This window comes from Cygnus olor, chromosome 10, assembly GCF_009769625.2.
Source record: "Cygnus olor isolate bCygOlo1 chromosome 10, bCygOlo1.pri.v2, whole genome shotgun sequence".
Taxonomy (NCBI): domain Eukaryota; kingdom Metazoa; phylum Chordata; class Aves; order Anseriformes; family Anatidae; genus Cygnus; species Cygnus olor.
In genome coordinates this window covers 22,385,488-22,501,351 of record NC_049178.1, presented here as the reverse complement: position 1 = coordinate 22,501,351, position 115,864 = coordinate 22,385,488, and the positions used below count along the sequence as shown (strand labels likewise).

At 41.1% G+C, this 115,864-nt stretch overlaps 1 protein-coding gene across 1 annotated transcript; it reads left to right on the top strand.

The window, feature by feature from the left end:
- Nucleotides 1-14,991: 14,991 nt before the first annotated feature.
- FGD5 (FYVE, RhoGEF and PH domain containing 5) lies at nucleotides 14,992-115,554 on the top strand. The gene is made up of 21 exons (XM_040568382.1): nucleotides 14,992-15,187; nucleotides 23,682-26,598; nucleotides 51,084-51,213; nucleotides 60,869-60,927; nucleotides 61,036-61,066; nucleotides 74,108-74,250; nucleotides 75,634-75,790; nucleotides 78,369-78,456; nucleotides 81,332-81,382; nucleotides 82,917-82,975; nucleotides 90,871-90,942; nucleotides 92,605-92,673; nucleotides 98,940-99,023; nucleotides 100,613-100,692; nucleotides 103,527-103,626; nucleotides 105,302-105,439; nucleotides 106,538-106,640; nucleotides 108,039-108,166; nucleotides 110,761-110,889; nucleotides 112,755-112,903; nucleotides 113,511-115,554. Exons 1-21 carry the CDS (start codon nucleotides 15,175-15,177, stop codon nucleotides 113,545-113,547), a joined length of 4,737 nt encoding a protein of 1,578 aa, XP_040424316.1. The 5' UTR covers nucleotides 14,992-15,174; the 3' UTR covers nucleotides 113,548-115,554.
- The last annotated feature ends 310 nt before the right edge of the window (nucleotides 115,555-115,864 follow it).

Here is a 115,864-nt window from a genome sequence, read left to right as displayed (position 1 = left end):
ACGTCAAAACAACACAATGTGTGTGCCTGAAGGCCAAGGGAGGGGGAAGTGTTGAGAAAAATAGTGGAAATTCCCTGTGTTTCTGAATGTACCGAAGGCTTTCCTTGAAAAACAAGGCGATAAACAGCAGCTGTATTTATATGCCCAAGCTAGTGCCGACAGCATCTCCCTCGACAGTGTGAAGGGGAAGGCTGCATCTGCCAGACAGCCTGAGAAGGAGTTGCAGTCCCTTGCTCCACGGCAGCCTAGGGCAGGGGCTGCAGAGCTGAGGGGCAGTGCCTGGGGCAAGGGACACAGGCAGAGTCAGCTGCCAGGGCCTCGGCCAGCCCCATGGCAACTGCAGCTGGCAGCCCCAGGCAAGGAGCCACCAACACTGTCTGATGTGCCCGTCAAAGTGAAAGCTTCACAGGGGGATGAGGAAGCTCTTCTGACAGGCTGAAAACAGGAAATTTGCTCTTCCAAGGAAATAATTACACAGCAGTGCTGGGTTTTTGATTAAGGAGACTTCTGTTGCTTTCCCAGAACTCTGAGGTAAATAGGTACAACATTAACTCATAATTTCCCTGTGGTGCTCACCAGCAGTTACTTGATCAGAAACATGTGTCGGAAGGTAGTCTGCTGCACCTGCCGGGTCAGGGAAAGAGAGTGTTCATCTCTGTGTACCACTGGTGACTTTTTTGCTGGAGAAATCTCTGCCAAAATGCTCACGACTTGAATGTAAGGCTGCTCTAGGGAATGGGTCTAGACCCCACCAGCCTGTCCAAAAGCATCTCAACAGGAGGAAGTCAACAGGTATTAAGAATAAGAAGAAAGCAGAATATTTCTCAGGGAAAATGGGCACACTGAAATCAACAGCAGATTGAATGGCTCAGAGAGCAGAGCCAGCAGTGACAGAAGTACAACAGGTGGGCTTAAGCCAACTGACCTGCTCAGCCACACTCTGCATGACCTGGAGAATTTGTCCGCCTGTCAAAGTTATATCCTGAACGTGCCTCCCAGATCCTTGGGAAAGGTACAGTAAATGTGATGGTCATGAGCTGAATGACCTGTCCAGGCATTCATCCCCTATCTTTCAGAAATTGCACTCAATCAGTCAGATGCACCATGCACAGCTTTACAGCACCCAAACAGCTGGGAAGGGACATGTCCTGCACACTGTGGAACTACATAAGAAGCAACTCACAACAGCATCCACATTAACAGTCTCTATGCATTTTTTTTTTTCAATACCCAGCTAAAAAGCAAGCTTTCACCTTGCGTATTACACCTGGGCCAGCGTGTCACTGACAACACTTACATTTTGTTATTACTGCTATTACTGTTATTAACTAATAACACATCAGCACAATATATCACATAAACGACCAACTGAAGGAGATGGAACTTCATGCCGTTCATTAAGACTGGAGGGATAAGTGTCAGCTGCCCCAAAAATAACAGGGAATGCTATTTGTCACAATACTTCAGTTCTAAGATGCATTAAAACCACTGTTGCTTTGTATTTCAGTTTCACTAGACAGACTGTCAAGCCAGACCAAGTATTTTTATTTCACCAAGACCTACTACACTAAGAACAGGTTTGCTAAGGCCCTAGATTTTATTTCACTTTTACCTTTTCAAAAATTCCAAATACCCATGTTTTATCTGAACAAGATCACTTATCTAGGCATATGGCTTTTTGGTCAAATTCAAAACAATAGCTCTGTCCAAATTCATATAATTTGCTATTCATTCTTATTACTCCACCAAGAAGTCAAAATATTTTAATTAGATAGAATGTGTAGATTTAGGTTGCAAATAAAAATTGTAAAGCGGAAAACACCCATAAAGAGACTTACAAAGTGGCTACTAAAATTCAGATTCTTCAGATTTTTGCAAGCCCAGCTAAATATTTTTGACCCATTAACATCCACAGCACCTACAGCTGCCGCTAGAGCTGCAGACAGCATTTCTGCAGGCCAAGTTCAAATGAGCTCAGGCTGGACTCCACAGAATTAAAGAACATATTAGAATATTCTAAAGCATTCAGACCCACTGACTGCATCTGAAAAATTCACACACACTCAACTAAAACATGTTTGTACAGTTACATACATGTAAAGTGATTTTATAGAACAAGCACAGTACTGTCATTCTGACCTGAGGTCTTGCACCGCTATAATTAGCAACTGTAAACACAGTTCCATTTGGTTTATCTATATCATATATATTAAGAAAAGCCCACCTTGATGTCATGCATTTGTCTAAATAAGACCCAAGATGTTTGTTACAAGTTACTCTGTTAGAAGTGTAATCCACAAAAAATGCAATATACATAAGCTAATACTATCCAGTTCCTCTGCTTTCACTAAGCTGGTAACTTCAGAGCCATTTCTGAATTTAGAATTAGATTATGGATTTGCACAGACAAACCAATACTTATAAGAACATCATAGAACCATAGCATGGTTTGGGTTGGAAGGGACCCTAAAGCTCATCCAGTTCCAACTCCTGCCATAGGCAGGGACACCTTCCACCAGACTGGGTTGCTCAAAGCCCCAGCCAGCCTGGCCTTGGACACCCCTCCAGGGATGGGGCATCCAGGGACAGGCCATTCAGGCCGCTCCTCAGGGCAGCCTGTCCTAATGCCTCACCACTCTCTGAGTAAAGAATTTCTTCCTAATATCTAATCTAAATCTCCCCTCTCTTGTTTAAAACCATTGTTGTAACAAAACCCTAATTACAACTTTTCTTCATAATTTTTGTACTTATTCTCCAAAGCCAGAAGCTCTCACAAACACTCATTCAGATGTCAATCTGGAAAATACTTGCATGTTTAAAACATTATTTACAAATGAAATGCAGGTCATCAGCTTGACTGTTGGACCAGAAGTGTGTGTATATATATATATATGTATATTTAAATTTTTTTTTTAAGCTGGCAGAAAAAGTATCGGTGGTTTCCTTTCTTAATGAGGGAAAATGTATTTTACCTTGTCTTACGTCTGTAAACAAAAGCAGATCTAGGGGAAAAAAAAAAAAAAAAGAACTATGGTAAAAGGCACAACTACCCCCTCCTTCCTCACTGCTCACTCTCTCTTGTGATTGTGTAAAGCAAGGAAGTTAAAGGCTGGTAGAGACTGAAAAACATGTTTTTCTTTGAAAGTTCATCCACAAGAATGTTTATCAGCTGCTGGCAAAACGCACAAAAAATAATATCTTTTTAAAAAGCCATAAACAAAGTGGGTCACTTTTTCACTGAAAAACGGAGGATGTTTGAAGTCTCTGCTGTGAAAAACGTTTTTTATTTGATTTTTTTTTTTTTTCTCCTGCTCACTGGAAGTCACTCAGGTCTTGTGCTACTCAGATCTTTAGTCCTATACAGTGTATTTTTGTCTCGTGGTCAGACAGTTTTCCTTCCTCATGGATGAATGTCATCAAAGCTATCCATGGAGAGCAGAATCTAAAAACCCACTTGTTTATCTGGTTTCTGTAAATAACTGGCTAGTAGAATGGTCAGACAAAGATGGGTACATGGGCAGAGACAGGCTGTGTCCACGCCATTCAGAGTAGTCAGAGCAATATTGCTGGAGGGCTCCTGGCAGACTGCCCTCCACAAAGTTCCTGGTTTGGAGGATGAAGGAGCTACTTCTCTGTAGCCAATATTTTAATGTGTATTCTCTGTAGCCACTATTCTCTGTAGACTACATCAGGTCCATAGTCCAGCCAAAGCCAAAACCCAAACCTTTCTCTGGTTTAATGCAAGCAGCCTATCAGCTCTCGGGGTCCAGGATGGCCTTGTGGATGTATAAGGACATGATAAACTATGGGCTGTAGACCTCTCACTTGTTTTCTGAGTCCTTCTATAACAGTGCTCAAAAGGCTCTTCCAAAAATGGATTAAAAATCTTCTCTCACAAACCAGTGCCCAAAGAAGAGAACAAGTTAGAACAAAGTCGTTAGTTTTTATTTGCCCAGTTCATTTCCTAAGTGTTCAGTATGCTGAAATCACAGCACTTCACAAGACTTTGAAGAGTGCTTCATTATGGTAGGAAGGACATTTAGAAAATATGGAGTGACGAAAAATGTCCCAGAACTAGCCTGACTTAAACCGTAATGGCTTCAGTAAAGAGGTGTGCAGAGCACTGCAAGAAGCAGAGAGGCCACTCTATCTGTGTTGTAATGATCTAGAAGTAATGGGCTAAAACCACACTGACACATAACTGGTTCCATCACTATTGCTTAAACTAAGGCATATAAAAGATGTTGTCAGAGTGATTGTGAAAATGGTCTGGTTCAGACATAGCAAAAGGTGCCCTGAAGTGATAGAAACACAGGTAAAATATTGTCTAGCTTCCTGAAAAAAAAAAAAAAAAAAAGTGCAAATATCCTAACTTTAGGAATGCAGAGTACTTTTAACCACATTGAAAATATATGAGCTAGTGGGTGCTCCATAGCTCTGAAAAAACAGCCAAGTAAAAGAGAAAAAAAACAAACTATAAAACGGTTCAGGGCAGGAATATTTGGGAATACAGTGGCGACTCCTGATTAAAGCACTGTGAAGAGATAGAGACGATGAAGCTGTCTCCATTATTAGAATCAATTACATTAATGGATATGAGAACAGGGTGCAGGTAAAGACCAACTGCTTCATAGGCATATCAATAATGAGGTGTTAGTGTTTCATATCTCTCCTTATAAATCAAAACACTTAAGTAAATTAAAGGCTTCTTATAATGTCACTTGAATAAATTGTGTCCCTCTTTTTCTCTGCTTGGATCAAAAGTGGGCTCTCCGATCTCTGACCCAGCTTTAGAGGTATCATAAGTACTACCATCCACCATATAAATTTATTGTGTCTTGTCACTTGAGTCCTCCATATTAAAATTCCTTCAGCTGGACTTTTATCCTCTTCTTTTGATAGCGTGTCACTGAAGACATGAATCTGGGACTGGCATATAGAAGAAAATAAATTATGGGAGAAGTTGCAGTGTGTCCACGCTTTATCAAACAACAAGGAATTCAGAATGTTTTTATATTTAACAGCCCAGCCCAGGTGCAAAGAAAAGTTCTAAATCAAACTTCATATTACCTCTGACTTGAAAGGCAACTGTGATACAAATTTATGAGAAGCCAAGTTTCATTAATTCCAGGGCTCAATGCTTCTGACAAAAAAGTACTACCAGAAGTGAGAAAGAAGATGTTTTTACTCTACTTTGACAAAACTGGTGTACCTCCACTTCCATGTTTTGTGTATTTTTCCTTCAGTGATGCTAAAAATGTTCAAAATATATGACTGGGGGCTCATTCATTCAGCAGTAGCATTCATATGGTAATTGTGCCTACAGAACAACAAAGAAGTGCTCCTAAGAAGCAAACTGCTCAGATACTTTGCACAGAGAAGTCCTTGTGAAGTCTGGACCAGATGTTGAAATTATGAATGATAAAGGAAATATGATTTTGCCTGCTGTGTTTGCTCTTCCCATCTGCTGCCTTTGGTAAAACCTCTGGGTCCCACCCAGGAGCTGAACTGACCCAAGATGCATTATGTGTCACCAGTCCTCTGTGGACATCCCAGGCTCATCTTGGGCAGCCTCTTCTAATTCACCCTTTGGTTCACTGTGCAAGATACCACCTACATGGAACACTTGTAAACTAAACCACAGACAAAAGTGTGTGATCAGTCAAAAACAATTTAGGTAAACCTTCGACAGATGACTGAGCACAGGGGGATGACTGAACTGAGTCCTTGGTGATCCTTCCAAGCCTTATATGTTCGTGATCCTATTATTACTGAGAACAGCTCCTGAACTGCAATGAGATCATATGGGATATTTTCATCCTTGAATAGCTGAAATGCTTTAGGTATGCTTGCTTATAGGCAAAGCCATGCCAGGCAGAAGGGAGAGATTTGAGTGCTAATGATCCAGACAAAGAATATATCTGAGTGCATTGGCTTCAAAAGCTTTCATGCATCCTGTGTTGCTTACCCAGCAAACTGTGCCCAGTGTTGGTGGGGCTTCCCACATACATGCCAATGGCCAAGAGCGAGCTGAAAAAGTTAATTGTCTGGTTCAATGATAAGTGAGGTAGCATTGCAGGAATGCCTCACACCCTTCCTCACATGTGCTTCCACTTGAAGCACTTTGACTGCAGCCAGGCCAAGCAATAACACCCTGGGAGCTGGGAGCTACTTGGCCTGCTCTAGACATGGACGCATACCAAAAAAAAAAAAAAGTCTTGGCTGCCTACAAGAGAGACTGAAGATGGAGAGCAATGCTCAGGATAAGACCAAAATGAAATTTTTGGCATTACAGAACTTCTTCATGTTAGTTTCGGCTCCCAACAGAGCTGCCTCCAGGTGGTAGATATATCACAAGCAGTCCTGTAATTTGGGCCACTGTGAAAAATTATTCCATAATCTGATCACATAACTTTACATTACCTTTCCTCGTGCAGTACCTCATAACCTCAACTTTTAAGAGCTAGGTTTAGGCTTTCTCCCCTAAGAACAAGTCACAGAAACAGTGTTGAACTGGAAACACTTTAATAGCTGTCTTGTGTCTAACTAGTTCTCCTTACATTTATAACTTGTATTTGGCTTAAAACATACTTCACTGTATCTGGTGAGGGCACTGAAGGTGAGCTTGTCTGTTTATGACCCAGGTCAGTCAATATAGCAAAACAAATTGGTTGTCTCAGCAAACTTTTCTTCTCCCCTTAAAATAAAAATAACTTCTGGTTAAAGGATACACTTGCTTCTGTGTGTATGAAAATTAGAGGAAATTTCATGAGAAACCCTTCTGCTGTAAGGCTTCTCTACCTACTAGTGGCAAGGGCATTCAGGCAGCCTGGATTACAGCATACATAACCCGGTACATAACAGCTTCCCCTGTGGTCAGTAACACAGCATATCACTGTAGGTACAAACATATATGAAATAATTAGGGTAAGTTTTGAAGGCAGCCATTCTAGTATCAACAGCATAGCTTGCTGGAAGGAAATTGGATAGTCTGAGGAATCCTCCCCTGTAGTACTCTGCTTTCAGTATTTGGTGAGAAAGGACCTGAATGCAAAGGAAGGGATAACTTTTGAATGTTGAATGTTTTGAATGTTTGAATGCTTTTGAATCAATACTACTGTTGTTTGTTTGGTTGGTTTGTTTGTTTGTTTGTTTTTCTTAAGCCTGAACATTGGAAAAACTACTTGAATATCCAAATGGCTCAGTTTTATGGGTAGAGCAGATTGGGACAACTCTGTTGCATTGCATTTGCTGTGAAAAGGTGGGGAGGCAGAATTTGTGTTCAAAACCAAAAAATAAGAACAAAGACTTCTCACTGTTTACCATTCTCATCTATTGCACTTGCTTTTATTCTGTGAACTACGCTTTAACTCCCTATCAGATACAGCTGACCTGTGTGCTCTTTTGTAAGAACCCACCAAATCTGAACTTTAACGCAAATTTGTGACTGTCTGTACAAATACAGAATTGCAGAAGTTAATACTCATTTCAGCTAGGCTCAACTGTCTCTGCTAGCAATGGTCCTTCCCTGATGTAAAATCACAAATATAAGTATAGGTGTAGTTTTCTCGCTGCATTCAAACTACAAATGATTTTCTGAAAGCTCAACTTCGGACTTCTCTAAGTCTGATCATAATAGGGAAAATACTCAATGAGCAAAGCACAAGATGACAATACTTTTTAGCCATAAAATGCTCATGGGATACAAGAATTTGTCACTTTAAAAAATGGACTGCATAATGTTAAGATACATCCTGCAAAACACCTGAGAGGGTGACAATGTTGTAAGTTTCAGTTGTCTCTCCAATAAGATGGAGAGAGCGTATTGTAAAATTGTTCCAGGAGCTGCCAACACAGGATCAATATTTAGTCATGAAGATGAAAAGCGTTTACAAATGCTTCTGATGGAAAGGATTATCATCAGCTAATTAACCTCCAGACCATTTAACAAGGCAGCAGTGTGGGTGCAGAGGTGGTGGGAGCAGTGGTGAACAGAGAGGCAGATTCCAGCCTTTGGGGTAGGATTATGGCTTGAATTACAGCCTCCCGCTGTATCTGTTATGGCACCCTGGTGGTTAATATGAGCCCTCTTTGTCCAGGAGTTGCTGTGGAGACGGTTCCTGTACCGCAGGAAGCCGGGAGAAGAGAAGTTTCCTGTTTTGAAGAAGGTTTAAGAATGATTTTCCTCCAATCAGGCAGCAGATGCCTGGGCAGGAAATGGAGAACGCAGCTGCCAGCCCGCTCTGGGTCAGTGGCTGCGCTAATCAATGCAGGCTGGGTTTCATAGCCAAAAAGGCCCCAGCGATAAGTGGGTTGCAGAGGTAAGGGAGTGACTGGAGGTAGAAGGGGCCTAGAGGGAGACTGACCCTGGAGTGAGACCAAAACAAACCCAAATACTAAGAGGAAATGGGCGTTTGGCTTCCTCCCTATATGTACCTTTCACATGGCACATTGCACCCAGAATATGGCCCTGATAAAAATGAGGCATGTCATTAATTGTTGTGGTTCAAAACAATGCTCTGAAGTAGCAACAATCATTGTTGCTGTAGCTTTTTCTCTTGGTGATTCACTGCTGAGGGAGACTTGCATATGTTGGGGGTGTCAAACGCATGGTCCCATCAAACACAGGAAACCAGTTATAATTTATCCATCATCTCGATATTTATTTATTTATTTTTTTTCCTTTTTCAGATGAAATTTAGTGTGTGTGTTTGCTGACCTCCAGGAGTGAAATTCAACTCTGGTCCCAATGAAGCTAGAACTCCTGTTGATATTGTTTGTGCCAAGACAGTCTTTTTGATTCAGTGCCCAATTTTCTTTCATTGACACCAGTTTTACGCCCACATGTTTGACCCTCAGTGGCATTGCTCCTGATTTAACCTTCAGGTTTACTTCGACTGATGCCTGAAGCAGCCATCTGCAATCCTTCCTCTCCCAGTCCATGGTTTGGTTCTCCGCGAAGTTATTTCCTCCAGTGGTTTATGTAACAGCATTTGGGAGGAGGTGAAAGGCTGGAGGAAAACAAGGCCGACTGCAGTAGGTAAATCCACACAAGTGTATTTTTAGCTTCTGTTCTGCTTGTTGTCTGCAGAGCTCATGAGCTCTACTGACACAGAATCATAGAATATCCCAAGTTGGAAGGGACCCATAAGGATCATCAAGTCCAACTCCTGGCACCACACAGGTCTGCCCAAAATTTTAGACCATGTGACTAAGTGCACAGTCCAATTGCTTCTTAAATTCAGACAGGCTTGGTGCAGTGACTACTTCACTGGGGAGCCTGTTCCAGTGCGCGACCACTCTCTCAGTGAAGAACCTCTTCCTGATGTCCAGCCTAAACTTCCCCTGCCTCAGCTTAACACCGTTCCCGCGGGTCTTATCACTGGTGATAACGGAGAATAGGTCACCTTCCTCTCCACTCCCCCTTGCGAGGAAGTTGTAGACTGTGATGAGGTCCCCCCTCAGCCTCCTCTTCTCCAGGCTGAACAGGCCCAGTGACCTCAGCCGCATATTGCAAATATGGGCACTGCATGCTTTTGGAGTGCAAAAGAATCATGTCCCACTGAGTAAGGATAAACGTGTTTCTGGACATGTCAGGACATGAGTTGCTCAAGCTAAGTTAAGTCAAAGAAAGCTTTGCTTGGGTAAGACATGAATCAAAACTGAGCAAGGATTTGAGAACTAGGCATCTGGGCAGTTGAGAAGAAAAGAAAATCTCCATGACATTGAGGAATGGATGGACCCAGCTGTGGCATTTTGTAAGCTCTCAGATTTTGTACCATTGCCTACAAATATTCCTTTTTTTTACCAAAATACTAAGCAACAGAAATTTTAGAAACTTGGTATATAACTTGGTATATAACCTTGATGACACCATGAACCTTAGTGGAAGCACATAAACCTTCCTGAGAGGACTGGTGTTCTTGCTAGGGGCAAAAAGAAAGAAAGAAAGAAAGAAAGAAAGAAAGAAAGAAAGAAAGAAAGAAAGAAAGAAAGAGAAAGAAAGAAAGAAAAAAGAAGAAAAGAAAGAAAGAAAAAGAGAAAGAAAGAAATATAAAGAAAAAGAAAGAAAAAAAAGAAAGAAAGAAAGAAAAAGAGAAAAGAAAGAAAGAAAGAAAGGAAGGAAGGAAGGAAGGAAGGAAGGAAGGAAGGAAGGAAGAAAAAAACAGTGAAAGAATCAGATGCTCATTTGCTTACGCTAGAGTCAAAGACATATTTAGATAATTTCACAGCTTTATTCCTCTCTCTCATTCCTGGGAGACTTCTCTATCCACAGTCCTTCCATCCTCCCCTAAAGTGTTATGGGGTCTGTGTACATCAACCATTCTTCAAAATATATTATCTCCAGCAGTTTGTCATGAGCTCTCTTACTCAGATAATGGACAGCATGTTTTCAATGCTATTCATAAATAACTGGATATTGTTATCCCCTTTTTCTTTTTGCAAAAATATGTACTGCAAAGAGATATGCTACAAAACCAAGTAGCAATCTGCCTAGATGCAGGAAAGAATATTCCTCAACTTCTACCTATAACTCTCCCATTCTTCTCTTCCTCTTCCTGCCTTTGTGCTTGCCTTCATTTGCCTTCTCTTGCTTTTGTTTAGGATTTAAATTCTTCAGGACCAAGACTGTGACACATCTGACAGGCTCTTGGTTTGGTGTACAGCACACCCTACTATTCTGGTTCTAAGCCTCCTGGTGTCAGTCAGGCTTTTGAGCAGAGAGGAGAAAGAAACCAAGGGAGTGGAGGAAACATTACACACTAGTCTCTGCAGAGCATACAAAATACCGTAGCCATGGGAATTTGTCATCAGGCAGCAATGACATCACTCTGCAACAGCCCCCTAGTGCTATTCCATTCCAAAGATAAATATCCAATAAGTCTTTACTTACCAATATTTACCTTGGGTGGCTATTAAAATATTCAGCTCATCACAGCTGCCATATTTTACATTTCATTTTATGCAAGGAATGCATCTGGTTATTGGCCTGTATTTACTATTCCATCTTGCTTTAGTGAGTGATCTCACTTTATGTAACACACAGCACCATTTTTCCCTTGAGTAACTGCTCACGTACATATATTTTTTATATTGTATATATAATGTATATTGTATATATTGTGCTTACGTACAATAATGCTAAAGCAGACCTGACCAGCATTAATCCATGCCCATATAAGAGACTTTCCCCCATATAGTAAGCTTTTCAGGTAGTCTAGACACACAAAAACAAACACAAGCAATTAACTGTCCTATATATTCTGTCCTTTGAATCTACACACTTGGACTTTGCCAGACCACCAACAGTAATGAGTGCTGTTGGACTGATTATCCCTGTCCCATGGTTTCCCAGGTGGTGTACTACCTGATAGAATGCACCAGGAAATATCAAAATAACATGAAAGTGTGATTTCTTGGGCAACCAATAACAGATTAATGTAAAGATTTATAAGGTAATGTCAGTTTCTGAAATTGTTCCTAGGAGGAAGTAACAGGTTAAGTTCTGTGTGATTTGGGGGTCAACCTCCAGTGAAAGATGATGAAAAATGTTCTGAAATACAGCTTATGATGAAGCAGACCTCATCTTGAAGAAAATCTCTACGTAGAGAGGCAGAAAAATAACAATTAGGATGCATAAGTAGTGTAGTCTGATAGAAAGAGTCTCTAGACCTTCATTAAAATGGCAAGTAGAGTGCTAGCTTATGTTTCAATGATAAAAAATAAGATTCCAACACGCTAGACAACTCTAATCTACCAGGGCATGTAAGTATATAGAGTAGACCTGCTTTAAATGGATTATCCACTTGCGCAGATTTAAGCACATACTTAAATAACCTACTGGATAGGGACCTACAAGCCTAGAAAGAGTTTAAAAATTCATCAAACATTAAATGGATAGTTTGAGTATATTTTGAAGGAAATCCTTTGCTAAAAGTCATCTTATAAAAAAATAGTTGGAATTATTCAAAAAACATATTTCATTATCATTTCAGTAACTGAGTAATGAAAATAGACGTGTCAATTTCACTTCTAGTCAATTAAGCCATGGATTCTCCCTGAGGAAGATGATTCCTCTGTGCTGGACTCTACCTGCTGCAAGGAGCATTTTCCATGGTGTGGCCTCCAGTCCTTCAGTACTATTCCTTGCTTGCAAAACACAAGCAAAAATATATGTGCTTGCAAAAGTTGTGCTTCCTCCTCTGGTTGCAGAAGTTAAATCTGACCATTCAGCATCTTCTGAATATATTCACATTTGTTCACCTTCCAATTGTAATACAGATCATTTCCCATTATTTTTGAAGAGGGATAGAGGATAAAGTGACAAATTTCAAGCAGATCTTTTATGGCTATGACTTGCATTTAGATATAGAAATACTAAAGCTTTTCATTCTGTTAGTACAAAAAATTACACCCTGGATTGTCTTTTAGACTGACAATGAAGAGAATATAAGCCTTTTGCTTAGTAAATATACTTTAGATTTTTTAAAGGTAATGATCACTACCTTTGTTTCTTTTTCCCTATTGCACCCAAATTGTAGCTTAACTGCCCATCAATCGTCCTTAGGGCCGCACATTACTCAGAACTGCTCAAGGATACATTCCTCGATGTACAGTGCAGTATCTTAGCAGTGTATATGTTGCATTTTTAACCAACACAAACCAATTCAAAGTACAAACCAATCAGATCTGATTGAGAGAGAGGAGTCAGTGACTCCTGGAGGTACCCAGGAACCCTGCCCTTTGTGGCAGAAAGCAGACTTGAGAACAGACAGTCAGCAACTCGTGAGAAGCGCTTGGCCCTTTCAAGATCTGGATCATGGAACTAAGGACAGGTAATATGTGCCCTCAGCCAGGCTCCGAGCTACTGACATAACACCAGAAGTGGGAGTTGTCTCGTTGTCATGAAGTCTAGGGTTCAGCTCCTTTCACAGAAAACATGAGAGAGAGAAAATTAATTCTTTGCTCTAACAAGTTGTCCGCAGATTGGGGATTTTGATCTAAACCTATGAAACATCATTGTTCTTTGCCCTATAGCAGACCAAAAAGGATTTGGAGTGAAGTATAGATTAGAAATAACACAGCAACTATAAGACCACCTGGTTTATCTGCAGATATATATATATTTTTTTTCAAATGTTTTGTTTTGCTACCAACATTTTCCATTATGTATCTAGCTCTAGGTATGAGAAAACTTTGCTACTTAGACTATGTTTTTTCAGGTTCTTAGGAAAATCCCCCAATTCTACAGCTCTCATTCTTAGTTCTATGAAAACGTGTTTCTTTCCTTCCTAATGCCCCCTCTTGCAGTGCATTATTTTTCAGATGTATAACAGAAAAGCTATTCTCCTGGGAAACAGACAATTTTTCCAAATCATCTGTACTGTGCTTGTTGTTTTTTTTGTTTGTTTTCTACTTGTCGTTTCTTTTCCATTGTTTCACATAAACTTTTTCTCATACATCGCAACACCATAAATCTGTGCTCCTGAAGCTGCTTCACCATATGCAATTGTCATTCATTACTTGTGTTGACTGGCACAGGCATCAGGGCTGCATGCAGGTGGGAGGAATCAATGAGGAACCAGTACATGAAGACAGCAGAAATCCATATGACTACTAGTGTTAAGTGGGCCAGGGAAACCCACTTCATTCCATGCAGCTGGGCACATGCCAGGCATGCTGTGCCACAAGGATGTAAAGACCCCGGCCTTTCTATCTCCTCATCTAACTCAGAGAAGTAATGAAAGAGTTTCTACTGTGAATTTATGCATCTCCAGTACCATACAGGATTTCAAATGCTTAGAGGTGTAGCGATACAACCATGATCTCCTATAGATCAAAACCAGTCATCCCCAAATACCAGCCTCAGCGGGAGAGATTCAAGCCCACCAGAACTTTGGCTATACTATAGAGCACCTGCCAGCAGGATGATTAGTTAGTTTTTAGGTACTTGCCAAAGCAAAGCTAACAGCAACTAAAACCAAGTTGCTCTGGGTGGTGTCAGCAACGGTCCTGATTTATATGGGATGCAGGATGCCTAGGCATGACCTGACAGCTTCATGCACACACCAGCCTGGACTCTCCAAGCACTGCAGCACGCTGCTGCCCAGCTGCTGGCCTGAGGGGTTCTGGGGTGGCCCCAAGCGTCCGTCCTGCCCGGAGGGAACGGCCTTTCCCTCGCCTTCCCTTGGGGCAGCTCAGCCCTCCAGGGGTTCCTCTGCCGGGGTAGGGGTTTTGCAAAGCTTTGCTTTATTGTGCCAGCAATGCCACTTTCGTTGGGAAAGGAAGAAGGGCTGTATCACGCCTCTCGTCCGAGGAAGGGGGCGATCCAACCTTGTCTGGGGGCTAGCGCCGCTGCTAGCCCGACAACAGGGAAAAGCGCCCAGACACAGGATGCCCGCGTTAACGTCAGCGAGCCGAGAGCTGTTTTACAGGAGAGGGGAAAAAGACGGCAGCCTGGTGCTGCCTGCAGCCGCTCCGAGCTAGCACGGTTCGTGCGCCAAGGCCCGTCCGTGGCTCCACCGCTCCCAGGCACCGCTGCGGCGGCTCCAGCGGCAGGTGCTGGGGGCGGCTGCGTGCGCCGCGGCCCCGGTCCGGTCCCGGGAACGGAGAGAGGGATGGGGGCGAAGGGGAGGAAGGGCCAATGGGAGAAAGCAGCTGGAGACGGGGGAAAGAGCGAGGAGGGAGGGAAGGCGGGCGAAGAGACGGAGGGAAGGGAGGGGGAAGGAGAAGGAAGGGGTTGGAGGGGCAAGGGGGGTGCGAAGAGGCGCGGAGGGGGCGGAAAGGGAGGTGGGGAACACGAGGCGGGGGCAGGAGGAAGACGGGCAGGGCGAGGGCAACCGCCGCGCCGTTAAAGTGCCGCGCCCTCAGGCACCCGCGGGCGTCCCGTGCCCCACCGCTGGGGCCGGGGGGTGGTCCCCGCCCCGCCCGGGCCCGCCCCGCGCGCAGCCGGCCGTACGGGGCCCCGCCGCCCCCGCCCCCGCCGGGCCGCGCGGCGGGGCAGGGCGGAGGCGCGGCGCTGACCGCCACGAGCCGGCTCAGCTGCCGCCCGCCCCGCCGGCTCCGTGCCCGTGGCCCCAGAGGGGCTCCAGCGCCGGCGCGTCCGCCAGGGGCGAAGGCGGCGGCCCACGGGACCATGCTGTGAGCAGGCGGCAAGCGAAGTTGCGGTGGAAGATGAACAACGCCGGTAAGTGCGCGGCTCTGCGGGCACGGCTCTCCGCAGCCGGGCATCTTTTCCCCGGTGCTGACAGCCGCCGGGCGGTCGCCCTCCCTCCGGTACCGGCATCCTTCCTCCTGCGGCTGGGCGCCGCTCCCCACCGCCGGCACCCCTCGGTCCGGCAGCCGGCGCCCAGGGCCGGTCCTGCCCGGCCCCCGCCTCGGGTGCTGTCCGGTTCCCGCGGGCTTCGGAGGGGCCCCTCGGCCGGGCCGGCGGCGAGCCGCGGGCTCCGGGAAGACCCAGGCTGGCAAACCGGGAGGGCCGCGTATGTTGCGGGACGTGGCTCTGCCTCGGACATGCTCGCGCCTTCACAAAGCCGCTGGGAAATTTGTTGTGACTTCCTTTGGGAAGTCTGGAGTTTTGGGGTAGTGTTTTTTGCAATGGACAAGAAGTTCTGCAAGCCCAAACCTTTCCTTCTCTCTTCTGTTAATTTCCCAGAAATTTTCCCTGGTGGAAACCGGGGAGGTGAGAGAGACTGGATGAGAAGGGAAGAGCTACTAAAGAGAAGGCATTCAACAGTTAGACATTAAAATAAGTGACTGAAAATTTGGGGCAAACTTCAAATTCTCCACCGACTTTCTGATTTTAGGGATGAGGCCTGTGTGTAAAAACTGTGACTAGACAGGAAATAATTACTACTGACTTCTGAGTTAATTAGAAAAATCTAATGCTGCACAGAGGTAGAGAGGAAAAGAAACAGTCCCTTGGTATCAGCCCTGAAATTTTCCTCCACAATTGCTTCTTGCAGAGAGTGAATGTCACCCGGCACCTCACTCGCATGGATGTCCTGAAGCCTAGAGATATCACGGCTAGATGGCTGGCCCTGCCATTGTCATATGTTGGGAAACTGTGAATCACTGTTTGCCCAAGCACAGGAAGACTGTATTGGAAAGGATCACTTAGGTCCAACCCAGCCCCCTGCTGTTGTATCAGGTTGTCATACCACTCCTCTGAGCTTATAGCTGTCCTTGGAGTGGGGAATAGGACACTCTCCTACCCAAAAGTGGTGACATTTCCATGCTGTTTCCTTGTTCTTTTCGGACTGGACTCTGGCCCTCCTAGGAGACAAACTCATTTGAAGGTTAAGCAAGCCAGCCAAAAATTGCTTTAGTTGTGTTGCTCCAACCTCTTTTTCTTCATCTTTCTGTTATTTAAAAATGAGCAGCTCTAATTTGGCGTGATCTTGGTGGATGCGCAGTGTAAGGAATGTCAGATTATTCAGCTCTAAACTCTGAAATTTTGTTAGTAGTTTTCTTTGTTCAGGAGCATGGGGCTGAATGGGACTACCTTCATTACTGAAAGCAGTAACCTATTGTTACAAATCACAAAGTCATATTACTCCTTTTATCAATTCATCAGGTTATACAAAACATTTTAGGCAGCTCTCCTGCTACTTCTCTCAGGAAGCTGAGAACTGCTTACTCTTGTCACTACTCCTAGTTTCCAAACCAGTTTCATGGCCATTTATTCTTGGGATTACATTGTCCTTTTGCTTAAAAATAGTTCTTTTCCTCCTCTGGTGTTTACCTCCAGGTTGTATTTATAGAGAGTGTTCATATCCCTTCTCAGCCTTTTGTTTTGTGCATTCACACAATGCAAGGAATGTCTCTCCCATCAGTGCAAAGCAGAACTTCCTATTGAATCTGAAGGAGAGGGGTGTTTATTAACTGGCACAGCTCAGGGACCCGCATCAGTGGTCTTTGTATTACAGTAACACATAGCACCAGTAAGCAGTCATACGTGCAGACACATAAGGCAGCTTTGATCCCACAGAAGTTAAAATAAGGGTGGACAGAAAACAGGAAGGGAGATATGGATTATCCTCAGAGATGCAGAACTGATATGAAAAGAAAAATGAAGCAGTCCAGCAGGGTCACAGGAAATCTGTGGTAAGTGACAAGAGAGAGCCCCATCTCCCAGCCTCACGCACAGGACCTGCCAGGCTCTCTGTACGTGTTTGTTTGCTGGGTGCTGAAATGATGCTGCCCAAAGGATGAAGGTACAGATGTTAGAATCCAAATTGTTCATAGGCATAAGCAGATTAGAAATTCTTTCAGCTGCTACTGAAATTGGTAGAGGAAAAGCTGCCATATGTACCTGTAAAAAAAAAAAAAAAAAAAAAAATCTAATCCCTGTCTTCTTTGGCTCCCAGGAAGCAATATATGAAACAGCAGGTGAATATAAGCTGTCTGCTGCTGTGTGAGCTTCCTATGGTGAAGTCACAGACAAATTGGAAACATCACAAACATTTAAAGTTATATTGAAAAGAAATATATGCTAGTAACTTAGAACCAAGATTATTTGTTATCATACATACGGGGTTTTTCACAGACAGCTTCCATGGCCATACCAAGACATGTATGTACAGCCTGTTTAGAGACAGTGAAAATGCTGGAGAATTTGTGAAGGATCAAGATATTTGGTGTTGAAACTTATCCTTTTCTCATTATACTGTCTTTATATTTTTCCATTTCCCCAGCAGTGCTTCTCTGTGGGATATTATGCTGTTATATTATATTTCCGGATGGCTGCAATGAAGTTAGATAGTAAGACAAATTTGTAAACTGTTGATCAGACATCCCAGAGTCATAATGCATTGAGGATGAATTCCAGTAATTGTACAGTACAGCATTTTATTTCTGCAGGGTGGGATGTGCTCTGACAGCCCAGATGATAATATTTCAATTAAGATTTGTAAGGAGACAAAATTCCCTTGGGATAGTTACTACTGTCTATGGGTCTGTCTCCACACTAGTGAAACCTCCATGCTGTGTGGACTTGCAGAAGACTTTTGATCAGTGGCTTGAAGGATATACATTGTTAAGAGAACACAGATTCTTTGCAAAAATACCAGAATTATGGAGAAGCTGAAATCCCATTTTCGTAAATGACTGAGGCATTTAGGAGCCCTTGCTGGCTTTGAATAAGACCTAAGACCTGAAGTGCCTGAAGTCCCGACTCTCAAAAGACTCTTAAGTAGCTAGTTCCTGTTAAAGTCAAAGTGGAAGGTGGTGCCTAAATCTGGACTCAGGTCCCATTTGAAAAGAAGACTTGCAGTCCTGTACCATTAGAAAATCCAAGCCTAAACACCTTTTCCATTTCAAGTGACTCCCCTGCAACTGTTTTCATTTCTTAGGTAACTGCTGTTATTTTAAACCTATTATTTTTCTCTGACTGTGTGAAATAAGTGATGAATTCACATGCTATAAAACGGAGATTTTTGCAGTGAATAGTACAAAAATTATGACATCTCAGTTATTTACAGTATATCCTGGGGTCCTACCAGTGACAGCACTAGTGTTTTATGAGTTGAGCCCCCTCAAAGGGATTACACTTTCGTTGTAAATCATGCTACCTCATCTATTTTATCTCCAATGTATTGAGGCAGGTTACACAGCTTATGCTGAGTACTTACCTCAATTCAGAATGACATTAAAATGGCTTATCGGCATAAGCAGCTTAAACACACCCTCACTGGCTGATTTGGATAGCTGGCAGAATTGTAATTACAGCTTGGAACATATAGCTTCTTATACTGCAAATGAAATAAATGAGTTTTAGAAATCACTTTTCTTGTCTCACTTTACATTTCTGGCAGAATTACTGCAGTGGTTGGTGTCCATGTCCTGCCCAGGTCCAAAGCCAGCTCTTCATCCACAAAGAAGAGCTGTCTGTTTCATTTACCATGAAACTCCATGTGTTATTTTGATAGGAAGTTTTGTCTACCATTGAATCGTAGAACTTCTTCTTCTCTAAGGAGTAGGGACCGTGGTGAAAGCATAAAACCTTGTGTTAGACAAACTGAAATAGACACAGGTAGAGAATTTCTTCTCTGTCCTGCTTTGTAAGAACTTGGTGTTGTTTTGGTAGCTGATGTATGGAAACTTCTGCATGTGACTGTACGGAGCAGCTGCACTGTTTCCATTAGCTCCTGGATTTGTGCAGCACTTGGTGCATGTGGCTTTTGTTCATAGTATGAGCTCTTAGACAGCACAGTTATTCTCTGATGTGAGAGAGAGTGGGAATATGATGGCTGCTGGTATAGGCAAGGTTTTTTGTTGTTTCATGTTGTTGTCTGGTTGATAAGATAGAAGAAATTCTACCATGAAATAACTTGTATCCTTTTGGGTCCAAACCATTTTTGTGTCTATAATAGTGTTTGGGCAAGTGACATTCTGTGATTCTGTGACATGTAAATGAATTCCTGTATTTACTACTACTCTTAGGGTTGCATGTTCTTATTTCCTCAAAAGTGGGACTTCACTTGCTTGAAGTGGGGAATCTGATCCTCATCTTTGGAAGAAGTTACAGATTTGAATCGAGGCGACTGTATAGATGCAAAAACATACATTAATGTCTGTGTATTATTTTAGCAGTGCACTGATTTTAGAGAGAAGCATTTATATAACAGGAATACACTCTCGGTTAATTAGGCTGAAGACTGGCTAACGGGCAGTAGAGAATCTGTTTAGCAGTTATCTCTGTATCTTTATCCAATGGTAGCATGTATAATGCAGGGATAAGGAATAGGTTGATACTGTTCAATATTTTCATGGTTGGAAAGCAAATAGAAAAGTATCAGATGACAAAGTTCACTTTATGATGCAAAAATTGGTGACGTAATTAACAATGTAGGCAGGGCAGTTATAGAAACAGATCAGGATCATTAAGTTGGATCCAGTCAAACTAATTACACTTAATGTATATTATAAAGCTATCAGTTAGAGACAACAAACAGGGGAAAACATAGCCTTGGGAACAACTGAGAAGTCATAATTTACAAGCAAGTCAACCTGATATATTAACAAGCTAATAAAGAATAGTGAGAACCAGGTCTAAGAAAGTACAGAGCTGTGTAGATAGCATCATCAGTACCCGCTCTGGAACTCCTCTTACAGGTCTGCACTATATATCTTATAGGGGCTCCTGGAAAATTGGAAAAGTTCAGGAAAAAAAAAATCTAAAAGAAAAGACTTCAGGAAAGGAGAAATTGTCCAACTGCAAAGATTTAATGAGTTCATCTGATCAATTTACCAAAACCAGGATTGTACAGAGATGTGGCTGTAGGGAAGTATATGTCTTCTCCAGAGAAATACTGAAGAATAAGAGTCTTTAACCTAGCAGAAAAAACAATAATAAATGCTGGGGATAGAAGCCAGACAGTGCTGACTGGAAATAAAGGCTTTGTTTCAAAAATCTGCAATTCATTATGGAAATAAGATAAGGAATATACTAAGGTATATACCCACCTCTTACTCTCTTCAGACCAAAGCTTTCTAGAAGACAAGTTTTGCCTTTATTCTGATATAACTGAGTGAAATTACACAGCTTCTGATTAGAGCTGAATAATACTTTCTGATGCCATTTCCCAGACATTTTCCCTCTACCTCCTGTTCCTCATCCACTTGATGTGGATTTGAAGCCTTTGTTCCTGGGCAGGAACGTTGAGAATCAGGACTTGGGTGCGTTGGTTCCCACTGAAATTCTAGGTTTGGTGCGGTCTCATCCCACTATTGCAGTGTGGTCTTTCTATCTGCACGGTCACTTCCATTTAAAAGCATTTCTGCCCTCTTTTCTTTATGTCTCTCTCATTTTAACTTGTATCTGAATTGAATTAATGACAAAGGAATGAGGAAACCACAGGCCACATAAGTTTGTTGGTCAGAAAAAGCTACTTTAAGCATCATAAGAGATGCTTGAACTTGGCTATGGCACCAAAGATAGAACTAGTATCTACACTGTGGAGCTAACTCATTTCTTGGGCCACTGTCAAAAGACCATGGGCCTGGGACAAGTCTACAGAAGTCCTTGTAAATGTGAAACCTCAGTATTTAATTAAGTATTCACCCCAAACCAGTTGTTTGATGGGGTAGAGATGTTGGTAGTTATGGTCCCTTATTAGCCTTAATTAAATTCTAGGCTAATTCCTAAATTAAATCTGGAGAACATCTGAAAATGGGTAGTTGTAGTGTTTCAGGCAATACCCCACTTTTCAAAGAAATGTGAACAGTGAGGGCTATGTGGGTTGGCTGGTATTGCAGGAGAGCTGCTAGGCTTACTGTCCACCACTTAGAAACTTAGATGTGGAGAGACAGGGGTGGAGAGCAGAGTAGTTTTGTGTGGGCCATGGCAGGAACAAAACCATGCTGAAATGCAGGTTGCCTGAAGGAAGGTGGGTAAGGAAAGGAAGCCGTCCTTGTCAGTACAAGGAAGCATCGAACAATAAGGGGAGGAGCAGGCTAAAGAAATTCCTATTCCCCATGAGTTTCCTTTTAAGCACAAGGTGGGTGTGTCTCCCTCCAACATAAAATGCATCCTAAAATAAACATGAGCCATTATTTGTGAACATACACGTTTCTTATGGTGCAGTGATGTTTTTTATCCATTTAGAAGTTACAGCCAGATTCTTTTAAATGGTTCAGACACCAAAGGAAGCAGAAATTGGAGCAGTGAAGTTGTTGTGATAAAAGGCAAGTGGTGGTCCATTGTGCTTGACAGATTTGCTCTCTTTTCAGTAATTGTTAGGGTTTATTTTAAACACTTGTGTATGCACACAGCACCAAAAGGGGAAAATTGTTAAAGGAGCCTGATGGAAGGTAAGATCAACACATTGAGTAGGTAGAAAAAAAAAAAAGTATGGAAGAAATTCGAAGTGGCCAATAGTTGGCCCAGTGGGAAAGAGTAGGACACCACGATGCCTATTGTCAACATACTTTGAACAGGGCCAGTTATCATAAATTCTCTTCTCCAGCAATGTCACTGAAGGCAGCAGGAGGAGGAATTCAAGATTACTTAATTCTTGCTACAGAAAATTTACCACTGAAGGGAAATCGGGTCACTGTTTTTAAGCTATATCTTTCTTTTTTTTTTTGTGGATGCCTGCATGGCTATTTTGCGTAGAGAAAATGAGTTAATTAAATTATTTTATATCAAGTTTGTTTATAAGCCAAAGCTTAGAAGATCCAGGCGTTCTCCATGCTCCAGTCTTTTTCTCACTGCTCGTTGTTTCAGTACAGACAGTCTCTGACAAGAGCAAGGATAAGAATACGCAGACTGCTCCAGCCTTGTCACGTCCCAGGAATGAAGCAGGACATAGTATATTTGTGTCCTACTCTTAGAGTGACATTCCTAGGAAAAGCCAGACAATGCAGAAGGTGTTATAATGCCTCCAAAGCCATGTTTCTCTCTTGGAGTTAGTCCTAAAAATGCCTTACTATGACGTTAAGGGGTCCATTGCTGATTTCTGGTGGGAAAGATCTATAGACTCAGTTGCAGCTAGTAAAATCTCATGCTACCATCCCTTTACTGCCAAAAAGTTAGGATAGGATGTTCAGTTGTTGCAGTAACTGACTTAAAAATGCCAAGAGCAAATCTGTCTGTGGAGCCAGGCTTACGAGATACTCAAGCCACTCCTATTCCCACCCTGTTTGTAATTGGTAACAGTTTTCAGCAGTCTGCAGATTTGAACTACTGAAGATTTGATGCTGGCTGCAAGAGCAGTAATGGTACTTAAGTGTTTGGCACATCACATTTCTGAAGTGATCTGGAGGGCAAGGTTAGCTACCCATTCTGTGATTTCAATAATTAGGGAGATGCCCTGCAGCTCAAAGAGCAGTAGATACTGTGAAACAAGAGTATTCACTACAGTACTGGAGGCTGGTGAATATGCAGTTATCTATCCCTCCTTCTCCACAAGTAGCTTCAAACCTATTCCCTCTTCTGAACATGAATGATTTTATTCAAAGCCAGTAAGGGCACGTACCTCCTACAATGTGCTATTTCTGCAGGTCAAATCAAATTGTGACATTTCCTAGTGACTTCCAGCTTTGAGTAGCAGGGACACAAAATAAAGCAAGGAGCTAAAAATGTCGAGATTACAGGATCATGGGTCATCTGTTTCATTCTTTATCCTACATCATAATCTCCAGGTTGACTATTGCTGTAGAAGCAAAGGAGGAACAGCAGGATATTCTCTGCCTGCTGAGGGTCTGCAGAGCACAAGGGCTCTTTAGGGAGAGCCTGCGTCACTGAAGGGATCTTGTGCTACAGAGGATGTTTTCTGAAAGTCCCTACAGAGCTACTGGTATAATCACAACCTGGAATCAGAAAAAATGTCTGGGCTGTTCCCAGAAGTTAATTTATATTTTGAGGTTATTCCTTTTCAGGTTAAAACTATGGTGACATTCATTTCTAGAATCTGAGGTGACTGATAAGCACACAGATCACAGATGTTCACTTCCAAGCTGAATAAGGTGTTGAAGATGAAGATGGAAATAACATATATGCAGCTAGCTCCCTTTATCTGCAAAGCAACCTTGCAGATAAAGCAACAGTGCTACATGGAAGCTGGACTCCTTCTGCATTAGAAGTCACTGGTATAAGATAAAGTGTAGTGTAGAATATATTCTGGTGTATTTAATAAGAAATCAAGATGACTAACATGTCTTCTCTCTCTTCTCTCTAGAAATCACAAAGCCACCACTAGCACCGAAACCAAAAATTATCGGTCATCTTTCTCCAGTAACTGTCTCCAAATTTTCTCCTTCACTGCCAAGGGCTGACATTCTTCATAACCCAAACTCTATGTCTAGAGGTCCCAAACCACCTATTGCTCCCAAGCCAAAACTCTCCGCTGACACTGAGGGCAAATCCAGTGTTTATACCAACAATAACTTAAATAAATGCTCAAATGGTAAATTGATCTTTCTTGATGGAGAGCTGTATGAAGGAAATCAATGCCATGCCCATTGCCCGGAACCTGAAGCAGATAACGAATACATTGTAGTTCCTGAAGCTCAGCTGACCAGGAAAGACTGCAATGACTTGCAACACGAGCTTGATCAGAGCTTAGATTCCTCTGCAGAGAATGAAGTTTTGGAAACTCCAGAAGAGGCAGAGAAGGAAGAGGATAACGTTGCTAATGATGAGGACACAAGCAATCAGGAAGTTGAGCACCATAACTCTTTGGATAGTGCTGAACCAATAGAACCAGACTCTGAAGCCTCAACTGTAGACTGTAGCCGGTCTGAAGCACTTTGTGAGGAGACCTTGGATGCCCCTGATGAGAATTATTGTTCTTCCAAGAATGTAGATGAAGATGTTGTAGGTGATTGCAGTGAAACCAAAAACAAGGAGGAAACTTCTAGTAGTCTTGAACTGGTTGAAGACTATAGTGAGATTGACAGTGATAACATTTTGAATAGAGGTAAGGACCTAATGGGTGATATCTGTGAAGATATCATTCCAACGCCACTTCCCACAGATGAATCAATCCCAGGTTGTGAAAAGGCAGGGGAGGATGAGGAGGAACTGCCTGAGATTTTAGAAAATGGAGATGGATGTCCAGCACATGATGGTGATCACAGTGTGTATGCACAGCTTGATTTGAATATGGAAGAGGAATTAAAAAATGATGACAGTGCAAGTCTTGACATGCTGCCCAATGAGACCAGTGAGGAAACAGCTCTTGGCTTAGAACTGCTTGAAGGTGAACCCAGTGCTGAGAATGGTTTGGGAGATTCTACCCATCAAGCAGCAGCTGAAGAGGAGAAAGCAGACACAGATGAGTACAGTAATACAAACACAGAAAATGCCAGTGATGGCTGCCAGATCACTGAGAGAAGAGATGAGGAGACATCAGAGGTAGCCTGTGAAGCAAGCCAAGACTCTGTGAAAGAGGAGGAAGAAGCTGTGAATGCAGAAAATGTGGATGACGGCTGTCAAATTGCTCCTTTTGAGAATTACTGTGGTGAGGAAGTACCCACAGAACATTCAGATGAGAATCCCCAAACAGAAGGGACCTCTCTGAATGGAAATGGTCAGATTTCTGATACTCTACCTAGTGGTCCAGGGATGGAACCAGAGCTGGAAGATGTGCCTGTTGAAGAGCATAGTGAAAGGGTTGTCGAAACCTCTAAGTCAGATGAGCTGCAACTTGAAGACAATGAAGTGAAAGCAAAAAGCCTCAGCAAAAGTGTCCCAAGTCCAACTCAACAAGTCCCATGTGAGGAAGAGTTAGAAGTCTGTAAGCATGGTAGAATGAATGTAAAACATGGGACCAAAAATGTCTTGCATGAAAATCTAGCACTCCCTGAAGTAGTCATTGTGCCTGAAGAATCAGAGGAAAGAGCAACTAGTAGTGATTCCCTAGATGACCCATATGTGCTTCCCGCAGAAAATGAAATCACTCGTGATGGGCAGACTGATTCAGGAGCTGATCACAGTAAGAGGGATGAATTAGGTATGGATGGTGAAAACAACTTGCTGACCATTGATCGTAAAAGCGTTGTCACTAGAACACGGTCACTCTCTGGGAAAATGCCAGGCTACGTGCCAGAAACAGTTCCAGAAGAAACTGGACCTGAAACTGATTTACTGCCTTCCTGCAATGGCTCTGGGACTGAAGATGTAAGCAATAATTTATTTTCAGTGGAAGGAAAAACAATGGAAGCCAACAGGGCATTACCAACCAAGTCAAGACGTTTTATTTTATATCCTCGGTCTTATTCTGTTGAAGGGAGAGAGATACCTGTCTCCATTTACAAAGAAAGTGATGGCTATGTACTTGATGATGGTAGAATAAAAAGGACAGAAGACAACTTGTCTTTGCCTTGCGTTAATGGTTCCTCAGGTAGTTTTTCCCAGGGAAATCTTTCATCAGGTGTATCTACTCCATCCTCAGTTGTTGATATACCACCTCCTTTTGAACTTGCCTACATCACCAAAAAGCCAATCACTAAAAGTTCCCCTTCACTTTTGATAGAGAATGAGTCACCTGATAAGTATTCCAAGAAAAAGAAGTCTTCCTTTAAGAGGTTCCTCACTCTAAAATTCAAGAAGAAGACGGAAAATAAAGTCCATGTAGATGTTAATGTTTCCTCTTCGAGGTCCTCATCAGAATCCAGCTATCATGGGCCTCTGAGGCTGCTGGAGCTGGACAGGAGAAGCCTAAGTAGCTCACCTCAACTAAAATCACATGTGGGGAAGCTCCGTGCATCTGAGTCTCCCTCAGCTGTTCTTTTCTATAAGGATGGTAAGAGAAAAGGAACACCCAAGTCCTTCAGCAGGAGTGTGTCAAGGGTGGAGTCCTTTGAGGACCGGTCCAGACCTCCTTTCATGCCACTTCCGTTAACAAAACCTAGATCCATTTCTTTTCCCAATGCTGACACTTCTGACTATGAGAACATTCCAGCTATGAGCTCTGATTATGAAAATATACAAATTCCTCCTCGAAGATCCACAAGAGCAGGAACTTTTACTGAGTTTTTTGAAGATCCCAGCAGGGCATTATCTGCTGCTAATGAGAATGACGGCTATGTGGATATGAGCAGCTTCACTGGCTTTGAGAACAAGCAGCAAACCACAGACCAGGAAACAGAAAGGTATTGTAATACGTTATTATGTAAGACCTGCTAGCCTTGGCCAGAAAGGCAAGGCCTCCCTTGCTAGGTACCGTAGGCAGATCTTCCATGTTGCTTGGCTTATGTCCCTCTCAGGAAATGCTCACAAAGCAAAACTAGAAGAATATATATTAAGCCTTTATCAGTGAAGAAAAAAAAAGACAACAAATTAACTCTTAACTTTGTAAATGCGTGCCAGCAACAGTGGTGGATCTGGATCCTATGGTTTGCAAATACAAGCCAAAAGATCTTTCACTCAGACAGTGGTGAGGCACTGGAACAGGTTGCCCAGAGAGGTGTTGGATGCCCCATCCCTGGAGGTGTGTTCAAGACCAGGTTAGATGAGGCCCTGAGCAACCTGGTCTAGTGGGTGTTATTTATATACGTGTAATTCAACTTTCAAACTACAGCAGTTAAGTATAGACCATAAAATCCCAAACCATGAGCTAATCAGACTAAACAATTAATTTTAAAAGTTGCTTTAAAGCCTATCGTTAAGGATCTTTTGACAGAGTTGCTGATTTCTGAATGAATTAAATAGCTCTGTCTGAAATCATACGCATTGCTAGGATTAATAATAATCTTTCATCCCCTTTCCATTAGGTTATTTGCAAATACAAAAATGTTCCAGAGATATCCCTTTCGATAGTTACATAGGAGCAATGCACTCAAGATGTTTGAATTAATATTCCATTATTACATTCCTATTGTCAGATTATAGCATATAATCAGCGAAGTGCAGAGATATAAATAAGAAGGGTATTTTTAATTAAGATCATGGTAACAGGTAGAAAACAAGGTGCAAAACAAATGAAAAGGAATATTTTTAATGCAGTCACATTTTGTTAGGGCTATGTGAAAATATAAAAAATCTTCAAAGGTATTTCAGACTTGGGGAATGAAAAACTGTTTTTAACACCTGAGTCTTGCACACTCATTCTAATACAGCACTTTGTCTATTTGAGAGAGGCAAGAGTTGGTGGTGGGGCAGCATGAGGAAAGACATTTCAACAGTGTTTAAGATGTGGATCAAACGTGCCTGAAGCTGAGGGTTTTGGGATGCAGGCCTGCGACTTAGCTCTTTGGAGATATGGTCTACCTGCGGTGTTGGGATCCCCATTGGTGCTGACACTGGGACGTACATGGTGGAGTACAGTGCAACTTCACAACACACAGCCACATCCCCATGGTAGAGCTTAGCAGAAGTTGCCCTGGCAGGGCCTGACAGCCCGTTAGTCACGTTCCTTTCAGCGGTTTGCATTGCACCCAGCACACTGACGTTTGCTCTTGGAAGAGCTGGCCAGTTCTTTGTTTCCATGAAACACCGCCCATTTTGGGTAGTTCTCGAAGAACCAAGTTAAAAATATTAAAAGTACGTAAATTGCTGTGACTTGAGTCCATTTATGAACTTCCTGTGGAAGCCTGTTGTTTCAAGGGGAGAGCCAATCCAAACTGGTTCAGGAAGTCTCAAGGTCAAGGCATGAACATAGTTTTTCAGGCTGCTGCTTGTTGTGCATGCACTTTTTGCTGTCAGGGAAGAAATGAAGGCTAGGTTCTCCTGAACGAGCCCTTTATCAAGATAACTGGGGTGGAGGGGAAGAGCAGCAGGCAGACAGCAATATACTTATATTGCTGCTGAGAGAGCTATGATTTGATGTATTTGTCAGGATGTTTTGGACAAAGACATGACTGAAAAGCTTTGCTGAAAAGTAAATGGATAACACATCCAAAAGCATAATGTACTTGGAGACAGTGTATGGTCTAATCTTTTAAGAGCAAACCAAATTGTACAAAGCATGTACATGAAGCCATTTACACAATCATACGTGATGTGTAGGTATGCATGTTTTATTTCTTGTAAAAGCAGTTCTCCATAGAATCTCTCTCAATGGAGTTAGGCTTTCTAATACAAATAGCTATCAAGCACAGCTCTACCACAGCCACACAGGGATAACATTGACTTTGAACTCTAGTCTTCTCATATCCTGAGGCTTATTTCAACCGTTTGAGAGTACAAGTGTGTTGGACTAAACCCATGTAATACATGAGGCTTGAGCCCATTAACTTCTCTTTGGTGCATTCACCTGTGGAATGCTGGTGTTTAGCATCTGCTCGTACCTTATGGTATTGTGACATTTTTTTGATGAATGGTGCAGTACAAGTCTTTTATTACATTTTAGAGAACAGAATGTGAGAATGCTGTAAAAGATTGTAATTATCCAAGAACCTTCACTGGTGTGTGTGACAGGGGAAAAGAAATGCGGGGGGCTCACAGAAAATGTCAGATGAGAAGATTCACTGTTTAATTTTCTTGTTTAAAAGGAAAAATCATGTGGAGTAGATTTAAACCAATAATTTCTAATTAGAACCAATCAAATTTATAGAAAAAGTCCAATAATGGCACTGCTGGAAATATATCTTAACTTACAGTTACCATTGCCAGGATAGAATGGGGAATATTGTCCTCTGAAGAGCAGTTACTGTGTATCCCCAAAATTTAGCAATCTGGTGTAAACAAACTGATCAGGTGTATGACAATATAGAACATCATTAGCCTTCTGTACAGTGTAGAAATAATGGGACATAAGTCAAATCGGACAAAATGCCTATCTGCTGAGACTTGCACTCAAGTGAATTCTTGTGGGGGCAGTGCAGAGATCCCAATGCTCTGTGCAATTATACCCAGGCTCATGGTAATTCCTAATAACTCTAGAATTGAAGGCTCATGCCTGTAAGCTACCCCCAAGGCTCTGACCTTGTTTTTCACTGCTTTTCAATAGGCAGCCATCTGATGCCTCTCAGCTTTTATACAATAAGGAAAGCTGATCACTCTTCCATATCCTACTCCTCTGCAAACATACTTTTATTCCCAAAGAAATGTACTTCCTCAAGAAGAAGCTGGAGAAAAAGTTGTCTTTAGTAGAAAGCCAGGATAACAATGTGGCTTGTGTGAGACCTTTTCTTTAATTTGGCCAGTTTGAAGGACACAGGTGCTTTGGGACTGATACATCAGTGCTAGATTCTAAAGCGCTAGCATTGGAGATGATGCTTCATGAGCTAGCAGCTACATTGAATAATTTGTAAGCAATGCTCTTTGTACATAGTCATAGTAAGTCTGGGCTTGTGCCAAGCATGGGTGCAAGATGATACAAGGACTGTGTCAGTGCAGACTGTTTCTAAAATGTATGCTAAAATCAGATTATAGCTACACAGCAGTAGAACCATTGCCTATAGCTGATGGGCCATAGAGAATGCAAATCACCCTCCTCTAAAAGTAGAAAAATCCAGTGGGTGAGCAGTCACCCCTCCAGCAGCTATTTAGCTGCCCCACCACTGGATTCATTAACCTGTGTTCTATCAAGTTATGCCACTTAAGTTGTTATATTTTCTCTGCTCCCTGTAGGTCATCAGTTACTGATTTGCTCCAAAACTGCATCCAGGGGCAGTTTGCATGACCCTTCTGAAACAGACATACAAAAACACACTAACAAAAGCTTAGCTATTGTTAGAACTATTGCGGAACATGATTTCTATGCCTTAAAATGATCAGGATAACATACTATTCAAAGTTACATATGTTTTTAAGATTAAGGTGAAATTAAAACCATTAGAGTAAGTTTTTCCCAACGTAGCACATATTTTTAACCAGTAAAATCAAGATGTTATATCTCTCTTTCTCTCTGGTCCTTCAAATGAGAAGCATGGTTTATATAAGATAAAATCACCCACTCTTAGAGAGGCACAGTGTGGTATCTAAGCACAGCATATGAAGGATAAGGTGCAAGTGTGTAGATAATTATGTAATAGAAGCTTCAGTATAAAAGGTCCACACCCCAAAATAGCAAAAACCAAGGAAGGACAATCAATGTTTTCATACTTAAAACAGCATGAGAAATATACAGGAATATTTTGTCAGGAATCTTTTATGTCATCTTTCATATACAGGAATCTTTTGTCATAATAGTGAATTAATGCTATTTATATTAACCTCAGAGAAATTCACAGTGCTGTAATCTACATAAAAGACCAGTAAGTTTCCAAATAGAAAGAATGACAGTGATACTGCTATGTTTGTCGAAGTGGCATCGTGTCAGAGATGCTCAGATACTTTAGTGAGCGACAGATAGGCACTCAGACGAAGGCATGCTTATTTGGGGACAAGCACTCCTGAGGTTAATAAAGGTATTTGATATGATTTGAGGAATAATTATTGAAAGAATCAGCTCTTTATCAAAAGCTGATGTGTAGTTCATCTCCACTCTCTAACATGTTTAAAAATGAAGTAAGTACTTGCTGAACTCAGGCTCAGTAAGGGTGACTGTTAACCCACAAGGCTCTCTTATTGCTCAGAGCTGGGAGGCACATCTTAAAAGTCTGATGCATACAAGGGCAGAAGCAAATGCTCAGGATTGTTCTTTTGTTAAGTCCAGCTGAGTGAGCCAAATTATGCCTTCATGAAACTGCATCGATTAAAGCAAGGGATGTTGAGGATGCCACCTCTTAATTTCTTTTAAATTTGTTGAATAAATGATTTTCTTCGTCAGTTTATCCTCCCCACTTTATTCTCTTTTTCATTTAATTGGTGAAGACATTTGAAACAATTTCATTTAACTTCTAAAATAGGTCAAATGATAGCCGCACCACAGAGTTAATCTCCAAGCATGATATGACTGAAGCCTGTAAGCATCTGCCTTCAAATGCCTGTAATAGATCATAGTCTTTTTATGCTTTCCTTGTTGCTGAAAAGTTCTGGAGATCAGTATTTTGGAAGGTTGTAGTTTGTATGCTCAGTCTGTCATGCATGAAAATGTAGCTGTACTTGTGGTTCATAAAACAACTTCCCTCCCTTCTCCTATTAGAAAGGAAACCACAACTCCATTTGAAATAGTGGTCTGTTTTACTGCTACCTCAAATTAAACTCACTTAAACTACCTCTCTTAAATTCATTCTAAGAGAATTAGAGTTGAAAGGGTTTCTGTAAAGGATCTTAGAAGAGTTACCAAGACAGTAACTGTAGCTGCACATCAGTTCTACTCTTTTCACTGAAAAACCAGCATATGGACAAAGACCCTGGAAGGCTCCAAAGGCACTGCAAACATCCCTGAAGCGTTCAAGTTTGGAGATGGGACGAAGTCCCATAAAAATGGGATAATGGTTTCTGATGTAACAGAGGAAATATGGATCAAGGACTGGGTCTAGAGACAAGGGAGAGAGACATTTTCACTTGTGATCTGGTGAATATGATTGAAAATAAAATCCCAGTAGCTTTCATCCATTGTTGCACTTCACAGCATAAACCTTAAAGTTGATTGCAGAACAGGGGCTCCCAGTGCTATACTCTGACTTCAGGCTGTGCACAACCTATTGAAATTCTTGATAATAGCTACAGCCAGCTCTGAGATGAGTCATGTCTTTATTTCTGTTTACCTTAGAATTGTCTGAATTGCCACAGGGAATTAGAAGTTGATAGCAGTTAATACAGGATTTCCAGCTGCTCAGAGACAGGGAGCAGTCTGCAGGAGATAACCCCTTGGTGCTCAGATCCGGGCACAAGGCATGCTTTACCTTGTATTGTTGGGCAATAGAGGGGTGGAGAATTGTCTTTCAAAGACAGCAAGGATAGAGATGGCTCTTAAATGCTTTTTGATGGTTGATCATTTCAAGCAAGCAACTTTGAAAAGTGTCTCTGGACAGTGTTGGTAATGTTATACTGCTAACGAAGGAGAGGTTTTAATACATGTCCAGCTTTAGATGTCAAGTTGATGGTGGCAGCATGGTCTCTCTTCCGTTTCCTCACATCTATGGAGCTGTTTGTCCTGGTTCGTGTTGGGGATACAGGTGTGGGGGGACAGTACAGGTAGCCAGGAAAGCAGCATGCTCCCCCAGCACAGCTTTGCATTGCACATCACCATTCTGCACACACAGCAGATGTGTCCCAGCACAGCATCAGCGTGCTGGTTACAGCCACAGCTTTGGTAGGAGAAGTCACTGTGCCATAAATATCTTGGGAAATGATCCCAAGCCTCAGTAGATGGTTTTGTTAGCAGCTGGATTTCATTCTGTTGGCAACTTTTCTCATCAAATTACAGTGCAGAGAAGGAAGAATATGTACACATGTGATCTTCTTCATGTCCTGAGGGATTATAAACTCAGGTAGTCCTATTTGTGCTTTCTGTTTTTGTTATATAGGCCAAGAATCTATTTCCAGTGGGATTCCGTGGGAAAGGGAGTGAGCCTGCTGTGGCACAGCATATTTGCCCTGGATTATGTTTACAGGTCATAGAAAGTCATATTGGTGTGTTTTAAGCATTCCTAGCACCACACAGAAAAAGCATGTACAGTGCAGACAGGTTGATGAGACTGGAGACAGCCGAAATGTAGCATTGTCTGAAATAGTCAGATCCTTTACTGTCAATTTGTGTTTTGTGCATGCCTTTCTCCTCTCCTGCCCCCACCGTGAGCCTTCCTGAGATTTACTGAATGAGAGATTGCACATTACAATTCTGCAGCCTTTCCAGAATCCACTGGTCAATAATATAGGCTCAATCTCCTGTAGCATTAAAAATGCAATAGTACTCTGTTGTTGTTACAAATCTAATCTAATAGTTGATGGTTTACTGTGCCATTTAACAAAGTTATTTACGATGTACAGTGCATTTTTTATTATCCTGCAAGAATTCTGCTTTTTCAGACCCAAGGGGGTTTAACACAAAAGCTACCTTAAGACTGGCTGTTCAGTGACATACAACAATTAATTTCATCTTAATGGACCAATTAGAGCTAATGGATGGGAGAACACATTTAAGAAGCATTGTCTGTTTTGCCAAGACACCTATTAAAGAGCTTTTAAAAGGACCCTTTCGCTTGAGTAGTTTACTGAATTAATTGGATGGTATCTGTCAAAGGCCTAGAGCAAGCAAACTGAGACCTATCATCCTTGAACACCGTCTGTTGCTCTGTCAGACTCATGCTACAACAATTTTATCTTTGGCTTATCAGTATCACAGGCATGTCCTCAAACTTGTCCTTTTTTGCAAAGGAAGTACAGCTAGGTACTAATGTACAGAAGCAAGTGACAGTTTCTTGGATCTGTGTTCAGCAGTCTCCAGCCAGCCATTTTCAACTATCTCAAATTAAATACCTATTCAGTCTGTTGACAGTTTGTCCTCGTGTCTTGAATAGTTAGTAAATTGGGCTCCAAAACTCTGATGATATCACATTGCATCTTCCTGCTAGGGTCTCTACGCATGTGGACCTACTCTGATGTCTCTGATCAAAGTTTTTCAGTGAGGCTTGTAAATCCTGTTATGTTTTGGGTACCAGTCTGTACATTTAGATCTGCCTAAAAGAGCATAGAAAGCTTTCCTCCTTAGCGTACATGTCTTCAGAAGTAATAGACTGCATGCAGTACAATATATCCTTGAAGTCACATCTTCTGGTCCTTAAATAGAAAAGGAATACGAGAGCTAGAAGTGAGCATCTAAAAATCTTCCCTTTAAACTTTCTGCTTCATATTTTCAGGCTTAAAAAAATCAGACAATGGCAGTGATGTGAAAACACGTCATAGTGAATACACTCAGGGTAAAAAGCCACAGTGAGAGTGACATATGGATTTTGAAAAGTCTGCAGAGATGACAAAAAAGTATTTTAAATTGTGCTGGACAAGCAACTTATCTTGCCATTCAACTGAAGTTCTAAGAAAAATCATTGCTTCAGTATCCCCAAGAGAAATAGAAGAATATATGTGGCTAACTGAAAAGACCAAGAAAAACATTTTGTATAAAATAAAGGAATTCTGTTTGGTTCCCAACATTTTTTTCTGATTGTTTCACTTGCTAAGTAAAAAAAATATATACAGAGACTGAAGTAAATTCTGAACTAAAGCATATTTTTGAATTGCAAAATTAAGATGGTTTTGATTTTCCAGAACTATTCGGGAACCAGGATTAATTAATAGAAAAATCCCAACTAAATGTCACAAGTCTACAATTTATTAATAATGCTAGGTCTTTTTTTTTTTTTTTTCCAACTGAAAAAGCATCATCCAAACAAAATTGTAGCCGGCTCTAATTTTAACCTGGGGACTGATACTGATGTCTTAGGAGACAGAGCAGAGCCACTGAGCATTTTGAGTCTGCCCTACATGTTAGTAGTTAATCTCTGTTTCTTTCCTTCTGAAAATATTCTGCTCTAATGACTGGATGAATCTCTGAAACAAACAAACCAGTTCACTCAATGTTTCCCCCAAATATCAGGAAAGAAATGCCAGATACAAGGTCTTGGTTAGTTTAGAATTCCAGGACCACTATGTGTTTTCCTGGTAAGGCTGCAGAGTAGGTGAGTCTCAAGTCCAATATGCACTTTCTAGTCCAAAGGGAATCCCTGCTGGAAGGACAACTATGAAGATAAGAGTTTCTTAGTAGTATCGGTTCCTTCTATATGTTCTCTGATCTCTCTGAAGACTGACAGGAAAAGCCACAAAACATTCCTGCCTTTATGACAGGGAGATATTTATGCACCCAGCTTGCAGGAGCTCAGGAACATTAAAACCCAAGAGACTGGGTGCTGCTCTGTCCAGGACTGGCCTGTGTGAGGGGCAGAGCAGCATCCCATACAGTCTCCTCAGACTGTCTGAGGTCACTGAACCTTGCAGCACCAGCACTAAGAAGCCCTGTTACAATGGTATAGGAAAGATGACTGCATTGTTCAGTGTTTTCTCAGCCCATAAGCAAATGACAGGACAAGTGTATGCTGGACAAGCAACAGACAGCTCAGTTCTGAGCTCATGTTTTGAGGGATCTGCTATAAAAACCTCTCCAACTCTCTCATAGTAGCAAAATGATGTTGGGGATCTTAGCATGAGGCTAAGGCAGATTTAGCACTATCACTGCTTCAGACAGTCTCTGTGGGGGAGGCTTAGGCCAGGGCTGGCGATCTACAACAGCCCTCAAGAGTGAAGGACATTTTGGTCGATAATGAGGGCGGGTGTATGATCTGTACAAATTCCTTCATGACTCTGGCAACACAAACAGCTGGATTAATGCTTACAGCAATAAGAGAGGAGTTTGTTTAAGTCTCACTCCAGTCAAAAATACTTTGTTCAGTTTTTGTTTGTTTGTTTAAATAGGGAATATTACTACTGCCATTTTGATAGGTTTCCTTGTGATCCCAACTTCACTGCATTTTCCCCCTGGTTTGTTTCCCAGACCTGGCTGCATGATGCTGATAAAGCAACTGACCCTGCTAGCACAGAGAAATGACAATTTCCCTTCCATGTTGGACTCCTCCAGGGCATTGTGATGTTCATTATACTGAAGTTGCTGTGGGAATTCTCCATGGAAAGCATGGGATAAAAAACTGGCAATAAAATGAAAATAGAACATAAAGATTCTGGTTCCAACTTTTAGTGACTAGGTTACACTGCCAAAAATAAACAAAGACAGAATAATCAGGAACATACCACTGTCTCTGGTCTAAGATATGTGTCATGTCACCACACTGTTTCTTTTCATGAAATATATTATCTAACTGGATCCAGAAATCATCCTCAGAAAAACACTGGTAAATGTGTCGTAGTCGGAAAAGTAACTACCTAAGTGGAATCTGGATGAGAAAACAATACTGTGCCAGATGCTCATTTTCAGCACATTGGTATTCTTTGTTGACTTCTGCCTCTGAGGATATGAACATCTATTTATCATTTGACTGCCCTGATAGTTCAGGCTAGCACCTGAAAATAGAACAAGCTGGCACATATTCCACAAGGAGAAAATTCACGAAAGTGTTCTATGTGAACAACATATCTGTTCCGACAAAAAATTAAGGAAGTTTTAAGTTTACTTCTATATATTGTAATCTAAGATTTAGAAAACCCAGTCTGTACATATGTCTGGTTTTCATCCCATATCACCTTGGATCAGTCCAAGTGATCCCAGTCAGGAATGGGAATCTGAGTTTCTCACAACCAACAGGTTTTTGGTCTCAAGGTGACCAAAACCAGGCACAGTTCTGCTTCATTTCTAAAACATATGAAATAATTTATCTTCAGTTTTCTGAGGCGCAAAAATAAATTTCTAAGCTTCAGAAGTTCCAGCAAGGAAAAACAGTTGGCTTCTGGTAAAGTCCTCTGCAAACTGAACTAAGAGCTCAGATTCTGCAATAATCAAAGTTTACCATTCTACATATAACAAATAAAATATGTGATGGGCCAGGGACTTCCGAGAGTAGGGTCATGATAGGAAGTTGGAAAGATTTGCTGGAAATTCTCAGGGCATCTCCAACTTTAAAATGCTGATTCTCATTTGAGTCATAACTGAACAGATTGTTTACAGCAGAGACCACTATATCTGCTGCAAAACCTCATGCTACATCATGTGGTAAAGGGCAAACAAGATATTTTCATGGTGGTTAGAGTTACTACCTCTTGACCTTTTTTTTTTTTTTTTGCCAGTGGCTTCAACACCACAGTTTGTAAATTAGCACCTATCGGCAAAGAGGTTGTTGAGTATTTCAGCTCAACATGACTCATGGCATGCTAGCCATGTAGCAAACCACCTGGTAGTGTCTGAAGCACTCAGGTTATCGCATCTCTTATTCTGATAATATACATTCATTCCCAGATGAGGGAAAGAACTAACAGCCAGGGTTTGAAGCAGCAGGCAGAGGAAAGATGCAGAAAATCACAACACAAGCTGGTGGCAAGGCATACCTGGATATTTTCAGGGCTGTAGAAGGTAGGCCATTTCACTGCATTTTCCATGCTTCACACGCATACTGTCTATCCCTGCACTGTTCTCCTTTTTGATTAACTGTATAATATGTTGGTCTTCCTGCCCATGGTATCTTCTGAAATACACTGCAGAGATAAGCAGGATAGTACATAATGTACATCCAGGATGCACGTGTGTGTACACCCCATCACTCCATGGCCTTTTGCAGACCACGTTAAAGTTCAGAATGTGGTGCTAAAACAAGCTGATCTATTTCAAAACTGCCTCTCCCCATCCTCCTCCCTGACCTTGGCCATGCCCTCCTCTTCCTCATTGGTCTAGGGGCTTGTCTGACCCAATTCAAATAAATAAACCAGCAAAACCTATTTGCTTTTCTGGTGCTGATCTAGTTTTAGGTTCAGGATGCAGGCCGCGCTCACTAGCTTTATTGGTCAAATGGTAACAAAAGCACAGCCAGACTCTCCATATATTATACATATGCTGTCAGATCTCTGCAATAGGTACATACAGAGAGAAAGGGTTTTTTTTGCTCCCTGGAAAGTGAAACAATAAATGGGGAGCAAATCCTAACTCTGCCTTCACGCAGAACACTTTATTACAGAGATAGAATCAAGGTTAAGCCACAGAAAATCCCTTGATGAGTGCCAGCTCTTGTCTTTCATATTCCTGCTTCAAGTTGTCATAACTGGACCGTGGCTTCTGGCCACATCATTGCACAAGGTGCCTGGGCTGACAGTTCTGATGCTGTTTATATTACTGTCTGCTTCTGCTCACCCCCAGAGCAGAAGGCTGTGCTGTATGTTCCATGATGGTCTGTTTGCTGATCTCTCTGCTAAATCAGCAGTGTCAATGAATGTGCCACTTGAAGAGTGATGGCAAGAATCGGTGATAATTTAGCCTGCATGGGAAGTGTGAGGGTTATTTGAACTGGGTAGAGGGAGAGAGGAACACTGAAGCTCTCTTGAGGAATTATTAGACTGTATTTAAAGTGCTTCAGAGGCTTGTTTCTCTTTCCTGTAATGTCCTTATTGCATGGAGCACTGTTTCCTAGCAAAGCTCATTCCTCATCTGGTCTTGTTCGTTTACAGTTTATACATTGTATATTTTCATCTTTCAAACCTCTTACTCCTAGGTCAGGAAGTCTGCCACAAATTCTATGTCTGTCTATGCATTTAGACTTACTCATTGCTTTAATACATGCAGCATGCAGCAGATGAAAGTTCTAGTCCCATTTTGAGATTCCCTGATATCTATGCATTAAAATTTCACCCTTTGGGACTATTTTATGTCAGTATTCCAGTTTAGAGATGAACAATAAAGATACAGGAGTGCTAAACATCTGATTTCATGCAACAAGGTGTTGTTTATCTGTGGCATATTTATAATCTACCTGCAATTTGAGTGCTGTGAAAAATTCTTCTTCAACTTTCCATTAAAATCTGAAATCAAACAAGCATCCAGATCAATATAAGAAGGACATAAAACTATTAGAAAGTATCCAAAGGGGCCTACAAAGCTGGTGAAGGGTCTAGAGGGGAAGACGTATGACAAGTGGCTGAGGTCCCTTGGTTGTTTGTTCAGTGTGGAAAAGAAGAGGCTGAGAGGAGGCCTCATGGCGGCCTGCAGCTCCCTCATGAGGGGAGCGGAGGGGCAGGCGCTGAGCTCTTCTCTCTGGGGACAATGACAGGACCTGAGGGAACAGCATGGAGCTGGGACAGGGGAGGGTCAGGCTGGGTGTTAGAAAAAGGTTCTTCACCGAGTGGATGGTTGGGCACTGAATGGGCTCCCCAGGGATGTGGCCATGACACTGAGCCTGCTGGAATTCAAGGAGCATTTGGACAATGTTCTCAGACGTATGGTCTGATTTTTGGGTGGTCCTGTGCAGAGCCAGGAGTTGGACTTGGTGATCCTTGTGGGTTCCTTCCAACTCAAGAGATTCTCTGATTCAATGATCAAAGTAGGTTGTATTTTTTTTACTTTCTCATGTTGATCTAGGAACTGTGATGGACTTAGTTGTTTTGAGGCAAATGTAGAATGCTGATCTCAGGGTTCGAATTTGAAAGGAATATTGGTCAATAGGTTTCCAATATTTTGTCTTTAAAATATTAAATGTCACTTTGGGGCCCCACCCAAATCAAAAGTATTGGGTTCAAAATTAGCACTTGAAATTTGTCCTATAAATCCATGTCATGATGGGTTTTTTTACCATAAAAATTACTTTGGAGATCCACTAAAATGATTTGGAATCTTAATATCATTAATTGAGCCTCAAAAATTCTGACAGGGTCCAACCAAATTCTTATTTTGACTTATTGAAAGCAGAAGTCATTCCCATATACGCGTCTGCAGTCCTACATGTGAGCTACTGGTTGGTTGTTTTTTCTTCTGCGTAGTCAGTAGCCTGGGGTGCATTTTGACACCTTGTCAGCATCCACTACCTCTCCATTAACTCCACTCTAACCTCAGTGCCATTCTCAACCTGAGGTACATGTCAAATGAAGGGTTTATGCTGAGTTACTGCAAGGTTAACTCTTCGATCACAGCACAGAAATATGTATAACACTGTGAAAGTCCCTTGCCAGCTGCTACTGAAGGCACCCACACTGCACACTTGGGCACTCTTATACTGCCAGCTCTGAAAGAGTGATGTTGCTACTGCGTTGAAAGCAACACCTTGAAATTGCACATGACAAGTGTCATCTCTACTTTGGAAGTGGCAATTATAAATCACAGGTATCCTGCTGCTTCTAATAATACTTCTGAAATTCTGTAGTCTGTTCTTATTCTCCCCTGTACAAAACCAACTCTTCTACTTCATGCATGAATGAAATTGAAGTCAATAATGCTGTAACAATGCTTAGAGATAATTCTCTTATTTGGCCTCATTACCTTATGAGGTGTTTGTAATTTCACTTATAAGCAAGGCAGTACTTTCAAGAGATTCATATATTGTCTGCGTCTGGTAGCAGATTCAGACATGAAGAACTAGTGGTGTGTCACTAACAGCAGCTACTTTTCTTCATTTAAGAATAAAATCTGCTTTTTTAAAAGGGAGGAAAGGAAGACTGAAAACTGCCTTGACCTTCTTCGGAAGTATCATTTTCTCTGTTATCTAAGAAGTTTTAGGAACACTAATTTTAAGTCCTTTCCTGACACAGCTCCAAACAGTTAAAAAAAATCCAAGAATGTTTTCCACCACAAAACCAAGCCCTCTGTCTTCCGCCAGTTCTGCAGGCTCTTGGAATTGGGTTCCAAGAATTCAGATTTCTGTTAATAAGCAGATCATTAAAAATTCTGTCTGCAGCGAATGTTTGATTCAAGTTCAGTTCTGTGTTTGCATTCTACCAACACTGTTTCCAAAATGACATCCTCTTTTGAGTTTTCATGTCTATTTTTGCTTAAGAATTATGCCAAGCTGGATCTTCTGTAAGGGTTAGGATGAGTTGGATCCATTTCATGTTGTAATAATCACATTTGCCTAATTGAAATCTAATCAATCTTGGTGACTAGATTCCAGAATCAGAAGTGTATTCTAAGCAGTATTCTGAGTTTCATGACCGCATGTGTAAAAGTACAGAGCAGCTGCTGTATTGTACAAACCTAGGCACCAAAGAACAAACAGGACGTGTAAAGATACTCTAGTTCTATGTAACTCAGTGTAGTCAATAGCCTCCTTGTGCAACCACCACACAGATCAGATCTGGACCCAGATTCTTACCTATTTAAAATTTTAAAACTCTGTTATGCTTGTAAGACAGCAGAACTTTATGTCGGACTTAATAGTCCACAAACACCAAGCGTCTCCAGGAAAGTCCACCATGTGGTACAAGGATGTCTTTGTTCTGCCCAGCACCATTTGTAAAACTACCACAAAATGATTTATGTAGAACTTTTTCTGAAGTGTCTATCTGCACTTTTTAATAAATTGCAATTCTTTGGGCCAAAAGGACTGCCTAAATTGTTGGTGTTTATCTCCAATGTGTGTCTTTGTGCAGAAATCATACCAGCTGCCTGCCTGCCAGCAATTAGGGGTATATAACTCAAGAACACAGCCTCCAACTCATGAACGTGCTGCCTCCTCCTTCCCCCCCCGCCCCCCCCAAGTCAGGGTGAATTCCTGCTAAATTTTACACCAGTATATACAATGTCAGTGTCACTAAGGTAAGTCATTTATACAGGAGAATAGAGCAAAAGTGCTGAGCAGTTTCACTGTCAGAGGCCATCTGTACTGTCACTTAGAGGGTGCTCAGCAGATCCCTTGAAACCTGTCCTGATAATCCGTGGACATTTTCCTTGTAATCTTCTGTGCAGAGAGGAATGATGCAGATGTATGGCCTGCACTGTCCGAGAAGGAAGATTTCACAGCAAAAAATAGAGACCATTGTTGCTGTCAAGCACTCAGGGCTTCACTCCACTCGTCTCAATTCAGGTTTCCAAGCATTGCAAGGATTCAGCCTAGCAAAAGGTGACCAGAGATGGGGAACAACATGGGTGCTGGGGGACAACATGGCTGGGATTTAACAAGGGAAAAAAGAAAAGAAAAAAAAAAAGAAAAAAAAAAGGAAAAGAATAAGAAGATCTGCACTGATACCTTGAGGAAAAATTCTGCTGGTGCTGTAGGACAGAAAAGTTTTGTGTTTCTGTGAAACTAATGATTTAGTAAAAGTAAAAGCACTGTGGTGGTGGACACACAATATAAAGAATGTGCTCAGATGAATCTATAAAAGGCAGAGCTGCCTTTAATAACCTATTATGTATTATCAGCCGCCCCATTGTACCTTCTGGCATGGTGGGGCGCTGGGTGCGGTGCAGCTGAGCGTCAGCCCTCTCCAGTTCATTGCCAGGTCATCTCTGGGGAGGAAGTGTTCCCTGTTTACAGGAAATGCAGGACAAGGGCTGGAGGACCAAGCTGAGCGCAAGCTGAGGTTGCTGCAGCTTGCTGCCTCTCTGGTGAGGCTGGGAGCAGGGAGGGGGTGTGCCACTTGTCTGAGGCCCAAGGACGCGGTGTTTTGTTTTCATGCATGTCCAGCTTTTACTGTTGCTTTGTTTTTCCTAGTGGTTTAAAGCCCCAGGATCAGGGAGGGTAACAGTGCTGGCAGACACTTGGGCACCCCAGGGTACCTGAGACTGGTCATGCGGGTTTGTGCGGGCAGCCTAATGTGCACCATCCATCCTTGTCCATCTCAGCACACCTGGGCCATGATTAGTGAAACCTCACTGTCAGGCCTTCTCTTATCCCTCCTCCACTTGTACTGCCACAGGGTGCACCAGGATGTTCCCTGAGATGGAGCCCAAACCCGTGTGCTCCTTTGTAGCCTGCCCTCCCTTACTGAACCAGAGCTGCACCAGTCGGAGTGCCTCTGGGAGCAGTTGCTGAAGGTGGGAGGGTTTGGTCCCTGCAGTTTTTCAGAGCAAAGTGAAAGCCTGACACACTTGACCAGCAATCCACTTCCCCTCTTCCATGCCAATGCAAGAAAGCAAAATTCAAATGGTGAAGCTTACGCCATGAGGAGGAACTCCTTTCTGAGTTTGGCATCCGAACAGCTTATGCCTTAGAGTATGAAATGTGATTATCCGTGTGCTACCTTGCCTTGTTAGGGTATGTATGGTACTAGTAGACAACATTTTTTCCTGCCCTTTTCAGACTTCAGCTGCGATATTTGTCTTGTTGTGCTATAACACGGAACTGATTGGTTCAACACATCCTGTGCTAATAGGCATTTCCTTTTATTGGCTTTAAATGCATTTTGACTTTAATTTCCTTCAGTAATGAGCCTTCCTTTTGCAGAGGGTATTCAAAAAATAATCATCTATAAATAGGGCAAAACCAAGGAAATAAATTACCAATTTTAATAAAACAGGGTCGTTCAGCACCCCATTGACTCTCCCAATTACCATCAATCCATTTGGTTTATTATCGCTTTAATTTTATACAGAGAGGATGTCACTGTCTGAGAGAGAGTTTGAACTAGTAACTCTTGGGCACATGACTTGAAATAAAGCCAGGGATACTATATGTAGAAAAAAGTTGAATTCAGTCCCTTTGGTCCAATAATAAAAGGCCTGTTTTTTATTTTTTGCCACTGAATGGAGGAGATTTTATGTATATGGGCTTTGCATAAGCCAACTGTGTCCAGGTGAGATTCTGGTCTCCCTGTTGCATGCTGAACATTCTATTCAATTATGAGCTATGAGACCTGTGGCAGAGGAGTAGGAAAGCGCACAGGCTACGGTTGTGAAGGTTATAGCAGCAATTTACAAGTCATTTGTAAACTGTGCATATCTGATTTTGAGGTGATGTTAAGCTCATCACCACTCAGCTGGCTTCAGGAAGGTTTTACTTGTAGGGGACTTGCCTCAGTGAGAGAGAATGACTATATCTTCCTAGGTAGTTCCATCAAGGATGCTTCAAGTCGGCTGCTTTGCTGTCTCTGGGCAAATAATTGCCAACACAGCCAGTCACCAATACACCCAGAAAAAATACTTATAATTCACATTCGTTTCAGAGCTTTGGTAGATCTAGGCCTAACTGAATGCAATACAGCTGCCTTTCCTTAAAGAATTGGTGACCCTTAAATCCAGAACCCTAACAAATGGATGAAACATCCTAGGGAAAAAATATAAATAAATAAAAATCCTCTACAGAAGGCAGAGCAGAAGTCAGCATTTACCCCCAGAAAACCAGAGAGTTCACTTACTTCCTACTCTTACTGTAGGGAAACAGTGGATATGGTCACAGATGTGTTGATAATTACTGGTAAAACCAGTTTATAATAGCAGTTGTTTTACTGGAGGAATGGGACCGAGGATGTGGTTTCCAGCCTCTTCTAATGTTTTGCTTTTTCTTGTGGTGACATTTTGGACTAAATACTGCTTTGATCTTTACTTACTTGCAGGCACCTCTGAAACTATGAGAAATGTGCAGGAAATAAATCAGTGGGTTTGGCCCCTTAAGTATGTTGGAGGTAATAAAGTTTCATCATCCAACTTACAGTTTGCAACAGATGTAAAGAAAAGAAATAAGTGGGATTTGAACCCTGCACAAAAATTCTCACTTCTTTGGAGAGATGCAAAATTGATCTAGCCTGGCCAACAGATTTGTAGCACACTTAATGCTGTCAGAGCTGGTTCAGTTACAATGCAGAAATACCTTGTAAATATGTTCCAACAGAAATGATCATACTGCACAGGCATTTGAAAGGACGTTGCCAGCCAGGACAGCCTAACCAGATGCCTTGCAGATGCCTAAAGAGCCACTTGTTGGAAGGGGTGCATACTTGACAAGTATCATAAAGCATAACTGAGAGCTGAGTTTGTAATTCAGAGCACTAACACTTGCTGATGAGGTACATAACTGTGGTCTCTACTGCAGCTGTACCTGTTCACACTTAACTCCTCTCCAGCTCTTCCAGTTGTGCTTGCCCAGTCTAGGTGGGAATCAGTATACAATCTGGTCTGTATCCAAGGCTGCAATGACCTAATCCCAGATTCAGAGGTAGTTTTCCACAGTCCTTCCTGTCTGTTATTTTTTTCCATCGTTCCTAAACCCATTTAATAGTGAAAGACAAGGAACTGCTTAGGTTTTCTTATCAGGACCCGCTGGGCCTCTCCTCCCCTAGAAGCCAAAGTGCATTTCCTCTGAAGCTCAGCCTCGCTTCATGTTTTGCGACTGGCAATGAATTCTTAGCCTTAACCAGACTTCCTATTAATGACACTGAAATTTGCAGAAGACACTTGATCATGAATACGTTATACTGGAGATATCTCATGCAGTCTGCCCAGCTCCAGCTGACAAGCATCTCATGATCAACTCTGTCTCCATGCTTTCCGAGCAGAGTCACAACCCTTGCTGCTCACTCTTCAAAGAAGGAGGGAAGACAATGTCAGGGAAATGACAGGAGACAGAAGAAAAACAAAAAATATATCCTTTATGTGGAAGCAATAAAACCAAAATCAAATGCCTGTAAAAAATCTATGCTCGTCTGGAGGCAGACAGGTTACATGTGAGCTTAAGTCTTGCTACCTTAAAAGCATGTTTAGATGCATGGTGTAATTAAATGGTGGATGAGACACAGGAACTATGTAAGTGTTAGTTTTCAGGGACCTGCAGTCAACTGTTTGCTCACTGAGGCTTTCCCCCAGGCTCCTGCCACACAGGCATGACATAGTTCTGTCTGCATTTTTACTGGAATGGCAGGAGCAACCATCTCTCATGTTCTAGAATCTGAAGTGATATGCCATGGGCATCTTCACGTGGTGATCAGTTCTGTCTTCAGGAGCAAGGACTACTAGGAGAACACAAGCACGTAGATTTATAAAATGGATGAAAAGATGTGAATTAACTGGAATAAAAAACACGGTAGGTGTCAGGAAAGGTGTACTGCCCAGGAGCTCTATGATAATACAGAACTCAGAAGTGAAAACACGAGTGCTGCTGGAGTGTCTGTAGGAGGGTGGGATGGGAAGGGAGGCACAAACACGCTTTTGCACATCCCAAGGGCAAAGGAGATCCGTAACATTTTTGGGAAGTATCTTTAAGCACTAGCCAGTGCCACTGCACTGCAGGCCTCCTATAAGTGAAGCCCATGCAACAGTTAGGCAATATTGCAAGTTTTACTCCTGTATAAGTCTTTAATAGCGCCATTCATAATGATTACCAGACTAATACAATGAGGCATTCTTCCCAAATTATAATGTGTTCTTACACTAACATAATGTAGTCATTTATCTTCTGAGGGAGAAAGAAACTTAATTCCGTGTCTGCTGGGACAAACAATTACAAATTGCAGAAAAGCTGAGAGAGTAAGGAGAGAGACTGGCTAAACTGTTAATAAGCCTCCTGAGCTGTTCCTGTGTCTGCCTTGCTCTTGCTTTCACTTGTGCTGAGCTAGCTCTGAGCTGGGAGCCATGACACAGCATGGTCTTTTGCTGCTGCTAGCTCATCCTCTTTGAAGAATTTGTTATGAGGGAAATCACGGAGTTAGTAAAACCCATCTGCAAGGTAAGCAAAACAAAAGCATCATGCTATTTTGTACTCCCTCCTCTGTACTGGGGAAGTGTTTTCCCACAACCATCTATTTCTGCCATAAATATTATTTCTAAGTAATCTTTTTAAGATCCAAATATCTTATTATCCCAGCAATCTGACAATTTTAGACATAAGAATAGTGTAAAAAAAATATTAAAAATTTGGCAGCTTCATTGGAACTTATTGAATATCTTCCATTAATAAGCAGAAAATCTTTTGAATTAAGGTACTGCAGAATCGTAGCCAGAAACATTTGCATTCCAAAACCTGGTTTTTGGTTCAAAAGCATTAAAAACCCAATTCTTCCATTTCGATTTTTTAGCTAACATGAATGTTTTTCCTGAATGCTTTTAGTCTATTTTTTCATCAGCAGACATTTTAACATCAAAAAAATATACCAAGAATATAGAAGAAAGAAGACAGTGCAGTGTATCCATCTTTTACAGATGGGACCAGATGAACAGTAGGATCCAACAGAGACGGCTCTAACCAGCAGGTCTGAGCAATTTGTCCTTGTACTACCTGTGGACTCAGGGAGATCATTTATCTTACTGTAAAGTTTTTGATTTTCATAGCCCTGGAAAGCAACATGAATAATAGATTATCCCTTCAATCACATTTCTTCTCCTTTTTGTACCCACAATGGGAGAGGAGTGCATCTAAATACCTGAAATGTTAGATCAACAAAGAATTAATACGTAATTATAACAAGGACTTAGATCCAGGACTGGTTATGCTTAGTAGTTATGTTTAGTAGTGCAAACAGTTTGCATGTATTACTGGTGAATTACTAAGAAAGAGCATCTAGATAGCCATATGTGAAAGACACAGGATTTTCAAAGATCCTGAATAGTACTTTGCCTTACAGTACATTGCATTCCAGTGTACAGTATTTTCTTTGATTCATGGTTTCATGCACCAAAGAGGCCTACAAGGTGGTAGGAAGCATCTAGAAAAAAATAACACATTTTATAGGCAACTTTCCTTAGTTCTTTATCCTGATACAAGATGAAGTTAATTTTGTCTACCCTTGCCACAGCTAATGAGGCAAAGCAACTTTTAAAGAGGCCCTAGGGGTAGGTCTTGACTCTTCTGTCGCATATATGTTTTCTTCCATGGTCACATTCCTATGTCAGTGGAATAAGACCTGGCAGATGCACACACAAGCATGGAGAATCTCAGCATCAAGCATGCTGTGCCCGGAATGGTTTCTGTAGGAGCTGAAGCACAGATAAGGTCTTTAGTCACCTGTGGCTGCCATTATGGGTTCTAGGGCCCCTGTGCAGAATGTGCCTATTGCTTGAGGACGAAGGAGTAAACACAGCAGCATGCAAAAGCTGTGTGTTCATCTGAGGTGGGAGAAGGAACTGCAAAGCAGGAGTAACATGCTGTTTGTTCATGCCAGGGAATAAATGAGGCCTTTCAGTTACCTGTGCACTGATATTACACAAAAGACTCAGGCAGTTATTAGATCTGTCATCACTTACCACAGCTGACACCCTGAACCACACTTCTGTATGTGAAAATGTGCCCTGAGAAGCTGGTGTTCTTACCTCCATGCAGGGGCAGACCATGCATTTATTCACTAAGACATATAGAATCACAGAATCATAGAATATCCTGAGTTGGAAGGGACCCGTAAGGATCATCAAGTCCAACTCCTGGCACCACGCAGGTCTACCCAAAAATTCAGACCATGTGACTAAGTGCACGGTCCAAATGCTTCTTAAACTCCAAGAGGCTTGGTACAGTGACTGCTTCCCTGGAGAGCCTGTTCCAGTGTGCGACAACCCAATATATGCAATTTCGAACTGCCAGGCCAGTATTGCTCACCATTTCTTTGCTCTACTGACATCTTGTTTTCCTCAACTCTTGGAGTGAGCAATATGAGAGATTTCAAGTTGCATGGGGATTTCCCTTGGCAGACAGATACAACACCTTCTTTCATCAGAAAAATTCCACTAGCATCAAGGCATGGAGGGTAGTTTAAGGTTGGCTAAGGATAGGACAAAGCAAACAGGTCAAAAGAGCAATTGAGATGGAGTTTAGATGAATTGTAAGTTGAAAGCGGAACAGAAGAAAGAGCTTGAGCTGGCCTGAAGTAAAACCCAATGAATCAGTGGTGCTGCCTCTTTCTCTCTCTCTCCCTGTCTGACCTCTGTGAGTTTAATAATATCAATTTATTAGTGAGGGAAGAGGTTACAGGATGAAAATCAGAACTATTCCAAATGCTGGACTGAGCTTGAGGATAGACCCAGATATGGGTACCAGCTGGGAGTAGGAGATCCAATAGAGAAATGCCCCTTAAAACAAAACAATTTTATCTAAACATACCTGGAACAACTCATGTGTCCCCACTTTCACCCCAGAACTACTTTTAGTATGAGCAACTCTCCATCAGGAGGTTTTATTTTATCATTACTGAGCAATGAGGCAGGTTGTCTTTAGAGTCATATGCATGTCAGGGTCTGGAAGCATGACAAGCCTCCTCTTTGGGTCCAATAATAAAGCAATTAGCATCAACAAAAGTGTGGAAGTCAGGGGTGGAGCTGATCCACAGAGGCCCCTTTGTTGTTGTAGCTAGGCAGGGTTTCGGAAGTGCTGTGATGCCGCCCACACTGAAAAACTGCAGACACTAATAATAAACAAGAGAAGACAATGGTGAGGAACAGTGCAGCTGCTCAGTCCTTCATCCCACTGTGGAAAATGCATGGGGCAGCTTGTGGGAGCTACTTGCCTCTGCACATGAAGGAAAGGCGAGCAGCCACACCTGCATGGCAGACACAGACCACTCTTTGCAGCTTGGAAGTGAATGCAGAAATGGAGTTTCCTTTCTGAAAGGAAATGTGAGTCTGGTCAGCGGCCTCAGGAGTCTCTTTCTTCATTGCCCTCCCACTTACAAGAACCCATAATTGCCCAGCTGCCTGTGACTCTAGCATTGGCTTTGAGGCTTTGGATTTGCTCACAGCTGGGATCCCCTCCCTGGAAGGCCAAAGAAAAATAAATAAAGAAATGAAGCAGAGCTGCAAAAGCATATTAATAAGATTTCAGAGGCAATGAAGACTAAAGAAATCATAAACACTAAATAAGGCATGCTGGTGTTCAGACCAGTTTGGCTGGACAAGCCGTCATAGAATATCCTGAGTTGGAAGGGACTCACAAGGATCGTCAAGTCCAACTACTAGCTCCACGTGCGACCACCCAAAAATCAGATCCTATGTCTGAGATCGTTGTCCAAACGCTCCTTGAACTCCAGCAGGCTCAGTGCCGTGACCACATCCCTGGGGAGCCTGTTCAGTGCCCGACCACCTTCTTGGTGAAAAACCTTTTACTAACACCCAGCCTGACCCTTCCGTGAAACTCCCCAGCATTCTACTGTAATACACACAAATGTCAGGTGTTGTCTAAAGACAACAGGCTTGCCCTATTGGCTGAACACTGGAACCGACTCCTGGAAATTTGTAAAATACTTAAGGCCACTGTGGTGAATAAGCTGCATATAAGCTCCCACAGTGATGCTAGGGCCAAAACCACCAATCTGATCTATGAATATAAAAGCAGAGTAAAGTCAGGTGGGGAATAGGTTGGTGTTATCACTGTTATATTTGTCAGTCCTATTACCAGTGCTGTAAAATCAAGTCTTGTGCTGAAGCACCAACAACTGCACCAAAACTGGCTGGTAGTAAAAACTGGTACTAAAATGGTTAGTAAAATTGGATAATGCTAATGGATTATTAGATAAAGTTCAGAGATTTTAGAATGATTAAATGATAGGAGGCATAGTATGACACTGATACATTCACCTATTTCATTTAAAAGACCAGGCAAGAGGATAACCTCAACACAACCTGTGAGCATCTGCATGGTAACCATATTTGGAAGACTGCAATCCAGGAGACAGAGGTTTAACCAAATCCACTGTCTGCAGTTTGTCACTAGGCATATCGAGATCAGCAATAAAAGACACCTTTCAAACACAAAGGGCAGGCACTATCTGGAGAACCTACCTTTAGTCATGCTTTGTGAAGGATTTGAAATAACTGGCAATTTAAATCTAAATATATATGTGTGTGTTTGTGTTGTTATATTTTCCTGAAAGAAAAATAATGCTGGGAAATCCTTGGACTGTATTACATTAACAGACTGAGCACTTTCAATCGCATTGCTTTTTCTGGATTTTCTGGATTCCCTTGAAACAACTCAAGGATGATGAGATCTGAGTTACCTTGTGCTGTAATTCCAATGGTATTATAATTACACTTTTCTTATCCTTTTAATGTTTTCACGGAAAACTTACAATGTTTAATTTCCATTTCTACTAAGCACTGAAATGTTAGTATGATTTTATTACATCCATTTTGAGGGATGTCTCAGGAAGAACAAACAAGTTCTAGTTGCAACTATGTATGCACCCAGTCAAACTTTTTGTTCCAAACTGAGCCAGAAAACTGATCCTATAGGGAAGCTTGAATGAGTTCACTTAATTTCCCACTGCTCCATTCAGATTCTTCTACTTGTCTAAATGGTTGCTGTTTAACTTGGCAACAAAACACAAAGCTTGAGAAATCTTGCTTCCAAGCCTAGAGGGTCTGCAGGGACACCCGGTCCCCTGAGTGTTTAGAGCTGTGCAATGTGTGGATTTGCTGTGTCTGAGCAACAGCAGGTGTCTGGGAATACTGCCGATGAGCTGGTCTGTTCTTTCTCTACAGTGCCTACACTGAGCCTTACAAGGTGTGCCCGGTCTCTGTGATACCCGTGGAGGTCATCACATCAGATGAGGAACAAAAGAGTTCAGAAGACGAGGAAAGCAGCCAGGGTGATCCCAGCCTCATCAACAAGGTAAAAGAGCTGCACTAGCAACAGTTTACCCCTGTAGCATGTGGCAGAGCCAAGGAACTGCTGTTCTAAGATGGATGGTGGAGGCAATATAGCCAATAGGAAAGGCTTGACATGAATGTCATGAAAAACTTCTCACTCATGAGAAGGATCTGGATGCAGTCTTGAGAATTTTAAAGCTACACTGAATAAAACAATGACAAACACGCTATTGGAACAGATTGTGGTTTGAGCTCTTTGTTGACTTGAAACAAATGAAATGGTCACAAGCAATCTAATCTTTTTTTTCCTCTTGTATGTATGATTTTTTTTGGCTGCTTGTTTTCACACTGTTTTGGAAAGGGAAAAGCCCTTAGAGTTGTGACAATTCCTGTTACATGAAAAATATTTTCCCTTCTAGTTCTACTAGTTAGCTAGCAAACCATGAGCATTTACAGAGCATACACTAGTGTGTTACCTAAGCCCATCATGTTTCTCAGCATTTAGTTGTGATGCCTGTGGAGAATTGACAAGAAAATTGTGCCTCAAGTCCAAATGGGAAATGCGTATAATCACCAAGCACTTGGAAGGAAATTTAAGGCTGCTAAAAACAATTTTATTGACATTTTTCTAGGTTTTTACTGAAGATATTAGGAAATTGCATTTTTATTTCCCTTACTGCATTTCATGCCTTTTTATTTTTTGTTGTGCTGGGGTAACCACACTTTTTAGCTGTCACAGCAGAAGGCAGCACTTACAGAGCAAGCATGTGCTTTAGAGTCTGTCTGGAGGTATCCCTTTAGCTCTTAGGGCTAATACAAACCAAATCTCTACACATGTCTGATAGAAAACATCAGCACAGGACTGTTTGTTTGATCAGACTTGGTTTCCCAGGCTGATTGTCAGCAAGGATCACGGCACGCAGAAGACCTGGCTTCTACAAGCTCCTAGGGAGCTGTCTTAGAACAGCCACATCTGAATACTGGCTGTTATTTCCAAGCTGGCTGATGAATTAGAGCATGTGGCTATTTAGCCTGACAAGAAACAGGCCGGAAGGGTACACATAACCTTTTTTGCCAGGTTTAATTGTAGCTGTAGGAGGATTAGCCCTCCTGCAGTCACTGGGCTCTAGCTACAGACTGTAAAAGGAGGTTGGAGCAGCAGCAATTTCATTCTAGGCTAAGCCCTTTGTTTAATATGCCAAGTCAGGGGCCTGTGCTTGTATGCAGGTCCAAGAAAAGATCTGGAATTGACACAGGGAGACCTTTGAGCTTCTTTATTCTTGTAGCCTCACGAGGGCCAAAGACACTGCAGGCTTCACTTTGGACAGACTAAGGGGGTCCTGGGAACCATTCTGTCAAACCCTGCATGTCCCAGCTGTCCCCAGGACCCAGGCTCTTAACAGGAGACACCTGATCTGGGCAGCCAGAGTTCTAACATCAGAACTCTCCACCATCTAACAGCTTCAGTGCTGCTACTGCAGGCTGTGTGAAGCAATAACCGAAAGATGCCCGTGAAAGGGCCAATTTGATAGGGAAAACAGTCAGTGCAGGGTCCTGAAATGAAGAATGCAATATATTTAACTGTACTCTTTCTCCCATGCTAGTAGCAGAACAGTAACGGTATGGGAATCTTCCAATGTCCCCCACAGCCCTCATTGAAGATTCTCTGTCAGAAATAAGGGCTTCCAGTTCACCGTAATTAAGAGTAAATGGGATAAATTCCATCCGTTCACAGCTCTTGCCTCAGAAAGCGCTGGTATCTTTACAAGTTACAGACAGAGGACTGTTTTCTACCCTACTGCTCCTGCCTCCTTTTGTTGTCTTTGCACGCAAATCTTTTGGGTGCCAAGGGAACATTAGCTTCCCTGTCAAAGCCTGACTCGGCAATGACAAAGGGCAAAGAAGTTGTCCAGCTCCCCAGTGAAGTGATGTATCACTTGGAGCAAAATCCTCAGGACAACACAGAGTGGCTGTAAAACATGAAAGAGTTCAGAAGCACTGTCACTTGGGAAGAACTGGCAAAAACATGTTGGTCTAGATGCCAAAAATAGTACCATGGATTTGGAAATGAGTTAATTCTGTTAAAACAACTGTTTTGGGCTGGCCTACTAGGAGCTGAATTTGGATTTAGAAAAAAAAACATATGCACACACAAAAAAGAACCCTCTGGGGTTTGTTGGTTTGATTTCTGGTTTTCCCCTCCTTAGGGAAACTTAGTTTAAATAAAGACCTGAAACAACCCAGATGATCAAATCTCCTACCCGTGTCCAGATGTATGATTTGCATTTGCATTGAGCTAGATTCTACTTATTGCCTTTCACTTCATCTGTATGAAAATGAAAGCATAGTGTTTCATTTTTTTTCTCACTTGCTTTCTCCTAGCCTTCTTGGCAGAGAATTGCAAGATATCAAGTTTGCAGCAGATTTTTTTCCTGTAATGTTTCTTTCTAAGGCTCATTTTTTAAAGTAAAAATAATTTTAAAAATCAGCTTTGTACACACTTTTCCTGGAATTGTTTCAACAGCTGGGCTTCTTTGAATCCCTGCCCTCCTGGGGACCAGACTCACATGAGTGTGGAAAAATTTTTAGGGCCTGCTGGAACCCCTGTTCTGTAAACAATTTGAATCATAGCCAATAGTATATGTTGAGGTACTTTTGACATTATCAACTTTATTTTAAAAAGCAAAGAGGGGCTTTCATCTCTATTGTGTTACAAGAAATTTCACTACTAAAAAGCCTTTTTGGAATGAGGCAGGTGTAAAAATGTAGAACAGGAGGTGGGGTTCCAGATTTTGCCTTTATTCCACTAGGTGTACCGCAGACCCTGTGAAGCGGAGCATTTGTCATCAGAAATCACGTGGTAGTTTTGATTCTTCTATGTAAGACTGACAGTGAAAATTCACTCTTTCTGGTTAAATGAGCACGTTATTTCCTTCTCTCTTCATTCTACTGGCTCTACAACCTAGAGAACTCCCAGGCAGGGAATGCTCTAAGTATTCTTAACCTTTATGATTCTATATGGCTGTATTATAAAAAGTGATTACCTTCACTTACATTACAGATGGAGCTTCACACTTTTTTTCCTCCTGCTAAGCTAATTTGCAAGAGCTCCTGGGCCATTCCTCATTCATTTGTCTTTTATATATGCTCATTTAATTAAATTCCTTACAATTTATCAGAAGGTGACACATGACTGTTCTGTATTGGGCTCTCAAGGTTATATGATGGCATTTGAGGTGCACACAGAGAAAAAAAAATGGAATTAAGGATTCCAGTTAAGAACAAACCACTTATATCAAATAAAATAATGACCTTCCCTACATCTCCCACCTCTGAACCTTCTCTCACTAGACAAATGCTCAAAGTCCAGGTTGTAGAACCCCAGATTTTTCATGTTACCATTGAGCTGGATTCAAGCTTTTTTTTTTTTTTTTTTTTTTTTTTTGCTAAAAACCAGATGAATCCTGAGCTTAACTGTTCAGATTTGACTAGAGAGCAAATCCAAACTGAGCTTGGAAAGGGGCTGCCAGTTTAAGAATTATTTTCTTGAGTGTCTTGTAGAAGAGCCATGTTCCTGTAGCAACACCAGAACATGTTGCCTTGGACTCAGCTTCAAGAGCTATTTCCATCACGCTGTTTGACCCAGACTGTCACATGTATGCTAAGGGGTGTGGATTGAACAAAGTGATGGGCTTAAAAATGACCCCAGTAGTGAATGGAAGGCATTTAGACTGAGATCAACAATTTCCACCACTGTGATAAGAGTCTAAGTATTTCTTTACAGGGTTCCTTTGGAAGGAGAAGGCAATGGCTGGGTAAACAGAGAATGCTAGGAATATTGTAGCAGCATAAGCTATTTTAAGAACTCTGTTGTATTTAGGAATGACGTAGAGCAAACCCTACGTTAAAACACTAGGGAATGGAACAATTACAAATGTTCTCTTAAACCTGTCTATAAACAGAGCAGGGAGTTTGACCTGAAGAACTGAAGGGATCCTCAGAAGAATAATAAGAAAAGAATTTGATTAATCTGTGTGAATACCTTTAAAAATTATAGTCTATCGAGTACTCAGGAAATAAATTAATACAAATCCTAAGACGAGTAATAAAGCCATAGCTGGAGCATAAATGACAGTTCTCTCACCTAGAATACAGATATGTGTGCGAGTTAACTCTATGGGAAATCGAAAAGTAAACCAACATGTATGCAAATACTGTCTAGTTTCACCCTAAAACCAGCAATATGTTACAAGGAACTGTACACAGCCAGGATATGAGAGATGTGATCTTCTCTTACCCTGCTGGCAAAATGGGAAAATCTCTAGTGAGGTAGATAACACATAACCAGAATAAAATGACATGAAAGAAAATGAATTCGTACCAGACGTGGCTGGATTTTATGGCAATGAAAACTCAAAGCATTTTGGCTAGTCATTTAAGACTTAGTTTTTTCATACTGAATCCCAGCGAGACCAGAGGGGTGCTCGTTACAATTACATGGTGCTGTGCTGGGGGTGGCACGAAGGAGAACTCCGTACAGAAATGATCCTTAGCACTGTGCTTGTGAAAGGGCAGCCCTAGAGGTAGGCTCCACGCTACTCCCAGGTACTGAAACAAAAGGCAGTGTCCAAAAAGGGGGGCCGCAACCCAGCATGGCACGTGGAGGGCATCTGTGCCACACACAATGAGGGAACACTGAGCTCAGCCACAAAGGTCTCACAGCAAGCAGGGCAGCTACTGTCTAGTGGCAGCTGTATGCACAACTGCCTTTGCTGCTCCTTATGCATTTCCACTGGGTGGGCTTGGTTTCCAGGCTCCATTAATCATTCTGTTTTGCAAACCTTTAACCTTCACGTACACAACCCAAACATATGCTGGAGTTGGGAGTGACAGATTTGTGTGCCTTGAGGAAGCACCTAATTCAGACGCCTTTCAGGGGACAACTCTTGATTTATATCATTACACAGTTTCCCCAGGGGAGCTGCAATCTAGCTCTTCAAGGAAGGGGCCTGGGAGGCAAAAGATGTGGACTGCATTTCCTCTCACTGATTCACAGACCCAGCTTGAAAAAGCCACTTGTTCTCGTAGTGCCTCAGTTTACTGTTGGCACCACTGTGACATCATTGTGAACTACTAGATAGTTCATAATAATTACAAAAGGGGCATTATGAAGTCACTCAGCTCAGAGGCTGAAGCTTGCAAACTGCTCTAAGCCTCTGATAGCAACAGTAGCACTGTTGTGCTGGGTACCATCCAGCACAACGCTACAACACACCTACCCTGAGGGGTCTGCAAAATAAGACACACAGATGGGAAAATGGACAAAGGGATGTAGTTTGTCCATGTCAGCATGGTAAGGCAGCAGTAAACATGGAAATGGAGCTGCTGATTTGGTGTCTTAGCTAGTTACCCTGCTTTTCAAATGCGAAGGGTTTCTTCCTGAGTACTCAAATGGCTTGTGCAGTACTAATGCTTCAGCTCTAGTGAACAGTTCTTTGATTTGCCTGTGCTGCACTTAAGCCATATAACCCTGTTTTAGCCCCATGGAGGCAGATTTTCCCTCAGCCCCACGATATTTAAGCTGGATCAGAACGCCAATCTGGTTCTCATCATGGTTCTGCAAACAGCTAGGCCAGCTCAACTGTGTGTGGGCACTGGGCTCAGAGAGCAGTGACTGGCACAGGCACTGCAGTACCATCTCATCAAAGCATGGCTGTTGAGGGTCCAGGTCAAATGCCTTGGCATTGCCCAGAGCAAAGCCAGAGTGTATAAATGACTCCGTGGGGAGACATCATCCCTACAGTAATGGGATGCCTATGACACAGAGAAGGGAAGGTGATGTGCCACATCAGTAGGCTCTGCATGGGCAATTAGCCATCATTCACAGGCATACTGTTCACTGCTTGCCCCTTCTCAACCCAAACGTTTTTTTCTGTCAGGAGGCACAAAAGGGACATGAAACCTAAAGTTGTTCAGTTCAAACTGCCTAAGACTAATAATTAACTTCAGCTGTGCTCACATGTGTGCTATGTTAAGACCTAAAAGCTTTTAGGTTTTTATGCTATTGTTCTAAGGAAAAGATTTCTGATGGCATGCTTCATTATACATTGGGATACTCTGGCTTTTGGAGGAGAAACTCTGATCAAGTCACAAGATACCTCTAGTACCCCACTAGATAACTCTAGTTTTCCATCAGTAAACTTGATAACCTTTTGGAGGGCTGTTGGGCTTAGTTCAGTACCCTTTGGAGAGATAATTGCACAGTACCACCTTTGTCTAGCAAGTTACACTGATCAGCTGAGCTGTAGCAGCTGTACAAGCTCCTAACTTGGTTTAAGTGCTTTTGTATTTGCAACCTTCCTAGCACCAGCCTGTTTTTCAGAGTAGAGAGAATGGGGAGGATGAGGTGATGAAGCTATGAGACAAGAAGACTCAATGTGGCAGATTGCCAGGGTTTCCAGATGGCCTTCTGGCCTCTCTCTGCTAAGTAGAGGCTCTCAGCAGGGCCTGGAGCGCAGCCTCTCAAGTGGGAACTGGAAAGGTCCCACACTGCGGGGAGAAAAGATTACCGAAAAGGTGGCAGTGTGGCTGTGTTATAATAATCACTTGGATTTTGTTTTAGAAACCTTATGGTTGAGGGATCTGCACCCCCTCTATTCCCTGTTCCCAGAAGTCTGTCTCTGGACACTGTCGTCAATCTCAGAGTTCATTTCCTGGTTAAACAAACAGCAATTAACTAACACAAGACAGGCAACGCCTAGAGACACTGTCTCCAACTTGCCCTAGACAGGTCATGTGACACTGGGGTCCCCGTGTTTTGTCTCTTGGCTAAGACATATTAATCACAAGAGGAATTACGGAGTTCAACAATGTTTGTGTGCAAATGGAGAGACAGCCTGGATTGCTGGGGAAATGGACTCCGTGTCTTGGCAGTGTGGAGCCAGGCTTGTCCACAGAGGATGCGCTGGGCAGCCAGCATCAGTCTAGGTGACCCAGACAGACACTCTCCCTTCATTTGCTGTGCTCTACCTGTGTAGAGGAAGTGAGAGAGGAGAGAAAACTCAGTGCTTCTGGTGTGTTCCTCCAGCAGTGGGGACAACCAGGAGGGGCACACTGTGATCTTTGAGAGGTGTTCACAAACTGGAGCCAGGGGGAAATGGGCAATGAAATATTTGCTGACAGTGTAGCCTTAAGCAGAAAAGTGAAACTATGGAAAAAACAGATGTTCCTAATGCATTTTATTAAAATGTAGTGTAGTTCTCCAAAAAAAGTGATTCAAAGAATGTTCTTTGGCCCTTATCAGGCAGAAGGAACAAAGCACTAGGGGATATATACTTAGACTCCTGGTGCTAAAGGAGAGATGCGTCAGTCATCTGAGATTAATGAGCTGTTCATTCTCTATTTCCTTTGTCTCTTGCAATCTTCAGCTGTCTCCCAGTAGAAGTACATGGCAGTAAGCTAAAGATGCAAAAAGAAGCTTACAGACTGGCAGAGGTGGGCAGGGACCTCTGGGTCCCTGTGGTCCCCCCCTCCCCTACCATGGCTACCACAAGCAAGGTGCCCAGGCCCACACCCAGGCGGCTACTTCAGACCCCCAAGGAGGAGACCCCGCAGCCTCTGGGCAGCCCGTGCCAGGGCTCTGGCACCCAGCCAGCCCAGCGGTGCCTCTTGGTGCTCAAGTGGAGCCTCTGGTGCTCCAGGCTGTGCCCACTGCCCCTTGTCCTGGCACCGGGCACCACTGAAAAGAACCTGGCTGTGGTTACTGTGGCACTGTGTTCATTTTCTGTATATGAAGCGTCATTCGTCTAACCCATCATCATCAGGGTTTGGAGACCTTTTCCTTCATATTCACCTTGATCAGATCATAATCATCCTTGGGGTCCATCACCTCCAGAGTATAAGCCCATGGAGCAGGAAGCCAGGGGTCCTTAGTCTCCTTATAGAAACAGAAGCATTTTCTTTGCCCCTGTGTGCAGTCAATAATAACATTTATTTGCAGCATACTTTGACTGGCCCTTGGTTCCTCTGGAATAGGCAGTACTGAATTCACTTGTTGGTGTTGAGTATCATTTAATTCCTTGCTTTTGTAAAGAATACCTCAAGTTATTAAAAGTAGAAGAATCTTAAAAATATAACTTCTGTTTCATCACATATGCCTCTGTTAATTTATGGATGTTTGGCAGTGAAGTTGCTTTGATTATGTTTCATTTGACCTTGCAAGTGAGGTTTTTATGCTCCAAGTGTCCACATGGCCGAACTTAAGCTTCCAGCATTTCAGAAGATGATTAATTCTTCCCCACGTTGTTTTCAGCTTACTGCAGGCAAAATGAACAAGCAACTTTGGGAGGGGAAGAGAATGGAATGGGACATCAAACAACTTAGACACTGCATTTTCACTTGTGCCAGGACACCTGCATCCCAAGGGAGTGCTGATAGGGAAAAGGGACAGAGAGGAGAAAGTCTGTATTTACCTTCCACTGGCTTAGACATTTTTTACTGCTTAAATTTGTTGTTACAATGTGAGTACTTAACTGTTTATTGATCTGTCAAGCCTGATTTGAGATGTCAACATTTATACTTTTACAAGGGGTCTCAATTAAGCTTCGTGTTTGTTTCCTGACACTTAGCAGCCCCCTCATGCAGAATTGGTGGAGAAGGTGTAAACACCAACTTCCCACCTGTTGCACCAAGGGACTGCATCACATCTCAGCAAGTCCCAGTCTCTCCTGAGTAGGCTTTCAGAAGCAGGATCTGTAAGCAATGGGTTTCCAGAACAGCTGGTCTGGCACACAATGTCACTAACTCTTTCTGCTGAACACATTTCCCCCGAGCCCACTTTAGATCAATGAAGGCTGCTTTTCTTTACTACTGCTAGACTGTTCTAGTTCCCTACTTCACCACTGCTACGTAAGTCCAACTTTCCATAGTAGATTCCTGTCAGTAAATATTTCCACACTTTGTTCATTTCTTATCATAAGAGTGAGTCATGACATAGGACCAAAATACCCTTATTAGCCACTTGCACTTTAGAGCTATACACTTTGCTTCTTTCACAGATTTCTATGTCTAATGAGGTGTCTGCCAGTTCTGTAGATGTCACTGAGATTTCAAACAATGTTGTCTGCAGGAGTAATGAACTGTTTACTTTCTGGAGACGCTTATGACCATTTAATTTAGACATTTTGTTTAGTAAGTGATAAAGTCATTTGCCTTGTTTGCTTCCACAGGTCTCACAGCAGTCAGAATACTTTGGAATATGAGCATTTTGATAACAAATTCCCATTTCCATTTGATTGAGAGTAGTAAACGTGTTAAGAGCCTTTACAGCCATGAAGCTAGCTTACTCAAAGCTAAACATTTTCTGCATCTCTGACAAATTTTGGACTTGTAAAAATCAACAGAAATTTTCTCTTTTTCTTCCATAAGAACACAGTTTTTTAAACCTTATCAGCTATTATGTTGTACTATGCCATTAGTACTTGAATTACACAAATATGTCCTGGAGTCCTTTCCTGTCATGGAAAGGACTCCAGGAAGCCAAATGCTGAACAGCAAAGAATAAAAACCTGGTCCCTATCTTTTCTGAAGGAATATGTCAGTTCAAAGTGCTCTCTAATACTGTTTTCCTTCTTGGTGTGAGACATCTCTTAATTGTTTCTGGGTTTTGCTGTTGACAGAAGGAAGGCCAGTCCAGTGCTTACCTCATTGCCCAGGAGCTGATGTCTTCAGAAAAAGTGTGAGTTTATTGTTACAACCTGTCTGTTGCTCTCCTAAAACTGAAACCGTGCAATCTACCCTTATTTATTCAGCAATGGCAATGAATAAAGTTTGTTTCTTTCCCCAGATATGTGGAGATGCTCCAGCAGTCATGTATGGTAAGTAAATCATTTTAATCACTGAAATCTAATTGCTGCCTTAGCTGCAATTTAGGAGACATAAAAGCATTGAAGGGACAGAAGTGAATCTGAGGAAGAATGGCTTACTGTGGAGCAATGCTTTTTGAAGCATTGTAAAGGAATATGTTCGCCACTGATGTGCTCTTGCTGTGGATTCCAAAGTCTAGCATTTCTCATTCATGTGGAAAAGCATTGGCCAACAGCACTTACTGGGGCTCTGAGACTGGTGTAATATGCCGAGTAAGCCTAGTTCTGAGAAGGAGGTGGTGATAAACGGGTAAACCCTAGAAATTTTTAATTTAGAAACGTTTATGGATGCAAGTGCCTACTGTTCCCCTCCAGCTGGATGGACTCCAAGCTATTGGTAATCCCTAATAAAAAGAATCCTCATAAAAATTACGGCACATAGGTTAGTTAAGGAAAAGTCTGCTTGAATGCTAATTTTATCTGCTGCAGCACTCCGATGTTGGCTCAAAGATATGAGGGAATAAAACCAAAGAGTTTTCTTGGCTTGCCCCAAAAATTTGACTACTCTCTGCTCTCCTGTTGGGGAACTCATCCACTTTCTAAGCAGAAATGTTTATTACAGAAAATAATAAGCATTACCCAGAGCCTGGCCTGTCAGTCCTGGAATTACAGTTATAAGGCATGAGGGAAATAGTCTCTGCTTTTATGATGCTTAATTATTAGGTTTGGATTAGCTGGTTAATGTATCAGGGAAAAGATACTGGTAACAGCTGTGTTATAATGAGAAAGTTCTTCTATTTCAGCTGATCATCATGTTTATTTGGAAGCACTTGTTTGGGTTTTATAGATGTTACAGTCTTGTATATATAGTCCAGAATGCTCCACTGAATCCTCTTTTGCTGGGATTTTGTTGCCATGCCTGCCAATCCCACTCCAATAGAGGGATCTTACCAGTGTTCTGCATAATTTCCTTGGGTATTAAAGTTAGAGAACCAGAAGAGGAGTTAAAATTTTCAAATTAAAATTTTAGATGGGCCTAAAATAAACATTGAATGAATGCAGTGGTTTGCAGAGCCACTCAGGGGTTGTGAAATGTCAGTTTCCCTGTCCCAGTTCCCATCATCTCAAGTTAGAAAGTTCAAAAAGATCACTATCTTTTTCAGAATGAGATTTTGGGTGCACTGTTTTGGTTAATGATTTTTTTCTGCAGTGGAAAAGTATCCTTCCTCCCTCATCACCAAATGCATACATTCCTTTAGAAGCTACTGGAGGCTTTTTCCAGCAGAGTCACCAAGAAAGATAAGATTTGATTGTTTCTATGAGTTGGCTTTTTCAGTTGTGAGGATATATGAATGGCACCTTGGTTAGAGACTGAGGTAGAAGAGACAAATGTTTTCACACTCCACAGTTTAGAATAGATCAAAAATCTTTATAGGAATGGGGTCAGGGTTTAATTTCTGTGTTTTTATCAGGTGCCTATATCCCTAGCATACCCCATCTCTGCTGCTGTCGGCTGGTGTACCTGCTGTAGTGGCATTCACAAATAACTTGCAGGTTTCTTTCCTGCAATCACAATCAGTCTAGAAGGCCACAGTCACAGCAACATTATCTTTCCCAGCCCACCAACTGTTGGATCTTCATGTTCACCTGTTGCCCAATGTCATATTCAGGGCATCTTGAGAAACCACTACCAATTCTACAACAAGTAAGTCCCTCAGACTACAGAGATGATATTGCCTACCTGAGGCTTCCCAATACTATCATAGTGGTTACAATGAACTAATTACTCCTTTCTGCATATTTGAATAGCATTAGGAATAATCACATCAGTAGAAAATACCTCTTCACTGTGCACTCACTGTTGACACAGGTCCCACTGACAGAGGTCACTAGCAGCCACCAGTGACCACACAGTCAACAAACTGCACTCAAGCTGCAAAACACCATTCATGGCCAGCTAAGACCAAAAGCTTCCGTGTCAGCACCTCTCAGCACAGGCAGACATTTCTCTCTGTTCCTCACCACCACCTTTCTCAAAAAAACAGTTTCTAAGTGCTCATCTTGAAGTCTCGAGACGCATTTTCTTAAATAAACCCATATGTTGGTGAGAAAGGCAAGGAACTAAACCACACCCTAGCTGCTTTCAGAAAGGAAAAAAGGCTTTTCTTAAGCCTGCAACAGGAGCAGTTTCCCATCTCATTTCCAGGCTCAGCTGGAGGAGCTATTCGTTCAGCATAACAGGAATCTGGTCATTCAGCAGAGACTTTAATAAATTGATTGATTGCCAAAATGATGACATTTCCATACATCTACTCTGCTATTGAACTGAAAGAGTGGAAACATCGTGTTAGCTCACAAAGTTGGTATCGGTGTGGTAGTAGTGATAATAACCTAAAGGGTTAGCTGTTATTTGCCCTGCTTAAATGCAATGCAGTCCTTTGGAGCTGGGAGTTAAGAACTCATTCTGGACTGAGCAGATGGGACTGGCTGGGCCTTGCAGTCCAAAGCAGTCCCTGATCTCTTGTTACTCAAGATTTAGTTTTCTGAAGTTGATTAGCCTTTGCATTTATTCCATAATTATTTAATCCTCAAATTTTGATGTTCATGTCTCCTATTTTTTACCCCAGTAATGTAGTCTGCACTTGTCTTCATTTTAGTGCTTGCTCTTGAACAAAAATGTTGCAGGTTGCTTTCTGATGTTTCACGCATCACCTTGGAGCACCAGGAATCTGGTTTATTTGCTTCCATTGAGCCAGTCTGTTTCCAGTTACTTTACTAAATATATACAGAGCAAAGTTAGTGTGACTTAGAATGCCTCAGGATCCCACTCTGCATGGGATTAAGCATTTGCTTGATAGTGTATCATGTTCATGTTCATTTTGTCTTTTGCCTTTGTACAGAACGTCTTTTTTTTTTTTTTTGTGCATAGAACCCCTTAAAGTCATTATTACATCCCTCCAAAGCATTTAGCAAATTAAGGTACCCAAAAGGGCAGCACTGCACTGAAAGAACATCTGCCCCAAATACCTCAGTGTTCAAATTCCTGAATCCTGATTTGCATTTTTGTCGTAACAATGGTACACAATTCTTCCAAACATCAAGACTTGGATTTATGCTTCCTTGGCATTTGGAGATAGTCTGGAATAAAAATGTGAATAAATATAACATGCTGGTTCCCCAGTCTTTGCAGCAGTATGGGATCTAGTCCTGCACTGGGAATTGCAAGACTCCTGACTGCAAAGTAACTCTCAGGAAATAAAAAAGAACAAAATCATCTTAGTTCCCAAGTCATTAACTTAAAAGGACCTAAATGCAGATTATCATGAAGTCAGACTCACTGGTTAATCTCTACTTTCAGAATTCTTGTGGGTAGCACATTCTCAAGAACAAAAAATAAACATTATCTGATTCAGGAGCCACTATTACATTAGACAAAACAGAACTCCATCTTTCTAAGTATTTACACTCCCAGTGAATGATTCGCTGAGGCTTTTTTACTGCTGTAAATTTCTTGGATGACATTCAAAGTTCTGCTGGACCAATCAAGTCATTATTTTCCAAATGAAACGCTTTAGTGAATGGACTGGGCTGAATAAATGGAGGGATAGTTGGCTGTTAAGCCCTCTGAAGCTATTATAAAAGCCTGAGATACAGTGCCACAAAATAATGGCCTACCCTCACTTACAGTCGGCTGATTTTTTTCTCATTCATTTATTTATTGTGGCCTTCAGCAGCCGTGGGAAAATAACCATGTATCTTCCAGAGAGCTCCTGCAGTGGAACGTTGAGCCAAAATAGCTTTCAGATCATCAGTATATCTCTTAAAAGAAGAGGGAAATCATACTACCTCACTTGGCATAAGGACAATTCCCTGCTAACAAGCCCCATTGATACAGTATTTGCAATGCACATTTTACAGCTTGCCAGTTCTGACGCTGATTTACAGAGGATGAATGTGTGCATTTGTCTGCATGTGAGTGTGTGCTGAAATCAGGGTTCCTGACCTAGATTGTACCCTGCAGGGGCAGGATAAGAGACTAATTGTGTCTGCTGTGGTAGTCTGTGTTTTCTGCTGTTCATCTGGCATTGTTTGTGCTGGGCTCAGTAATGAGAAGTTTGAGAAGATCAACTGTTCAGTGCAGATCAAGGGTCACTCATTCTGCTACAGGAGATGTGCCACTTTTTAATTCAGGGCTGCCACTTTTGCTTTCATAATTAGGAGAGCAGCTGCTGCCTGTAATGATGATACATCCATGAGGCAAACTTCGCATCTATCGCCTGTGTTCAGCTCTACTATGGATACCCTTTTCTCTCCCTTTGAACTTTTCATCCTCCCCTCAAGTGTAATGCCTAGACATCTAAAAGAGACTTGGAGCCTCTGATATATAGTATCTGTTGAATCCACCTTAATTTTAGAAGTGTGAGTGACTGTAAAAGTCTGCACAATTTTATGTGATCAATGTAGACTTCAATTATATAAAGTTTGGGCTGCAGAAGGATTGTCTGTTGTCCTCCCTGGCTCATTCACAAAGGGTCAAAAATACTCACTTGGTAATATTACCAATGCATTAAAACATCTGCTTGACTTGGGAAGCATTTGCGATTCTAGATATGAAAAGTGATTTCTGGATGCATGCATGTGCCATTATTGTTTGAAAAGTATAGAAGTCCAGATGTTAGGTGGAAGTTGTGGTGTGGGTATGGTAAATATGCTGCATGCAGTCATGATTTCTGCGGTTAAAGTGTCACTATCTCCACCTGGCAACTGAGGCAGAAAAATGGTTATGGTTTTCCACTAACAAATCTGCTCTATTCACTCCCTTTTTGCATTTTTTCTCAGCTTTGTTCCTTATATGGAAACTCACAGATCTCCCCAGCCAGGATTCTCCCTAAAAACTGTGAAAATATCATAGGTGAATTTATTCACTCATCAGTCTTTTTCAGTTCTTTAACAGAGTTGAGTTAGAAGCAAGAAAGCTGATACAACCATGATAGCATTAGAGGTCAGACCTTTGGCTGGTATAAACTTATAGTTTTTCTCTGACAGATGACTGCAAGAATAGTGGATTATTAGCTTCTTCAGAGCGCTGTAAGAGTCTCCATCCGAATTAAGATTTCTTTCCCTCATTATCAACATCGTGAAGATAATTTGGAATCTGGGAAGCAGTTAAATTCTTTTCTGGTCTATGCATTATTGCAGGTGGAAGCTTCTTTGTAACAGAGCCCTGCTGCAGGGAATAACTTTTCATGGGTGAAAGAGAGAGAAAAGGGTGTCTACAAACAGGGCATATATATGAATGCTGCCAAGAGTGTGGGACACAGTTCATGGTGGTTCATTGATGGGTATAACAGGTAGGCACATGGTGCTCTGACTACAGTGAGACCATGCAACAGGGAACAAACAGGTAGAGACTTTGCTTCAGCACCCAAGACCTTGAACATACTACTGCAGGCATTCAGACCTTTTCTAGCCCAGTTACAGAGTCTAGCAATGTGACCCTTCTAGTTTCAATGAACACTTCTTGGTCACAGAAACATTCTTCCTTTCAAGTACTTCTCTTGAACTGTTAAGCATGGCTTTGCTCTACAGTCATCACCGCACACTATAAATTCATAATTTCTGTCTGGCTCAAGCGCAGACCTGATGTTAGGAGCACAGTGCTGAGAGCCTATGAAAAGGAACCTCCAGTCCTGCCGGGAGATGCTGTCTCACCTTCTGCTCTCTGATGCTGTCTCACCTTCTATTACATTACAATGGTGTTGTACACCTTTCTGTTTTTCTGCCAATGTAAACAATATACAGGAACTAGGATTTCCATTATGATTGGATTAGCAATTTATACACTGCTGCTTCTGTAGACAAACAGATAAGAACAGAAAACAAGGAGATCTAGCAACTGATCAGCATTTCTTGACCAATTTTAACAGAAAAAAAAAGCAAACATAATCTGGATCCAGACTGAATTACTGTATTGTTAGAATATTTTCAAGTAGAAGTTAAAGAAGACAAGTCACCCATCAGAGCAAATTAAGATAATTTACACATATATCCAGGCAGTTTTTTTCTCCTGGGTAAACTACTTGCCTAAAGCAGTAATATATCTGACAAAAGATTAGTTTTGGTTCCTTTGACTATAGTCCTCTGAGGTTAAATATTCTCAGGTTGATAAAAGCTAACTGGGAGCAGGGCTGAAATGCAGAAAGGACTGCAATATGTATCTATCTTGTAAAATGACTTTTGATATGCATACAGAATTGCTACAGTTGATTTGAGCTAAGCACCTAAATAGCAAAGTGAAGTGGCTTTTCCAAAACTATCTTATACTAAATGTGTCCTCTTAACTTTGGCACTGCCAGCATCTCTAAAGTGCCTCATATCCCTTCAGCCTACAGTGAGCCTCACCACCTCACAGAGGGTACCACGTTCTACTCCAAGAGCCAGAGATGTGCCAGTTAGGCAACGCTCCACCTAAACAATAAGACCTTGTTGAAACAAAACCTGCATTCCTCCCTGTCTGATGCCTTTATAACAGGCTCTAGGATATAGCCACCATTTCCAGAAGAGAACAGAAATTCTCCAGAGGCATTCTTGGTGAAAAAAAATGTAACTTGTGTTAGTGACGTGCACAAAGAAAAGGGGAGAGAGAAAAATATTTTTGGCTGTGGGTTTTGGTCCTCTTTGTTTCACTAAATTATTTGTAGAGTTTATTTATGGGATGTTAGGGAATTAATTGGTCATTGGATGGCTATAAAGGATTTATTTATGGGTACTCAAAATATAAAGAAATGTTTTGTGTTTCAAAAATGCATCTTCATAGTACAGCTGCTAACCTTCTGTGTCATCTAGCCAGCCTGGATAATGCTTTCACACGCATGCTTGAACACTGGTGCAGGAACAGGCGTAAGACAGGAGTAAGCTGTGTAGGCTCACATACCCCTGGGTGAGATTGAGCTCTATGGCCACCATGTCACAGCCTCAAACTGGATGACTTCAGTTCATGTGTGTCTTCTAAACAATTTTTGACTCAACAGAGAATTATATGAACTTTGTGTTTAGTACCTTCTGTGTTCAAATGTGGCGAATGGGTGACAGACTTGGAGACCTTCAGGTGCCATGACTGATTAGAGTTAGTGGGACCGGAAAAGCACTTTGCATTTGATTAATGGCTTCCCAGGCACTCAGCATTTTCAACAGTGACATTTTTTTTTTTTTGATGTTTATAGTGCTTACTGCTCTGCACCTCCTTTTTTTATTAATCATTAGAAGGCTAGCTATCCAGTCAACTGTCATTAAATAATTTGTCTGAGAATTCATTATGATCAAAGAAGCCAGCAATTAGTGACTAATTAAATCCACTGAGATGCTATGGGAAAGGAGTGTTAATCTTGTTGCACCGCTATGATGGAAAATGGATAGACACAGAGCTATTCAGTTATTTTGGAATAAATGACGTTTTTATAACAAAATAGGTTACTTAAGCACATCGCTATTCACTTCCCCAGGCACAGTAAGTTGAAAGAACCCTTTGGATTCTTTTTCCTTTCCCCAGTCTGGATTAATTATGATGACTGAGGACTTTGAAAAATTGCAGATTCCTTTCAGTTAGGAAAAGTATCCAGAAGATGGTTTGACTGGCTTAGATGGCTGGAAAGTACCTAGAGTATACAGTTGCTGGAATACATAGTTAGATAGCCTCCTTCACACACCAGAAAAAATGAAAGCTAGAATAGCACAATGTTGAGATTATTTGTTGTACTGGGACAAGACACATGGAAATTAGACCCAGGTAATTAGGAAACATAGTAATACTCTTTCAGATTTTTTTGTGATGTCGTTTTATCCAGGATATAGTTAGTCAGAAAGAAAAATATCATGATGATTTTTTTTACCTAGTTCTAGTGCTTTTTCAGAAAACAAATGCTTCATCTGTCATAGTTGCTGAAAAACTGCAGCTCATGTGCAACTTTTCTTTTGGCTGGTATCTATTAGATATTCCAGTTCATAGTGAGTCGGTGTGTGCCTTGCAGTTGACAGCATTACAACAGAAAAGCCAGGAATGCTGTGAGGAGACTAAAAACTTATCAGGAGCTGGTTCCTATAGGTGAGGAGAGAGGAAGCTTGCAGTAATCTGCTCAGATGCCCTCGGGCTCCTTACGGAACTTTTCAGCAGGACCACAGTTATACCAGCCAGATTTCCAGCATGCTGAAATCAATACAGCTACCTTGATTTAATCAAACTGAAGTGAACCATCTAGTGTAAAATATGGATCCCCGGTGAAACATACTGAGAGCTTCTGAGCTGTTCATACCTGGACATTACCAGGTTTCATGGAAATTGTTTCTTTCAGACTCCTCTCTAATTACAGCATGTACGTCTAAACTTTTTAATTGACAGAAGTCAGATTTGTAAGAAATGCTGTGGGAAATCCAAGTACAGCCCAGGGAAACTCATAAGATTGTCTCTAAAATTTCAAGGAACAGAATTTGACTTTTTGGCAATAGGTTTCATGATCACTCGATCCTGACAGAGGATACTCAACCTATCCCATCCTGGTTCAGGGCCAGATAGAAGGAGCTTGGCGTCTTTCAATGTGCTGTGTGACCTTAGAGGTTTCATTTTATCAAGCCCTGCTTCCTTTCACAGCACATTTGGCCACACCACATACAGTGGGGTAAGAGGCCAGGAAATGGTCTCTGAGTGGAAAAATCTAGCTGCCATTTCTAGTAACTCAACCGGTAGAATCACCTTCTCAGCGATTTTTATGCAGCTGCTTTTTTTTTTTTTTTTCTGATGAATTGGCTTCTATGGACAGAGAATGTTTTTAACATATCTTTGGAAAACATTGGTTTCAATAATAACTCACTGTTTACAGAGTAGTGTGTGAAAAAAAAAGTCATTAACAACAGAAATCTGGCCAGACTGGTTGGACACTGAAGCTTTTCTTCACAATAGATTTTGGACTGAGGCAGAGTTCAGCTGCAAACCTGCTGGAAGAACAACTCCTAGAACAACAACTAGATGACCTTTAAGGTCCCTTCCAACCCAAACTGCTCTATGATTCCTGATGTGATGGCTTTAGCATGAGCAGGATGCCAACCAGGGCTCTAACACTAGCTCTGCTGTGAGTAGATACTTGGGTTTTATATGTGGTTAGGATCTACGTGACCCTTCATGAGATCACCAAAAGCATCTTCTGTGGCTTTTTCCTTTTTTTTTTTGTTTTCAGGTTGCATTGTTAGCATATTCATAACAGATGGTATATATAGTATATTCCATCATAAATCAAAATTGGTTGTTTTCTTATGAATGCTATATTCTGCTAAGTCTTGTGATCTGGACTACAGATCATATTACACTAGACCATATCATACCAATATGCTCCCTCCTGACTTCAAAGTCAGTCAATCTAAGTCTTATTCAGCCACTAAGTCCCTGTTCAAGTATTTTTAATGCTGAACTTAAAAAAAAAAGAGAATTGACAGATTTCTCCCCTATGGCTATTAGAACATTTGTCTGTTTGAACACAATAGTACAGCAGTTCTCAAGTGATCATGTTAAAAAACAACCACCAAAACCTTCTCCAAATAAATCATCTTTTCAAACTGTGGCCACAGAATAATCATTCATTACAAAAGCCTGACATTAGCTGATACAAGCTTGATCCACATTTGTCACCGTGCGTCAAAAAACACAGAAAAAAAAAAACACAACACAGATATATGGAAGTGATGTTAGAGTCTGTATCTTCCTAGGGCCTCATGGGCTATGTTCTGAACTTGCGTGTCTGAGTATTTGATTCAAATCCTTTAGCCTTGGCAGATTTCTGTCATCCCCAGAAAAGCAATCTGCCAGCACTACATTCACTGCACAGAAATTTAGCACAAGTTGGAGCTGGCAAACAATCTAGTCAGTGCTAATCATAGAACATAGCTATGGCCAGAAACCTTTAGTTGTTTCAGGTGGTTCAGGGGGTTTTGGATGAAACACGTAGTGACAGATGCTTTTAATGCTTTGCTGTTAGTGCTGCTGTGATCTGATGGAGGTAGAGCCTTGTGCATAAAGTGTGCAGTTGTACTGCCTCTTCTGGCTGAAGAAATTATTTAGACCCCTCCTGCTACTTTACTCAGAGCTGCTTTTGTCTGGACAGTGTCTTTTGGGATGATGAGCAGCTGAGACGTGGCTGCAGCTTGCATAGTTACTCTAATGATCTAAGGCAACAAAGTCACAGAAACCATCAACACCATCAGGCTGACAGGATCAGTGGAAAGATACTAACCTGGCTTCCCCACTTAGCCCCAAGGCTGACAAAATTTAAGGTACTTACTGGAAAAAGCCAGCATGTGTAGAGTGGTTAGCAATAAGAGAGAATGCTGCAGTCCCCTAACCTTTCCTTCACAAACAAAAAGGAAAGGAAGGTCAGATAAGGACAGATAGTATTTTTATAAGGCAGGAAGCTTTGCAACGTCGTAGTCTGCAGCTGCTGTGCCAAAACGAGTCATCAGGAGCTTTCAAATCTCACAGTTAATGTGGCCTCTCTACTGAGCTGGTGTTTTGATTATTTACTTGGTTTTTCACTCTTACTCCTTTTTTCCTCATCTTGTTCAATAAAAACTCTACACACTTCATGACTTATTGGGATGCAGAAAAAAATTGGGAAAGGCACTCAGAGAACAAGTTTCTGGGCCTTTCTGTATGACTGCTCAGTTTCTGCTCTTATCACAAACTGGGAGGCACGTAGGTTTCTAATTGTTCACTTATTTTCATAGAGATTCAGGTATTTTGCCCATGAAGACCTGACTAGCAGACATGCAAAATCCAACTGTAAGCCCAGCTGACCTGCCCAGCACACCGGCCTGACTCAAGTCATCTATTTGCAAGGAATACAGAGAAGAATTAAACCTGTAACAGTGCTGCAGAATCATCCCCAGAAAAATACAGGATACTATGCTAATGCTATTCACGTAGTTTCACTCTGTAGCAGTACTGACAAATCAGGTGCTGAAATTACAGCCACTTAATTTTACCGAATGAAGGCTGCTGCTTTTGAACACCAGATAGTGCTATGAAGATAAACTATGTGGTTGCAGTGGTCTAGCTTGTGGCAAAGGCAGCCAGAATCTGCCTTTGTTAGCAACAGTTAGCAATACCTCTACACAGTGCTGGCATTTCTGCCTTGCTGTGTTGTGCATTGCCTTAGATCCTACTGCCATGGTTTGCATTGCAGACTTCAGCAAAATCAGGCAGCTCTAAATGCCTCAGTTCCTCTTGCCACTGCCTGTAAAGAGGGAATGCATCTGGCAGCAGGAGGCAGAGGAAACAGCAGTGGCTGGTAGGAACCTGGAAAGAATCAGGGCATCAGAGTGGCTAAAGTCTCTTGAGGTATAGCCAGGTGCCAGCCAGAGCACCTTCACAAGTTTGAAGCTGAGAAGATGGATTGTGTAGGAATCTGGCTTTGACCTGGAAACATTTCAGCATCCAGAGCTCTGGATTAAGGAGACATTAAGCAATGTTTTGGACACACACAAAAAATTTCTGTGTGCACTTGGAATGATTTTCTAATCCCTGTGAATCGAATACAAATTATCCCTGCAGTTTCAGATGGATGCCGTATTCCTCATCTCTAGGTCTAAGCTGGGTAAACATTTCACTATGCAGTCTTAAAAAAATGTGCTACTGTATACCATACTAGAGTAGAGTAGAGTAGAGTAGAATAGAATAGAATAGAATAGAATAAAATAGAATAGAATAGAATTCAGTGGGAAGAGACCTACAAATATCATTTACCTACAAAGTCCAACTGCCTGAGCACTTCAAGGCTAACTAAACGTTAAAGCATATTAATGAGGGCATTGTCCAAATGCCTATTTAACACTGACAGGCATGGGACATCAACTGCCTTGCTAGGAAGTCTGTTCCAGTGTTAGACCACTCTCACGGTAAAGAAATTTTTCCTCACGTCCAGTCTAAACCTCCCCCAGTGCATCTCTGTGCCATTCCCCATGTGTCCTGTCATCAATGACCAGTGTCTGCCTCTGTGCTTCCCCTCCTCAGGGAGTTGCAGAGAGCAAGGAGGTCGCCTCTTGGCCTTCTCCAGACAGCCCAAGCATCCTCAACCTCTCCTCACAGGACATGCTTTCCTGCACTTTTGCCAGCGTTGTTGCCCTCCTCTGGATGCTTTCAAGGACCTTAACATCCTTTTTAGATTGTGCAGCCCACAACTGCACGGAATATTCAAGGTGAGGCCGCACCAATGCTAAATATAGCGGGAGAATCGCCTCTTTTAACCAGCTGACTAAGCTGTGTTTAATGCACCTCAAAATGCAGTTTGCCCTTTTGGCTGCCAGGGCACACTGCTGGCTCACATTGAGCCTGCTGTCAGCCAGCAGTCCCAGAGCCCTTTCCAGAGGTGGATACATTTTAATATTGAGGAAATTACTCCCGTGCACACAGGATCAAAGGCACGTCTAGAATGAGGAAAAAAGGTCTGAGTTCATATGGAAAATTATTTGTTTCATAGCTTAAACTTACTGCTTCTTCCTCTCTTTAAATTTGGATTTGGCGACAAGTGCAGCAATTTTCAACACAAGACATGTAGAAGGTTTTTATATATATATATATATATATATATATATATATATATCATGGACCTATAAGGTGATGACATTCTCATCCTTCATTTTTTAAAATTATGTTTCTGGTTAAGAAACACTAGAAAATGAGATCAACTACACCCAGAAAAGCAGGGGAAAAAACCGAAGGTAAATAAAAAGATAACAAACTCATTGTATACATAAGGTCTGATGGCTTGGTCAGGTGAAATGTTAAATTTTGTGTTCATAGCATTGTGGAATCAGATGAAAATGTGTATGAACTAATGGATGCAATAAAATATATGGCATTATCTCCTTGCTCTACTGAGTACAATCTATAACTATGGATAGTGTAACTTAGAATTCCTAGAAAGTGGAGTTTAGGGTTCAAGAAATTGTAATAATAATTTCAGAGAAGAAATTTTATGTCTGTCTGCCTAATTTCTGTGTTGCTATTCACAGGATTTATATGAAGGTATCATGAAAGTGCTTGGAGAAGATGAACAGGAAGAGGTTGAACTCAAGCAGGGCTTAAGTGAACTCTCTGAGATTTACGAATTACACCAAGAGATCCTGGGAGAGCTGGAAGAAAGAGTTCTTAAATGGTAAGTAAGGAATGGCACAGCTTGACAGCCTTAACATAACCTCTGTGACACAGTGTTCCCTTGACCCCCCGCCCCAGCAACAAGGCTGGGATACCAGCAGGGGTGAAAGGAGAAGAAGCTGAACTACTTTGGCAGATTTTTCATACAGAAAAGAAGTAAACATACAGATTGTTAGGCTGAGAAAGCAAATACTGAAACACTTCCACAGTGCACAGCCCACAGCTCTGAAATGGCCTCGTTGTAACAACAGTCTGTTGCATATACATTATCCTCTCTTTCCTTTGCCTTGCATGTTTAGTCAAGCTAGTTCACACTCATCACCGAGTGGCTTCACACACATAGCCTGTAGGTCACAGACTCATGCTGTGGAAGGCAAGAACAGCTTCAGACATCAGAGCTGACTCTAAAGAAGATTCTTCACTTACAGAAATCTACATAGCAACTGCATAGCTCTCAGATAAGGAGCCGCCCCTCACTCCAACCCCAAAGCAAGGCTTCCAAGCCAAGCAGACCCTACCAGCCTGCAGAGGTACTCCACCTATGCCAAACACCCTCACAGGGTGAATTTCCATTTGCCATATCGCTTAAAGGAGGCTGTAGTGAGGTGGGGGTTGGTCTATTCTCCCACGTGCCCAGTGATAGGACGAGGGGGAATAGGCTAAAGTTGTGCCAGGGAAGATTTAGGTTGGGTATTAGGAAAAACTTCTTTACTGAAAGGGTTGTTCGGCACTGGAATGGGCTGCCCAGGGAAGTGGTTGTCACCATCCCTAGAGGTATTTAAAAGATGTTTGGATGTAGAGCTTAGTGATATAGTTTAGTGGAGGTCTTGTTAGTGTTAGGTCATAGGTTGAATTAGGTGATCTTGGAGGTCTCTTCCAACCTAAATGATTCTGTGATTCTGTGATATGCTTCATAAATAATTCGGCACTGTGCTACTGGGTGCTGAGGCAGCCAATGGTGGGGCGGTGCTGAGCAGGGGGCAATGAGGAAGAAGTGAAGATACGATGTTACAACTGAAGACATGATGCTGTCCTCCACAACCAGTGCTCAAAGCCCTGCAGCAGCTGAAAGGTCTGTTCGGAGAAGCAGAAGCTGTGTCCAGAAAGAAGACAGCCTGCCTGCTACAGACACATATGGCTGCCATGGCACTAGCACAGCCAAAGGATTGACACCTCAAGGTGCCTGTTCTACAGCAGCCCATTTTGTTGTCCAGTGTGTTTGGGAAGTATTTCCTATTTCCTGCCATTTAACCTAGGCTTTAGCTGCACAATGTGCCTAGCCACTGTGGGTCTGATGAATAGAACTGCTGCAATGAGAAAGAAGCAGAGCTTTTCTTCTTTAATTTTTTGTTTGCTTCTTTTTTTTTTCTTTCTCTGGCCCTAGGGAGGAACACCAGAAAGTTGCTGATGTTTTTCTCTCCAGAAAATCAAGGCTGAATCACCACACAGCTTACATTATACAGTTTGATAGGAATTTGGCTTTGCTAGATGAAACTTGCCATAAATATTCCCAACTGGCTACCATCATTCAGGAGTTTGAGGTAAGGCCCTTTTTTTTTTTTTTACCTGCAATGATGTATAGCTGCACCACAGGACTTATTCAAGGCATTTTTTCTGCAATTCCACCAGTGTTCCCAGAGGGTAGAATGGGAGAATAGCTCTCGTCACACATCCTGCTGATATAACTGAAGTAAGATGTTCACATGTGCATGATGTGCTTCTGTGTCTGCATCTGTTCCCCACGCTCCCATGTGATACAGAATGTATGTTTGTGAGTCCACAGATCCGTGAATATATTTTGTTGAAATATATGCAGATAGTGGAATAGTTTCTCATTCATATATCTAACATCTCAGTCCCTCTGAGGATGAGTTAAAGTTAATAACTGTTATTGTTACTGTGTCTTCTTATCTATTCTTCTTTCACTGCATTTTCCATCTTTTCTTTTGTACTGGGTCTGGCCAGGATGAATGTTAGGGTTAGGCTGCATGAGTGCTTATCTGCTGGCTGGGGTCAACCCACAACATCTTTAGAATTGCATTTCTCTGCATTTTTAAATGCCTGTTACTGCTTCCTCTGCTTACAGAGGGTCTTGTGACAGGCAACCAATTGAACTGCAGAGGAATACACCACCTCCACTAACCAAATACAGGGTTCTTTTCCTCCAGACCTCCCTGAATGGTCTGTAACCTTTGGGCCTGTATCACTAAGCAAGAAACATATTTTCCAGTTGTGGTAACTTAACTCATCCCTGTTGAGTGACTGAAAAACACCATCAAAATGCAACTGACAGAAACTGAAGCCACAATTCTTGATAGCATTTTAAGGTATTGGCAATGTGGCTGGTTCACACCATTTCAGAAGTGTAAAGCCATAAGTGGATGGAAAGTTCAGCTGGGCTGTACTAATACTGTTGAGCTAAAATGGTCAAAGACATGCTGCTTTAATGTTTATCCAGAATCCATGTTTCTTATTATCTGTATCTGGTACAAGAAATAACAATGATTACTTGGGTGTAAGAGGGCATGTGGGATAAATTAGTGATTGGACCTTAAGGGTTATTTAGAATACCAGCTCTAAGGAGTACGGATTGTGTTTTTCTCTGCAGCACATGTGAAACATTAAGGATAACAATTGATTTCAAAAGACATTTGAAAGTCAGCATTTACAAACAGATACCTTGTAGTCACCGCATTTATTTCCTGTTAGCATGTGAGGGTAGCTCTGATGGCTCACACTGCTGTGAACATGAACTTGTCAAACACAGGTTTTCTACTGATGATCAGTATTGCTAGCATCCCTCCTGGTCACGTCTGTGGACTTCTGTCATAAATATCAACCCTAAAAACTGTCTCTTATGTCTAAGAAAGCAGTTGGAGCTTCACCTAGGATGAGATCAGCAGGACTTTAATCTAGAATAAGTGAGCTCTGTTACTTCTTGACCTTTTGCATTCACACACACACACACACAAATTTGGGGTAGGTGTCTATCAGACCTTTCCTATTGCATTTTTAAAAACATGGCCACTATTAGTTTCCTAGTCTAACAACAAAGAATTTAGGTCCTCATCTTGTTTCTGTTACCTTTGAATTGAGTATGGGGGCTGGGAATACTCAGCACAACCCTGAATGCACATTTAGTAAGAGCAGTCTGTCAGTTAGAGGAGTAATACAGTAACATGAAACATCTTTTCTACCTGAGAAAATACTGTCTCTTCCCAGACTTCCTTTAAACAGTTAAGATTCCTATTCCCCCTTTTGTCCTGTCTCCCTTCACAAGTGGCAAACACTGCAGAAATTTTGGTTGATGAACATTGAAATCCTGTGAGACTTGACTGTTTTTCAGACTCAGACCTCATAAAGAACCAGCTGGGTTTTGTGCCATTCCGCTCAGGTCCTGGCAAGCTTCTGCTTCTTGGTGCCTCTGGAGATGGAGGCTTTTGAGGACTGAGTTTTGTGGGTTGCTGTTGGTTTTGCAGCAGTGTTGCAATGCTTAACAGATACACAGCAAGTTTCCTATTTTAACTAAGACCTTATGAGGCCATATGCAATAGGCTGAATCTAAAGGGAAAAGGTAAAGAGAAGAATGCTACTTCTCCATGTGTGTATTAAATCAGATCACAAGCTGCCTCTGTTTTGTTGTAAACACTCTCCAGACACTCAGTTCCAACTCCATCACAGAAAGGTGCTTTGCTGTATGCTGCTCAATTCCATGTCTTGAAATAAGATACTAAAAATTTGCAAACAAAACAAACTTTCATCAAAAAAACAACAAAGATGACAAGCTTCACTGAGATCTGATACTTCTGGCTCTTTATATGCCACCCTAAAATCTTTATCCAACCTTTACTTTCTAAATGGTGTTCACTTTCTTCCCTTTTCCCTCTGAGTCCAAACTATTTGCAAATGATGCCATAGAAAATAAATTGTTAGAAGTACTTCTTTAGAGTTACAAATACCCCTTAGCAACTTGGTAAATTGGGAACGGTTCAATAGAATATGTGCATTTGACTGTTAGCAAAATATCAAGGGGACACACGAGGTGGAGGAGATGACAGTTTGCTGCTGAGCTCACGCATCCATGATCTTTGTGTTTCCTCTCCTTTCCCTTGAGGACAGAAGAGCTCTGGTGGAAGCCCACAGAGTGTGAAACACCAGCTTTTGAAAGTGGTGCAGCGTGTCTTCCAATATCGCGTGCTGCTCACAGGTCAGTAAAACTAAATCATTCTCAAAGGTATTCAGTGGAAACCCTCCCATGTTGGCCTGTGCTACACATTGATGCCATGACTCTAAATTAGGTCTGGAGCTGCATGGGATTTCCTGGGAACTTCAATCTGCTTAATACAAGATTCAGAGAGCCTGGCACTTCTTCAGCACAGCCATACTAAAAGGTCACTAAAAAGTGTGAAGTCAGGTGCTTTTAGCCATTCCTTCCTGGCTTTTCCCTTCCATGAGTTAGGAGAGGCAGAACTCAGGAACCTTGCTGCCAGCAGACAGGTTTGATTTTATGTATGTCAAGAGCAATTATCAGAGGCAATTATCAGAGGTAGTAGGGCACAGTAGTCGCCAGCAAGGGGAGGCAGTCTGCACTGTATCCTATATGACAGTGGCAGGCACCATGTCCTCTTCCTCCATCAACAAAGCAGTTGTACCCAGTACTGCACCCTGAGCACCGTGTACAGTACACCTAAGGCAGCCCAATTTCTCCATGGTCTAGGAGGCAGAGATCCAGATTTACACTGACAGTACATTTACAGATCTTACATTTACAGTAAAACCTTCCCTTTATATTCCCTTTACATATACATTTCTCCTACCCAGAGTCTCTCCAAGGTGGGTGGTTCTGTTCTCCCCAGTGGCTTATTCTGTGCAAGCCATTGCAAATATAGCGAGGCCAAGGCTGTGAAGAGAGCAGCCTTTCTGGAGCAGGATGTGGGCCCTAAAAAAATCGTGAAGTTCAGGTTTGTTACTAATGAACTGGTTATGGAAGGAAATGGTGAAATGTAGCCAATGAATCTCAGTGTTGTCATGTAATTTTGTCAGATTGAAACCCAAAAAGGAGGGATCCATAGACATAAAGATGGTGAAATGTTTTAGGAGTATGTATATGTGTGGGTGGAGAGGGATGCAAGATGAGTTATGTGTGGGACAGTAAAAAGGAAGCTATAAATCCTGCCCATACTCAACAGCTGGTGAAATGCACGGCATATTAGAAGAGACTCCTATAAACACAGCAGAACAAAGGGACCATATGAATTTTTATTCACAGCACAGATTAGCAGCAGTTTCATCTTGCTCTAGACACTTTGATCAAGGATGCAACTCATTTTTCACAGCTGTTCTTTTCTTTTTTAGTAGCAGCAATACAAATGAACACCGGATGCCAATAGTAGGACTTTTTCTCTGTCTGACTTGCTTCCCTCTCTGGGTGTGTCTACATTAAGGGCAACTTGCCAGACGAGTGGGGTGCAGAAATTAGTTGTCTCACATAATACTTACAGTGTTTTTAGTGCATGCACACAAACAATGCCTCTGAGGAAATGGGCTTGTCACATCCCTGTCAGAAATACCCCCACCATACTCCATTTTCTCTGTCCATTTCTGTGGTCCATGGGGCAAATTGCAAACATGAAGCACTGTATTTTGTGAGAGAGCTGGAAGAGTCTGAGTGAAGCTCCAGTGGCTGGACATTCCCTCCATGCTTGAAGCAACTTGAGCTTTTCCTTAGTGCCCAGGTACTGGCACTAACTGGAAAAATGAAAGCTTTTGTGCGCTCTGGGATAAGGTGTGCTGGTTCAAAATGTTCCAGAAAATAACTACTACAGTTCTTCATCTCATGAAACCAAGCCCTTCTTTGGCTGCTAGGACAGGGTGAGTCTGGAAGAGTGCAGTCCTTCAAATTCTCTGTGTTAAAAAAAAAAAAAAGCAGGTTTTTTTGTGCGTTCATAACTGGCTGTTTCTACCAGATAAAGAAGGGTATTTTATCAGGATATTGGTTGCCAGTTACTGTACTACAGCCAAAAGGAGTTGCCCACTCAATTAAATGTCTGTAACCAAGGACAGAGCTTGCAGCTGTAAAAAACAACACTAAATATTGCTTGATAGCACTGCAAAACCTCTTCCTGTCTGCCTGAGTGCAGGCAGACACTTTACTGAATGCATGAGAGAGCCAAGCAGATTTGGGGGCTGCAGGGAGAGAACAGGACCAGAAAGAGGAACGCATACGGATAGGACATTCAAGGGAATGGATATCCATGAGCATCACAATTCCCAGCCCATGGGCCTGTTTCTTGGATGCAGAATTTAGGAGCTTGGATTAATCAGAGAGATAAGAAGAAAGTATTTCATGACTAGGCTTTAAAAATGGTGTTGCTCATATACTACAGCCATTAAAGGAATAAAGACCCAGACAAAAACATACAGATGATTTATCATAGAATCATAGAATCATTAAAGTTGGAAAAGATCTCCAATATAATCTGGTCCAACCATCCCCCTACCATCAATATCACCCACTAAACCATGTCCCTAAAGTCAAATAGTCCAAATAAAGCTGACAGGTTAAAGGTCTGTAGATGATGCAAAAATAATTCCTGTAAATGCAAGTCCTATTTTTTAGAATGTGATGGAGTTCAGAAGTAATCATTGAACTCTGCATGTACAGAACCACTCTCTTTCTTGTGTCTACAGAATTCAAGTAATAAATTTTATATTAATATAGAAAATAGGTCATTATAGCCAACACCATTCATTCAGATGGGAAACTAGAATTCCTGAGAAGAACAATTATTTGTCAAATGGTGCTACTCAGCAATTCTTTTGGCAGGGAAACCAGGAAATATTATTGTCACTCTGTTTGTTGGTTTATACCTGCCAAATTATGTGGTGAGTCCAAGTCTGAATCAATGCTCTTGCACGGATTCTCAAAATAGAATGCTGTCGAAGATGTTTCACTTTGGAAAGAGGCAATATAAACTTAATTATTTGGGACATTAGGATTTTATGTTTTAGCTAATCCAACAACAGATTATATGGATCTGAATTCTAATTATTGGATGTCTGTATTTGATTATTTTCTACAGATTACTTGAATAATCTTTGCCCTGATTCTACAGAGTATGAAGCCACACAAGGTAAAATGAAATGGGTAGAACAAAAAATTCTGCTTCACTAACTCTGCTTCTAAAGAGGTGCAGGATCTGTATTGCAAATATATAGAACAGGTTTATTTTCAAGATTTTGTATTTATAGGTTAGAAGTAAGGTCTACAAGAACTTACTACTAATGTAGATGAATTATGTAGGTCAAGAATGCTATCTTTTTTTCTCAGTGAAATATGTGGGCTTCCAATAGTTTTGACATGATGAACTTACAGAAGAAATGATCTTGTATATAAGCATGGTGCTGACGTTGTACTTCAGCCCCAGTCACCTGGAAAATCCTAGTCCTCTTTGGCTCCATCCATGCTTGGCCTGGTCATTGTAAAGCCAGTTGAGATTGGTCCACCCACTTGTTTGTATATCATTATCCTGGGTATGCCTGATGTTCTCTCAGAACTTTGAAGACACACAGGTTTGAAACATGTATCTGTGTTCTGTGTTCCTTAAGTCTAAGTAAACTTGAAAGACATTACATAAAAATCTGTTCTGCTCAATCAAGAACAAATCCAGATGTTCAGTTCCTAACACCATCTTTCCCACCACATCAGATGGATAAAGCAGAAGTGTCTTACTCCCACTGAAGTCAAAGGGAGGTTTAGCCTGGGCTTGAGTGGGAATAGCTTCCAGGATGAAATAAGAATAGCATTGTATTAATGAAACCAGTGCACCTCCTTGTCATAGTGAATGTGAATACAAAGCAACTCACAGCAAGAAGGTCTAAGATTGGCTAAAGGTCATTCTGTTCTGGCCAAGAGTAGTATCTTGTGCAAAATTTTGGACCCTTGTCACTGACAATGATTATAGCTATAGCAGTAATTTAAACAGAGTCAGCGCAGACATTCAAGCCCTGTAGCCACATTTGCCTATCTTGTTTGTCCTTAGCAAACACTTGTCACATTTCTGGCCAGCAACAGCTAGCATGCTCCCAGATTAGGCTTGGAAATGGATAGGATGCCCTGTTCCACAGGAGAAAATGAGATCTGAGATAAGGACCTAAACTATGTTATGCCATTGCTATCAGTGCCAGCAAACATGTCCAGGCCCGGGCTTTTTGCCAGTGGAGAATCCAGATGTTAACTTACGTCACACATGTCAGTCAGAAAGGGATGGCCTGTCCTCTCCCTTGGTAGTAAGGGGAAACAAGCCACCTTGACTGCCATGCTTTTAGATGGTTGAAGCAGGATTACATGAATCTCTCTCTACCACAAGCTTCAAATGTCAAAAATCTGCAACTAGAAAACATTACAAAAAGATTTTGTGCTTAAAAGGAACCTCACGAGCTCTCTTGGTCAACACAAGCATGATGCAGAGCTTTGCACAACAGGATGACTCTTCCGGGTCCTAAATTTGCTGGGCAGTTGCATCCTGGTGGTGCCAAAATATTTAAGAAGCTGCTGCTGCTGGGGGGTTGTTTTTTATTAAAGATGTCCTTGTAAACAGAAAGGATTGGGGTTATTTTCCTCCTCTCTTACATTATTTGTGGTCTTTGCTTTGCTTCACCCCTCAGCTGCCTTATTCATTGTTTCTGAAATCACAGACCGAGCCAACGAGAGCATGCTCCAAGGGGTGAGTCCTATTATGATGCACTCTCTCCTAATCAATAGTGTTTTTTCTGCACATCTGATGAAATGTATCTGTATCTGTTAAATTCTGAAACCTCCTCCAGGGTGAATCTCAAAAATTTATATAGGTCTGGCTTAGAGCACTGCAAATATGGAGCAGGTCTATGCCCTTTAGTGCAGCTGTACAAGATGTAAGTCACAGTAGCTAGCAGCACAAAGTTTTTCTTCCTCTTAGGATTTCCGAAATGGCATATGGTGCAATGAAGTGAGAGACGGGAATTTTCATGGTTCTATTACTAGTCTGGGATGGTTTTAGATATGAAATGCTGAAGACATCAAAAATGTGCTGTCAAAGATACATTCTGAGCTCATTTATGTAAGTTTTCTACCATTCTGGAATCCCGTTTTACTTCAGAAGAATTGGTCTGGGCTTATAGTCTTGCAAATGTTCAAACAGTCAAATAGACTGTCGACGACTTTCATAGGTTACAGCTCATATCTAAATTTAGATATAGATATCTAAATAAGTTATATAGTTCACCAAAGAAATGAACAGTTCCAATAAGGTCACTGTGACTTACTAATGCCTCTCGCATGATATTAGAGTCTTAATTTACAGGCAAAGATAGCCTGCACATAGCTAGTCTTATGACTATTTGTTTCCAAGGATCTAGGTCTGATTTTTAGGTAAGGTGACAAGAGTTTTGCTATTGACAGTAGTAAGAAGCAGTGTTAGGAGGCATAGAGGCAGCAGAGAGATTGTCAGGCACAGGATGCAGAAGAATCCAGAGGAATCTAACTTGGTGGATATCCAGATGATATCATAACTAAAGGCAGTGTCTTTCATTTTGTTATACTAGCCACCCACACCTGCAGCTAAATTCTCTCCTGAGGTTAATGTTTGCAGAACTTCAATTTCAGTTGCACAGACCTAGCATCCAGCTGAAGTAGTTAGTGAAAAGTACCTACAGCGTTCATAGTCTATGAAATGTTGAGCGACAGTCATAGTAGAGCCCGAAATTTCAAAACTACCATCTTCAAGCACTTCTTTTCAAGGCATTTAGATTGATTGCCAAGCAGCGCATGTAGTTGCTCTGGAAGATGTCAACCATTATGTGGTTTGTGTTCAACAGCATGCATGTTAGAGAACAAAGCACCTAATTCCAGGCGTCCTGCATTTCACCCAATAATGAGCGGTTACACTGAAGCATTTCTTTCTCAAAAGGTGACTCTCTTAAGTATTTTGTCATTGCATTGAGTCACAGCAATTCTAAGTGATGGGGAATGCATCATATCTTTTGGGAAGCTGTCTACATTTTATTACTCACTTGAACATTTCTGACTTTAACATCCTGCATTGGGATTTTGTTGTGCCTTTGCTAAATTAGAGGTCTCTGGCTTTGCAAACACCCTTCCTATGGTTAATTACAGTTGGCAGTCAAGTCACTTCATTATTTCATTTACTGAGCAGAGAGAGGGTAGTTAATAATCACTCAGACACCAAAACACAAAATCCAAGGGACAAAGAGGAAAAACACCTAAGCATTAATGTGAACAAGGGGAAGAAATGCAATGAAATATCAACCCACCTTAGTAAGAATTTGTTTTCAGGTAGGATTTTAAAGTTGAAAGAATGAATGCACAGGAACTGATAGGGAAAGACATATGCTGGGGGGCCACCATGGCCACATACCAGCACTTCTGGCTCAGCATGCTTCCTTTAATGCCTTTGCCTTCTGTATGGGGAATGGAGGCACTGGGTGAGGCAGTGAATTCAGACTGCGTGACATGGTAAAAATGTAGTAGGTCAACTCGATGAAGGATGTTCTTTGCAGCAGCTCAGGAGGTAAAATGAAAGAGTCTCAAAATCCAGGGTGCCCTTCAACTTTTAAAACTGAAGCTTTCATGCTCTGTTCAGAGAAGTAGAAGCATCTGCTTGCAGCAGATGAACCCAAGAGCCAAGAATGTCAACTTTTGCTCACATCTGAACATCCCTGCTGTGCAGGTTTAAAATCCGTGTCTCTGATATGTGTGCCAAGGTCATAAATGCTGCCCATGTGTTCACAGGCTGTTTTAGAGCACCGAGTTCAGTGATGATCTCCTCATGGCCAGAGACAGGAAAAGAAAAATCTTGTAATGTTTGTATCAGAAAGGGATAAGTTGTAGTTAAAACTATTTATTATTTCCTGAATAGGGAAACCTGTCTTCATGAATCTGCCTCTTTCCCCTTCTGATAGGTAGAAATTGAGATCAAGGTTCTGAACCTGCTTCTCCTGAAGTCTTTGGCAAAATTACCACAGATCAACATGAAGCCCAACTAGTAGATTTCTTTTCAGATCTACATTATCACTCAATGCAAACTTCAAAAAAGCTTGGACCTACTGATTAGATTTAAGTCTATTAAGTCCATTTCCACTTTTCTGTTTCAGGCTTCACCCCACACTGTCCTGCTGCATGTAGCTCAGAACACATTTCCCCTTCACACAGTAATGTCAGCCCAATTGCTGTGTTAATGTGGTTCCATGACAATCTGAAACCTTCCAAGCCTTCCTTTTAAAGACAGCACTTCTTTTACTTCTCCTGATTGCTACGGAAAAGTTCCAAATGTGAGCCATGTGTAAACAAAGCAGCACACTCTGCTTCAGCAAGCAGGCAGCATGAACACCTTTGATAAGTGTAAACTCTTAGCTACTCTTGATCTCTTTGGTTATTTACTCTCAAGTTTATTTAAAGACACTTTAGCTCTCAGTACAAACTATTTTGGCATCAGCCATTTTGGTAGGTAGGATGGGGACAAAAGTTGGCAGAGAAATTTTTGCAGATGAAAAGGTAGTTGCATTACAGCCAAACAAAATGGTGAAGAAGGAAAGGAGAGAGAAAGAAGCATAGCAGAAAAGCAAGATGCATGGAAATGATGTTTTATACAGACTGTTTCCAAGATGTTCAACAATAATCAATAGTTAATTACTATATAAACACTACACTGTTACCAAGTCAAAGGAACACATGTAGATTACAGGGAGGATGTGGTCTGACAAGCTTAAATATTAACATAAAAAGAAACGTAATCTGGCCACTTTACAGATTGACTCTGAAACCATGCACTTACTGAGCAAAGGTTTCAACGGATTTGATTTTCTGTCTCCTCAGGGAAAGAATTCACAATTGTACTTTCCATTAATAAATAAATAATTATTTGTACCAATATAACAAATAGTTCATCAGAAAACTGAGATCTCAGGACAAGTTTCCACAGTAATCTCAGAGCTTTAAGGGATACCCATGTTAGAGGCTGAGAAATGCAAGAACTCAGTTCCTATCAGTTCCACATCTTTTTCTGACACCTCAGCTTCTTTAAATTTTATTCAAATACATGGAAGATTTGTATGAATATTTTTTTCTGAAGTTACATGTTTACATAAGTGGACAAAATCAGATATCCATTGCATATTGCACTGAAGTCAATGGAGTTATATTACTGGTGAAAATAGTCATGAAAGTTCGAATTCTGTTTTTGATGTACCATGGTCTTTGATTTAAACCAAATATCCCAATTTTGGATTTTACCTAAATTCTGTTCCTTACTTCTGTTCTAGGCACCTCACAAGCCATGCAGGAAGGAAATTCGGTAGTAAGCAAAAGTTGTCAAAGGGACAAATAGAGATTCCCTGATGTCTATGGCTAAGGAACATACAGCTTCATTTGAAGTGGTAGTGGTTAGCTTGTAGCTCTTCCATATTTTGAGGGAAAGACTTACATTTGCTGTGTTGCATTACTGTGCAATGATTTTATGCTTTCATTTGAAGAACATCACCATATCCTCTGAGTTTTACAGATGCAATAGACTGTATAATAATTGCTATTAAGAATGACTGTGTTGGAAAAAAATCATCACGCATTCCACATTGATTTTTACACTTCATTTTTATCATATCATCAGAGCACATGTGCTCTTTTTGAAGCTATGGCCTGGAAGAGATGAAATAAAATTTCTTTTCCCATCTGTGTGAATGCTGTGGGTTTTGTGAAGAGGCCTGTTCATGAGAATCATAATTCAGTATTCTGTTAAATCAGAGATTGTCCTCCTGAATTAATATTCCATACATAAAATCCATAACCAGCAATTCTGTTCTTTCTCTCAGATTTTCAAAAATGCAAAGAATTTAAAAAGCGACTCTAATTACAGAGCAAACTGAACAATGTCAGTCAATATAGAACATTAATAACTTGCCATATACCCAGCTGATGTTCTAGGTAATAATTCAGATTTGACATGTACATGGAAAGAGGAAGATTTCTGCTGCCATTTATTAACTCATCAAACTACAGTCCAAAAATCTGACAGGAACACTGAACTATTATCTATGTTTTCTGCAGAATATCGAAGATTCATTATTAGCTTTTTTGTTTTATAATAACACTACAGCAATTTTTCCCCTTGGAAGTATTAACCCAGGATTTTCAGATACCTTGTTATATTAGCTACCTCCATAGCATTTTTATCAAGTAGAAAAATATTATTTGCAATTTATAGATGTATAAACAGAGGCATGAGGCATAAGACATATCATCACCACATAGTACTAAGTATATCTGTAACTCTAGGAGACATTCACTACTTGAACTAAACAGGGTTTGCATTAATCTCTGAAATTCTACAACCTGTTAGAGGCCCTGAAATGCTGAGAGCTGTAAATCATTGTTGCTATTAACAGCTGGTGAATTTCTTGGGGATGCAGCGCCCCTTCATAGACACAATGAAAATATGTACCTTGCCACATGGAAGTTGCAGTCCACTGCTAAGCTGTTTAGAGAAGGATTTCAGTCACCCCACATCTTCAGTACTAAGTGGGTGGAGCTTTGTCTTCATTTTTGAATCATTGCTTGTGAAGGGTATTTGAAAGGAGAATGATAAGAGTTTTGAGCAAAGTGAAGAAAACTATATAAAGAGTTTTTTAGGGAACCATAAGAAAACTATGTCCTCCTCAGCTTCCTACATTTCTGGATAAATCACAGTCCTTCAGATGTGATGGTCATTTGACTTCCTACAGGAAATGAGTTTGATAAATCTCTGTCCATTTCCTGGTGAACATGTGTCTATATTGCAAAAGTCATCATTATTACAGGCACCTCTACCAGAAGTCCTAAGAGAAGCTGCGGTGTGTTTGATCTGCAGCAACTGAGTTCTCCCCTCACTCTTATAGAAACCCCAATGAGTAGTACTAACACTTGCCAGGAGTGTGCTCACAAGAAGGCACTGCTTTTTCTGGATATGAAGTGGGGTTGAGTGTGCCCTCAGCAAGTTTGCTGACAACACCAACCTGTGAGGGACGGGATGCCACCTAGAGGACCCTGGACAGGCTTGAGAGGTTGGCCTGTATGAACTTAATGAGATTCAAACAAGGCCACATGCAAGGTCCTGCATCTGGGTTGGGGTAATCCCAAGCACAAATACATACTGGGTGGAGAATGGATTGAAAGCAGCCCTGAGGAGAAGGACCTGGGGGTGTTGGTGGATGAGAAGCTCAGCATGAGGCAGCAATGTGCACTTGTAGCCCAGAAAGCCAACCATACCCTGGGCTGCATCAAAAGCAGCATGGCCAGCAGGGCAAGGGAGGGGATTCTGTCCCTCTACTCTGCTCTTGTGACACCCACCAGGAGCACTGCGTTCAGCTCTGGGGCCCCCAGCACAAGAAGAACATGGAGCTATTAAAACGAGTCCAGAGGAGGACCACAAAGATGATCAAGATGCTGGAGCACCTCTCCTGTGAATACAGGCTGAGGAAGTTGGGGTTGTTCAACCTGGAGAAGAGAAGGCTACAGGGAGACCTTACAGTGAGCGGCCTTGCAGTGCCTAAAGGGAGCTGCAGAAAAGCTGGGGATGAACTCTTTGTCAGGGAATGTGGTGATAGGACAAGGGGCAACAGCTTTAAACTAAGAGAGAGTAGACTTAGATTAGATATTAGGAAGAAATTCTTTAATCAGAGTTTCTGAGGCACTTGCATAGGCTGCCCAGAGGAGCTGTGGATGCCCTATCCCTGGAAGTGTCCAAGGGAAGGCTGCCTGGGGCTTTGAGCAACCTGGTGTGGTAGGAGGTGTCTCTGCCCATGGAACGGGGTTGGAATTAGATGATCTTTAAGGTCCTTTCCAACCCAAACCATTCTATGAAGAATGGGGCTCCATTATGGAAGTTGTCAATTTGACAAGTTTTGCAAGGGCTAAAATACCCTTTAGTTATGGGAAAGTCCTTTGCAATCTTCTTTTGCAAATGTCAGCTGTCCTATGATCCCTGGTGTTTCCTGTGCTCTGTTAATTTATATATTGTTTCCATTTTGCTAGCCTATATTATTTTTGAAGTGACCTAAAATATTCCATTTGTTAGTTTCTGCATTGCAAAAGAGATACTTGATGGCTGAAAGTGTTGAAAGTGTGTCAACTGCCAGTTATATTGCATGGTCACAATGCAGCCCTGAGCTACTCAAGGCTTGTAGGTGTTTCGATGTGTTTGGTATGTGGTTTCTGAACCTAATATCATATTTAACAAGTGTAATATTTCTTCAGAGCAGTAACATACACGGGCATTTCAGGCTTATCTCAAAAAGCAAGCTGAGATAGCTACATTAATTGATAGATGAAATCCAGCATATATTAGCCTTGACAGACCATCATGCTGATATGGACATGCTCCTTCTGTTATCTGTGATAGCTTTCTTAATTAGCTGATTCTATAGACACCACTGATTTGTATCAATCAGGCAGATATATCCTTGATTACATTGTTCAATCTATAGAGTCTAACTAAGCCCAGGGATAGCTTAAGGACAGTCAATGGAGCACAGGTAAACAAACTATTATCTGCCATAGCAGAAAACAGTTGTCAAGGGCTTCCAGGTAATGAAGGTATATCAAATGTGGTCCTTAGTCTGTAGTTTTTCTGTGTATGTAACTGAGGATTTAGGACACAATGGCTAACTCGGACAAGAGAGACATAACTTTTAGACATATTCTAGTGATTGCTGCAGTGCAGCCCATTCTACTCTCTGGACTAGATAAAACCACGGCCGAATCCTATGTACAAGCATGGGTTTTAGCAGCATTAACTACTAAGTGGAAGGAGATTTGAAAAGACTACCAATATTTCATAGATACAGACCCCTCTTCTATCCAATACCATCTTTTTATGAGAGCAGAAGCTTAGTTAGATTAAATTTATTTACCGTCTTTATAGATAAATTCATGCCACATGCCAGTGCCCACTGTCTGTGCTCTCAAGTCAAGTAGGCAGTTAGTAGCATCAGAGTTTGATAACGGGCTTCCTGATCTTTGCAAAGCATCAAAAAAGAGATGCAACTGTATTGCCTGCTTACTAGTTAAGCTTCCAGATTCCCTAGTGCAAAGTCACTAATCCGTTAGCACAGAATATAAACCTCCATATAATCCTAGCAATGATCTTCTTGTATCAAATCATGCTTTGGATTATCTATGTCATGCCACTAATGAACAAGCCTTTGGAGCAGATATTATACTTTGTCTCTGTTTCCAGTTTACTGGTTGCAAGAGGAAGAAAGTCAGCAAAGAGACCAATGTATAAATACTGCATGGAGTAAGCAGGCTCTTTTGAAAGTGAGCTGAGGTACAGAGGAAGTGTTAAAGAAGTATCAAAGGTGACAGGAGTGTAGAAGGCCACAGCAGATGTGAATGCAGGTGATGAGGTTTCATAAAACTTATGAGGCTGGAAGAAGACTTTCTGCACCTAAATTCCATGAGCTCAATTCTCTCTGAACCCAGTTCTGTAATATCACTTTAATGTATTTGAGAAATAAAATGGTGAGGAGGGTTTGCCTGCTTTTCTAAAAGCAATCACCATGTGGTCTCCTAAACGTTGTTTCTCTCTCTTAGGAAAACCTGCAGAAGCTGGTACACATTGAGTACAGCGTGAGGGGGCAGAGGGGCCTCCTCCAGCCAGGAAGGGTGAGTACTGCAGGCAGACCTATGCTGATAAGGACATTGTTTCCGGCCAGCTTTATCTCTGCCTCTGTGGATGGCCAGATTTCAGATGTCTACAGGTGTTGTTTACTGACCCGCTGTGATAAGAGTTGTAGCACTGGTTTATGTAAAAAGCCATCACTCTGGTAGTGTTCAGGAGCACTGCATGCTGAGAGCCTTGCACTTGCAAAGACAGGCATTAGCTGTTTTTACACAGAGCGGCCATTTGATTTTTCACTCCAGCTGTCCTCAGTCACCCCATGTCGCGTGTTTTGGAGGAGCTGCTGTTTTCCTTCTTACATATTCTTGTTGAAAGGTTTGAAATACGAGCAGAAATTGCTTACAGCCTGGAAAGGCTCAAATTTTTTTGGGTAGGTTAGATCCCTAAATCAGGGGAAATTACCTATTTTCAATTTTCTATTCTTACCATTCTGCAGTGGTGCTTTTCATAGAATCACAGAATCATTAAGGTTGGAAAAGACCTCCATGATCATCTGGTCCAACCATCCCCCACCACCAATGTCACCCACTAAACCATGTCTCTAAGCACCAGGTCCAGCCTTGAACACCCCCAGGGACGGTGACTCCACCACCTCCCTGGGCAACCTGTTCCAATGCCTGACTGCTCTTTCTGAGAAGAAATCTCCTAATTCCCAGCCTAAACTTGCAACTTTTAATGCAAGACATCACTTCTAAGCAACACATGAACAGAAAGTGGGAAAGTATATAGCTGTGTCTTGCCATTCACACCAAATACAAATTTATCCTCCTTTCTTTCCAACCTTTCCAGTTTTCTCAGGCCCAACCTGCCTCTACACTTGAAAAGATTTATTTCTAGAGTTCTGCAACCCTGAATTCCCCTTCAGCCCACTACTGTCCTTAACAAAGCTCATGAAGAAATTTTCAAGGCATGCATACTCCTAGTATGTGAATCCTCATCAACCAAACATTGCAGTGATCCTCTTATTTTTTCTCCAACATCAGTATCCTCACTTGTCCTTGTCAAGTAGCGAATTAATAAATTCTGCAAACCTCAGTGCAGTTCTAGAGTAGAAAATTACACCAGATCCTGCTCTCCATTAGAAAAGAGTAGATGTCTGTAAATCCACTGCTGCTTTAATTATTTTAGACCTTTTCAAATGTTATTGAAATTAAGTTTGAGTATGCTGTTTTAGCTGGTTACATGTACAGTCCTGTTTACACACATAGTAACAATATGGACAGACGAGGTATTATGCTTGCAAATATACACAGGTTTAGTGTAGGCATAGTATGTATGTGAAAAGGTTTCAGCATTTCTTTTTGGTTCGTCTATTTTTCATAATCAGAGGATGAGTTCTTTTCTGAAGCCCATTAAATGTTACTTTTGAAATCTGTGACAGTCTCCTTGCAGTCCATGGTGCAGATGCAGTGGGCTGAGTACTGCCTGGTGTCTGACACATGGGTTTCCGAGCCATTCAATACTGGTACAAATGCAAGCCATAAAGTCAGGCTAGAAGCAGATGTTGAGGTATCCATCCGTTACTATGCTGATGAAAGCAGTTAAGAGTGTCTCCTTCTACATGAGGAATGTTCTTTTTTCTCAGTAAGTTTCAGAATGCAGTCTCAGGATTACAAGTTTTTTTTGTGTTTTTTTTTTCCTTTTAGGTCTTTGTGAAAGAGGGAACACTGATGAAAGTCTCTGGGAAAAACAAGCACCCTCGGCATTTGTTCTTGGTAGGATTTCTTCCATATTTTTACTATCTCTTTCATATCTTCTCCTGTGCTTACACATCTGTAAACCAGGGAAGAAATTTCAGGGCTGCGAGTCATTTAATTCTAAGCAGTGATGTGGTAAGTGGGTTTCTGTTGCTAACAGGACACAGAAGACCGTAGCCTCTTTCACACATGTACTCGTATGCCCTGCATATAAGAATAAGTGCTGTGCAGCCCTCCATTTGTACCACAGCTTCATTCAGCCTTGACTAGGCCATAATTCTGCAAAGGAGAGTGCAGGTTTCCAAGTTGCTTGGGAGGAATACTTTCAACAATTAAGCCTCATACTTAAAAATCTACCTCTAAGGCCTTAGGAGATCTTATCAGAACCAATAGAGAACACTACTGGTAAAGTTTAGGAAAGCTGTCTTTGGGTGAGTTTTGTATCCTCGAAGCTCTAGGACTGGGTTTTAGCTCCTGATATCCATGTCTTTTTAAATTACCTGATAATTGTGTGCACCACCTGGGTATAGTCCCTCTGAACACACATCTCCAGTTCTCTGTTGATTGAAGCAGCAGTTTTCGATGAGGGTTTGCAAAATTCTTCTAAGATAGTTAAGAAAAATTAACCAGTTATCAGTTACTGGAAAATTTTAAGTATTCACAAATCAAAAGAGATGAAAACCCACCATTTTGGAGATCTGCTGTTAACACCCATGTTTTCTGTTTTACTTTATACACTACATTGGGCCGTATACACTACATTGAGACTCCATGCTCCTGAGCATTGTTCTCAACTTTGCAGGTAGCTTATTGTATACCACAGTTATTTTTATGCTTTTATCTGTATGAAGGGGAAAATAATATTTGCCTGTCATAGGATTTTGTGATGCTTACCTGTTAACGTTTGAAAAATTCTTTAGAATTTTAGAGATTTTAGAATCTCCTCCCTAGAAAAGCACCATAAAGTACTGAGCCTTACTGCTGGAATTAACATCAAAGTACTTGTTTGCAGACTTCCTTTTAAAATAAGGGGGTTACATGTCTGGAATACATACTTGCTGTGGCCTCTGTAAGTGCTGACAGCGTTTCACCCTGGGATCATTGTGAGAAGGAGAGATGGTTTATTATAGAAGGCATACATTTTGCCATTAATTCTTCTTATTTTTTCCTCTTATTAACATTTTCTACTTGTACATGAGCAGGATGGTGAAAATGCAGGAAACAGAACCAGTGTGGAATGTGGTAATTCCTGCATTAACATCTGAATGGGTTTGCATTATCTCCTAACACTGTGAAGTCTCTGTTATGCCACCACCACTCAAGTGTTTAATGGACTATTCAGTCTATGAATACATTAAGATAACTACTGCACAACTCTACCAACATACTCCATCTTTGCATGTAGCACCTTTGCTACAGCAGTCTTAAGGCCCCCACCATCCATCACTGCTGACACCTTTTTGTAACAGCTAAGATCTGCATGAACATACCCTTCCCTTTGCCAGTACATCTAGCCTAACCCATGTGCTGTCTTGATTCAGATGTCCAAGGGAAAGAAAAACACACACAAACCTCCAAGACTAGAATAACCCTCTAAATATTGTCTCTTAAAACCTACATTTGTTTAAATCCTTCATATTCTAAGGACCGTATCTAAATCCTTTGAAGACCTGGTAAAATACGGGTAGGATAAGAATTTACCCTGAAGTATTTATCAAAAAACTTTCACACTGTTTTTTTGTTGTTGTTGTTTTTTAATTATATATATATAGTTTTATGATGCTTCAGTTGCCACTCCAAAAGATTATCAGATGTGCATAAGTACAGGTGTGGTTTGGTTTAGATCTGGATAAGTGTTTACCTTAGCTATCCAAAACATTTTTACATTAACAACGTTTTCTGAAGTTCTTTGTAATGAACTTTGTCTATAGCTGAGTCAAGCCCAAGACCAGGAGAAAATATCAGCAGAAGAGTGTACATTGAAGGATAAGTCTGAGAATTTAGCCCCTAAACATCTCAGGAGATGAGCCCACCCAACTAAAGTTGTAGTTAGAATGTACCATAAAAATTGGGTGTGTGCCAAACTCTTCTTTGGCCTTTGCATTCAGGTTGTGCATTGGTGGTATGCAAACTTGTGCTCTGAATATATGAGTTGTATATCTGTGCACAGGTCCTATATGCATGGGTGTGTAGCACAGGCGTTTAGGGGCTTTTGAGGTGTACACTGTGTGTATCACAAGTTTACTTGAGCTGACTGTTTTGTGCAGGCTGATGATATTGTTGAATGTGGTGTTTCCTGGCAGGATGTTTGGTGAGCTTTGCTGGGCGCCTGTTTCCTGAGTCCAGTCTCTGTTTACAAGGATGTTGAGGCCTCTTTGCAGTGCAGTATGGGGCTGCTGATGCTGGCAGGCCCCTGACTGCCCCCCAGCCACAGAACTTTGCAACTCAGACACTGTCTCTTATCTCACCCTTCCAAGAATTCCTCTACAAAGATAGCTTGTGCTGCAAGTGGGGTGTGGGAAGCTGCTATCAAATGGGAGATTGTCTAATGCGCTAGCCAGCAGGGCTGGAGCATAGGGGAGGTTTCTGAGTCAGAGCCTGGAAAATGCAGCCCCACCACATGTTCAGGCTGCTCCACTGACACTCAGAGGATGTTTAACACTTGAATTAAGCAGCACAGGGTTCACAATGAACTATCATTTAAAATATTCAGAAAAAAACAAACATGGTAGGAGCTTTTAGACACAAAGTGCACTACATACAGGTACCAGCCATTCAGCATGGCATAGGCTTGTTTGGATCATTAAATTTGAACACCATAAATTAGACAATTTGGTCTGACATCTAATTCTATTGGGTTCCCATTACAACAGAGGTAATTATAAAAAGAAGGAGAAAAAAAAAAGCATTAAGAGAAAAACGAAAAGAGCATAAATACCCCTTTTGTGTTATGTTTTGAGGACTGTGTGTGCATGTGGTAGTGCAGAAAAGGAGTATTTGCTCCTGTAGCAGTATGTATACAGTTTGGGAATCCCAGCTGTTCCAAAACTTTTCTGGCAAAGACAAAGTGTGTAAAACCCAAGAACTTCTGGGAACTACTTGGGGGTTGTGGCTGTCAAGCTCTTTCGCCACAGATTCCTGAGGGGCTGCAAGATCGGATTGTATCACATTCCTCACAGGGAACAATGTGCAGCATGAAGCAGGAGGATGCGTGAGCCCCAGGTACTCAAGCTAGTTCTGTGTATACCATTCATATAGCCACCACTCAGGTCTCCAGTGTAGACGTGGCAAAGGAGACAGCAGCGAGTGCAAACCCTATCTTCATGAAAATCTGCGTGCTTTGCCTAGCAAGCTTTGAAATATTTGTCATAATTTCATTGTGACAAGCTGTGGCTGGTGAGATTGCAATTAGAATCACAGCCTACCCGTGCAAAATATACTGTGCAAAAAAGCAGAAGGAGGTAAAAAGCCTCTGCTGGACAATTATAAAACAAAGTCATCACTAATGTTTAATAAAATCTTGGGATATTGATTTGAGCTGCCATGACAATGGTAGGCACCAAGATTTCTTTCTTAATCAACAGTAATGAAAGGATGAGCTGCTTTGTAAAGAAACACACAACTTTTTAAATAAACAAGTTAAGTGGGGTTTTCTGTCCAAGAAACCCAGTAGCACATTACACCAGAATCCTAAAGATCTCTCTTAGGATTTCACTTTCTTGGGCTTAGTGCTCATAATTAGTTACCTTTTCTTGTGGTTTGAAACAAGCCTAAAGTACTGGCACCTACAACTGCTTTACAGTGAGGTTTACATTTGCTCAGGTTTTCCTAGCTTAGCCTCGTAGATGCCCAGTGTTCAGCAGGTTGCGATGAATTTTCTGTTTATGGATAGCTGTAATTAAACTAGGAATCATCACGTGGTCAGTACTGTGCAGGCGTCACTGAGCTGGTTGGACTAATGTTAGCAGGGAAGGTAAATTATGGAGCAGTAAGCAAATGGCACAAAAATACAGTGACAAGCCATTTGTCACCCTGTTCTAAGGAAATTCTATTGTTTTGTTGCAAAGGAGTAAATACTCCACTTTAGACTAGACAGAGACGAGAGTCTGAGATGCCTTTTCTGACTTGATAGTATGTTTTAATACCCTCAGTTTAAAAGTGTTATATTAAAAGAGCTTTAAATTTTACATCAATTATAACTTACTAGAAGGCCACAGAGAACTGAACCCTAGAGTGGCCAATGGGCAATGGCTTGGGAGTCTTTTTGCTAAAAATAATGGAGAACCAAATCTTTCTTTTTTTTTTTCTCCACTAAGCAATGTATAATAGATGAAAATCAAATAGTTTATTTAATCTTAGGGATGCCTATATAACCCTTTCACTTATCATCCTTTACTTTTAACTTACATAAAATCCTAAATAAAAACACCATTTGAATCAAAAAATAAAACTTCCTTTACAAAATGTTAGAATGAAATATTTCATAATTTTCCACAACAATATTAGTTGATCTTACTCATTAAAATCAATTCAATTTTAAAAAGAGTAAAATTTGAGGTAAGATGTTTTAGAGAAAGTCACTCCAGTGTATTTTGCCCCACATTAGTGGCAATGTGCATTTTAAAGATGTGCAGCTAATGCACGGAAACTTGATTTGCTGCTTAATGAACTGGTACCCATGAGTTAGCTCATGACCCCTAACAAAGGCAGCAATTTTGCTGTTAACTTCAAGGTGATAAAGATATATCCCATGTCATTTTTCTTTAACTACTACTACTGCTCTGTAAGAAAGCTGAATTATGACCTACTAAGAAAACATCCATAAGGCTCTACTTCCATTTTTTTTTCAGACAAGCAAGTGAATGAAAACCTCACAACAACAGTTCTAGGCAGTCGGGCAGTGATAGCAAGACCCCGACAATTCCAGTCATAAAGGATATGTTATTTTATTGCCAAATTTAAAAAATGACATGTATTCGACATAAATAGGTCATGTTCACAACCTGGTTGGACAGGCTGCCAACACAAGACAAGGGGGAATCCTGTGTTCAATTTTCAATGATTCTTTAGTTTTCTTCCTTCTTCTTAGCCTCTCCCTTTATTATAGTTTTCCTTCCAAAATGCAATATTATTAGCATCCAATTGGCTACCTTAAAATGTCCTTGCCACAGAGGAATCCAAGTGAAGCTGGTTTCTGTTTACTTTTTAACTTCTCTTCAGAATTTCTGCATTTAAGACACGTTGTCCCTGGCATCACACAGTATTACCTGTGCCTTGCGACTTATGCATATTGGTATTGATGTGAGAGAAAGAAAACAACAGAACATGATCTGCTCATTCAAGTAAACCAGAGAATGCAAGCATGCAAGCGTTACCTTAGCAATGTTGAGGCCCACTGACACAGCTTTTCCTTCTGGTAGTATGGGAAGGAGAGGCCAGCAAAGACCTGCCAGGTCCAGTTCCACTGTTTCATTTATTTGTTTGCTGGCACAGAGGCAAAAGGCTGCAATAATGTCTATTAAGATAGGCAAACAGCAGAGAAGATCTGATCCTATTCTGTATGAAGCTGTCTAATAAACATGCCAAGAACTGTGAGAACTAGGGAGAAATTTGGGGTGTTGAGTTACAGATGTTTTTTTCCTCATAAAATTAAAAAAATGTTTCTAATTTTGCCATCCCATGGTCTCTGCTGTGGCCCATGGACCCAGCAATGTTGTTGTGTGTCTGGGAGAATTCTGCTAGCAGAGAAGTCTGGTTACTTCTCTCAAATATCCAAACCGTTCCTCCCTGAATCATTCTTCCAGACCTTGACAACTCTCCTACCTCCACTTCCTTTTTGCCCTGAAAACAGAAGTCCATGAAACCCAGCCCTACCCACCACAGCTTCGCTGTCGGGGGGGCAGAGTCAGAGCAGCAGCATCCTGGGCAGTTAGTTGGTATTGCCAGGTAATAAATGCAGAGCCTGTCTTCCCAACTTGAACACAGCACTGCCCTTAAAACAAGCATCTGTTTCACCCAAGCTGAGTAAGAAGGGGGCTGAATATCTACTTGCTTAGCCATTAGCAGCTTCAAAAATGGGAAGGAATCAAAGTCCTTGATCCAGACTCCCCAGAGCTCTCTGTAAATGCAGGTCTTGACCTAAGCTGTGCAGCTTGGGCTTGTCTGTAGCAACAATCCTGATAGTTCATCAAGTTACTGCTTGTTCTGGGTATCCCCCCCAGGAGTAATAGTCAGGCCTGCAAACCGTATTGCAAATTATTGATTTTGTCTTTCTCTTCATGTAGATGAATGATGTTCTGCTGTACACATATCCCCAGAAGGATGGCAAATACCGACTGAAAAACACATTGGCTGTGTCAGGCATGAAGGTAATGCCTTATCTGTATTATAGGCTAGAATCAAAGTTGTACAGTGAGCAGTTAGTGCTTTGCTGGTTTATGTCTCATTTCCAGTTCATGGCAAGGGGAGAGAAGGAATGGACCTGCTATCAGGGGATTCCATTCATTGCCTCTTCCAGGAGATAGAAGGAAAAATAATATAAACATAACATTATCTATAAGGTTGTGGTTTAGTATGACAGCCTTACTCAGGCTTGTAATGAATAATGCAAGCCAAAATCAGATTTACTATCTGATCGTGAAACTGGAGACAGAAAAGATTTATTATCCTATTTTGTCCATTCCCCTCCTCATGTCTCCAGACAATGCAGTTGTTCTCTACAACACATTAACTAGGACTTAGGCTACCAGATTTTAAACCCATGCCACTTAGAATTTACATAAGCTTTCATTTGCCTGGTTTTTATGTGACCTTTGACAGTCTTCATCAAAAATGTTACTGGATTCTAAAACTTCATGGGGAAATGGTGTATTGGGTGCTATTACATGCAATGATACGGAGATAATCTCTTGTTCAGTAAATTCCTTAACTGCAGATTGCAGAAACTGGATACAATTGTCCTGTTCTTACGGTCTTTCCCTAAGCATCAGATGGTACTGGTACCTGTGCAACAGGAGATTTTGGGCTGGAATGGTTTTTGGCTCTGACCTAGCTGGCCATTACATACCACCCACCAGGAACCTTCCTAACTTTTCTATGGCCAATATGCCAAGTTGTATTTTTATGAAAGAAGACTTCAAGTGGCAAGCCAGGAGCTTGGTGCTCTAGGAAACAAGCAAGACGTGAATTACTAATAATGAATTTCAGCAGAATGATACAAGGTGTATTAGGGTTTTATGAAAAGGTGGAAAGCTAATCACCCTAAAGACCTCATAGTCTAAAATTAACTATGAGTTCCCATCTGACATAGAAATTGCCAAAAAGTACCATCACTAAGTAGAAAGGAATTGCAGAACAGGTACTTGTTAGTACATTTGAAACACTGAGTCATTAGCATAATAGTTCCAATACCATGAAGCTATGTTTCTCTTAAGTGCCTGTTGCTGTTAGTAGATGACTAATACACTACATGGCAGGAATTTTATCTGAGCTGTAGCTTTTAAGTATTTTTTGTTCTTAAAGAGCCTGGCTCCAGGCAGGCATTCACTGATCTAAAGCACTTCTCTGTATATGATCTACCTGTCAGGAAGAGAATTATTTCCATTCATTCCAGAAACAGCCAAGGCTTCTTCCCAAAATACTCTGACACTTGTCAGACTAAATATCTCCTAAGACTGTCATATTAAAATTCTACCCTGACTGATATTTTATCCTTACCTTTCAAGTTGGATTAAATGATTTTATTTTTCCCTTTTGCACCACCACCATATTGAAATAGAAAGCATTCCCAATTAAACCAGGAACAGAATAGGCAGAAAACCCTACCAGCCCATTTCTTTGCACTGAAGTATGAAACAGATGGCTGGGACATCAAAGATCCCTTTGCATTGAGAATTGTACAGTGTACTGGTTATAGACAGTTTAACTCCACCTTTATGTTCATGGTATTTGTTTCTAGGTCAGCCGCCCTGTGACAGAAAAAGCCCAAAACGTCCTGAAGATTGAATATGATGAATATTCCCTGACGCTGTCAGCAAGGTACTGTCCCCAGACTGCCATGGCAAAAGGTGTTACATTCTAGTTGTATCTCTGGATTAATCTAACCAAAATTTAAGCCTTAATTAGTCTCTCATTCTCTTCTAACTGGTTTCAGTCTGTGCTGTTATGACAGACAATGGCTGAGCGCTTCATTACACAATGAAGATATAAATGCAAAGCTCATAAACTGTAGCTAATTCAACTCGTATATTGAGTAATGATTAGAACTTAGCTTTTGAAAACATTTTAAAGAGAGAGGAAAGAGAAGAAAATCTTACTAAGAAGCCTGAGGATTTTCCATTGACCTCTCACGCTCTTTCCTTGTAACACCATGAGCATGTTATCCTTCCCTTTCACAATTACACTTTTTAGCTCATAAAACTAGTGTTGCAAAATTGCTGGAGAACATTGTAAATAGGTAATACCATGCAATAGACATAAAAGCACTTAATAATGCCTAAATGACAAAGACGAAATTAAACTTTATTGGCAATCTCATGGGTCTTTCTAATAAAAGGAATTTCACTAATGAGTTTGTGTAGTGCTAGTACTGATTGCAACTGGAAGCCAGGATCTCTATCCTGGGATTAAAAACTAATGGTAGAAAGAGATTGTAGGTTGGTTTCTGGTTACAAGATTGCAGTGTACTGTGTTTTTTCATGCTTCTAGTCCAAAATTATCCCGCAAATATACTCAGAGCTGGATTGACTTTCAGGTGTAGTTTACTGTAAAAGACATACAATCCTAGCAATGGTATTAAAATTAATTCTTCCAAATAAAAAGGTCTTCAAAACTTTAAGTACCAATTTTCTTACCATCAGTCTCCAACTACAGCATGGCTGGAAACACAGCAGACTTCCCTAAACTACACAGTTTAATAGGTAGACAGGGAGACACTTTCTTACTCAGAATCAGAATTTGGAACTTTTATATTTCCAGGAAGATCTGCCATCTGTGGACAGTGCTTAGATATTTGTCAAAGTCTTTGTCTGTTTCCTTTTACAACCAGCACATGAGAAAATATCTGAGATTTTCTTAGATCTGCACACTCATCACAACCTTCAAAATATACACACGGTACTTCTGAATCACCTGCTGACAGTTAAAAAAGCAAGTGTATGGTACGTCTCTGTTGCAGAGGGGAAGTAACTGCTGTATGCCCCTTTTATCCAGACCAACTGAAGCTGGCATCCCCAGGAAGCAGCATGGGATGCTCTGCTTATGTGGTCCTTTGCCTTTTGTGTTCATATATATGAAGTCTGTGCTTAGTCAAAACAAATACCAGAAGGCTTCAAGCATCCTTAAAAACTGTGTCTTTTATTGTTCAAACTGAGGTGTTGCAGGCCTGCACTGAAGGCCAGTTGTTGATTATCAAAAAACCTCAGTGCTTTTAAATTTGCATGAGACAAGATGAATGTGCATTGAGAAAATACAGCATTGCCAGGAGCTAAAGGCAAAAAAGTTGGCATGCCTATATGAGAAGGTGGTGCTGTAAAGTCTTCACATCTTGCACTAAAAATGGCTGGCTCACCCAAAAAGCCATGTTCTGGGCTTGCAGTGAGCTGGTGATAGATCTGGGCACAGAGCTTTTATAGAGAAGGCTGATACTGCTGTTACACCTTTATTTACATGTCAAAAATACTCCTTTTGGACACAGGGGTAACCATCTGGTGCCCTTATAAAACAACAGAGCACTGGGAGAATGCAGTCAGTGTATCACCCTGTGAGACTAATTCAGAGCAACAGTGGGTAGCACTGTGACAAAATCCCATTCCATTCAGTTTCTCTTATGAGTAAACAGAATGACTGCTGGTGTTTTTGACAGATGAGGGCTTATGTTCAGGGTGCAGAGGAATGCCAAGCCAGGGATCATTGATTAACTCTGGCACTTCGTCTCTTCCGCCTCCCCCCCCCCCCCGCTTTTTTTTTTAAGACCACAAAAGACAAATTGGACAAATTGTCCTTAGATGTCTTGTTTGGTGGCCTTCCTGAGCATAGTGTATGGAAATCACAGATGAACAGCAGCTGGCAGTGACGCCAGTGCTTAGTTTTAAAAGGAACTTTAGTGGATAGCTTTAATGTGAGTAGCTAGTATGACTCAGGGAGGGGAGAACAACACATTGAGCTGCATCCTCTCCTTTGACTGATGCTGAAAACAACTAGAGCTGTTCACAATTTCAGACGGACATTATGCACACAGTTTGAAGTCACAACATGAAAGCCAGCTAACATATGCAGGACCAGCTACTGGTCCTACAAGAAAAAATGCATCTGGGAAGTAACAGGCATTAAGAGCCCGGCTGCTTTTCTCTGGCGGCTGGACTGACAAGGAAGCACGAAGTGCTCCGTGTTTTGTCTAGTGCAAAGGGGGCATCTAGGGGCCAGTTCAGAGAACTACTAGCCTCCACGCATAATTGCAACTAGAGGAAATGCTGTAGAGATGAGCACAAACACGCTTATTCTGAGCAACCCATGCCAACACTACATGCCTTAGAGTGCCTAATAGCTAGGGCAGACATGGCAGAAGAAACATTTTATAGTCTAATGTGATCTAGGATTGAGCAGCTTGTAGAAAAGTCAGAAACTACTTTGAAAAACATTTCTGAGCACTTACTTCCTGCTTGGTCACAGTCATAACCATTGATCTACACTAATCACCCAGCTGAATAAATACAACAGTCAGTTTTGTTCCCGGTTGAAAACAACTGGTTCAATGCATGAGTGGGTAAAATCAAACATTCATAAAGTGAAGATTTTCTCCTCAGATCCAGATCCGCTTGTTTTGGTTCCTGATGTGCATGGCATTGACTGCTTTGCTGTATTTCATTCCACAGCTCTTGCTTGGAAAGGGATGACTGGTACAGCTGCATCAGCAGGCACATCCCTGATGACTACAAAGCTCACAATACTTCCACCTTCCACAGCAACGTGGAGGTAAGAGGAAGCCAAATCTTTCAGTGCTTGAAGGGGAAGTGGGAGGGCAGTGGGGACACACACAGGGAGAGGGAGTGGGAAGGAGGAAAGGGAGGAGGGTTATAAAATGCAGAGTTCCTAGGGCAGGACATTCTTACTGTTTTCATTTAAATTGGTATGTCAAGCCTAAATAACAAACCTCATACCACAGTTCATGGTTTGAGAGGCCACCTGAAATGTTAATCACACTCTGTATTCTGTGGTCTTTGCTTAAATATGAGTTCTCATGGAGGAAGACTAGCAAAATTTGGTCCTAAACAGTAACTATCCTGGATGATCAAAAAAATAGGTACGAACTCTGTAGATGTAAGAAAACAAAACTACCCATTAGTTATACTAATATTATACAAACAATAAAGCCACTGCCAATGCAAACCTCACCAGCAATATTCTAATTGAACCTGCACAATTGATGTATATTGTTGCTTTCTCATTGATTTCAATTGTACTACTCTCAGTTATGAAGGCAAAGAATGTGCTTGACAAAAGTAAAAGTGCTATTTTAGATTAAGCAGAACCCTATGATTTTACTAAATAAAGAAAACTAAAAAAAAAAAAAAGAGGGGCACTTAGGTTTTGAAGATTTCCAGAAGAAAAAATCCAAAAACAAAACAGAATTTTCTTGCTGCCCTGAAGTTAAGCTGCTTTCAAATTTTTAACAATAAAAATTAGAAATTCTATTGAATAGCAACTTAAATCAAAGCCTTTTTCAACACATGAAAAAATAATTTCTTTTGCAGCTCTACTTCTGATGTAAATCTTAATGTGCACAAGAAGAAATTTGGAGGAATTACATCCTATTTACTTGCAGGAGTCTATTTTCCTCATAGCAAACCTTCCTAGCAAACAGTCCTTCAAGGGCACAAGAATGTGCACTACCTGTGCCAAACACTACACTGTTGTGAACTGAAAGTGTGGTACCCCAGATATTTCTGTGCTGAACCAGAAGTAACGCCCGCATCTCAGCAGTGGCTTATTAAATTAGGTTCAGTTTCACATCGACCATGGCTCCATGGGCTTGGAGAACAGGCATAGGCACTTGCACAACTGCAGCCTGGTGCATTCCAATGTAATATGAATAGTGAATACATTTTCTAAAGCTGCTTACATATATTTGGATTGTGTGGGGATAAATTCCTCTTTGTGCACATCACAGTTTGCTTTGGAAAAGAAACAAGCTTTTACTGTTTTCTGTCCTTTCTCTTCCCCAGTGATAAAACTGCTCCAAGGTATAATGAAATAATGAGCTCAGCCCCTTTTCAGCTGAAAACTATGGAGCTTTTTAGGGATACTATTTCAAAAACTGCTAATAAAAAGATGGCTTTAACTCATGTTCTTACCGACAATTTGCATATACAATGAATAAAATCTTTCTGATGTGGAAGATTGTCAGTGCCTGACCAGTAACAACAGATCTACATTGATTCTTACCTGTTGTGACTCTGGCTTTCACAGCACCATGTACTGATTGGCCATAGACTTTCAGTGCTGAAGCACCTCCATCTCAACGTGCATCGAGAATTAGAAAAAATGGGGATTGTAGCAGGTGGACTGCAATGAAAAAACTGTATGAGGGAAGTCACTTTGTACTTTGGAAGTGTGGATGCTTCTTAATTCATTCTTGTTGGATTTTAAGCTAAGGGAGAAGCTTGGAATAACCTTGGGTGAGAGGCCTCCTACTTTGGTACCTGTGTCCCACGTCATGATGTGCATGAACTGTGGCTGTGACTTTACCCTCACTTTGAGGCGACATCATTGCCATGCCTGTGGGAAGGTAAGAGATGTACAGCTCCTCAGGGAGGCTGTATTCACACTTCTAAGACACTGGCTGCCACTGGTGTAATTTCTACAAACTTGTAGCAACATTAAGACCAGAATTTGGCTTCCCAAACTGTTAGTGCTCTGTTAGATTAGGTGATTAGGTTTCTAATGACTAGTAGGAACAACAGCAACCTTCCCTTGAGAGGCAAATTAATTCCCAAAGGCTGGTAGTTGAAGGCTTACATGGTAATTGTTGCTGAGTCCAGCTGTTGTATCTGATCTGCAGCTAGAACTAGAGACAATGAAGCAATACACTAAAAATACAGATTAAAGATATGGACCAGAGCAGTCCAAAATCCATGTCCTGTCCCTAATAACAGCTACTAAAATTATCTTCCAAAAAAAGTGATGAAATTCAGTGACAGGGAATGGTTTAGTCAGTAACCAAAGGGAAAGCTTTCTCTATGCACCACTGATGAGCTGCTGCCGTTTGCCCTAAAGCCACGAGGATCTATAGGCTTCCCAGTGTTCTTGTTCCTTTATCACTCCTCTCTGACTCCAGAGATTTGTTTATACATACAAATTTACAGTCCTGTTTTGAACCAAGGTTCTCTTTTAGTCTCAGTGTTTTTTTGATTTGTTTTGTGGTTTTTTTTAATTATTATTTTTAATTTTTAATTTCTGCTAGTGTGAAAAAACATTTTTTTCCCAAATTCACAGAGAAAAATCAGTCAGTACATAGACAGGGATAGTGGGAACATGCAAGCTTGCTTCAGAAAATAATGTTACTAACAAAACTATGAAAACAGGAGCAATATTAAAGTGGCTTTTCTGTGCTTTAATAGGGGGAAAGGTGTAAGTTCCTGTAGAGATAAGCATAGCAATGGTGTGCAGCTAAATTCTGTGATCAGTTCTGCTTGGCTTACAACAGTGTAAATCTACAGCAATCACAGTTCAATCAGTAGACTTACCAGGATTGACACTGATGTAGCAGAGTCGTATCTGCTCCACTATTCATCTTCCTCTCCCAAACAACTCAAAGGATTTCTTCTGTATGTGCATATGTACCAATTAAAATTATATTTACATGTATCTCTCCTTTCTGGAACAGATTGTATGTCGGAATTGTTCAAGAAACAAGTACCCTCTGAAGTACCTCAAAGATCAAGCAGCCAAAGTCTGCGACAGCTGCTATATGGAACTGAAGAAAAGAGGTAAGATTCCTTCATTCTTGGCAAAACTGACAAATCTGGTGCCTGTTTATATAACAGGGAGGGTTTTAGGACCTGCCTACTATGTTAAGTTTTGTGACAGGATTTCTCATTTCAAGCATGAGGCATGTGTATTGACGTCCCGAGAGTGGCAGGCTGTATGGCAGCTAAAACTTTATTAGAAAGCCAGACTGTCCTCTGAGGGTTTCTCCGGCCTTTTGATAAGCCAGAATTGCGGCAAGAAGTGTGAGATGCAAACATTATAGCTGATAGCTATTCCTTGTCATTTCTACTGAATTATCCATTATAGGAAAACAGTGGCTTTACTATTCCTCATTCTGTCCTCACCCTTGTTGTAGCTTTTACAACAAGAAATGCCTAAGCAAAGTACAGAGCCTCTAAGAGCTTTTCTACATGGGAAGTTAATCTTGGAATAGATGAAAGCACAAATTCAAAGCAGAAGAGCTATGGCTTAACTAGAACTCTGTATGTTATTGTCCCACTGTGAGTCCCTGTTCCATTTTAAATACACATCCAAATCAAAGATAAATTGGGGTGGGGGGGTTATATATATATATATATATATAATACAAACATTAAAAAAATGTATATATGAACAGAGAATGAACATGAAATAATGTTCTCCCACAATTATTCACGTAGACAATCCCTAAAAGTAGGCACGTTCCAGTGTCACAGCTAAAATAACAGGGACAGGTGAATTTAGTTTTCCATTCTGATTAAAGAAATTAACACTAGCCAAGCAAACACATGAACTGATGCTGTCACAACAGCCAAAGCATTCCCAAGCCATTGCGTGCCCAAGAATTGATAACTCAGATTTGTGCTAAAACAATGCTGAGCTTTACCAAAACTTCCTGATAATGTGTGTTGCCAGAAGAGAATCATGAAGGTGTGAACTCAGACAACAAGGGGTGATGAAGACTTGACAAGCAGACAGAAAAACTGTCTCCCTTGCAGAACTCAAAGTGTTCTTAATACAGAGTTCTCAAGAGTTTTATACAGAAAGAATGTCCCATTAGTGAATCCATCCTGCAGAGATGTTACAGAACAGAGAGTGAGATGGAAAAGCCATTTGGTTAATTTTGATTTTAACTTGGAAGAAAACAAACTGTGTTTAGTGCTTTGTCAACTTTCTTGCAGGCTGCTTTCAAGAAGCTGTAGGTTATTACCATTACCCTAGGGTGCTATGAAATCCAGCAAGCTAGCCAGACTTAAAGGGGTAATTCAAAAGAAAAGCTGAAATAAACAGCTATGGAGGAGGCATTGCATTTTCCATAGCTGGTTTGCATTAGTGTATCATGTGTCTCTTACGCCTACTATGATATGTACCGATTCACCTATTTCCCCCTTCCCTTCTGAATTTTCCTAATCTTGCAGAGCGGCCACTAAGTGTGAGCTTCCCTCCAACTTCATCCAGGTGTTCAAGCAGTGCCTTCTCTGTCTTCCACAATATCCATTACTCATCTTTTAAGAAACAGAAGAAGATTCCTTCAGCTCTTATGGAGGTAGGACCAAGCTGCCTGAGAAAGGCAAGGAGCTGCACAGAACTGTGTGCTATTTCATCAGCTATGTTTATAATTTATTCTGTGTGCAGTGGGCTCAGCCCATGCCCTGGTCTACTTGCATCATGCAATTATCTTTTCTATTTTTCACACTAGTATTTCAAACACAAAGTACTCTGAGCTCTGAAGATGCCACAGAAGCTTCTTCAGCCCACTAAGAAACCCGAATTAGAGCAGCTTACTTTAATTACTTCATCAACCTGTAATGTCTTCAGAAAAAACTAAGACCACCTCACAGTAGTAGCTAATAAAAGAAGGCAGGTCGTAGGCCTTCACAAGTATCAACAGAGCATGATTTGCTGTCAGTCAGTTACTTTTTATGACAAGACACTTACTTCTGAAATTTTACTTCGATTTCAAAAAATAAAATACCACTTAGGGAATCGACTCTACTCTTTGGCAAGTAATTCAGGAGTGCACATTTAATCAGTCATTTTCCCCCCAGCTCAAACCAAAGTATTTCAAATAAAATTGATAAAATCTTGATCCCACCAATGTAAACAAGCAAAATCCCCACCTGTTTCAAAGGGACCACAGTTTTTCCAGCTATATTAATTTTCTTTCCAGGAACAAGGTGTCAATCATGTTGATACAGTCTAGGTAGCAAAGTTGCCTATTGAACCTGAACACAGTAAAGTACTCACATTTCACTGAAATCAGCAAGTATTAATCATAGCTTCTTCAGAAACTCAGGAAGAAAAAGAGAGCTCATGAACTCTGGAAGAAAGCAAAGAGAACTCAGGAGGATTACAGAGGTGTCAAGTTGCACAGGGAGAAAATTAGAAGGGCCAAAGCCCAACTGGAACTTAATTTGGCTAGTGCAGAAGAAGACAAAATAGACTTTTTTAAAAAGAATCTCCATCCTTTATTGGATGTGATGGAAAACACTGTGACAAAAGATGAAGTAAGGCTGAGGTATTTAATGCCTTTTTTGCCTCAGTGTTTATTAGTAAGGCTATTTGTTCTCAGTGTACCCAGCCCCTCTGAGTTGGAAGATGGTGACAGGGTGTGAGATGAAGCCCCTGTAATTAAATGGGAAACTGTAAGTGACCTATTACATCCTTTCAATGTTCGTAAGTCTATGGGGCTGGATGGGATTCATACAAGGGTACTGAAGGAGAGGGTGGAAGTGCTCAACAAGCCACTTTGATGAGAAGATTTTAGTAACGATCTTAAATGCAGGGCACAGGTCTCCTTGTCAGCCCTGAAATTTCAAGTTGTAGCACACAACAAGGAAGAGAAGGCTACAGGGAACTGCATATTGGTTTGTGTCCAACGTGGGACTGTTACAAATGGCAGAAAGGCTTTAAAATAATAAAATAAAATCAATGCTTTATGATTTATGTATAGACTCTTAACACAGAGGTGGTGTTTCCAGCTGGGATCTAAAATGACATGTGCCCTAAAGAAGTCGTATCCCTACTCCAGCAGCATGCTGACTATTCCCTGAGGCAAAAGAGACACAGATGCACTTCCCCAGACATTCTGTTGAGATTATATTAAAGATAATAAGGTGAAAACATCTTGCTGAACTCATTGTTATGTCAAGACATGGGAAATTCTTGAGGTTTATTTGTACTGAGGTGAAACTAAACCAAAAATACAAGCATGTAACACAAACACAAAAACTGGATACTGCAAAGAACGGAGGCCAAAATTCAGCTGTTATGACAATAGTATTGTCTTTCTATCCACAAGGAGGCAGCACATGTTTATTAAGGTGAACTGTCTCATGGTAGCATTGATGCATAACTTTTTTCTAATCTGTTTTACCCAGGTCTTGGAATATTTTTATTCTGCTGCAATACACTGTTATGATACTGCTCAGTCTTCTATTCTGGCAGTGTTAGAAAGGCTGGTTTTGAACCTCTGGCCTTTGTTTGTAATTTGGTATAATTGCAATTAACTACTGCAATTAATGATGCATACTGCATTATGTGCAGGTGTGCGTGTGCATAGTTCCATTCACTCAAAATGTGGATCCTTAAGATCGTTAATGGCTTAGATCTCAAAATATTTCTGTGTAACTTTCCTCAGAAATATTACACCGCAAATGAAATTGTCACTATCAATTTATTGACATAAATGAATTTAGGACTTTGCAATAGTTTTATATATACCCACATCTTAGAGGTGTTCAGCCAAAGGACTGTCTTTCCGTATTAGAAGCATGTACTTTCAGTTTACCACCTCACCCCCCTCAGCTGCCTCCTCTCCTCCTCCCCCCCAGAAAATAGGCTGGGAAAAAGGACAAGTACACCTTCTCAGAACACAACTGTAAACTTGCTGACCTTAGTAACAATTTGGTTGCATATTTTCCATGTGTTACTGAGAACTAAATTTAACAAAACATCTTCTAACAGTAAAAAAAAGAACAGTAATATCACACTTATGCTTTTGATTTCTCCATATTTTTAGTGGTCTACTTATGGTTTCATGGACATAGCCCTAGTTGTCTAGTATGAGATGAACATGCCTAATCAGGAGGGGAAAAGCCTCTGCTGTCACAAATCCTGCTTTCTCCTACTCTCCTCCAGGTGGCAGCCTCGGGAGAGGGAGCTACCATCAGTGGTTACCTCAGTAGATGTAAGAGAGGCAAAAGACACTGGAAGAAACGCTGGTTTGTTATCAAAGGCAAAGTCCTCTATACTTACACAGCAAATGAGGTACTGTGCAATCTGACTTAAAATAGTTTCTTAACTGACTTTCCTCTTTTGCTCTCTGCAGTCACCTCTCCGCAGAACCTCTGAGAGCTGGTTCTAACAGACTGAGTTCCTGGGCAGCTATCCTTATCAGAGGGACTCAGCCACAAACCTGGGTGGACCTCAGTAACTCTCTTAACAAATTGCCCTTCATTATTTGACTTTTTGCTGGTGCTGCTATATACTGTCAACCTTAGTCTAGGTATTTACACACAAATACTTCAAGGTAACTGCCAGATTTTTTTATAGATGGCACTGTAATCCATTTCTGGTGGTGAGGAGAATCTTGTACTTTTGCAAGTATAAATATGACGTGTATATATATATCCTACTAGTATCAACAGGGAAAGACAGGAGACAATCTGGAGAGGTGAGACTACTGCTTTCTGTATTGGCCTGTAAGCTCCTCCTTGTAGCCAAGGAGATTGGGTCTCAACTGAAGCATTTTTATGTACTTTTTCTCTTCCTAGTCCCTTTTCATATTTTAATTTCTTCTCCTTTGTGAATAGCTGCAGTCCAGTAAACTTGAAGTAAATGCAATACAACGGGTGGTTATGACTGACAGGTTTCATAAGCAGAAGCATAAAAATTAATTTTGCTAGACAAAGGCCACAATGCAAGAATTGTAGTAACAGCAATGTTTGATATTTTAAGCCCTCAGAACACTTTGCAAATGTCAATTATTTAAATTTTCTTCACCAGTGTGAGGCATGAAGCATCATAATGCCCTTTAAACAGATGAGATTGAGGCACAAAAGAGTTCATTTGGCCATCATCAGAAACTAACTTATCGATTGCTTCAGCAGTGCTGCTGTATAGTTAGTAACCTCTTATTTTTTCTGCCTGCTTCCTTTACATTTAGACCATGTAATTTTGAAGTAGACTTTTTTCCAAGGCCCTGCAGCCTCTTATGACTTTTGCTGAACTCTGCAATTCAGACTATTACCATCAAATTCTGTATCCAAGACACTACTTACTTCTTTGACTTTTGAAGCGATCTGGTTCAGTGATAGGGAAAGAGCAGTGGATGACTAACTAAACTTTATGTTCCCAGTTTGCAATTCAGTTTCTAAGAGCAGAAGCAAAGGCAACATACACACACTGAAAACATTATACACTTAGAGAAAAGATTACCCAGATATAGTGGCCAAAACTGCAGCTTTCAGTGACAGGTGAATGGCAGTATGAATAATGCTTATTGTTTCTTTAACTTATAAAAAGCCGTGTTTGGCAAGCAAAATTCATGGCTGTTTCTTGGGGGTAAATTAACACTGAACTGCATTACCAATTCAGAAATTTTGAAGCCTCATTGTTGAGTGCGAGCATGCTATTTGACATAGTGCATGCTTCTAAAAAAAAGTTGCTAGTTGCTATGAAAGTTGCTATGAAAGGAAATGACAAGGTACCAATCAGACTACTATTTGCATTCAGCAAACAAAAGTGGTTCAAAGTAACACAACTGAGACTGAGCTGTCTCTCAAACTTTCAGAAGTGTTGCTGCACGTCCCATACTGTCAGCAACCTTGCAGTTTACCTTGTGGACCATTATGTCGAAGGTAGCCATGAAAGTTACAGGCAATTTGACCTTGTGGATGACCATGAATAACTGGACTTTTAGAGGTGTTGTTGGAATTCAGGACTAAGACTAGGTGAACATGTGCAAGTATGCACCGGCACTGTTCCTGTTTAAGAGCCACCAGTCCAGCATAAGACTGATACTACTGCTTTTGCAGCCCAGAGAGAGGTTGTATCATGACTGGTCTTCAGAAAAAAGCCCACAAGCTGTTACAAGCCTTCTAATTTTTGGTTCACTTCTTGTTCGTTTTCAGGACAAAGTTGCCACAGAAAGTTTGCCTTTGTTGGGTTTTACTGTTGCCCCAGAAAAGGAGGAAGGAAGTATGGATACAGTTTTCCATCTCTACCACAAGCAGACTCTGTTTTATAGCTTCCGAGCAGAGGATAACAATTCAGCACAGAGGTATGGGGATAGACTTCCACGCTTGGAAGTGTGCAGGTGTAAAAGCTTCAGTAGGGTTTTCCTCTCCTTCACTTCAGATCTCCTACCATAATGGAGTAAACAAATGGCTTTCAGTGTTCACTAAGCCCAATTGCATGCGAGAGATGTGGGTGATTACAAATCTGTTGTGTTTTTGCTCCCTTGAATAGTTAGAAAGGAGGCTGAGTCTCAAGAATCATACCTAGAAGTCTGTCAAATGTGATTTTTGTACAGGAGCTTCCCTGATTTGTGTGTTCTATTTATCCATCTCTTAGTTTGCTCATCAACAAATAATTGTTCAGATTTCACAATTTATTGCTACTGCTTCCACCTAGTAAAATAATCATGAAATTCAAAGTAAAAATGCCAGCACCTCAGGACACACAGGGAGGGAAATTGGTGTTTATGGGAGGTTTTGTTGCTTTTAAACATACTTCAGTGGTTTCATATTTCCTGTTCTAATCACAAAACCATAGTTCCTCACTAGAGCTAGGATGAGAAATACAGTCCTCTTCAGGCTTTATGTTCTTCTATTTCCAAAAGAAACCTAATTTTATATGTACCACTTTTTCCTTCCTGCCCTTTTTAGGTGGATTGAAGCCATGGAAGAAGCATCCATTTTATAGCAGCAATCACCCAATGGACTTGGAATAAATTCTCAGATTTCTATACATTCCCAACAACCTTTTATATGTCTCACAAAACTGAACAGTGTATTTCAGGCAAACTGGTTACATACACTGGAGATATGAACTGTTTCCAGATTGCTCTCTTTACTTCCTTCCTCTTACCTCCACTTTTTTTTTTTTTTCCAAAAGGAAACTTTAAAATAGGGAATATTTATGGTGATCTTTATGTCTGTGCAAGTTCAACCTGTGTTATAAGCTTCTTCTATGATCTCACGGTAAGCTAAGTTTAACATCAAGACAAAAAAAGATATGGACATACTGACTACAGTAAGCAACAGGGTCAATTTTACTTACTGTAGAGCACTAACATATTTCATTCGGTTGGTTTTGGTGTCTACCATGAAATGAGAACCAATGTAGTAAATGACAAATGCTCATTTAAAGCACTTTATTATTTTTATTCAACTACAGCTTCATTCTTTCATGTTTCCAAGGAGTTTGGTGGACCAGTTCATTACTCATCCATTAACAAGTGCCAGCATGAAATCATGCCCTGCATATGCTAAATTGTTTCCACAGAAAATGAATAAACAAAAACATTCACCTGGTCTACCAATGCTGCACTAGATATGATCCAGGATAATTACTTACTATCCCTTTATAATTTTACACAAACCACTGTATAATTTATTTCAAAGGGGCTAATTTCATACCACTATAGTACTTTGAAATGCACTATAGTAGCTCTACAAATCTAGACACTGAATAGTATAAAGTCTCCCTAAATATTGCATCAGACTCAAACCCAAAGGATATTTTTAATTTATTAAAAACCTACAGACTGTTTTTATTTAACACTAGCCTACCTAGTAGTGTTAAGATTTTTATCATCTATTTAAATAGTCTAGCTTTTTTTTTTCAATCCTCCTGATGTTTCTGCTGTTCTTATGAAAAATGTCATTAAAAGTTTAATCCATATAACCAGCGCACCATTTGAAACATGCTGGTGGGGTGAAATGCACTTGTCTGTACCTGCTCTGTTAAGAGTGCTTTGAAACTCTTGTAGCTAAATGTATCTTACTCCACCTCCAGGGCTGGAATCTCAGCAGCCAAGTGTCAGTATGACTTCAGAGATGTGCTGCTTTATACCAGATGAAGACGTAGAACTCTGGAGTTTTTTGTGTTTTTTTTTAAAATAAGGTTGAGAAGTGATGTTATAATCATTGCAATAAAATGGCTTTGTGTCCTATATTTGTCATAATACTTGACTGAGGAATAGAATGGCATTTATGATTAAAATATATCTTTGTATAAAAATACCATGCTCAAGAATTTACTTACAATACATTGTGGGAAGGGGAGACTTTACTACTTCCATTTTTGCCTTTCTTCAATAAGTTTCATGGATACCTGAATTTTTGATATTTCCATATTTTTAAAGGGCTATAATATGTATCCAAATGATAAAGATAGTTCAATTTATCACCTGGAAAAACAAGCTTAAAAAAACCAAATACAAGTCTACCACTAAATAAAAATATAGCTGTATTGTTTTTATTTTTTTTAATACATCTGAGTCCGATAGTTTCATAAAGCACAGGTTATCATATGCAAACAGAAAACAAGTATGAGAAAAGTAAAACTTTTGTATTCTTTCATTAATGGATGAACACCAATGTTAACTCTTTGTTTCATGTTAAAACTATGGCCTTGCTACCAATAGACTGTTTTTTTCCCCCTTAAAAACTTTTTGCACTGAGAGAAAAATAAGAGAATGTTGAACACAGAGAAAGATTTCTAACAAAAATTTCTTTTCTCAAACAAAACAAAACTGCACTACAGAACAGTATTATGAAGATTTAGGTGCTGACATCTTCTGACTGTATGAAGTTTTCAGTGATAAGCAGGAAATGAATACATGAAAGTATTTTGTTGTAAAAAGTAACATACAGTGCTATTAAACATGTTTTAAGTAATGTGGAAAAATAAAAGGTCAAAATATAACTGCAGTTCTACAGGCTTTTCCTTTACATGATTTTCACTTCTTTAATTCCATCTTTGCACTTCCAGTTATTGTTAGCACACACGAATTAACTGATTCTCTCACAAACTAAGGAAGAATATCAAGTCAGGAGACAGCGGTTGAGGCCTTCTGGTGGAAACAGGATTTAGACCTAATTGCTATGCTCAAGTGTTTCGGTCAACACTACATGTAACCACTACAGAGCCACCCCACCTGTCAACACTGCTTCAGTCACAGATATAAATGGTCTCAGCAGAGGAAGAAAAAAAAAACGCCCTCATAATTTCAGTC

Excerpts from the sequence above, each read along its gene's own strand:
- FGD5 (XM_040568382.1), top strand. Across the intron at positions 74,251-75,633 it reads GAAGAAAGAGTTCTTAAATG|GGAGGAACACCAGAAAGTTG; the intron begins GTAAGTAAGGAA and ends CTCTGGCCCTAG. Across the intron at positions 105,440-106,537 it reads ATTGCCATGCCTGTGGGAAG|ATTGTATGTCGGAATTGTTC; the intron begins GTAAGAGATGTA and ends TTTCTGGAACAG.